This window comes from Ipomoea triloba, chromosome 9 (assembly GCF_003576645.1).
Source record: "Ipomoea triloba cultivar NCNSP0323 chromosome 9, ASM357664v1".
Lineage (NCBI taxonomy): Eukaryota > Viridiplantae > Streptophyta > Magnoliopsida > Solanales > Convolvulaceae > Ipomoea > Ipomoea triloba.
In genome coordinates, this window is record NC_044924.1 from 400,471 (window position 1) to 506,076 (window position 105,606).

The 105,606-nt window shown below is 38.0% G+C and overlaps 30 protein-coding genes and 1 pseudogene across 33 annotated transcripts; 10 read left to right on the forward strand and 21 right to left on the reverse strand.

Moving 5' to 3' along the window:
• Positions 1–478: 478 nt before the first annotated feature.
• Positions 479–1,868, forward strand: LOC116028301 (myb-related protein 308-like). Its single transcript, XM_031269960.1, has 2 exons — positions 479–981; positions 1,071–1,868. The coding sequence occupies exons 1-2, from the start codon at positions 719–721 to the stop codon at positions 1,633–1,635; spliced, it is 828 nt and encodes a 275-aa protein (XP_031125820.1). The 5' UTR covers positions 479–718; the 3' UTR covers positions 1,636–1,868.
• Positions 1,869–9,743: 7,875 nt separating this feature from the next.
• On the reverse strand, positions 9,744–12,189 carry LOC116030221 (proteasome subunit alpha type-7). Its single transcript, XM_031272396.1, has 3 exons — positions 11,879–12,189; positions 10,549–10,963; positions 9,744–10,206 (listed from the first exon to the last, which is right to left on the reverse strand). The coding sequence occupies exons 1-3, from the start codon at positions 12,049–12,051 to the stop codon at positions 10,045–10,047; spliced, it is 750 nt and encodes a 249-aa protein (XP_031128256.1). The 5' UTR covers positions 12,052–12,189; the 3' UTR covers positions 9,744–10,044.
• A 1,141-nt stretch (positions 12,190–13,330) lies between these two features.
• Positions 13,331–15,547, reverse strand: LOC116030219 (protein EARLY-RESPONSIVE TO DEHYDRATION 7, chloroplastic-like). Its single transcript, XM_031272395.1, has 4 exons — positions 14,522–15,547; positions 14,285–14,451; positions 13,983–14,067; positions 13,331–13,899 (listed from the first exon to the last, which is right to left on the reverse strand). Exons 1-4 carry the CDS (start codon positions 15,430–15,432, stop codon positions 13,719–13,721), a joined length of 1,344 nt encoding a protein of 447 aa, XP_031128255.1. The 5' UTR covers positions 15,433–15,547; the 3' UTR covers positions 13,331–13,718.
• Positions 15,548–15,745: 198 nt separating this feature from the next.
• On the reverse strand, positions 15,746–18,947 carry LOC116030218 (CTL-like protein DDB_G0288717). Its single transcript, XM_031272394.1, has 3 exons — positions 17,798–18,947; positions 16,359–16,701; positions 15,746–16,279 (listed from the first exon to the last, which is right to left on the reverse strand). The coding sequence occupies exons 1-3, from the start codon at positions 18,916–18,918 to the stop codon at positions 16,010–16,012; spliced, it is 1,734 nt and encodes a 577-aa protein (XP_031128254.1). The 5' UTR covers positions 18,919–18,947; the 3' UTR covers positions 15,746–16,009.
• Positions 18,948–21,301: 2,354 nt separating this feature from the next.
• LOC116028960 (endo-1,4-beta-xylanase 5-like) lies at positions 21,302–24,081 on the forward strand. Its single transcript, XM_031270817.1, has 8 exons — positions 21,302–21,532; positions 21,606–21,640; positions 21,730–21,886; positions 22,025–22,197; positions 22,403–22,504; positions 22,588–22,734; positions 22,857–23,495; positions 23,581–24,081. The coding sequence occupies exons 1-8, from the start codon at positions 21,310–21,312 to the stop codon at positions 23,914–23,916; spliced, it is 1,812 nt and encodes a 603-aa protein (XP_031126677.1). The 5' UTR covers positions 21,302–21,309; the 3' UTR covers positions 23,917–24,081.
• A 916-nt stretch (positions 24,082–24,997) lies between these two features.
• LOC116029253 (protein NUCLEAR FUSION DEFECTIVE 4-like) lies at positions 24,998–26,784 on the forward strand. The gene is made up of 2 exons (XM_031271164.1): positions 24,998–26,139; positions 26,273–26,784. The coding sequence occupies exons 1-2, from the start codon at positions 24,998–25,000 to the stop codon at positions 26,724–26,726; spliced, it is 1,596 nt and encodes a 531-aa protein (XP_031127024.1). The 3' UTR covers positions 26,727–26,784.
• Positions 26,785–27,242: 458 nt separating this feature from the next.
• On the forward strand, positions 27,243–29,308 carry LOC116028926 (endo-1,4-beta-xylanase 5-like). Its single transcript, XM_031270784.1, has 7 exons — positions 27,243–27,275; positions 27,342–27,489; positions 27,569–27,744; positions 27,833–27,934; positions 28,015–28,161; positions 28,256–28,894; positions 28,967–29,308. Exons 1-7 carry the CDS (start codon positions 27,243–27,245, stop codon positions 29,306–29,308), a joined length of 1,587 nt encoding a protein of 528 aa, XP_031126644.1.
• A 52-nt stretch (positions 29,309–29,360) lies between these two features.
• LOC116029255 (thaumatin-like protein 1) lies at positions 29,361–31,240 on the reverse strand. Its single transcript, XM_031271166.1, has 3 exons — positions 30,987–31,240; positions 30,149–30,818; positions 29,361–30,036 (listed from the first exon to the last, which is right to left on the reverse strand). Exons 1-3 carry the CDS (start codon positions 31,063–31,065, stop codon positions 29,667–29,669), a joined length of 1,119 nt encoding a protein of 372 aa, XP_031127026.1. The 5' UTR covers positions 31,066–31,240; the 3' UTR covers positions 29,361–29,666.
• Positions 31,241–31,670: 430 nt separating this feature from the next.
• LOC116028928 (ribosomal RNA large subunit methyltransferase F-like) lies at positions 31,671–34,721 on the forward strand. The gene is made up of 7 exons (XM_031270786.1): positions 31,671–31,714; positions 32,472–32,588; positions 33,158–33,363; positions 33,457–33,904; positions 33,985–34,192; positions 34,443–34,574; positions 34,649–34,721. Exons 1-7 carry the CDS (start codon positions 31,671–31,673, stop codon positions 34,676–34,678), a joined length of 1,185 nt encoding a protein of 394 aa, XP_031126646.1. The 3' UTR covers positions 34,679–34,721.
• Positions 34,722–36,137, reverse strand: LOC116029256. The gene has a single exon (XM_031271167.1). It carries the CDS (start codon positions 35,857–35,859, stop codon positions 34,903–34,905), a length of 957 nt encoding a protein of 318 aa, XP_031127027.1. The 5' UTR covers positions 35,860–36,137; the 3' UTR covers positions 34,722–34,902.
• Positions 36,138–36,373: 236 nt separating this feature from the next.
• Positions 36,374–38,171, reverse strand: LOC116029254 (pentatricopeptide repeat-containing protein At2g21090). Its single transcript, XM_031271165.1, has 2 exons — positions 36,807–38,171; positions 36,374–36,737 (listed from the first exon to the last, which is right to left on the reverse strand). Exon 1 carries the CDS (start codon positions 38,060–38,062, stop codon positions 36,872–36,874), a length of 1,191 nt encoding a protein of 396 aa, XP_031127025.1. The 5' UTR covers positions 38,063–38,171; the 3' UTR covers positions 36,374–36,737; positions 36,807–36,871.
• Positions 38,172–38,479: 308 nt separating this feature from the next.
• LOC116028929 lies at positions 38,480–39,029 on the reverse strand (annotated as a pseudogene).
• A 3,499-nt stretch (positions 39,030–42,528) lies between these two features.
• On the reverse strand, positions 42,529–43,339 carry LOC116030710 (dirigent protein 23-like). Its single transcript, XM_031273023.1, has one exon. The coding sequence runs from the start codon at positions 43,269–43,271 to the stop codon at positions 42,708–42,710; it is 564 nt and encodes a 187-aa protein (XP_031128883.1). The 5' UTR covers positions 43,272–43,339; the 3' UTR covers positions 42,529–42,707.
• A 1,399-nt stretch (positions 43,340–44,738) lies between these two features.
• Positions 44,739–46,934, reverse strand: LOC116028930 (probable amidase At4g34880). The gene is made up of 5 exons (XM_031270787.1): positions 46,407–46,934; positions 45,976–46,190; positions 45,665–45,907; positions 45,375–45,573; positions 44,739–45,098 (listed from the first exon to the last, which is right to left on the reverse strand). Exons 1-5 carry the CDS (start codon positions 46,932–46,934, stop codon positions 44,739–44,741), a joined length of 1,545 nt encoding a protein of 514 aa, XP_031126647.1.
• A 1,680-nt stretch (positions 46,935–48,614) lies between these two features.
• On the reverse strand, positions 48,615–50,217 carry LOC116030043. Its single transcript, XM_031272144.1, has 3 exons — positions 49,898–50,217; positions 49,413–49,815; positions 48,615–49,240 (listed from the first exon to the last, which is right to left on the reverse strand). Exons 1-3 carry the CDS (start codon positions 50,046–50,048, stop codon positions 48,874–48,876), a joined length of 921 nt encoding a protein of 306 aa, XP_031128004.1. The 5' UTR covers positions 50,049–50,217; the 3' UTR covers positions 48,615–48,873.
• Positions 50,218–50,782: 565 nt separating this feature from the next.
• LOC116030042 (eukaryotic translation initiation factor 4B3-like) lies at positions 50,783–52,960 on the reverse strand. Its single transcript, XM_031272143.1, has 2 exons — positions 51,759–52,960; positions 50,783–51,146 (listed from the first exon to the last, which is right to left on the reverse strand). The coding sequence occupies exons 1-2, from the start codon at positions 52,862–52,864 to the stop codon at positions 51,032–51,034; spliced, it is 1,221 nt and encodes a 406-aa protein (XP_031128003.1). The 5' UTR covers positions 52,865–52,960; the 3' UTR covers positions 50,783–51,031.
• Positions 52,961–53,454: 494 nt separating this feature from the next.
• LOC116031035 (probable magnesium transporter NIPA6) lies at positions 53,455–56,457 on the reverse strand. Of its 2 annotated transcripts, XR_004100480.1 has the most exons (10): positions 55,871–56,457; positions 55,687–55,743; positions 55,480–55,570; positions 55,225–55,385; positions 54,988–55,115; positions 54,752–54,889; positions 54,477–54,569; positions 54,273–54,390; positions 53,757–54,112; positions 53,455–53,664 (listed from the first exon to the last, which is right to left on the reverse strand). XR_004100480.1 is itself a non-coding variant. In XM_031273465.1 (9 exons), the coding sequence occupies exons 1-9, from the start codon at positions 55,992–55,994 to the stop codon at positions 54,024–54,026; spliced, it is 999 nt and encodes a 332-aa protein (XP_031129325.1). In that variant the 5' UTR covers positions 55,995–56,457; the 3' UTR covers positions 53,455–54,023. The 2 variants fall into 2 exon arrangements, 1 of the variants encoding a protein (XP_031129325.1); XM_031273465.1 differs by having other exon boundaries at positions 53,455–54,112.
• A 2,288-nt stretch (positions 56,458–58,745) lies between these two features.
• Positions 58,746–59,523, reverse strand: LOC116030396 (peptidyl-prolyl cis-trans isomerase-like). The gene has a single exon (XM_031272632.1). It carries the CDS (start codon positions 59,450–59,452, stop codon positions 58,934–58,936), a length of 519 nt encoding a protein of 172 aa, XP_031128492.1. The 5' UTR covers positions 59,453–59,523; the 3' UTR covers positions 58,746–58,933.
• An 805-nt stretch (positions 59,524–60,328) lies between these two features.
• On the reverse strand, positions 60,329–61,093 carry LOC116029442 (peptidyl-prolyl cis-trans isomerase-like). The gene has a single exon (XM_031271454.1). The coding sequence runs from the start codon at positions 61,051–61,053 to the stop codon at positions 60,535–60,537; it is 519 nt and encodes a 172-aa protein (XP_031127314.1). The 5' UTR covers positions 61,054–61,093; the 3' UTR covers positions 60,329–60,534.
• Positions 61,094–62,042: 949 nt separating this feature from the next.
• LOC116029441 (proline-rich protein 4-like) lies at positions 62,043–63,507 on the reverse strand. Its single transcript, XM_031271453.1, has 2 exons — positions 63,282–63,507; positions 62,043–63,123 (listed from the first exon to the last, which is right to left on the reverse strand). The coding sequence occupies exons 1-2, from the start codon at positions 63,460–63,462 to the stop codon at positions 62,342–62,344; spliced, it is 963 nt and encodes a 320-aa protein (XP_031127313.1). The 5' UTR covers positions 63,463–63,507; the 3' UTR covers positions 62,043–62,341.
• A 2,938-nt stretch (positions 63,508–66,445) lies between these two features.
• LOC116028528 (translocon-associated protein subunit alpha-like) lies at positions 66,446–70,055 on the reverse strand. The gene is made up of 8 exons (XM_031270261.1): positions 69,898–70,055; positions 68,853–69,017; positions 68,711–68,761; positions 68,418–68,506; positions 67,696–67,773; positions 67,142–67,345; positions 66,950–67,027; positions 66,446–66,790 (listed from the first exon to the last, which is right to left on the reverse strand). Exons 1-8 carry the CDS (start codon positions 69,956–69,958, stop codon positions 66,746–66,748), a joined length of 771 nt encoding a protein of 256 aa, XP_031126121.1. The 5' UTR covers positions 69,959–70,055; the 3' UTR covers positions 66,446–66,745.
• A 1,519-nt stretch (positions 70,056–71,574) lies between these two features.
• Positions 71,575–73,711, forward strand: LOC116028531 (transcription factor bHLH121). Its single transcript, XM_031270265.1, has 5 exons — positions 71,575–71,878; positions 72,232–72,359; positions 72,443–72,570; positions 72,673–73,152; positions 73,236–73,711. The coding sequence occupies exons 1-5, from the start codon at positions 71,751–71,753 to the stop codon at positions 73,389–73,391; spliced, it is 1,020 nt and encodes a 339-aa protein (XP_031126125.1). The 5' UTR covers positions 71,575–71,750; the 3' UTR covers positions 73,392–73,711.
• A 413-nt stretch (positions 73,712–74,124) lies between these two features.
• On the reverse strand, positions 74,125–74,514 carry LOC116028933. Its single transcript, XM_031270789.1, has one exon. The coding sequence runs from the start codon at positions 74,512–74,514 to the stop codon at positions 74,125–74,127; it is 390 nt and encodes a 129-aa protein (XP_031126649.1).
• Positions 74,515–75,492: 978 nt separating this feature from the next.
• LOC116028811 (ER lumen protein-retaining receptor erd-2.2-like) lies at positions 75,493–78,140 on the forward strand. The gene is made up of 6 exons (XM_031270636.1): positions 75,493–75,817; positions 76,531–76,730; positions 76,973–77,113; positions 77,237–77,317; positions 77,619–77,743; positions 77,837–78,140. Exons 1-6 carry the CDS (start codon positions 75,595–75,597, stop codon positions 77,883–77,885), a joined length of 819 nt encoding a protein of 272 aa, XP_031126496.1. The 5' UTR covers positions 75,493–75,594; the 3' UTR covers positions 77,886–78,140.
• A 26-nt stretch (positions 78,141–78,166) lies between these two features.
• Positions 78,167–86,347, reverse strand: LOC116028810 (COBRA-like protein 1). 3 transcript variants are annotated; one of them, XM_031270634.1, is made up of 8 exons: positions 86,288–86,342; positions 84,485–84,744; positions 80,845–84,381; positions 80,104–80,183; positions 79,297–79,750; positions 79,047–79,206; positions 78,706–78,953; positions 78,167–78,594 (listed from the first exon to the last, which is right to left on the reverse strand). In XM_031270634.1, exons 5-8 carry the CDS (start codon positions 79,649–79,651, stop codon positions 78,302–78,304), a joined length of 1,056 nt encoding a protein of 351 aa, XP_031126494.1. In that variant the 5' UTR covers positions 79,652–79,750; positions 80,104–80,183; positions 80,845–84,381; positions 84,485–84,744; positions 86,288–86,342; the 3' UTR covers positions 78,167–78,301. The 3 variants fall into 3 exon arrangements, 2 of the variants coding, with proteins under 2 accessions (XP_031126494.1, XP_031126495.1); XM_031270635.1 differs by lacking the exon at positions 84,485–84,744 and having other exon boundaries at positions 86,288–86,347; XR_004100226.1 differs by lacking the exons at positions 78,167–78,594; positions 78,706–78,953; positions 79,047–79,206; positions 79,297–79,750 and having other exon boundaries at positions 80,159–80,183; positions 80,845–83,402; positions 83,882–84,381.
• A 1,378-nt stretch (positions 86,348–87,725) lies between these two features.
• On the reverse strand, positions 87,726–88,919 carry LOC116028935. Its single transcript, XM_031270792.1, has one exon. The coding sequence runs from the start codon at positions 88,917–88,919 to the stop codon at positions 87,726–87,728; it is 1,194 nt and encodes a 397-aa protein (XP_031126652.1).
• Positions 88,920–89,851: 932 nt separating this feature from the next.
• LOC116028938 (aquaporin-5-like) lies at positions 89,852–91,027 on the forward strand. The gene is made up of 2 exons (XM_031270796.1): positions 89,852–90,037; positions 90,248–91,027. Exons 1-2 carry the CDS (start codon positions 89,852–89,854, stop codon positions 91,025–91,027), a joined length of 966 nt encoding a protein of 321 aa, XP_031126656.1.
• Positions 90,985–94,429, reverse strand: LOC116030326. The gene is made up of 5 exons (XM_031272550.1): positions 94,041–94,429; positions 92,638–92,934; positions 92,303–92,518; positions 91,809–91,937; positions 90,985–91,560 (listed from the first exon to the last, which is right to left on the reverse strand). The coding sequence occupies exons 1-5, from the start codon at positions 94,272–94,274 to the stop codon at positions 91,351–91,353; spliced, it is 1,086 nt and encodes a 361-aa protein (XP_031128410.1). The 5' UTR covers positions 94,275–94,429; the 3' UTR covers positions 90,985–91,350.
• A 2,970-nt stretch (positions 94,430–97,399) lies between these two features.
• On the reverse strand, positions 97,400–98,080 carry LOC116030672 (indole-3-acetic acid-induced protein ARG7-like). Its single transcript, XM_031272988.1, has one exon. The coding sequence runs from the start codon at positions 98,024–98,026 to the stop codon at positions 97,724–97,726; it is 303 nt and encodes a 100-aa protein (XP_031128848.1). The 5' UTR covers positions 98,027–98,080; the 3' UTR covers positions 97,400–97,723.
• Positions 98,081–101,339: 3,259 nt separating this feature from the next.
• On the forward strand, positions 101,340–101,675 carry LOC116028940 (auxin-responsive protein SAUR21-like). Its single transcript, XM_031270798.1, has one exon. The coding sequence runs from the start codon at positions 101,340–101,342 to the stop codon at positions 101,673–101,675; it is 336 nt and encodes a 111-aa protein (XP_031126658.1).
• Positions 101,676–102,442: 767 nt separating this feature from the next.
• On the forward strand, positions 102,443–104,658 carry LOC116028876 (transcription initiation factor TFIID subunit 14b-like). Its single transcript, XM_031270719.1, has 6 exons — positions 102,443–102,690; positions 102,795–102,883; positions 102,967–103,188; positions 103,410–103,597; positions 103,681–103,802; positions 104,284–104,658. Exons 1-6 carry the CDS (start codon positions 102,574–102,576, stop codon positions 104,368–104,370), a joined length of 825 nt encoding a protein of 274 aa, XP_031126579.1. The 5' UTR covers positions 102,443–102,573; the 3' UTR covers positions 104,371–104,658.
• Positions 104,659–105,606: the final 948 nt, after the last annotated feature.

Below are 105,606 nucleotides of genomic sequence, written 5' to 3' on the forward strand. Positions count from 1 at the left end.
CCCCCCCCCCCATTAAATTATAATCTTAATTAAGAATATCAAAATAACGTAAAATGATAAAACCCATTTTTACTGGATTTAATAATTTTAAAAATTCCTTACCATTGAGTCTGTCATCTGAACACAAGGTGCTTGGTGTATTAATAGTGTACTTACAGGCCTATTATTTGGAAATGTTGGGTTCATTTAAAAACTATGATAGATGTAGTGACTTGGATGTATATATGAAAGCAGATAAATTAGATGATGGGTATGATTCGATCTATATATATATATATATATATTTGTGTGTATAATTAATAATATTATTATAAAAAGCAAATAAAGAATCCACCAGCCACTCACTCAAACCTGTCTCACCAACTCGCATCTAGAAGCAATTAGGATGACTGCCCCACCCCCAACTCCTCCATCTACCCCAATCCCACCCCATCTCTCTGTATCTGTATGTATGTGTACAGAGTCAAAAGCTTATAAAACCCCACTTCAAGTCTTGAAAAGTAGTCCAGCCTTGATGTATGTTCTCATTTAATTTACACCAAGATCGCAACTTCTATTTCCACCCTACCCCCAATACTTCTACTCCATCTACTACTAACATACAGTACTCAACCCTCGAAACAAACACAGAAATAGAAAGAAAATAAAGAAACCTCAGCTCAAACGAAGATTGAAGAAAACAAGTAGCTATCCTAGTACGTGTCTGCAGTGGTCGATTATGGGAAGGTCTCCTTGCTGTGAGAAAGCTCACACCAACAAGGGCGCTTGGACTAAAGAAGAAGACGAACGCCTTATAGCTTACATCAGAGCCCACGGCGAAGGTTGCTGGCGCTCCCTCCCCAAAGCCGCCGGACTCCTCCGCTGCGGCAAGAGCTGCCGTCTCCGGTGGATCAACTACTTGCGCCCTGACCTCAAGCGCGGAAACTTCACCGAGGAAGAAGATGAGCTTATTATCAAACTTCACAGCCTCCTAGGCAACAAGTGAGTAAAATAGCAGTACTAATTAAATTTCTTGTCTTGAATTATGTATGTATGTTTTTGTTTTAATTTGTTTTAATATATATATATAGGTGGTCTCTTATAGCCGGAAGATTACCGGGAAGAACAGATAATGAGATAAAGAATTACTGGAATACCCACATAAGAAGGAAACTGCTGAGCCGGGGAATTGATCCGACAACTCACCGCCCCGTCGACGATCCCAAGGAAAAAGTGACAACCATTTCTTTTGGTCCCGCGAAAGAAGACGACGTTAACGTTGTCGACGAGAAGAAGATGATGATGATCCGTCAAGATTCTCTTCCAACGACAACGACAACGACAGTAAAACAAGAATCCACAAGCCCGGTACGTGATGATGATGAACGCTGCCCGGACTTAAACCTGGAGCTCAAAATCAGCCCCCCTTACCATCCAAACCAACAACAACCGCCATTAGCGTTGACTCCGGGGAGCCTAGTCAACGTTAACAACACCGCCGTATGTTTTGCATGCAGTTTGGGAATACAGAACAGTAAAGACTGTAGCTGCAGCACCAACGCAAACGCCATAACCAGCATCGCAGGCTACGATTTTCTAGGGTTAAGAAAGAACACCCTTTTGGATTACAGAAACTTGGAGACGATGATGAACTGATCCATAATATACTACATACCTTTTTTCTTTTCTTTTTTCTTTTAATTTTGAGGTCCTTTCTGATTTTATTATATTGTCAATTAAGATATAAGATACAAGAAATGGCAAGAGAGAAGTGAGAAAGATCAGAGAGCTGTACGTATTAATCTACAATCTTTCCGATGATTCTCGATCTCCATCTGTAAAATGACCAGACTTTTAATGAATAGCAGTAATTTTTAATTTAATTACAACATTATCATCGTACCTAAACAACCAACATCCATCATTTTTGTTGCATTATTCTTCAAGTTTCATATATCACCCATCTACAGCGAATTAATACAAACCATTTTCATATATCACTTCAAATTACATTTATATATAATTAAATATTAGCCAAGGACCTTGTGGTCCAGTGGCATCAAACCATTTCTTTTATTGCCTCAGTGGGGACAATACTGACTCTTGTGTTTCGTTAGATTGAGAAAGTAGTTATGAACAGATACTGCATTGTAATAGAATTAGTAGTATTAAAAAAAAATTAAAATTTCCAATTTTCGTCCTTATCTAATTAGGCAACCATGCTGATGAGTATGTGTTGATAACTAGTATGCTGTGTGATGTAAGGAATTTTTTCAAGGTCTTCAACTTTTCCAGCCTCTTTTTTTTTTTTCTAATTAATAATTTCCGGTGGTTACTTTTCTGTAAATTATTAATTTTCTAAAATTTAGATTCTTTTCTGCAAATGGGGGATAATTGGGGTGGGTGCATGTGGGGGGTGGGGGGGGGGTTGAGGGGAGGCAATGGATAAGCAGCGAGAGGATGAGAAGAAAAGAAGAGAAAGAGAGGTGGGTAACCTATTTAAGTATCTCTTCCCATTACATTAAAAGCACCCTTAATTAATTAAAATATATAAAATTTCACAATAATAGGACATGATGTGATATATTTTTATTAAAATAAAATGTTTCGAATTTAATTAATAATTTAAATATTATTACTATATATGGTGCAATGACAACATTTTAAAAAATATATAAAATATAAAATGCGTGAAGAAACTAGCATGTGTACGTCTGTAGTGGTACCATTCCATCTTCTACCATACCTAACCATTATTATCTCATCTTTAATTTAGCCGTGACCTAACCAACCCGTCTCCATAACCACTTGACATTATTATTATTTGAGTTGTTGGATAAAACTAATTTTTGTGTATACTCATAATTACTGTTGGGGAATTATCATAGTCTCATATCTAACTCAATAAATAATCGACCTAGAAATTTAGTCATGCTATCAACAGGATGATAATATAGCTAAGACAAAACGATACATATAACCAACATGATATATCGACGAATCATTATTACATGGACCATTGATTTTTTTAGTACTACTGACTTTGTTATAATGCAGTATCTGTTCATAAGAGTCAATATTGCCTCTACTGATACTCGGACCTACAACCTCTCATATGGTAGTGGAGTGCAACCGGGTGTCACTAGATCACAAAGTCTTAGCGTCTGGCTATCTTTATAATCAAACAAAGGAATTTAGCTTGAATATATTCCACTTTTAAGTTTTGAGAGCTTCAAGCTAATCAAAAGTCGTCTTCTTCTACATTGCCATTTTTTCCATCGATTTTACTCCATAATAAGCTCAGATTAGACCTATATTATTTCACATCAAATCAAAACCGACAATTACTAATTTACTATATCTTCAATTTTTAATTCCATTGATAACTAATAACAAGCTGCACGCTGGAAATGAAATGAAATTAAATTGAATTAAATATAATTATTTTACATAACCATAAAACTTGGGAAAGCGTATTGGTATATATGATATATGGCCGCCTTCACATTGGAATTGGATCGCTGTCAAAATAATAAGAATTCATTTTGTTTATTAATCAGCACGACATGATTAATTAAGTTGCAAAAATTGTCAATCTCTTAATTAATGCAGGTATCATCTATCTATCTTTTTCATAATTTTCAATTTAAATCAATACTAAGTATGTGTCTGTGAGAGTCAACGCACTTTTTTGCTGCTCGAAACTAAAATAAGTTGACACACCAAATTAATTATTAGTTTATTACTATATATACATTATTCTAGTAGCAATGCTAAATTTTTATTCTAACGTGACAGTATTTGATTGATTTCGATCCTTTATTTTTATATGTAATTAATAAATAGATTCAACTTTTCTTTGAAACGTTGGGCGAGATCAGATTGATCAATACAATTCACAGTAACTAATAAAATAAATAATAATAATTTTATTACCACGTAAATATTAGATGTGAATAGAAATAAATAGAGAAAACAACACTATTATATTCTAATTATGACCCCCAAAAAATCTATTTTTCTGGAAAGCAGTATTTCCTTGCAAAGGTGCACCTAGAAAGGCTAGAATTATTTTGGACGATGTATCTATAAATAAGAATATAATAATTTAAAAATAAAGAAAGAATAAACATCGTATCATTCCAGGCAACAAAATTAGTTGAGCAGGAAGTCATGTTTGGATTTTTGTGTGCAGGATTTCAAAGAAATTGATAGCCTTAGAGATTTCTACGTGAAAGTAAGCTCGGTCAAAGCACGAGTGTGAATAATTGGTTGTGGTCAACATTAAATTTTGTTAATTTTTTTGAATTGGTTCCATATAAAGCTAGTAGAAGGTTATTTCCATACAAGTGTGGTGTGAGTTGATAGAGATGTGCATTACACCAAATTTCCATAATCACAGAGAAAGCCAAGCTAGTGCCCATGACTAATTAAGTCTTGTTTCTCAATTCTACATCCAAACAAACACAACAAACATCATTTTTCATTGCTAGCTATATATGGTCTACCGAATAGCACGATGTTATACAAATCGGGTAACAGAAAATAAAATATATTTTTATTTTAAAATATAATATTATAAGAACAAAACTGATATCGATCTTACAAATGATTGATTTTATCAAAATAGAATATAATAAAATTCACTCAATATATGATGATAAATATTGAAATAAGTATTGAGGAAGGAAGAATAGGAATCTTGAAGGCAAGAAAAAAACAATACGAAATGATGATGATGGACTCACGGCCCTTCACAAATCGAAAGGGAGTCACTTTTCAAACTCCATATATCACTCCCCAACTGTGTTGCTTTTGTCAATGTGTTAGGTAGAAACCATAGAAGCTTCCACCAGATATTTTTACCCTCCACACAATTATTATATACTTATAGGCTAGGGGTAGATGGGTGGAAAATAACAAGGACAAAACAAATGATTAATATATATTGGTTCATCTTACTTCTCAAGATAAACAAATTAAATTAATTAAAATATAAGGAAGGTAGAATTATTCAGAGTAATTGTAACTATCCTATATGGTTATGTACAAAATAAAATTTATATATTCTTAAAATGTTAAATGAGAACTGTTTTAAAACTTTAGATGATCTAAGATCAAGTAAAAAAGATTAATAATGTATTCTCGTAAGAGCTGTTTAGAATGTCATTTAGGAGATTGCCCTGTATAACTTGTTTTGTATAGATATTTAGAATGGAGAAGAGAGCTCGTTTATTAGTACTAAAAATTAATAAGTTAGTTCTTCAATTGGGTTGATCTATATGAATTCAAAGGAGTAATTAACTAATTATTGTTGTTGTTTGGCTCCATATATAACATAGCCATAACTTCCAAATCTACCAACCTCAGCTTCTTCAATTCCCAGTGCTGTGGTCCCTTCATCATTTTGTCAAAAATATAATGCTGCATGCCCTGCCCATTCTTCTGGAAACAAACTATCTCATCTATTGCTTCCACTAAACACTATACTTAACTACTTAATTAATTACCTATAAGAAAATAGTATATCTGATTGTAATGTGTTGCGGCAAACCACCGAAAAAATTTCACAAATCTTATTTTAATTTAGCATATCAATAAACAGCCCTCTGATATGATGCATGCATGAATAATTCATGGAATTTGCAATAAAAGTCAACCTTTTGAAAAAGATTAAATTTCATTTCTTTACTTTGTTGCCTGTTATCTACGCTTCAATACAATGATTAAGATATTAATATTGGCTCTGTTTAAATGTTAACAGTCATTTCATTTCTTTAGTTTGTAAATGATCGACTTGTTGATACAATTACAACGTGAAAGGTTTAATTATGGTAAAAAAAATTCCATGTTAATAATAATAACAAAGGAAAAATGTTAAATATAGTCTTAAACTTTATCTAAAAACTTAAACTTTTTAAAGTTACAATTAAAATTAATATTTAATTTTGGAGCAATAAAGCTCAAAAACATGCATGTTAGTGACATATGATAATTGGTCAATTGAAATCTGACATAATTTATGACAGAAAAAAAAAAATCGACCATCAACGATCAGCTCGTCACCGACAACATTTGTGGTTGCCCCATAGTACTGGTCACCTCCAGATTTGGTCCCCATGGAGAGAGGCAAACAGATATGGTCACCTCTCACCAGGGGGGACGGGAGGGGGAGGCGACCAGTTCTGGACTTTTGGTCACCTTCTCCGGGGCAATAACAAATGTAGACAGCCACGAGTTGGTTGTCAACAGTAATTTTTTGGTCGGAAAAGATGTTAGATTCAAAGTGATTTGTTAATTGTTATCGCAAGTCACTAACATGTTTTTGTGCTTTATTGTTACAAAATAAAATATTAATGTGTTCAATTGTAACTTTAATAAATTTAGATGTCTAATTAATTTTTTAGGTAAATTTGAGTACTTATTTAGTTATTTAACCTTTTTCCTTAATATTAATAACAACAAAAAAAGAGAGAGAGAGAGGACTTGGGAAAAAGTAACGTCAGTGATGTAAAATGTTACCTACTCTTCCGTGTTTAGGGACGGTAGTTGGCAGCCGCCCAAGCCGGTAGGGCTGATATGTTCGGTTGCGGCGGCGGGGCCCGCAAGAGCGGTCCAAACCCAAAGGCAGACGGGCCCACCACCGCTCAGCTCTTTCTTTCTCCCCGTCCCATCCCATTTGTGAAGAAAAGCTTCCTTTTATTCACCTCCGGGACCCAAAGCTTCCGTTCTTGTCATACGTCAAACTGTCATCTCACTCTTCTTTTTTTTTTTTTTTCCTTCTTTTTTAATTTTATGTCCACATTAAATATTTAAATTCCCTTCTCTTTTAGGGTGTGTTTGGAAACCCGGAAAATGATTTCCGAAAATCATTTTCCGGGTTTCTAGTGTTTGGTAAGCAATGTAAAATGGAAGTCAATGTGAAATGGCCACATAGTCAATGTAAAATCCACCCATTTTCTTGTAAAATGACTTACCTTTTTTTTTTGGGGTAAGTCATTTTACATTCTTGTTCAGCACCTTCCTTCAAGCAACACGTCTCCACCAGAGCCTTCCTTCTCGCCTGATTTCTGCGTCCGAAACCACCGCATCGTTTAAAACTAGTTCGCCGGCGAACTCGAAACCAGTCCACCGGCGAACTGGAAACCAACCAGTTCGGTTGGTTTCCAGTTCGAACAAACCAGTTCTGGTTTTCGCACAAATGCGGAAACCAGATCTGGTAATACTGAACAAACCAAACCAAACACACACAAACCAGATCTGCTAATGGAGATTGTTTTTCGAAGTATGCTAATGGAGATTGTCTGGTTGGTATGATATAGTTCGGGTTTTCTTCTCATTTTCCAGAAAACAAACCAAACACACAAATACAGTTTTCCATAATATATCCAAACACAGGAAATGAAAATGTTTTCCGGAAAATGACTCATTTTCCGGAAAACATTTTCTTGAAGTCATTTTACTGCTTTCCAAACGGACCCTTAGTACTGAATGCTTCTACATATTAAAATTATAATAATGATACACATACACACAAATTCTACAAAACTTTTATACTACGTAGTATTATATTGTATTATTAAAAATGTAAATAATATTAAATACATATATTAACTCTTTATTAATATTCAGTTATTAAAGACAGTATATATTACATTTTTTGATAAAACACGTCTAATTTAAAGTAAGTAATTAATTCGATAAAACTCACTACCAATGCAAAATCCATTGAAATACGACTTATAAGTCTTGTGGTGCGTGTACTACAAGGCATGGTAATTTCTTTTACTTTAGACAAGATTACAGTAGAAAGAAATGACATGTGGATATTGAGAATTGCCTTAATTATAATTAACCTTCATTGCATAATCAACTCATTAATGAATTGAATATCATATGTTAAGCCAGGCCAGCATTTAAACTTTATTGTGAATTATTTAACTTCACAAATAATTAATAATGTACATATATTTTTGTGTTGGTTATATATATGTGTGTCTCTAAAATTGATGTAAATAATCCGTACAAAATAAACAAATACTAAAACATCCTTATCTCCACCTTCTTCCACTAACTCAACCTTCTAGAAACACAGTAGGGGTGCCTTTCACTTGCCAGAAATCCAAAACCTTTGGGACACCATTGCACCTACTTATGAATAAATCATTAAAAAAAATTTTGTTGCCTTTCTTGTTTCCATCATCACTTCTATATAATATTTTGCTATTTGTCTGATCTCTTGGCATATACTAATAATAAGCTAGTGGGTTTGTTCTAGGGTTTAATTATTTCATGATTGTTGATGTGTTTATAGGAGCACATCACATTACAAATGTAGTACGTATAATAGGTTGCCTGTATTATATTTTTCATTCACAATTAAAAAATAATGAATTTCTATCAACTCTTTTGTCCAGATTGAAATTTTTTTTTTTCCGACCACCATTGAGGTGATATGAATTTTCGGCATGGATAACAACCTTACACATTTGTTAGTGGATGAGCATGGATAGCAAGCTGTTTCAAAGATACATTTTTGTGTATATCTCATATGTTATTGAAAAATGATAAGTGTTAGAGCGTAGTGGAGTGCAACAGAGCGACATGTATTAATGTATTATATTCTAAATTAGTATGATGTATGCAAGGATGAATACTGAAGACTACATGCTCTGCTATCGTGGTTTAATTTGATAGATTCTAAGCATGGAGGCATTCAAACTTGGTACGGTGTTGAAAGTTTCTAAGGCCGACTCCATTCTTTCTAAACTTCAAACTACAGTGAAATGTCAAATCTTGGCTAATTGTTGATCTGAACGACCATATTTGACTTGGGAGGGTAGGATGTCTTTTTTTTTTTTTTTTTTTTTTTTTTTTTTTTTTTTTTNTTTTTTTTTTTTTTTTTTTTTTTTCTTCTCACTCCAATGTTGTATTAAACTACATTTTCAAACATTAATTGTTGTCAAACGGCAACATAATGCATGTTTTGGTTGTTTAGGGGACACAAAACGAACAATATCATGTTAATATAAGCGAACATTATTATGCATGTCAATATGAGTGATATGTGGCCCTTAACATTTTAAAAAAATAATTTATATCTACTTTTTTTTTTTCGTTTAAATTTAATTGTTATGTTAAATAGAGATTTTAATGTAATTTATGAACATCAACATATATATATTGATAATATCAAATTAATTAATATAAAAATTAAATTATAAATATTTGATAAGTAAGTCAATATAATTGACACGAAAGGAGTATAAATTTTTCCTTAAGTTTATATTCATATTTTATGACTTTATTCGTATTGAAATATCGTTTGGTGGGTGGGTATGATGTATTGAGGTTTAAGGAAGGAAAAAGTCATGTTTTTGGTACTATAATTAACGACATAAGTTTGACTTAATGACGGATAAATATGCCTCCTTGCGGCTGGGTGTCTATTTTTTGAATGGAACAAATGCTCCCCCAAGTTGAAATTGAACAAAAAAAAAAAAAAAAAAAAAAAAAAAAAAAAAAAAAGAGAGAGTAAAATGCATGCGTGCTTATCTTATTATTTTCCCACAAATTCAACATGTTATCCTCAACTCAAGGACCTCAACCTCTTATTCTTATTCGCTTTTCACTATTTCACCAAATTACACCATAATTTAAGCTTGTTTCACCTCATCTTCATTTGTTTTTGATACAATGAGAACAAATACAGAAACGACTACAAAATCATGATAAAACAACACCAATACAATAAGCCACCAGTATCAAATGTGAAATGTGTAAATTGCAAATCCTCACGAACATTCATTTTTTACAATCACATAATTACTCAGGAAATAAGATTCAGATTTCATCCTTCCACAGGTAGAATAGTACGGAGTATTCTCTAAGTTTAATCTCAAGAATAAGCATTAGCATTTGCTACGAAATCAGAATTTTTTAGGAAAAGTTTAAATAACCTATCACAATTCTATTACACAGAAATTTTGCTGCCAAGTAAACTGAAGTTGTTAAGAAGCACCAACATCGGATTAGACAACCATTTTCACGAAACATATCATAAAACTAGGTTTCCTTTGAAGGTGCCTTCTTGGCAGCTTCTGCAGCTGCTTTCTCTGCTTCAATCTCAGCAACAATGGCATCAATTTCGGCTTCTTCAAGTTGCCGCAGTCCGTGCTCTCTGGTCATCACAGCAACCTCTATGTTCTTTCCACCACTCTCAACAACCTTTCAGGTGCACAAGAAACAAAGTAAAAATTCCAGCTCAAAGAATAAATTTATCAGTATGTGTAACTATTATGTTGCAATGAAAACCAACATGTTTTTCCACTTACACCAGATTATATATCAGTCACATGAACTGAAAGTGGCCTTACATATAACACACGCATATGATTAACTTTCCACTAAAATAACTTGCTGACAAAAGAGTTCAACAAATGGACTAGTCATCTGTGCAGTAATTCTATTGTATGTTTAGTACTGCTAATGGCCAACAGCATAGGATATATTTATGCAACAATAAAGAGGATTAAGCAATAAATAAGTTGCCTGCACACAGAGACTTACTTCAAGTAAAGCACGAATGGCTAGCTTCACAGTTTCTTGACCAGAGGTTTCCTTGTAGTTCTTCTCAAGGAACTCCCTGATTGAGTTGGAGTTTCTCCCAGTAGCATTGGCCTTCCATGCTGAAAAAGTTCCTGATGGATCTGTCTGATAAAGAGATGGGACGCCCGTGTATGGATCGAAACCAATAATCAAGGTTGACAGCCCAAATGGTCTTACACCACCACTTTGAGTGTACTTTTGCTGAAGACCAGCAATATAACGAGTTATGTACTCAACCGTAACAGGATCTTCCACTGTGAGTCTATGGCTTTGACACTCAATGCGTGCCCTATTTACAAGGACACGGGCATCTGCTTTGAGTCCAGCACATGCCAATGCAATGTGATCATCTAGATTTACAATCTTTCTTACTGATCTGAATAACATAATAAGTAAATGAGAGAATCAGCAGATATTTCTGAACATAAGCCATAATAATAGTAAAATGCAAAAGAAAAATATGGCAAGACAAAATAACAGAAAAAACACCAAGTACTCCAGTAGAGTCCTAGATTACTGAGAGTAAATTCTGGGATGATTATTCTTTCCTAATAAATAATAGGCAAATGAGAGGAGAAAGGAACTTGGTTTTTCTGATTCTCAACTATGATCTTCCTGATCACTTACTATTCTTAACAGGAATAAAACATATTCTCATTTTAAACATAAATCTCCAAGCTTTCCTACTAATTACTCTAATTTCAAGGAAAACAATTGAAGTTTCTGCAAAATACACATCCCAAACAAGGTGAAAGAGGAAACTTGGTCCAGGATTTCATTGGAGAAGTAATGTTGTTCATATTCCTCTTGTTGCCATAACCATTCACTCAGTTGTAGCCTTGTAGGCTACCATTTTAAGTTAAGTGAGCTATGTGTTTTAATCTATGGAATCAATTAACTATCTAGAGAGCAGATATATACATAGGCAGATAAAGAAATACCAATCTTCAATGCCATAAAGCTCAAAAAGAGCTACTATCACTCCTTGAATAAATGTGCATCTCTATAAAAACAACATGCTTGGCTGCATTTTACAATTCTGGCTAAACAGTATAAAAAGTACATCGTGCCAAAGACACATTTCATGAACCTATAAACCTATTGTATAATTACAAATAGAATGTGCTACAAATGAAACCTATAGCTAAATTCCCTTATACAATTATAATGCTGCAACAATTACTGGTAAAAGAATTAAATGGAAGCTTGTGGATTAACAGGATAAAAAGTAGCGTTGCCAATGTAGGGATCTAGCAAACAGATCAATCGAAAATCCGAATGGAAAACCTACCTAGAGTCCTGAAGTTTGGGAGTGGACTTCTTCTCGACGCCGAGCACAACAGTGTCGTTACCTCGGACGCCGACGGCAGCGTTACCCTTTCGCACAGCTTCGAGAGCGTACTCCACCTGGAACAGATGGCCGTCCGGCGAGAACACGGTGATCGCCCTATCATATCGAGCCATCAGTAGGAGTCCTAGTGTGATTTCAGTTTCTTCTTCCGATCTCTTCCTCCTCTCCGATATTTGCAGAATTGCAGAAGGTTTCTTCTTGGGCGACAAGCTAGACCAATAAAGTCAAGGTAACGACGCATAATGTTTTATTTGGAACTTTGAATTGACATTGGGCTTACGGTACGGGGAAGTGTTGGACTAAATCTACATACTAAGCCCAATTCACGCCGAATGGCCCAAATTCCACGAACTAAACAATTTAGTAGAGAAGTGTAAAATAGTGACTAAATTTATTAGTTCTGAGTATTAAATTACCCAACTTAAAACGTGTGCAGTTGAATTATTAAACAAATAACAATGTGTGCCAATTACTATGTAGTCATCTCTGTTACTATTTTAAATGGATGATGGATTGGACTCGAAAATATTTTATTATATTTTTTTCAATTACACATGTTTTAAGTTCATAGGCCAACATTGTGATCAAGTAACACGTAGTGACTTTCTCAAATGGGAAATCACGAGATCAAGCCACGGGACTCTTTCAATCGTTATACCTTGCACCACAGTGCACATAGCAATGTGCACCACGTACGTAAAACGACGTCGTTTTAGTGTTTGTGGACGCGGACCCGGGAATTCATTATCTATAATACACATAATCATTATCTAGAATACACAGAACGTTTGCCTAAAATACACAGAATGTTTGCCCAGAATACACAGAATATTGACACACAATACACAGAACTCATCCTCCTAACATTCGAATGCACAAACACATCACAACCTGTGTTAATAACATGAATACACAGAATATTGACACAAAATACACATAACTCATCCTCCTAAACATTCGAATGCACAAACACATCACAACATGTGTTACTAACATGAATACACATAACGGTTGCCTAGAATACACAGAATGATTGTCTGGAATACACAGAATATTAACATAAATACAGAGACCGGCCGAAACGGGAAACGTGATTTCTAAATTCTAAAAAAACGGACGATTAATTTACAATGCTCAAAACGACGTCGTTTAGGTACGTGGTGCACATTACTATGTGCACCGTGATGCACGGTATAATTTGCCGGACTCTTTGGGCAAGTATGTTCAATAGTGTTATCTCACTCTCATTTAGATCAATTTTTTTCCATCTTTTGTATAACACACTAATATCCACGCTCTGGGAAAAAAAATTAATCCAATAAGAGTTTATGCATAGGTGATAGCTCACGGGTGAATGCGTTAAACTTTAAAGCCATTCTTAACAAATTAAAATAGACCAGAAGTATATTGTAATATTGGACACAACTATAGGCAAAAAATTGTATATATTTGAGCTATTAAAGCATAAAAATCAAGACCCTAGCTCATACTTCCCAGCTCAGATTAGTGAGTCAGAATATTGTAGATGTTGTGATAAGCTAGCTGCTTGCTTCCAGTAAACTCTAGTTTCTCTCTTTTGTCTGCAATGAATTCATCTCTTCTATTGCTTCATCGTTGATTTCATAAAATGAGCATACAGAAAAGCCACAACCAAAACAAATAAACAAACCAAACTACGTCAACCACTGCGTCACTGTCACCGTATAGGTAGCAAAAGATATAGTAATTGAGAGCAAAACAATAACAACCAAATTTATAGCCAACTAACTACATATGTCTGTCACTTGGTCTTGGCCTTCAATTTAGCCTCAGCCGCAGCAGCCTTCACTAAACTCGTAGCTTTAATGGAACTTTTTGGATTGAGAGCTTTTCTTATCTTAAACACAGCCCAGGCCGTCCCAATTGCATGCCCTGCCGCGTCAAATCCTTCTCTTGTCATCTCCGCCGCTTGCTCTCCATGCCTGCAACCAACCACCCAACTTCCAAATTCAACCAAACTCACAAACTCAGTTTAAACATCATTCTCAGACAGTCTAGATTTTACCTTTGTGAAACAAGTCCAGTTGTCACAGTGGATGTTGTTGACATCACATTCCTTCCCGCCACTTCAACAGCATCACACACCTTATCTGATTCAAAACAACCACCTTAGGTTCTTGATAAACTAACGATGCTAACAACTATGTTAAAGGGGATGCTGGGAGACATACTCATGTGTATTCACATATACAAATTAACTAGAAAAGACAGTACACAATTGACTAAAGCATCAAAATCAAACATCTAAATGAGTCAATCAATTAATGGACAAAAAAAATAAATTATAAAAATTGATTCTTTACTTACTAAAGCCATCCAAGGAGGCAAGAACAATTTCCCCAGGAAGAAGGCTGAAGAATTTTTGGCCAGCTTTAGAGTTTGCAATTGTGCTTGTGAAGAATCCAGACACCTTCACCACGCCGGAAAGTATGCCGGTTGCCACTTTTTCTGACATCTTTGTCATCTTCTTCACTCTGTATCAGTTATTACATACCAGATTCAGTACTGATTTATTAAGGTTAAAACAAAACAGAAAGATTATACCTTTTCATTCTTCTCATGGCCGCAGGACTAATCTCAGAGGTAGCGCCCTTTCCCATTTTCTTAGTCAGAAATTGATGCCCCCAATTCAATCTATCAACGGCCACATCCCCACACCACAAGATCCCCTTAACCAAATGCCCTGAACCCGCGGCGATCAATCTTGCGACGCTGCTACTGTAATCCTCAACGTTGGGAGCTAGGGTGGTCCAGTACGCGGCGGAGCTCTTCTCCACCGCATCTTTCTTTTCTTTCTTCTCCATCTCCGCCGGCGAGACATCCTTAGCCATCACTCCCCACTTTTCAGCCACCCCCTTCTCCACTTTCTCCACTCTGAATGCACTGTACTTTCCCAATACTCCATCAAGCTCTCTCAGCACCCCTTCCTGACCCTTGGCCGCAATAGTCAACCCGTAGTTCAGCATATTCTCCGACGAGTCCACTCTGATCTCGCCCTCGCCCTCGTCATCGGAGTCCGCTTCCGGCGGAGTGCGAAGATTGAAGAAGTAGTGAGACTCGTCCAGCTTCACCGCGGCCTCGTCTTTGGCCAACGGCCATTGAATTTCTGCCCCGACACGGGCAAGAATCGCCACAACGTTGTTGTCTTGTTTGAGCTGAACGATGGTGAACTCCCCGCTGGCGAGTTCAATACTCCGGTCTTTATCGATCAAATGAACTATGGAACCCGGGATTCTTATGATCACTTCTTCAGAAGATTCAAAAGCAGCGGGATGCTCTGAATCTGGTTTTCTTTCATCTTCCTTATCTGGAAACAGATTTTCTGCCAAATCATTCATATCAATAGTTGGGTATAGAGAAGAGCCCGAAGAGGGGCTTTTGCTTGGGTTAGAAACGAACGGAGAATTGGAATCTGGGTTTGAATCGAAGACTTGTGGGTACAGAGATTTCGACATGGCTCCTTCTTCTTCTCCTTCTTGTCTGCGTTTTGATATCTTGATTTGAGGACAGCAATAAAAGATGGGGCTTTTTATATGAATGAAATCGTAAACTCCAAGTAAAATGGAAGAGATAGTCGGTTAAGGTTATAACTTATAAACGAGCTTGACGTGTTTGGATACGTGTTGAATCCGTGGAGGTGCAGAAGCCCATTTCTGCCCTCTTCTGTACAAGTTGTTTAAAAAAATGCAATCTTTACATTAAACTTCAACCAGAAGAAATCTGAAACCAGAACTGAATAATTTACTCATTCAAATTAAGTCATCTCAATAAGAGAAATCAGCCATGACATTCAAATATATATATACTAAATGTTTTCGTGTTAACATCGTTCAAATGATTGTACCATGAAAGCTACAACAGTTGGTCCAACATCGACATAAAAAAAAATTGAGCAGGACCACCTGGGAATTCTCTTATTGGGAAAAATCTCTGTTGTACAAGAGGAGTTTAAGGATAGTATCACCCACTTGCCGGCAGGCAATTATACATCATGACCAAAAAATTCTACAAAGTTACAACACAGGCCCCTGTTTATACAGAAAGAGGAGGAGATCTGGCAGCAGCAAATGGTGATCTGATACTCCTGCTGATTGGGAGGTGAACATACACTTCATGGACCTTCTGCTTACTCACCTCTCCCCTATCCCTGTCTATTGCATAGCACACGTAAACCGTATCGACAACGTTGTCCAAAACGAGGACAAAGAAACTGAGAACCACGATCAGAAGCAGCCATGCCGCAGCAGAGACAAGGTATGCCTCCATTCCGAGGTGAACGACAGCTTTCAATATAATGCAAACCTGAAAGCGAGAAAGCAGCAAGTTTAGGGTTCCAAGCAGACGGTGGGAAAGAAAACACAAGATAACTGCCTCGACTCACCACTATTGCATATATTGCGGAAAGGACAAAAGAAATTCCAGCCAGAATGCGCGTGGAGACAATCTCCACAATAACTGTTGAGAGCAGGTTACGTTCAAGAAGTTCGTATGTCATTTCGGCAGATGTGCAATATGATTCACCAGTAATAGCGGCAAAGATTATAGTGAACTTGTTCAGAAAGTCAATTGCTGACAGAAGGGTATTGACACAGAACCTTAGAATAAGGTTTACAATGCCAGGTGCCTCTTGTCTTGCGTTATCTACCATGGCACGCACCATACGGACAACACAGACAATCAATCCGGAAAAACATATTGTGCCTGAAGATGGACCAAAAGCATTTCTGCGAGTTTTCAACAGAAGATCATGGGCAGGGACAAAATATTCAGAATTGCTATGTTCAATTGTTCATTATACACACAAGAAAAATAAATTCAACAGAATAAGATGCAAAATGGTATCAGAATTTTATACAAGTCATTTGGCATTGCCACATAACTATTATCAAAAGTGTCTTTGGGTGGCTCATACAAAATAGCCATCACTACACTCTGAAATTCTGAATTATTTAGCACAAAATCTACACCTCTTAAAAGATGCTAACTTTTGTATGTGATCTCTAAAGATAATTACAGTTCAATTACAAGACATGTTTGTGAAAGAGAAAGGGGTTAAAACACAAGCATTAACTGCAATATTTAAGTCATTAGAATGATATGGGATAAGCAGTATGTCTCTGCAAACACCTCAAAAAAACAATTCAACTTACAGGACATTCAGTTTCTAGGTTTAACTCATCAAACTATAAAAAAGAAGTTCGCACCTTTCTCCTTAAGGCTTCTACTCCCTTCACCTCCATTTGTTTTCTAAGTTCACTTCACAAGTGTCATATTATTTGCATACTCATGAAATAGTGTCTTGCAATGTTCATTACATCTAAATACTGAACACCCCCTGCCTATATATTTCATTAAGCCCCCTTAAATAAGCTGCTAACCTTCAACAACGGATTTAGCAGGATAATCTTACAGTAACCACAATTCAGTCCTATACTCATCGAATGCAATTACTTTAATACTGCTCGCTTATATTGTTGGCAATGCCAACTGCTGATCCCTAGCATTGCTTGTGCTCTACCAGTTAGGTTTTCATAGTCCCCCTAAACACTTAACCAACAGTCATTATATGGAATCTTAAATTTTTGTTTAAAAGAATCCCAACAGTAGAAATAAAACATCCAATAATTAAATAGGGTTCAACTGCCAAGTTCTATATCTGCTACCAAGCAAAAAACCCAAGTAATGCCAACTTGTGCAAGAATCAAGGCATGCAAGCAGCAGCTCTTGGATATTCATTTCCATTTGATAGATGATGAGTAAAACACCATAAAGCCATAAACTTTATTAGGAAATTGTTTAATTAATATGAAGAGTATATACCTCAAGGAGCTTCTCATGCTCTTTTTGGGACTTGTATCATCCTTGGAGAAGTACCACTGAGCTATTGTCCCACTGATCACATAAACTTGAGCTTCTATCAGCGTCGTAGCAGACCATAACATTGTGAGAATAGCTAATGCATAGTATGCAGGCACAAATTTGTCTTGTCTCCAATGACAAGAGTATTCTCCATGCTCTTCCTTGGGGACAATCTCCCCATTCATCCGTGCAAAAACCAAGAAAACAACAATGGGAGCATAATACACAAACAGACCCAAAGTCAATGCCGGGAGCACCACAAACAACCTCAAATTCTTGGACAGCGCATTGGAAGCAACTCCAATTATAGTCACAGTGAGCTCAATCCGATGCCAGTTCACAACGAAAATCCACACAATCACCGCAATAATCAAGAATACAAACACCAGCACCAAAATCCGATATGCCAAGGGAAATGCATCGCTGCAAGTGGAACTCACGGTGCAGGCAACGAACCAGTAGAGGTTTAAGGCCACCGGGATAATAATGAAGAAAGGAAGCAAAGAGTAAACGATTTGCTTCGTATAACGCTTGAGCAAGAACAGTACAAAGAGCACAAAGGGAAAGCTGAAGAGCAGAGTAAAAACAAGAGTCCATATCAAGCTCTCCAAGACACTGGAATCAGACACGCTTAGAGAAAGAAGGTTACTTGAATCACGAAGAGTGCAGGAAAAGGAGGAGTAATCGTAAACATAGGAAGAGACCTGGAAACGGTTAGGATTCCGGTTGACGGAAGCGTAGATGCCGAAGCCAAACGTGGATAGAACGAGAAGAAGGAAGAGGATGAGGTAAGGCAGGTCCTTGATACTCCGTGGGCCGTGGTTGTAGGAGATCTGGAGAAACTGAGATTGGTCTTCTGGGTCAGAAGGGGAGCTGGGGTGGTGAGGAACGGCTATCGGGTCGTCGATTGTAGGATACGGTTTAGAGAGGAGAGGTTGGGTCGGGTCGAGGAGGGTTGAAGAAAGCTTGTTTGAGTCCTCTTCACTTGCAGCCATGGCTTCCAGGGAATAAGCAAAATGGTTAGTGAAAAGGAGGAAGAATAGGAAGTTGGATGTTTGTGCCTTGTGGATAGCAGCCCACATTTGACCGGTCCGGTTCCACCAAAATATGGAGCTCCGGTGGCCATCAAATTAACTAAACAAAAAAATATCACAATATAACAAACCTTATTTATGAATATAATCGCGGAAACAAGTGAGAGCAATCAATTTTGCTCACCATGATTTTATAAAGATCACATTCTTTCATCATTCTTAAGCCTTTTTTATAATCTCACTCTCTCGTAAGTTTATGTTGAGTCTATGGTCATTAAACTATAAAACCAACACAACATATTTATAATTTCATTGTATTATTACCGATGGTAAAGACACATTTGATTTACACATCCAAATATCAATCATAATTGGAATCAAATGCTTAACGATTGTAATGAGTGTTTGTAATTATAGTCTATTTATCTGGTATCAAATAGGAATTAGAGTTAATATAATTAATTATTTAATTAAAAATACAAATGAATAAATATATAATACACATATATACATATACAAGTCCTTCTTCCCTGTTTAGGTGGAGTCATGTGGTTTAACAACACTATTCAAAATTTTAATTGCACAGACATGATTAAACATATGTAGACCTATAAATTAAGGGATTTGATTGAAAAACTGTCCCACAAAAAAGAATGTCAAATAATAAATATATCCAAATATATATATATATATATATATATATATATATATATATATATATATATATCAGATCTAACAAACACGTCCACACCTAAAGATTAGTCATTATATGAATATAAATCTACACAAAAGTTCCATATTATATGAGTAAAGAATGACATTTTTATTTCTTTTTCTTCCTTATTTTTTGTTGAGTTCTACTACAAAGAGACAATACCGCCTCCACAGATACTCGATTTCATGACCTCTCATATAATAGAGTAACTACATGCCATGTGAGCACAAAGTGCTTGGCTTGAGTTCTACTACATAGATTTCCAAATCTTACTTCCTAAATTTTACTCCATGATGTGGTGAATACTGATAAGTTACTTTTTTTCTATATAGATCTTAATACAAGTGTCTACATCAAGATTTTGTGTGTGAGACTACAAGTTAGGAGAAGAAAATAGAATTACAGATATATTTTTTTTCAATGTCTAAAAGTATGGTAGGTTTCTTTAAAAAAAAGGGTATGGTAGCTAGGTGAAAAGGAATGACTTTTATTATTGTTATTAATAAAGGATTTGGATCCAAATAAAAAATAGTAAACAAAGAATATTATAATTGGTATTAAATCACCTAAAATATATCTCAAAGCGATGTAGGGTATATTTTTTAGCACAAACTATTTTTTAGAGGACTATAAGTAGCAAAGTGTTTGCAGCATTACACTGTACAATTACGGGGATATAATTTAACAGTACAGATTTGTCTAACTTAGAGTTTTGTTGCTATATAATTTACTGATGATACACGCAAGGCAAATGTCGTAATATGACACAAACTTACAAGTTGCCATAATTCTGGTATCATTATATGGCCGTGCTAGCCTACGCCTGCGCCGTGGGCTGTGCCCACTTCCATCCGCGTGCCAACTCGGAAGCCCTGCAAACCAAGCAAAGCTGAATGAGACCACAATCCATCATTTCTCTATCCATTCCTACACAAGTCTTAAGTAGTACATCAAAGCAACTTCTTTTTTTCCAAAATAAAACAAAAATGTATAGCTGCACAATACAATAAAGTTGTACCGCTTGTATTTGTATTACTTACAAAGCAATCGAAAAACACATCAGGAGTGAGGAGTAATGGGCACCGGCCTTCAGGCATGGCATGGTACAATATGGTGCCTTTGCGCCCACATTGCATAGAGATGGAATCAACAAATAGTGTTAGACAACTTTAGTCAGTTAGTCAAACAATTAATTTAATAATTATAAAATTTAAAATTTCATTCATCAAGGAGAATTACAAGACGAGCTTCACCCATGGTGTAATTTTAGATAACAGCTATGTACTTTACTGTCTCAAGATACAATAAAGCATGCAACCTGACAAAAATGTGATGTGATGAAGGGTGGTCAGTGGTCACACTTCCACATTGCAACAAAAGCCAAAAGGGAATGTATCGGTAGCAGAGTAATAATAATAACAAGAGTGAAACGGTAGGTGGTAACACAAGACTACAAATTTAAAAAAAAAAAAAAATGGCCTGCATTCACGTGTACAAACCACCGAATTAAAGAGGTTCTGAACTTTACATGAGGCTAAACGCCACCAATATCGTACCAGAAACATGCGAAATAGGTAGCAGCTGGAACAGAGTTAAAACATTAAAAATCATGTTGAAAATACAGAACCAAACTATTAATTAAACCATCACAGATGTTGGCCACTATTACTATATATCAGACCACCCAGCCAACCTCCCTCTTACAGTGCATGTGAACACGGCAAATGTCATTCGGGCACTGGCACTGTTTCTCCTGTGATTCTATTACTGGTCAATTTGCACTCGCCCATACCCACAACTTGACTCACTCTTCTATAAAGAAACAGGACTCGACGCCATTCTTTTGCTGTAGTTTCTGTTCTATGAAGATGAGAAACACTGCAACTTTACCCTTCTTCTTCTTCTTGTTTTTGGGCTACTTCATCAACCCATCCCTTTCAACTTATGGTATTCTCCTTTTTTTCCTTTTTCACTTTGGTTTTATGTTCTTTCATTCTGATTAATTGTCTTTCTGTTGCAGATGGTCCATTATACGATTCCTCGGCCTACACAGAGGTAGCCATTAATGTTTGACAACAGACATTTACAAGGTCAGAATCTTTGTTTTATGCTAATTAATGAGCATTGTGGTGTGAACTTTGCAGTGCAAACAGCATCCAGAGGAGGCATTATACAGTGGAGGAATACTAGGGGGTAAAGTCCCAGAATCCCGACAGATGATAGGGCTCAATGGAAAGGGAGTTTATACGCCAACATTTCTGCTGCAAGACCTAACCCCGGGCACAATTTATTGTTTTTCCAGTTGAGTTCTATCCCTAATTTCCAACTGTTTAACCATTCTTTGTTCCATCTTGTAAAGCTGCAATCTTTCGTATATAGTAACCTTAGCAGCTTAATGAAAAGATCGATCATTCATGTACGTAATTTGGGTTTTGGCAGGTTGGGTCAGAATAGAAAATGCAGATTCTGCTCTCTTAACGGCTAGCCTCATGAGTGAAAAGGGGGAACCAGATTGTGTAGGGACTGTTGTTGCTAAGCAAGGATGCTGGTCTTTTATCAAGGGTGGATTTGTTTTGACTTCACCATCAAACTTATCTCTACTGTACTTTCAGGTACACGTACAACTTAGAATAAGACTTAATATGTGATAGTAACATATATATGTCCTATTTAAAATACTATACATGTCTTGGTCCAAATCTGGATTAGTCTGGTGTGATATCGGATGTCATGTCATGTCGTAACTAAAACACTCTCACCCGGCCTTGTACACACTTATCTCATATATCCTCCATATGTTTATCATTTCTTGAACAGAATTCAGGCACAGCAGAAATCAATATAGAGATTGCAAGTGCTTCTTTGCAGCCATTTACTCAGCAGCAATGGAGTTTAAATCAACAAACCAAAATCAACATGGTAAGTCAAATATGCACAGCAGTCAGCAGCCATCCAAATTACCAATCTTTAATTAATTTGCTGCATGGTCTTGGTTGGTTCAGGAAAGAAAGCGCGCAGTAACTATCCATGTATCAGACAAACAAGGTGTTAGGCTACAGGATGCAGCGGTAACAATTGAGCAGATTTCGAGAGATTTCCCATTGGGATCTGCAATAGCCAAGTATATCATTGGAAATTTGCCCTATCAGGTTATCCAATTAATTATGATGCCAGGCCATTTGTGTATTCAACCTCTGATACTATGTACAATGTTTCAATATAATGCAGAAGTTAACAAATTAATGTTGTCTAGCTTCCTTCACTGTTTCAGGACTGGTTCAGTAAGCGGTTTAATGTAGCTGTGTTTGAGAATGAGCTGAAGTGGTACACAACAGAACCTGATCCCGGAAAGTTGAATTACACCTTAGCAGACCAGATGCTGAACTTTGTTAGAGAAAACCAGATTATGGTCAGAGGCCACAATATTTTCTGGGAGGATCCGAAATACACACCAAAATGGGTTCTGAACCTGACAGGTCCAGAGCTGAAATCAGCAGTCCAGTCAAGAATTCAAAGCCTTATGAGCAGATACAGAGGTGAGTTTATCCATTGGGATGTCAGCAACGAAATGCTGCATTTTGATTTGTACGAGCAGAAGCTTGGACCCGACGCCACCTTAGAATTCTTCAAGACAGCACACGAAGCAGACCCGCTGGCAACCTTGTTCATGAATGATTTCAATGTGGTGGAAACATGTTCTGATCCAAAGTCCACTGTCGACACATACATCTCCAAGATGAAGGAACTGAAACAAGGCGGAATATCAATGGATGGAATTGGCCTGGAGGGCCATTTCTCAGCTCCCAACCCTCCTCTGATAAGAGCAATTCTTGATAAACTGGCCACACTGGGACTTCCCATTTGGCTCACAGAAATCGACATTAACAAGAAATACGGCCAAGAAACACAGGTAATCTGCAATTCTGCATACTAAATTAAAGATGTGTAACATGGGAAGCTAATTTTTTTTTTTTTTTTTTGGCATTGATTCACAGGCAATCTATCTGGAAACAGTTCTGAGAGAGGGGTTTTCACATCCTGCAGTGAGTGGGATAATGCTGTGGACAGCCATAAGTCCAAAAGGATGCTTTCAAATGTGCCTTACTGATAATAACTTGAATAATCTACCAGCTGGGGATGTTGTGGACAATCTGCTAAAGGAGTGGCAAACCCAAACCTTGGAAGGAGGAACAGACGAGCATGGTTCTTACAGTTTCATGGGATTCCTAGGTGAATACAAAGTGAGCGTGGAGTACGGTAACAGGACTGCAACTTCAACTTTCTCGCTTAACCGCGGTGATGAGACACGACATTTTAGGATTCAAGTCTAATTTTTTTAAGTATGAATATGATCGACGCAGATATATCAACTGTACTGTTGCGCATTATATTGTGCACAAACTACTCCGTAGTAGTTAAGGAATCAACAGACGACTTATAACTTACAAACAAACTCATCACATCAGAATATCAGATATGACATCACTTCATTCAAATATCGATCGCATGATTTAATATATGCTTACGCAAACCCCTCGTAGCACTACTAGTTTACCCAAATTATTTAATTTGATGGTTTTCTAGTGGAGTTTGGAATTAAAAAAGAACACTACTACCTGACTACATCTATTCCGATTTTTTTGAATTAACGAGGTAAACCCCACTTCTGACTGTGTGAGTAGTGAGTAAACCCTGTCCTGTGATCGTAGCCGGCATATCTATTCCTATTTTATACTTTCAATAAGGTGTCTTACAATGATTGCTTAAAAAAATAGGGGTAGTTATTTTTATTTATTCACTTTTCTTTGTTCAATAAAATATACACACATGGCAGGAGTAATATTCTTTGGGAGTACTTTTGGTTTAACCCGCCACACATGGTTTGTTTAGTATAATTTATCTTTGTGTGCTTTGTGAGTTATTACACACAAGATTTATCTATACACAGTTTTGAGTAATGACAGTGAATTTATCTTGTTGTAAAAAAACACAAAAGCAAAAGTTGTTTGCAAATTCAAATTCACATAACTAAGCCCAAGAAACTTATCCGTTGGCCCAATGAGTTGTTGGACGGCCTTGCCAATCATTAACCCAATATAAACTCGATTGACTAATCTTTCCGATTCCGACGAAGATACGTCATAGATATGGGCGAATATCACTGCGTCCTACGTGTTGACTGTATAGGTTTCCGTTTTTAGTGATTCACGTCATGGATTAGGAAACTTTTCAGTACTTTTTTCCCGCGATACAAAAAAAGATATACCAACTACTCTAAATTTAGAAAAAAAAAACCGAAGCTTAGCTTCTTCCTTGTTCATGAATCTTCAAAATATTAAAGGAATGGAAAAGGAACTTGAGTTCACATTTTCCAAAATTTAATTTCCTCTCCGTGGTCTTCGTGCAGATTCAATGGCTTTTCAAGTCAGTTCTACTTCGCCGGCGGGGAAATGGATGGGCTTTGTGACTGCAGTATGGGTCCAAGCCATCTCCGGCAACAACTACACCTTCTCCAACTACTCCGACGCCCTCAAAAGCCTAATGGCCCTCACTCAACTCCAGCTAAACAACCTCTCCGTCGCTAAAGATGTAGGCAAGGCCTTCGGTCTCCTAGCCGGCCTCGCCTCCGACCGCTTATCCACTCCCGTTATCCTCCTTATTGGCTCCGTCGAGGGCTTCATCGGCTACGGCGTCCAGTGGCTCGTCGTCAGCCGCCGCATTCACCCGCTCCCTTACTGGGCCATGTGCATATTCCTCTGTATGGGCGGCAACAGCACTACGTGGATGAACACCGCCGTTCTCGTCACGTGCATCCGAAATTTCCGGAGGAGTAGAGGCCCGGTCTCTGGAATCTTGAAAGGCTACGTGGGATTAAGCACCGCTATCTTCACTGACCTCTGCTCGGCTCTGTTCGCCGATGATCCGGCCAAATTCTTGCTCATGCTTGCCGTCATTCCTTTCGTGGTTTGCCTTGTTGCCATTGTTTTCCTCCGAGAAGTTCCTCCCACCGTAGAAATAGCCGGCGAAGCCAAATACTTTTGGGTAATCAACGTCGTTGCCGTAGTAATCGCGGTTTACCTCTTAGCGTTTGATTTAACCGGGAGGCACGGCCGTGTGTTTTCGCAAGTATTTGTTGCAATTCTTTTGATTCTCTTGGCTTCTCCTTTATCAATCCCAGTTTACCTCATGATCGTGAATCGTATTCCGGCCAACCCGACGACAAGTTCGGATTTTGAAAGCAATCCCACCGAGCCGTTACTAACCCAAGAAACTACGGAGGAAAAGGACACGGCTGCAACGACGGCAGAAGAGAAGAAACGGCCTGTGATCGGAGAAGACCACGATATTTTGGAAGCGATGGCGAGTGGTGATTTTTGGATCTTGTTTGTATCGTTTCTTTGCGGAGTGGGGACGGGTTTAACCGTGATGAACAATATGGGGCAGGTTGGTTTGGCTCTTGGATACGCAGACGTCTCAATCTTCGTCTCACTCACCAGCATTTGGGGCTTCTTCGGCCGCATCCTTTCCGGTTCCCTCTCTGAATACTTCATCAAGTAAGTTTATATAATCCTTCTGCTCTCCCATCACGTGCAGTCCAATGGGCTCTATAGTTTTTTGCAAGATTTAAACTCATTATCTTTGACACGTGGTTGACTCTGATATCATATGTTTTCCTTTAATTTGCAGGAGAGGTGGAATGCCACGGCCTGTTTGGAATGCAGCCTCACAGATTGTAATGGCAGTTGGATACTTCCTGATGGCTATGGCGATGCCAGGCTCACTATACATTGGCTCTATAGCAGTCGGGATTTGCTATGGGATTCGTCTTGCCGTCACAGTTCCAACCGCCTCCGAACTCTTCGGCCTCAAACACTACGGCCTTATCTACAACATCCTAATCCTTAACCTCCCCCTCGGATCCTTCCTCTTCTCTGGTTTGCTTGCGGGTTTCTTGTATGATTCCCAGGCTATGAAGACAGCAGGCGGTGGCAACACATGTATAGGCGCACATTGCTACCGGCTCGTGTTTATAGTCATGGCTGTTTCATGTTTTGTCGGGTTTGGATTAGATGTCCTACTCTCTGTCAGAACCAGGAATCTTTATTCCAAGATTCATTTAGCCAGGAATCGTGAAAGCTAGCTAGCTAGGAAGCAGAAGAAGATTCCATAGACATTTAATTTGCCAAACAAGACCTGACGCTGCTGCTACATATGTCCTATGAATGTAACTTTAATTTTTGTTTGCTGAGAGTTACGTTGCAAGACAACCCAGTGTTCAAAATAGACTCATTTCTGGGCTTTATGTGAAAGGAATAATTATATTCTACCAACATTCCAAGTGAATGTTCAAACGTATTTACATTCACATAAACGTTGTATATATAGTTGTTATGTGATTGATCACTGTCACATACATATATAAGCATTCTAGGTCTTTTTTTAAAAGGTTGACAGATTCTCTGTAACAGTTGGCTGATTCTGGGAAGGATGACATGTTTCTTGTTCTTTTGTCTGTGTGTCCTCCTAGCTCCTACTTTTGCATATTGTGGTACATATATAGTGTGTGTTTAATTTAATGATTATTTGTGATTAACACATGTTTTCTTCCATGTCTGCTTGAATTGGTTACATCTTTCTGCCATGCCTTGTAACAGGCATGCATTCTTATGACTATTCAGCATATACTGAGGTAAGAAAATAGCATCTTCATAATATAGGAGGATTATTTCCAGCCTGATCTGTGTAACAATGGCAGTGCAAATCAGTGCCTGAGGATCCACTCTATGATGGTGGAATTCTCAGGGGCATTACTTCATTCAGTCATGAAACCAGAAGAAATGCAACTTCTCCAGCAGCCTTTGTACTGTACAATCTTACAGGCAACACCATTTATAGTTTCTCCAGTTGAGTGCTCTGCCTGCCATCTTCATCGTCTCAATAAATAAAATGCTGGAAGTTACTCATCACAAAGCTGATGAACAGGTTGGGTGAAGATAGAAGGTGCAGCAGATTCAGCTGTAATAACAGTAAGATTAACTACAGATAACACCACATGGAAGTGTGCTGGAAATGTCATTGCAAAACGCGGGTGTTGGTCATTTCTTAAAGGCGGCTTTGAGCTCGACTCACCTTTATCGTACACTCTCCTATACTTCCAAGTAAATCATTGATTCTGCTAAAAAGATTATTGCATTTCAGAAGGAACTATAGTGGACTAAAAAAATTATGTTTGCTGTTCTGATACAGAATTCAGATGGCAGGGATATGAACATTTCTGTTTCTAGTGCTTCATTGCAACCATTCACTAGAGACCAATGGAGAACAAATCAGCAGTACATAATCAGCACTGTAAACATCTTCTTGTTTGTAAACAAGAAATCCTAAATCTAGTTTGTTTCGTTTGATCTGCTCTGGTTTATTGCATGTAGGAAAGGAAGCGCGCTGTGATGATACATGTATCAGATTCAAAGGGAAAGAAGCTGCAAGGAGCATCCATTGTTTTAGAGCAAATTTCCAGGGACTTTCCATTTGGATCAGCTATAGCAAAGACAATTCTGGGTAATTTGCCTTACCAGGTATGGTATGCTACTGCACTCCTACAAAACCTTGACTTTACCTTTGTTTTACTCTCAACAAGAACAAGATTTGATGGTTTTCTTTAAATGTCAGCAATGGTTTATCAAGAGGTTCAATACTGGAGTGTTTGAAGATGAACTCAAGTGGTACTCCACAGAGCCTCAGCCAGGGAAGATCAACTACACAATACCAGAAAAAATGATGGATTTTGTCAGAGCAAATCAAATTTCTGCCAGGGGACATAACATCTTCTGGGAAAACCCAATCTTTGTTCCTTCATGGGTTCTCAATTTAACAGGCCCTCAACTATCTGCAGCAGTCCACTCTAGGATACAGACTCTGATGGACAACTTCAAGAATGAATTCATCCATTGGGACGTCGACAATGAAATGCTTCACTACCATTTCTACGAGGAGAGACTCGGCCCCAACGCCAGCCTGGAATTCTTCCAGACAGTGCAGGGAGCAGACCCTCTTGCCAAACTATTTGTCAACGACTATAATGTTGTTGAGAGCTGCGACGACATGAACTCATCAGTCGACGCTTACATTGTGAAACTAAGTGAGCTCCAACAAGGTGGAGTCACCATGGCTGGAATTGGACTCGAAGGCCACTTCACTGTACCAAACCCTCCCCTCATTAGAGCTGCATTAGACAAACTGGCAACTCTAAACCTCCCTATTTGGCTTACAGAAGTCGATATCAGTAAGACCCTCGACGAACAAACTCAGGTCAGTTAAATTTCCAGAACAGACACAAACAAATGACTGGTGAACATACTTATATATCCTTCTTTGATGCAGGCTAAGTATTTAGAAGTAGTGTTGAGAGAAGGATTTTCTCATCCCGCCGTCAATGGGATCATGCTCTGGACTGCCCTACATCCTTATGGATGTTACCAGATGTGCCTAACGGATCAAAATTTCCGAAACCTCCCTGCCGGAGACATAGTGGATGAACTCTTGAAAGAATGGCAAACTAAAAACATGGAGGGCCAAACAGATACACATGGAAGTTTCAGCTTTTATGGCTTTCTGGGTGAATATAACCTCACTGTCAGTTATGGGAACAGAACAGCCAATTCTACATTCTCACTTTGCCGGGGCGATGAAACCAGGCATTTGTATATATCATTACAGAATTGACAAAAACAAAAAAGGTGACACAAAGAATCATAGGAAATCTTTCTTTAATTTCTTGCATTATCAGACCAGACAACATTAAATTATTAAAAGCACAAAACTCATGCTTGCAAATTCCGCAAAGGCAGTCCAAATGTTTTCTAAAGATCTTGCCAACCCACTAAATCTTTAACAAAGAAAGCTTTTTTTTTTTTTAAGGAGCAGGCTTGACATTCACAAAATACTGAGAAACCAAAGAGAAAATGCATTGCTGCCATTACATATACACAATTAAAGAAGAAATAGCAAAGTACTAATACAGGAATATCAACCCAGATCTTCATACATACTGCTACAACTGAAGTCTGCAAAACTTCATATTTTACCATTGGATAAAGAACAATGCAAATGCAATGGCACCATAATAATAATACAATAATAATGTGTTGGTAGCCAAAACCCTAGTTGAGTCACCCATGGCTAAACCAGCTAAATATGACCCATCAGCCAACATGGCCTCGGAGCCCGACCCGGATCCGGATGTGGTTGTAGTTGTGGTAGTGTAACTAGTCCCTGTTTGTCCATCCATTCCTGACCCATCATACTCTATCCCCATACCTGTCCCGGATACCATTGTCCCTGGCTCTGTTTCCGGGTCCAAGATTCCCGACCCGGACCCGGACCCGCTTAGGGACCCACCACTTCCGGTTGTCGGCGTCACTTGTGTTGTTGCGTCTTTTGATGATTTTTGACTGTGTATGGGTCAAAATCATGTCATTATAGCTCATGTGGTTCCCCATTCCATATTGTACTAAAATAAAAATAATTGATAAATAAATCATGGGTTTTATTTGTTTTTTTTACCTTGGGACGGAAGGGCAAAACGTCACCGTATAATCTGCGCCGCTGCACGTGAAAGTACTGGTGGGATCATCATAGGCGTAGCTGTAGGACCGGGGGCAGGCGGACTTGAACATTTGGGAGTACACCGACGGCCTGCAGGTGGTGGGTGTGCTGTACGCGCCGCTGCAGCAGTACTCCGGCTTCGAGAATGCCTCACACGCGCTGCGGCACCCCTCGCCGCCGCCCATTTTCAGCTCGGATGGGCAGATTTGGTTCAGATCCGTGACACAGCCCGTGGTGGCGCACATACCCGACCCGCCGGAAGCTTCTATGACCAACGGCATGTTGTAGCCGTCTACCAGGCTGACATCGTAGAAGTCTTGCCCGCCGGTGCCGAGCGTGATCTCTGCCAGAGTGGCCGGCGGTGCAGCTCCGGCGCCGTTGCATTCCACCTGACCCGACGCACAGTCCCCTGTCCCGCAAGAACCAGAGCCGGAGTCGTCAAATTTGCAGCCGGTCCGGCCCCAGAAGCGGCCGGACCAGCCAGTGGGTGCCATTATTGTGCGTGAAGACCCCTTTGATAGCTCAAACCCAGTGGTTTCTAGGCTGGGGCTCCCGGCATTTGCTAAAATCCCAGGCCATACCGTGCTTCCACATTTGTTCACAAACGTAAATGTAGCCCCTAACCCACCTGAAAATCAAGAACATCAAAAACCTCAGCTTTAGCTTCTAAAACTTGCTAAATGCAATATAAAAACAAGAAACCACAGTGTTGAGAGTTGAGACTACATGGTAAGCTCACATTTCTACATAAAACAACAAAAAGCTCGAGACCCAACCAAAAAGATGGCGTTTTTACCTCTAGAAAGTAGGAGCAGAGTGAGAGTGAAGCTGAGAATGCCAAGTGGGGAAGAGGATGGAGACGAATGCAGATCCATGAGAGGCTATTTTGGTTACTAAATCTACAGTTTCTTTCGTCTCCTTGCTTCCTCTACCTTCAGGTGCTAAGAAGCATAGGTTGGACTGGTGAAAAGGCAGGGAGGGGGTTATGAAGATAGCTGTTAAACTTAGGGTGCCATTATCCTCGTAAAAACAATAAATCGTATAAAAAAACGCCCTAATGTAGGGCACTTTATTTTAGGGTTCAAGCCATCATGGGACCAGCTTGAAAGCGGCGTTTTGACCCCCCATACCCCATGGTAAAAACAACATTACCCATTACGGATTTAGGCCTCCATTTTGGGCCTTGTATTCCATTAGGTGAATAACACCATTCTGAGAAATTATTCCAAGGATCATGTTGACAATATGTACGTTTAGTTACTATGAAATTGCCTAATCTATAACCCATCATAATCAAAGGGTGCTGCAAATCCTGCAATTGATATTTGCCCAGAGTCGGTTGAAGAGATAAATCACTAGTAGTTATCCTGACAATTTTTAAGTTTTCACATCACTCTTATAATTAGAATGAGATTTTAAGGTGATTGGTTGAATAAGTGTGCTATCTCACGGGGTGGTTGCTGCAATTGTTGGTAAAGCTATGAATGCAGTTCAACCTAACGTCATTCCTCTCTGCAAGCAGTGGTAAGTTACAATTACATAGATGCAAGCAAACCATTCAATGCTGTAGATCTGAGCAAAGGATTTAATAAGGGATGCGTGGTAGAGAACTAGAGATGTGTATAAAATCCATATGAAAGGAAAAGACAAAACGGTCCATGTGGCTAGTGCAAATTTGGGGTGTCAAGCGTAATGATGAGCACACCAATGTCATCAATTGAAAACTGAAAAGGGCAGAGAATAATTAAGAGCACGACATCATTATTTCTTTGACTAAATTATGATATTTCTATCCTTAGCTCTTCATTCGACCATCATACTACACGCTCTCGCATCATTTTAAATTTGTCATTAAACTGCATTTTGAATTTACTACTTTTTGTTACCAACGGGTAAAATGTAACAATCTTGCATTATTTGGAAAAAGTGGAGTTATTTCTTCTACTACTTTTGAGACAAAATTCAACTTTTTCAGGAAATTTGTGTGCCCTTTTCCCACTTAAAGGTCGTTGTTTGCGGCATCTCTTCTTTATTTATATTTTGTGCCATTATTAACTTGAAAAGGAAAAAAGAAAAATATAAAGCTCATGCAAACAAACTCATACTAAGCTTCATTTCTCTGAACAAATTTTAATTGGGCCAAACAAGTTTAAGTGGGCCTTCAGTATGATGTACGGAGTATTTAATCCTTAGGAATTGGGCCTTAAGCCTATTGAATTTCATGGTAGACCGGCCCAAGTATATTAACAAATAACTGAATAACTGAATTCATATTGCTTAGGTCACATTGTGTTTGTTTTTTGAAACGTGCAGAGACGACGTCGTTGCAACCCGGATCAAGTGTACCCTATTTTGGCGCCAAAGACGACGCCATTGCAATAAAGAAGAAGCTTGCTGGGTATTGAAGTGAATTTTAACAGACAAATCCAGAGAGAATTCGAAGGGATAGCAGTGTAATGCCGAGCAAGAAGAGGAAGAGAGGAGAGAGACCCACAATTCACCCCCGAAACAAGTACTCTGAAAACCCGCCTGATTTCGGATTACTTGCTTCTCATTACTCATCCTTTGCACCCTACGTTCTCTACACACGCAGTGGCCACCCCACTATAGATTGGTAATTAAACTTTCTGCTGTTGTGGTTGTTGTTGTTTTTTTATGTTTCCTGAATAATTTGCTTGAATGATGTTTGGAGGAATTAAAGCCAATAGCTATGCAACATGCATATGCTCAGCCAATCAAACAAATGGAATTTTTCCTCCTTTAGGCCTTGTATGAACACAAATACAATTTGATGAGCATTAATTAGATGGATGTTTAAGCTGCCAGTATTGAAAGTTCTCTCTTTTAATAGCCACTTTGATGACTTGGGTTGAATTTTAAGTTGTCACTACTCGGATATAGCACAAATTATTGCATTATTATTGTGAAAGTTGAGTAGTTTGATGTTCTTTAAATGCAAAATTGTAGGTGGATCCCTGATGGGCAGCTTTGCCCCACTGTTCCTAATAGATCTAATTACATCCATTGGATAGAAGATCTTTTTTCATCAGAAATTATACCTAAAGTTCAATCATATGACAATACTGTGAAGGGTTTTGATATTGGAACTGGAGCAAATTGCATTTACCCGCTACTTGGTGCATCTCTACTTGGTTTGAGGTTTGTTGGTTCCGGTAGGTTCTTGGGTTGCCTCTGCTTTACTTTCCACAATGCCTTATGTCCTACAAAGTTGCAATTTGAGTGTATTTTTGCTTCACTTTTGACAGATTTTACTGATGCAGCTTTAGAGTGGGCAGAGAGAAATGTCAAAAGTAATCCTCATATTTCCGAATTGATCGAAATTAGAAATGTTGCTACTCAGGATTCATCTGCTGATGAAGTTCTTAATGGACCAATGATCAATTGTAAACAAGATGTAGATGATAGTAATGCCAAGCCGGTAGGTATTAAACCACTTTCATGTCCACATGAAGTGCAAATGAATATGAGTAAGAATTATCATGGTCCACCTATTCTTGTGGGTGTTGTCAAGGAAGGGGAGAATTTTGACTTTTGCATGTGCAACCCTCCATTCTTTGAGACGATAGAGGAAGCAGGACAAAATCCAAAGACTTCTTGTGCTGGAACTACAGAAGAGATGGTTTGTCCTGGAGGAGAGCAGGCTTTTATAACCCGCATGATTGATGATAGTGTTAAGCTCAGGCAGTCTTTTCGGTATATGTTGTGTTAAAGTCATTTCTAATTTATTTGCAAACTTAATAAATTTGTTTATTACTCATTCCGCATCTTTGTAGGTGGTACACGTCTATGATTGGAAGAAAAGCAAACATGAAAGTTCTGGAATCAAAACTTTGGGAGGTTGGAGCAACAGTTGTGAAGACAACTGAGTTTGTTCAAGGCCAGACATGTCGACGGGGACTTGCTTGGTCTTTTGTGCTTCCCACAAAGAAGTCAATACCCCACCAGATTTCTGAGAAGAGTAATTTGTCTTTCATGCTTGAGGTATTGTATCTTTTCTTCAGATTCTGCATCAGTATGTTTTTGTAACTGCTATAGATATGAGATCTCATATTGCAGTTTGTCCAGCACAGTGCCTTCAATTTGTTGCAATCAGTAGAGTCCTTTTTCAGTACCAATGGTGCATCTTGTAAATTAAATGCAGCCTCATTTGATGTTGATGTATGTTCCATTATTTTTCTTTATGCTGTATAATCATATTGTCCTAGCTGAATCACAATGTTTTGTTTTATAGATAATGTTCCCCAAGGAGCATTCTGATGTCATTTTGAAGTCACTTGAGACACAGAATGTAAACGATGCTGACTATCCAAACGAGTTGGATTGTTCCAGTAGTCAAATAAACAACCTGCACTTTCGTGTTTCGGTAATTGTCCCTGTGAATTTTTTAAACAGACTCTGCTCTTTCTGTTAGTTTTCTTATGCATTGTGTACTTGTAGGTTTTCAGCAGATGCCAGGGACACTTTTAGTGAGAGGATCATTGCAGAAGAAAGACAGATCAACAAGCTCAGGTTTTTACTGTTTTCTACTTTTTTTGAGTTCATGAAGATCTAATATTAGTCCTTTTCTTGTTCTCACACAGTTGCGTTTTCATTGGCATTCCAACGGCTAGAAGGTTTTCTAAGAAATACATTTTGTAGGGAAAGGACTGCTGTACTAACAAATGTATTTTCAAGAAACCAATTCAAAAAACTCATGGATGAGCATTGATCCTTTCATTGGTGAGGCCGACACAAGCGTCAACAAAATCCTCGTCAATAAAATCGGTAGAAAAAACCTGCAGCTTATCAAGAACAGCGTGAGAGGTACACTGGTTTATGAACAGCCTAGCGTAGGGACGAATTCTGTTTGTGACAGCTCTTACAAACACCACCGGGTTGTCGGCCTGAGGCGTCACCGTGTTCTCCACCCTGTAAAAGAATCTCCGGGAGCTCAGCGGCGGCTGCTGACTCAAATAATAGATGTTGCTGTCGAACTTGGTTTGTGGCAAGTCGGTGTCTATCCAGTTGTCCTTGAGATACGCGGCGCTCCACAGCCGGCCTCCAGGCTTGGGCTTAGCATCCGTCCTAGGTTTCCATAAGCAAATGATTCTCTTTGGCAGCACCTCTGCTATTGTCTTTCCGAACACATTATTGTCTTGTTGGATAAGATGGTCTCCCAGTTGTTCTTCCAGGTACTTGTCGAAGGCGGGCGGATCTTCGTGTCCGAACTCCGTACGGACCTCCAAGATTATGATCTCCGATTGCGTCTCCGACAGGAACCTCTTAACGTCGGCGATGACAACGTCAACGCTGTAGGTGCTGAGGATTCCGTGGCAGACCTTTCCATCCTCCTGCACGCGGATATCAAGAACGCGGGTGCCCATTACGAGCTGCTGGTAGATTGACAACGTTTGACATTGCGCAAACGGACGAGAAATGTGAGGGACGCCGATCTTGTCCGTTGCAGAATCATGGGTTCCCGGCCACACGATCTTATTCACCTCAACTTTTTCCGGCCCCAGAATTCCCATCCAGTTTTTCCGATCAATCGGACGGTAATCTGAACCCGGGAATCCATCGCCATCTTTCTGTAAAAGCTCCTTCAATGATTTCTTTTCTGCGTGGACTGCTTTTCGTCGATCAACCTGTTTAGACCACTCGCCACCCATTCTGATCTGATCTCTCAGCTCGCACAATTAAACAATCAGACGAACAACCATAACAGGAAAAATAAACAGAGAAGGAAGAAGAAGAAGAAAGTCCGATCCTGTTCTCCCTCTTCTCCTTTTGTTGCGTGCACGCACAAAAGATCTCGTCTTGTGGCTTTTAATATCTGCATTCTTAAAGCCTTGTATTGTATTTTATTATCCTGTGTGATTCGTCTGACTAGATTCCTTCAACTATCTAATCATAACACTCAATTTCCCTTTGGCAACATGGTTATTGCTTATGTTTTGCTGACCCTGAATTAGTGGTAGCGAGATATAATAGATTGTTGAGACAAGTGCATATATTTTGTGATTAAATTTAGTTTTCATTCAAAGGTGCCAAATTGTCCTACAACATTAACCATATTTAAGGTTGACAAAGCATGGTAAGGTTCAAACAGAAAATTAAATACATAAAGCTATTCCAATTAGAAGACAGAATAGCAGAACAAAATACAGTTGACAAACTCATCTGTTTCTGCAGAAAACAAAGAAAAAGGTTTTACCTTGTATGTATCCATTACAAAAGGTTTGGCTTATTACATATGGTGGATGGATGTAGTCTACTTTCTGTCAATTGCTAACCAACTACAGGCCGGATCTTTCTTTACATCTCTCATTCATAAGCATTGTCCATTCCTCTTCAAGGGAAGGGTATATACTCGACAATAACACAAGATGTTTAGTTGCTATTCTACTTAACATTATTGTGAGTCCTACACATATCAGGTACTGCGTTCCAAAAATGACCATCAGGTCTGAAATGCATCTTTCTAATCTGATATATAACTTCACCAAAATGTCTGGCTCTTCATCAGGAACAATATCATGAAGCATGGCTGACAGATTTAAATAAGTCAAGCCCTGAGTGGCTATACACATTGAGATTGCCAAGAAAGTAATCCTACCTGGTTTTACACCGGATTAGAACATCTGGATTTCATCCTCACCAATAACCATGTTGTGCTATGAATTATGATACCACATTTTGCTTCCTATCCAAAATATTGAATACCTTCTTCTCATCTTCAAAGCTCCCAGAGTTTGAATACATCTCAATGAGAGACCTTAATAGAATGGTATTATTAGGTCTGAACCCTGTTACGATCAAAAGTGCATGAATTTGTTTACCAAGCACAAGTGATGGTATACTGGCACAAGCAGATAAGCAACTGCTAAAAGTAAACTGGTTAGGCTTAACTTGATGCTTAATCATCTCTGCAAGTAAGATAACAGTCTCATTACCACAGGCGTTTCGTGCATAACCAGCAATTAAAGCAGTCCAGGACACAGGGTTCTTCTCAGGCATCATGTTGAACAATTCTCTTGCTGATTTCATGTCACCCCACTTTGCATATCCAGAAACCAGAGTGGTCCAAGTAAGAACATCCCTAGTTCTCATTGCATCAAACAACCTCCTAGCATCTCCCATCTCTTCACACATAGCATATGCACCAAGAATCGAGCTAGAAAGGACCAAATTTGATAAAAATCCGGCAACTAATACCTGGCAATGAACTTGCCTCGTCAGAATCAGCTCCTTTGCCTTAACACAAACTGTAATAACACCAGCAAAGGTGTACTCGTTGAACCCAACATTCGATGCCCTTGACTCCCTATAGAATCTCAGAGCTTCATAGATGTGCCCACTCTGTGCATAAGCAATGACCATTATATTCCATGAAACGATGTCCTTCTGAGGCATTTTCTCGAACAACCTTCGGGCAGGCTTAGCCATCCCTAGCTTGGCATATCCAGAGAGCATGCTGTTCCAAGAATACATATTTTTTGTAGTCATTTTATCGAATATCTTACGTGCTTCGACGTGATCCCCGCACTTGCTATACATATTGATCAAATGGTTCGCAAGGAACGTATTTGGATGTTTTAAACCCGTAAGGTTGAGATGGAGATGAAGCCATTTGCCTAGCTTAATGGATTTCGAGCTGGCACACTGTTGTAAGAGAAAAGCGAGAGTGTTGGAGTCTAAACGCAGGCCTTTTCGAGCTAACAAGCCCAGCGAATCAACAGCTTGTTTCAGGTGGCCCTGCGAACAGAGATCAACAAGTTTCTGGACCAAGCAAGGGCGCTTGAGGTTCTTCTTGTCGGTTCTAGAGCTGGATTTGATTGCGAAAATGCGAGCTTGGGATGGGAGAGAGGGCATTGCAGAAGTGCAACATGTGAGATGCTCTGTTATCTACGTAGATTTTGAAGGCTGAAGCCGGCGGCGGAGGTGGAAACTCCGGCGAGCACTGCCGGCTGCAAAACTTCACGTAAATCTATCACAATGTTGACCGCCGCGGTCAACATTGAACTACTAGGGCTAGTGCGCGAGGATTCTTGGCCATCGATCTTTAAGATCAATCACAGTCGTTAATCTCGATTTTTTTTGTTTGACTTTGTCTTAATTGGTGCCTACCCATAACCCATTGCTCATTCTTTTGATTCCTTGAAATTCATATTCATAATTCATGTTGATCCTTAACTACATATGTTGTACTGTTTTGAACACTCAACTCAAATTTACATTCTAACGAATTGAAGCTAAGAGAAAAATTATTAAAGAAAAACAAAATTGAATTCAATTGTTTGTTGTAATGAGGGTAACGTTGTAGGCGACAATAGCATCCCCAGTAGCCGCATCAAAAGTATGGGTCTTAGCCATGGCATATCCACGTGCCATTCGGAAAAGACCGGTTCCTCCAACTACAGCGATTTCACGAACCGGGTTCATAGCGTGGTTGATGCTCAGCACGCTGAAAGAGCTTCCATTGTATTCACCCTCCGTGAAGGTGTAGCTGAGGGCCAAGATGAGGCCCAGCCGATCCGTACAGCCCACGGGCTCGCCCAACTTCTTTGGACATCGGGTCAGGCCCAACCGTTAACGGGTCGTCCGCCATCATAACCACACCAAAACCGGTAACGAATTTGCCGGCCTTTGGCTGCTCAACAATCTTAATTGCACTCGGGTTCGACCCGCTAAGCTTATCATGGAAATAGAATTGGAGAGTGGTCACCACTTGGTTTCCTTTACTAACTTTCTCGGCCCATGTGTCTTTCTTATTACCTTCACATTCTGCCATAGCTGTCAGCCACAACAACAACATCAAACCCAAACTTACTTTCTCCATTTCTCTCTTAGTCTCTCTCTCTCAAAGAATATAATGTGTCTCACAAGTCACAACACAAGCTTTTTAGTAGGTGCATGAATTTCGAATAATAACTTCTCTAGTTCCACTAATATCTCTCTCTAACGGTTTTTGTTTATTCACAAATTAGTACCATTCCTTCATTGTTATGGTTAAAAAAAATGCATGTGTGTATAACAAAATTTTTGAAGTTCGTACTATATATATATAAACTAGTGTTTTACCCGTGCGATGCACGAATAAAATTATGTTATTATGAATTTAAATAAAAAATTTAAAAAAATATAAATATTTTAAAATGTACAATATAATAATATAGTTGTAACTCCATATATTTGGTTAAGTATCTATTTTCATAACATATAAAATTTAAATTTAAATTTTGTATAATTAATAGAGTCTCTAATTAATTATGTACACATTTAGATAAATTTATAGAAAAAAATTGACATAATTAATTTCATTTATTCCTAAGTGTATTTCATAACACTATGAATAATAACTAAGAAAATTATATTTAAAAAAAAGTAAATTTTAATTTTTGTATTAGTAAATTTAAATTCTAATTGGATGCATTTCCTTAATGATTCTATAATACGTCGTATATGCAAACAATATCTATTAATATGTATATAGGCAAAATCTATAATATAATTTCCGTAATTATAATATATATTGATGGATTTATAATTAAAATAATCACATTTAAAAATTAACAAAATTAGCATTTTAATTTTGTATGATTAATATAATGCATAAATATAAGTATGTATTTTAAAAATTTTCTAAATAGTTATGAACACATGTTTTTTTAATTTTATAATTCTATTTTCTTAAGTATATTTCATATTTTATTACGTATAATTAAAGAAATTGATTTAAAAATTAAAAGAATTTAATTTTTAAATTTGTATGGATTAATATAGTCCCTAACTATATTACGCATTTAGGCATATTTTAAAATTTTTACTTAAGAGTATGAGTTTAGAATTAAATATTGAATTAAAAATATATATCTAAATTTGAATCAAATGAAATTATTTCAATTTTAATTTTTTAATTGAAATTCAAAACAAATAAAAAATAAAATTAAAAATATCTGTAATATTAAAATATTAAATTAAATATATTATTTCAATTATATGTAAAAAATGTTAAATTTGATAGAATTGTATATATAATTTTTTTTTTTATGAAAAGTGTATATACCAAATTTAATATGTAATAATTAAGGTGATTAGTGTTAATTAAGTTTTTTTTGAATATAGTGTTTTTTTTTTTTTGACAATTTTTGAATATAGTGTTAATTAAGTTGATTAGGGTGTAGTATTTATTGACCTGAACGTTATAATCTTGAAAAGGTATATCTTTGAATTCATATAAAAAAATTTAGGAATTATCAATTAATACAAAAAATGTTATATTGTCCAATCCCTGAAAAGGTATATTTTTGAATTCATACAAAAATTTATAGGAATTATCAATTAATACCAAAAATGTTATATTCTCCAAATATTTGATATTACAAAAATGCCATTGAGTTTGGGCAGGAAAAATGTTCCAGGCACTTCTCCATTTTCGTGCGGTCACCAGAGATTGTATTCTCTTTAATGTAAAATGAACCTTCTAAAGCAGCTTCAGCTTTGGTGGTCCTTTCTTGTTCCAAAGCCTGTATTTTGCTATGGATACACACTGCTTAAGCATCCTCTTTAATTTGTTCTACTCGAAATAAGAAAAGTTTCTTCACTTTTGTCCTCAGGCAATGTGATGCATTTATGTTTTTACTTCTGTTACTCTCATATGTGCCCTCTTTTGAATCTTCTCATTCTTTTCTAACTGTAGACAAACCTACTACTTATACTGTAGAAATAATTGCACTCATAACTATTTATCTAAATAATATACTACTTGCCTTTGAAAGAGTTAAAATTTGCATGGCAGCTAAAAATGAATCTTACATTCAAAGTTTGGTTGAATTCCACAGTTGATTCAATTTTTTGATAACTCTAATGTATCTACATTTTTCTTTTCTCAGTTTAATCTTTTTTCTTTTTCAATGTAGTATTGAAATGAGGGAGCAGCTGATCCACATGAGCATCCCAAACTGTACAGTGTAGTTGATTCTCACTGGAGAAGAAAAAACAAATTATAAAAAAAAAACAGTGCACATAACTTAACATAAACTGCATGAATAAAGAAATAGGAGTACATTGCATCTTCTAGGACAAAGTCAATGAGCCTAACCATCCGCCCACCAATATTCCTCTGTATATCTCTACCACTCTGCCAATGATATCTACAATAGCAAATCTCATCTAGAATAACAACACATTGCCTTTAGATAGTAAAACTCTAAGAATATAAGCCATTGTCCAAAGCAATTTTCAAGCTTTGCCATCGTCAGTTGAAGTAGCAAACAATAAATCTCAACTATAATGGCCGAAAAACACAAGGATGTCGAAAAGAAACAATGGGCAATGTCCCCAAGTTCCAGCACAAGCCACAGCTCCATGACACCCTAAAGAGCCTAACAAATCCATAAGGAAACAGCAAACGAAAGACAAAACCCATCGGCAGAACTCAACCACGCCGGACCATCTTGAACTTGCAAAATCACCCACCAGTCAACCGTTCAAATAGACAACACCAACTCAAACGCCATAGTCAACCAAACTCATTAAAATCAAAAGGTTCCCAAAAATCCATGGTTGAAGCGTGAAAAAAAAAAAGTAAGTATAGCAGAATGTAATGTCGGAAAATCTCACCACCAATAGCGCCGACGGGATCCTCCAAACCAACCGCTCACAACTCCATGAAATAATAACCTTAGTTGGGTTGTGTATGGACATATAGAGTGTATTTATACACAATGGATGAGATCAAGAAAGGTAAAAGCTTTCAAATTTTTAATTAATATAAAAAACGTTATAATCCCCAAAAAGGTATATCTTTGATTTCAGACAAAAATTTATTGGAATATTTCATATTCTTTCCTTGTTTATCATACAATGACGAAGTATTACGCGGAAATATCTGACTGAGTGTAATTAATTTTAATTCTCAATGACATTTTTATTTACTATTTTATCATATTATGAAAATATATATGGTTAGTCAATAAAATCAATGATTTTGATTAAAATAATTATGAGTTTGGTTTTACAAAAATGCCCTCCAATTTTGGGGGAAAACTCTTGCTAGGCACTTTTGTTATTATATATATATATATATATATAGATAGATATAGATATTTGTGCATGTTTTATTGAGAATGTTGTAGTCGCTATTGTCATTAAATTGAATTTAAAATATTGTAATTACCAATCAATTGTTTGAATAATTTGACGGGACTGCACCCGATCGAGTATGCTAACTAATGCATATATGGTCAACCAGACAAAAAGTTTAATATAATGAAGTGGTTAGCTTTTTGTTTTCAATGTTCTTTCTTAATTGTCTGGAACATTGACAAATTAAGCTCTGATCTGGACTATACTGCTTAATTAATTATCAGTCTTTTCAACAAAAATAGCTAGGCAGCCAACTAAAATATAATGTGAGAAATTAAGACAACAACAATAATAATGTCTATCCATCTAATAAATTGAAGCAATATAAATCAAAACTAAAGAAATAATTAAAGATGATCTGATATTGAATTCAAATGTAGGTAGAAAGAGTAACGTTGTAGCCAACAACAGCATCCCCATTGGTGGGATTAAGGGAAACGGTGTTGGCGATGGCATATCCGCGTGCCAAACGGAAGAGACCGGTACCTCCCACTATAGCCATTTCACGGACCGGGTTCATCGCCGGGTTAATGCTTAGAAGGCTGAAAGAGCTTCCGGCGTAGTCGCCGTCGGTGAAGGTGTAGCTCATGGCCATGATGAGGCCCAGGTCGGTCTGCCCCGCGGATCCGTACAGCCCGCGGGCACGTCCCACTACCTTCGACGACGGATCAGGCCCCACCGTCAACGCGTCATCCGCCATCATAATGGTGCCGAAGTTTGTAAGGGAGTTTCTGTTCCCTGACGCCTGAGCGACCTGGATAGCACTTGGGTTGGAGCCGCTAAGGATATCATGGAAGTAGAATTGCATTGTGGTCACCACTTGTTTACCAGTATCAACTCTTTTCACCCACGAGTCTTGGTTCTGCCCATTCCCTCCTATAGGCATGCCTATCACCACCAGGAACAACATGCCGACCAAAACTAATCTCTCCATCTCCCCCTCTCTCTCTTTCGATCTCCAAGACTACGTGTATGGATCAGATCGATGGATGTAGAAGTAAAAGACACCTCAGCTCGCTCTAGCAAGACAGGCAGGCTAGGCTTACCATTATATATACAAATAACAAGGCTTTCAATCATTTTAATAATAATAATTGTAATATAGTATGATATGGTGTTGGATGGTTAGAGCTAAAACTGACTATGCATGTCCTTGGTTAGAACCTTATTTCTAGATGCTTGGCAAATACCAAGTTATTGACTAAATGAGAAATGCCGAGTCCTCCATCAATATTATTGGTTAGGTGATGAATGCTTATTAGTCCTCTATCAACTAACATTATTTTTTTTTTATGTTGCACGCGCTTAATATATTATTTGCGACTATCAATTCTATTTTAAATATTAATAATTAGTAATAATTTATAGTAAATGTTCAAAATTGTATAAAAACTTCAGAGAAGAAGAAAAAAAAGGCATTACCACATTAACTTTTCATAAATTGTTTTTTTTTTTAAAGATAGAACACGTATTTTAGATTTTTATTGAATCGAGCTCAATAAAATTAATATATGGTGTTATATAATTTTACTTCAACAAATGTGCATATAATGGATGCTGAGTCAACTAACACGCGTAAGCTAAATAATGCATGCATCGTCCAACTACAATATTTTCTATGTTGTAGTAGTTAGCTTCTATGTTTTTAATTGGATATTTGTTGTATGGAAGTTTGACTAAACCCTTTTTTAACATTTTTTAGTTAATCAGTTTTACCTACCACAAGAATATTGTAAGGACCAATTTCTAGATATTCCAACTAAGACCTTATTCTGCAATTTGCATTAATTATTGGTCGGTTTTAGTCTTACATTAGGCGTGTAATTTTTATTTTTTATTTTTAATGCAAGGCGTGTAATTAAAAGTTAAAATGTACTCCGTAATACTTTTTATAAGTCAATAGAAAAATATTGTAACTAATTTAATTGAAAATATTATATATCTGATATGTAATGATTTCACATAAAACTTATTCATAATGGAAATATATAAAATGGAAATGTACTATAAAATTGTCCTATTTTGATAATGGAAATGTACTATAAAATTGTCCTATTTTGATTTTTTCCAATTGCTTCTGCATGTTATTATTCATTTATTTACATTTGGAGGTTGAAGTAGAAAGTTGATAAGAGAACAAATCAACAGAAAATGGTGGATAACGATGTTCAATATCATAATCTTGTATATTTTTGCCAGGAAAAGGTGTTAGGTACGTAAATCCATATATAGCTCATAATATCACCATATGACAAGTACGTAACTGTTTTTGATTTCGTTTGTCTGATTCAATTAACGAAACTGGAACCATATGACAAGTTGATGACAGAGGAGTATTATTTTTGGATAGAAATTCCATTTGTTCGTACAATGAGTAGTATTGTATTGTTGAAGGATCTGTCTATGAGGGCAAAAATGTTGGAAGTTTTCTAGCCTTGGTTGCTTGCTCAAATGCATAGCCAATCTCAATCAGTGTGGGCTCAGAGCCTTTCAATCCACTAAAACAGATGCCAACAGGCACTCCGTGGCTGTTGTAAGCTGCCGGAACAGTGATTCCGGGGAAACCGCCGATGGCAAGAACCGGAGAAACAAATGAAGCAGAGGTCACCAATGCATCCACCTTATTCTCCATCACTGTTTTCACAAATCCTTCTTCTGTTAATTTCTTCATGTTCTTTAGAGCTTTCCTTTCTGCATCTCCAATCCCATTCGTCTGTTCCGCCACAAGGAATGCCAGTTGGCCAAACTCCTTTATCTTCTCCTGCACACACAACAGCCATTCAAACATTACAGACCTCATTCTAATTTCTAAGCATAATTAAAGATCATATAATTTAAGATAACCCAGTCAAGTTAGTTAGACTGTTGACTTGATACCTCGTAACAGAAGCAATTTATTGATTTTTTTGGTTTAAACTTGTCAGTTAAGATTAGGATCACAATGCTAGGTTTACTCGTGCAGACACTTGGATAGTGGCTATGCATTTCCCTTTATGACCGAAAAAAAAATCATATAATTCATGGGTTGAAGACGTACCAAATCAGAGTACTTGTTGTTGAAGGCTATCAAATCAGCCAACGATCGAACGGGAGAATGAAGGAGACCTTGCAGGTAAGCATTGATGGCGATCTTGAACTCAGCCAGCAGTGCTGTAGATTCGCCGCTTGAATTGGCTTCCAAAATAGTATTAAGGTTGGCTATTTCTACGTTGTCTACCAAGACTGCTCCTTGTTCCCTATAATTGGTAAACATCATAGGAAAGTAAAATGAAACAATCTTAATTTTCTGTATGTATGTATGTTTATCAATTATCACTGATTAATTACCTTAAGGTTTGGAAATGGGATTCAAAACTCTTAGCTAGGACTGGACTGCTGCTGAAGTTAAAGAATGGGTTCCTAACTATTCCAATCCTCTTTCCCTTGAGACCATCGTGCTTCAGAAACTGAGTATAGCCACCTGCGGGGATGAACTTCTCTGCTGCTCTAGTTGCTTCGGCATCGTTGTAGTCGAAGCCTACAATAGCATCAAGAACATGAGCAGCATCTGATACAGTTCTGCAGATTGGCCTGCCAAAAAAAACCAATGTTAATTCTGATGTAAATGTTGGTAGAGTGTTTTAGAATAGAATATTTACCCTACAGTATCCTGTCTTGGAGATATTGGGATAACTCCAGCTCTGCTGGTAAGACCAATGGTTGGCTTGATGCCCACTACTGCATTGAAACTAGAAGGACACAGGATAGAGCCATCAGTCTCCGTCCCCAACGACACTGCTGCCATGTTTGTAGCCACTGAAATTGCAGAGCCGCTGCTTGAGCCACATGGCTGCGCAGATAGAACATAGGGGTTCTGCACAAAAGGAAGCCATTTATTACCTTGCCCAAAAGGTAAACAGTGACTCATCAGCTCATTAAGTGAGAGAACTAATGGCCAGTGTCCATAAGGAGACACTGCCCGCTATCAGGACTCAATAAATATGTCTCCTGACCAATAATCTACCATTTAGAAATCAACTGTTCGTGCTAGCCATTTATGAAATAGTATAGCATAGTATAGTATACTGACCTTTCCTTGTCCTCCTCTAGCACTCCAGCCACTAGGTGCATTGACAGACCGAAAATTAGCCCACTCACTCAAACTAGCTTTCCCCAGGATAATGGCTCCGGCTTTCCTCAGCTTCATCACCACGCCAGCGTCGCGAGGCACCACTGATCCCAGCAAAGCAAAGGATCCGGCAGTGGTGTTAAGCTTATCCTTTGTTCCAATGTTGTCCTTGACAAGGATAGGGATACCATGCAACCCCGAATTGGAACCAGCCTTATTTGCCTTCCTCTCATAGTCAGCCCTGTCAGCCTGCACAAGTGCATCCGGGTTCACTTCTATTACCCCTTTCAGAACTGGGTTTAATTTTTTAATTTCTTCAAGGTAAAACTCCACAAGCTGCCTAGAACTCAGCTGGTTGTGCTTGAAAGCAGCCCGGAGTTCAGCAATGGTGGCTTCTTCTATTCTAAATGCATGGCAACTGTTACTGTTCTGCCACCCCGAAACCACCACTACTACAGCTAATAAGACTAACAACCACTGCCTGTTCATCACTATGCCTGAATCGAAACTCTGAAACTATCTATCCTATGTAATTTACTGCACAAAACAGTTTGCTGTGTATATTTAAAGAGTAATAATCTAAGGCCAAACTTCCTTGGACGGCAAAGTCGTATTTTTCTTTTTGTTTTAAGGTCAGACCATCTACGTTCCTTTGATTCATTCAACATATATACAAGGAATAGAGTTTCCTTAACCATGACAACAAACTTATGAACAAAGTATAGTGCATGCGGCTCATATTACCAAGACAATTGACTTGTAGACAACTACATAGAGATAAAAAATGGTTTGACTGCTTCTTACTACTATTACTTACCTGACTTAGTCACCACAAGTTTTCTAAAGTAAATATAAAACAGTTTTGCTTAGCTTTGTTGGTAATATATAAAACAATGAGAGTCCCTTGGATCGTAGCCCACAAATTTTAATCAAGAACACATGAAGCATCTGAAACTGATCCACAAACTACTCCCCGCAAGAACGGCCTATCGACTTTCTTGATTTGAGCCGGTACAACCTGACAAATTATGCTGTGGACCCAGGTCCACCTTGCAAGGTGGACCTGGGTCCAAAACTACGTCGTTTTTGTCTCTTTTTTTTTAATTAGTAAACATATTACTGAATATAGAGTTGTCTAAAAATGTGTGAATGTAGAGGTTTCAAAGTGTGAATGTAGAGTATAGAAATCATGAATGTAGATTTATGATTGTGCGAATGTAGAGTTGCCCAGAAATGTGTGAATGTGGAGGTTTCAAATTGTGAATATAGAGTATAGAAATCGTGAATGTAGAGTTATGCATGTGTGAATCTGTAATGGAGTTTAGAAGTTCTAGCAACTTGTAGTCCTTAATGTGTGAATGTGGAGTATAGGACTTGTGAGTATAGAGTTTTGAATGTGTGAATGTGGAGTTTACAAATTGTGAATGTAGAGTATAGTGTATGTGAATGTAGAGTGTAGTTACTAAACATATAATCCTGTAATGTGTGAATGTGGAGTTTACAAATTGTGAATGTAGAGTATAGTGTATGTGAATGTAGACCTAGGTCCACCTTGCAAGGTGGACCTAGGTCCACGGCATAACAACCCGTACAACCTAGACTGGTTTACTTTCTCAGCTAGGGCCACAAGATACTACTGGTTTCCCTTGCAACTAAATTTTCCTTTAATCTTATCATATGTAAATCTATCCTAACCAGGGGTTGGTTTGATGGAATGAGCCCAAGGGTCAGCCCAACATGAAATCAAGAAAATGTATTCTTTAGTTTAGCTAAAATGTGTAACAATCGAGCTCTAAGATATTAGCAAAGCCCAAAGCAGATTTATTTGTAAGCTATTAGATGAAAATCGTTTATGAACGTACTTAATAATATCTTCAAGCTATCTATGTAACTTTTTCGTTGAGACGAATTGAAATACATACTAGGAAAAATTGAAATAACTCCGATCCAGCACGGGTAGTGAGACCTACAGTACAACGTACGGCTAGAGCAGATGATGGAGCCATCATGTTTGCTGCAAATCTGCAATCAACTTTGACAATGAATACTCCATAGACCATAGTCATGGATACAACTGTCCCGGCCAAGAAAAGGACTGTGGTGAGGTGAATAATTATTATGATTAGTAATGAACATTAGTTTTTAATACTGTTTGCCATCTAATCTCCATTTAATACAAAAAGGGAAATCACTTCTTTGTAACATTAATCACGGACAAATTAAAGGTGATGATGACACAAGAACACTAATAAACCATCATTATCAGTAAAAGGACCTCACATAAATGAGTATTTTGGCCCATACACAACAATAACCATAACAAATATTTATCAGCAATAATGATCTATATTGAGTATTAGTATAACCCAACATTACAAGCCATAAGCCCAGAAATCGACGGTATAGTAGAATACACGTACTATGTATATCAAGAATTTGTGGTGCAAGAAGTGAATCTGCAGGTAGAAGTAGGCTGAGAGGTTCCAGAGTTTGCTCTCATGAAACTGAGAGCAGTGTGGAGGACTTGCTGTGTAGATCCCATCAATGCCCAATTCATTCGTTCCACGACTCCCAGAGGGTGGAATGGGAACAGTAAGGTATTATATGAGTTGAGAAGGGCTGTTGTTCCTTCCCTTAGCAGTGTCCTGTAGGGCTCCCCTCTTCCTGTCATCCCTTCCCAAAGTGTCATGTCTGTTCCATATTTCCGGGCGGCTAGCAGCCCGAAAACAACCCCCACTTTTGCATCAGGACTCAGAACCTTCCAGTAGCATCTGTATTCTGGCATCATCCATTTCCTGCAGATATGTACCCAAGATTGTGAAAATGTGGCGTTTAGGTGTTGAGCATATAATATAAACATAAATGTGAAATCCAACTATTAACTTAGACTTTTAGTTGAGATGCAGCACATGCTTCAATTTGGTATCAGAGCTAACCCATATCAAAGCTAGCTAATTGTTAACTTACTGGTATGGGCAGGCTGAAGCTTCCAGAAATGGGGATGGAGGCATTGGGGGTAAGCTTGGCAATGGCGGGAGTGCAGGTGTTACAGGCGAAGGAGTGATTGGCGCGGGCACAGAAGAAGATGGGCAGAAGGACATCGGCTGGGCAGGCTGAGAAATCAGAGGTTCCACTGCATACATTTCCATATCAAACATCCTGAACATTAGCTTTAGAGGCTTGGCTGGACCCCCACCTGCCCCGCAGGTTGCAGACGGTTGGCTACTCCCTGAAACCTGCACAAAACAGTTGCTCAAATCTTGGGTGCCATCAAATCTCATGTTGAAACCTCCTAACCAATTCGTAGCTTCCTCTCCCCGTGTTGTCATTTGCCCGTTGCCATCTGGACAAGCCATTGCCACTTTTATTCCTGCACAAAACTTGTCCGTGAGGTCCTGAGGAGTCATGAACAAGAATATAAAAAAGAAGAAAACTAAAGACTCTTGCTTTACCATATACTGGATAATCAAAGAGGGAAACTTTGCCATCTTTACACTGATCACAGAACACAGTGCCGGAGATAATGGTTAGCCCATGAGTTGTACCAATGGCAACGGCTGCAGTGAGAAAAGCAGCGAAGCAAAGCTTGAAGAACCAATCCATGGCGGATAAGATGGTGCAGAATCAGGGGATTTAAATTTAAAAAAGCAGGAGTGGCATAAGCTGTAAAGGGGTGAGAGTATGAAATTAAAGTTGAAATCTTGAATGTGAACAGAGGAATGGGTAGAAGAATTTAATAGGATTTGGTGAGGGCTAGTGTTACAACAATCAACTGTCACCATGCATTGGCATTTATGAGGCCTTGAAAAAGAGATCAGGAAAATAAGTGAGAGAGGTACGGAAAGTTCATTTAGACAGTCTTGGTTATACATTCATTCATCAACTTCCAGCATAAAAATTTGCAGTTAATGCATTTCAACACCTCCTTCCATTGCTGGAATGCCACACCTACCCTTTTCCCTATTCTATCTCGAGAGTTCGGAAGATGGAAATTTATTTGCTCCTATCTTAATTGGCCTCTAAAGTAGGAGAAGACAAATAATTCAGTGTAATGATGTTGGTTGCACTTTTCTTCTTTAGTTATTTGAGTAACTTCAACTACATTGTATTTTGTCACTTTTGCCAAGGATAAATGATTAATGATAGTGCTTCAAAAGCATGAGTTTTGTGAAAACATATGTAACAAGAAGATAACTTAGTTGTTGCCTTGTTGGATTCACTTTACTTCTCAGCTGTCACAGTTCTGATTCTTGTGGAATATCTTCCAACAAGGAAGACTTGTCTGTCAAACATTATTGAAACTACAATGTAGAAATTTGCAATATAACAGTAGCAGCTGACACCAATCTAATGACAATTTTATTATTGTTCTTGTAATAACAAATAATCGTATTGTATCGACTCCACATTCACTAGAACGTAAGCAGAGTCATCAGATAAAGGTTCTAATTTTGTAGGTCTACCAAAATTGGGCTTCACTTTTTCACTACACAATGGAAGAAGTTAAACAAGCTTACAGATTATTATTAACAAAAATAGAAGTTTAATGTCTTGTAGCCTAGCATCTCAAAACCCTTTCTGCAGCACTAGTTCTCTTGTTGACAAGCTTCAGCGTAACTTTTGCATTCTCCAGCTCCAGCGTAACTTTTGCATTCTCCAGCTCCAGCTTCCTCCGAAGATCCATTTACAGTGCTCTCAGATCTACAGCAGATGTAGCTATTAGATTAAGAAAATAGATACTCGAGCAAAAAGTTGTGTTCAAACAAAAATTATGCCCCTAAGGAACAACTGAAAAGAGCGAGAAAAGGCCCTGGCTGAATGTTGATACTACAAGGGTTCTTCAAACATACCATCCCTACAAATGGCAACAGCATTTGTACCACTACAACCAATAATTCTTCAGGCATGACTTTGTTAAGAATTAGAATGAGATTTCAAAATGCTGGAATATCAGTCCATCTTTCCCCTACTCTTTTATACAGATAGAACACAAGTATAAATCATGAAAAAGACCAAAGTCTCTAGGTAATGTACATATGATCAGAGCTCATTAACTCAAATGCAATCATTTAAACTTGTAGCAATAAGCCTGAAGTCAGTTTATAGAGCATTCAACACTGATTATCACAACTTCTAGTGTCTACTACTATGTATATTAGGACTAGAATAAAATATAGGAGTTAAAAGGGGAAGACATTCACAAGAATCACAACAACTTGATTGCACAAAGCAGCAAATAATTGAAAGAATAGGCAGTTAGTTAACCATACCAATCAGAATGAAAAGAAAGAAAGGTTATATCAGATCACCAACCTGGAATGAGCATCATCATTCATATCAAACCTCCTCCAACTCCTTTCTGTCCTCTTCTCAGGAGAAGCTCCTTCTTTACTGCTCCCAGAACTCTTCTTTCCAGCCTCCTTTATCTTTAAAGACTCGAGCTTTTGATCAATCTCCTTCCAGTCTTGCCCCTTCTCCTTCAGAACCTCTTCTCTCGGCCTAGCTTCCCCGAATGGGTTCGCCGCCTTGGGCTTCCCTGTGGTTCCATTGTCGTTCTGCTGCCCTTCACCTATGGGAATTGTCCTTGGCTGCAAATTTAGCTTAGGTCTGCCATTGCTGTCATCTCTCTTTCTCCCCCAAGTCTCCGGTTCTGAAACATTATTCATTGACTCACGACTACCTCTCTTCTCTCTTAAACCATCAAATGCACCCAATTTCCGCCCTTCATCTTCCTTCCTCTTTGTCCAATTATCCGAATCAGCACCGCCGCCGTTTGATTCAAACCCGCCTCTCCTCTCAACCCTCCGGCCCTCGGACGGGACGAAAGATTTATTCGCCGCCCAATTATCCGACCCGTCAGCGCGGGAATTCGAATCAGAGAAAAACCCTACCCTCTCCCCTCTTTCCCTTCTCTCAAAACCGTTTCCGGGCGTAAATTTCTTGGAAGCTCCCCAATCATCGGTCTCGTCAGCGCGAGAAGGCGTAAATTCACGACTGTCGTCCCTACCGAACCCGCCTCGCCGGCGAGGCTCGTCCGAGGAGCCCCGACCCGGCCTGTCGTATGAAGAACCGTACGATTTAAACCCACCGCCGAGCCTAGAGCGGTCGAGCTCCTCAGCAGTTCGTTCGCGAGGGCCAGTGGGAAGAGAAATCATCTCATCAGGTGTGAGCCCTACGGATTGAACCTGCTTAGCAGAGCTGTAAGTGGAAAACTCCTGCAAAGACAAGGTTTGCGGCTTCTTCTTCTTGGTCTTGGCGGCGGCGGCGGTAGCCAGTGAAGGGAAATCGGAAAGCGCCGCCGCGACGCCGCCGCCATCGCTACCTTTAGATTGGGTGTCGTCGTTAAGCTGGGATTCATTCTCCTCAGAATCCAAGGCCCAAGCTCCCGGCTTTCCCCAAGCGCTCACAGTTGCCGCCATGCTGCGTTATCTCTATTAGGATTTTTGCGTAATGCTAAGAGATCGGTTTCGTTACTTATATAACATGTCCGATATGATCCTACGGTGCGTGTGAAACGGATATACATTCCTATTCCTATTAAGTTGTTTTTTAGGTTGCGTATCCGTCAAATACTTACTATATTCTTTTCTTTATCTTTAAGTAATTAGGAGAATTCCTAATTAATTTACAAAATTTACAGTCATTACGTATACACCAAATAATTTGATATTGTAGCAACTCATTTGGTTTTGGAGATGAAATTTGAAAAAAAAAAAAAAAAAAAAAAAGACCAAAATCGAGTATCATCAACAATAGTGTGAGAATAACCTCTCGAAGTTTCTCAAAATGAAGTAAAGGACTTCCATGAATTACATCTTTCAGATATTCAGTCTAGCCATGGGCATGAAAAGCCCTTGGGATTAGAAATTCAACCTTTTATGAAGAAAAAAATAATTTGATATTTAAATTAATTACACTTTTTATTACTCGAGCAAATAATAATTTCAAATTAAATTCAAAATAAACTCAGTAGTTGGGATAATTGGTAAGCGGAAACAGCAATGGCGAATGGTTATAAAGAGAACATTGCATTTCTTTTTCTTCAAAGTTCAAATACACCAAGCATTTTAAGCAACAATATCTACCCTGGAGGCTGGAGAAGTTTATACTGTAACCAACAGCTTAAGCTTTCAGTTGGAAATATTTTTAGTTGAACCAGATTCTAAACAAGACTTCCATCTTCAATATTGAACCGTATAAGCAAGGGTCAAGAAAATGACTGCCATTTTACAGTATAAACTCAGGTTGGACAAGATTTTACACCAAAGAATTCAAAATCAAAAGAGAAGAACAAGACTTATCTAAACAAACCTCAAACGGATGCAGTATCCACAAGTTCCGCGTTGCTGCAAACAGATCAAGATTTCTTCGGATAATGCACATTGAATTGATCAAACCACATTTCTCCCTATGTAGGCCTCAGCAACTTGTTCAATCAGAAGAACTAGCAAGTGGAAGTACTTGCTTAGCAAAAATAAGGAATTCTATTCCCGTGAAGCTGCAAATGAAATCAGTTTGGACATATTGTACTGCTGGGAATGAGGCTCTCATAAATCACAACCATCTCCGTATATAAAATCATGTGAAATACTCTGAACTCTGCAATGTAATATAATGTGCATCCTCCATATCTTTTATCTGTTCTTCATCATACCAAATTATGGTTCCTGCATTTATCAATTATATTGTCTAAGCTAAACTTAAAGAGTAACTTGACATGAAACAAAGATTCATAAGGAAGGGATTTTTTATGGCATAGAAGTCAAATACTCCATAACATATACGTGTTTGTTTATTGGAATAATAAAACAGATTTAGTTGTCATACCCGGAGGATTTGTTGGTTCCTGTTCTCTAGCAACGTGAAGTATAATTGTTCCAGAAAGTACAGTCACAAATCCACATATCTCAGATGCTATGCTGCTAGCATCTTGTTCTGCCCAGTCCTGTGGAAAGTTTAAAAAGGATGGACGGGTATTAATTTGAGTTACCCTGGAACCATAATTTTGAAAAACTGCAAAACATTAAATACCTTGAACATTATTGCGCTCGCAACAATGGTAAGGGTGGTGAACAATACATAATATACTGGAGAAACAATTGCAGTATTGAATGTATCAAGTGCCTACAGAAATGTTGCATTATACATCAGTGTGGTCCAGGAATGTATGAAATTACCAAGCACTATATTGCAATTCAAAGGTTCATGAAATTGGGGAAATCTTAGCAATAGAAAAGAAAGTAACTCAAATGATAGGTAAAGCCACATAAATAGAGCGCCACAACTAGTGCTTATATCAACAGTACCTTGTTTAGGTAATTCAACTGTGTGATTGCACATATCACTGTAACCATGAGAAAGAACCATGTTTGGGGATATGCAATTTGACTTATTCCCTCTAGAGTAAGTTTTATTGCAATTCCAATGGCTTTTATGCTCACAACCTGCACGCAAGCATGGAAAGTATACACCAATTAAGCCCCCAATAAGAACCAAACAATTTTAAGTGAACTCACTAAGGAACAAAGTCACAAACAGTTACCGTCAGTGAACCCATTAAGGAACAGATACCCAAGTAAACCAGTAAGTTTGTCTGCCCATACTGAGCCTCGAAATGCAATATCAATGCCATCACAATTAATAATGTTGCTGCTACATAAACTAAAAATGCTGTTGAAAGAAGCAACAGGGGTAACATCAGTAACAACATCACCAAACCTTTACAACATATGGCTTAACAACTGGAACCAGATAGGTGTAGAAGACAGATGGTGATAACCTGGTTGAGTTGCCAAATTCCAGATTTCTTGAATAGAAGTTGGCACACGCTCCTGAGGAGCATGTATTACAATTACCACAGACCCTACAATACACGAAGCACAACCCAGCATGCATAGTTTCCGTAGTCGTTCTTTCAACATAAAGTGTGCCAAAACAGCACTGTTTGGATCCACCAATATGGTTATTAGTTTCATAAACATCATCCAAAGTTCAGCATCAAAGTTTACAGAGGTCATAGATATCAGATGTTTACCTGACTATTATACTCAATGCACCAAGGGGGGTCACAAGAACTGCTGGGGCATAAACATAAGCCACAAAGTTTGCAACTTCTCCAACAATCACTACATGTCAAAATGTTCTACCCAAATTAAACACCACAACCATCATAAATCCTTTTCACTTTCTTTAAAAGGAGATACAAGAAGTCAAGAAGGGCTATAGCTCATGGTCTACTTACTAGTAATCATGCCAGCCCACCAAAGAGGTTCTTGCAAGTAAGAATAGCCTCCAACACCTGCAGCAAATATTTGGAAGGGGAAAACAAAAATAGCTCAATTCAACAATCAAGCCCAAAATAAAGTAGATAAAATTCAATCAAGAAGGAATTTTAATTAAAGAAAATGATGAGATTCAACTCGGACCTGCTCGAGTACCGGCGGCGGCAGCACGCTTCAGCCCCTTCTTCTTCAAGATAAAGCTCGTCCCGATAAACAAGCTTGACAACATTGCCAGAATTAGCCCTCTCGCATTATCGGAAACCGCCATCACACTCAAATCCCCTGTCCGTTTTTCTATACACCCTCAAGGCCTCAATGCATATAGAAAAATACAAATACACAATAATTGCTAGTCTTGCATTTCAAACTTCATAAACCTCCCAAAACGACGAAAATCTAAGACAATGACAAATATTGATTTCCCGCCAAACGCACTCGAACTACGAGGAGGCCAATTTTTACATAGAAAGTGAAAGTAAAAAAAAAACAAAAACAAAAACAAAAAATTACAGGATAAATTGAAACTTGAATGCAAGTGCAGAAAATAACGACGTGAAATCGGCGGGGAGAGCGCGGGAGATCTGAAATGATCAATCAGTAACGATGAAGAGAAGATAAAAGATTGATCGTTTCAGAGAGCTCCACAATCTCCCCGCAGAGTCGTCGCCGTCGTCGTCTTGTCGGAGGCTCCGCCCGCCTGTTTATTATTATACAGACCACGCGGCCACGCGGGTGTCTTTGATTCGCTGCGACGCAATTTTCTCCGTTAAACGTTTTATCAACGCCGTTGATTTTGCTTTTGACATTTCATCACCCGCCGTACGAAAATAAGAGAATTCTATTACGTGTACAATATTGACAAATTTCGTGAATAAAAAAAAAATCCGAAAATATAGTCCGACTTACCAAAAAGATATTAAAAAATAAAAACAGTACTCCCTCTCAGTTTCCTTCTTATTTTTTTTACAGTATTATTGGTGAAGTTTAGCAAATGACAGATCCAGCTGTCCAACATGCCAGACAAAATAATGAGCTACGTTGAAAACCATAACCTTTCGAGTTTTGACAATAAGATAACCATCTTATAAAACCACGGAAAGACAGCACATGAAATGTCATACCAAGTCACCACTACCGTTAGTTTATTTGTCCTGCTATAAGTGTTACTTAACCATTTTTTTTTTCTTATTTTCGTACACATATATTCACGGTACGAGATTGATCCAAATTCAATATTTTACTAACTATTCTAAACTACTGATTTTTTTTTCCAGAAGTTTAATATTAAAAGTATACATAATATTTTTTATTAAAGCAAAAATTTCATATTCTTTAAATTAAGGGAATTTCTCTAATTGATTTAATAACTACCATATTTTAAGTTTGAGTTCATGTGAAGCTATTTATTGTCGATCAAAACCAAAACCGACCAAACAAACAAAATTGCAAACCACTAATGATATTTCTGTTATATTACATGAGTCAATCATACTGTTTTTGTCATAACTTATTAGCCTTTTATTTATTTGAATTATTTTAGTTAAATCTTGAATAGCCCAATTGAGATGGACCAAGCCCATAAATTGAGTGAATTGATTGCATTATTTATAGACCAAGTTCAGCACCTAGTCCCCTACCATCTGAATGAGATTCCTTATATGTATCCCTATATGGTAGAACATATAGTAATTGGGAAAGCTATAAAAATGGTACGCTGTGTTTGTTGCATCTGTTCTGGTTCAATGTATTATGCTTGTGGAATAAAAGGAAAAGAAATCCATAACAAAAAAAGCCCAATACGCCAATAAAGTTGCAATGCACGGAGCTCGAGGAGTAATACTTTTATTTATATGCTTGTAACAAGAACCGAATCGATCAATTCAAATTTAGATCCTAATATTTATGACCAAAATCAAATCTCACCAAAATAAGTACTCCGTATTAAATAAAATTTCTCATCTACTACACTAACATCCTATTTTTAAATTTATACCAGTCAAAACTTGATAAAAAAATATACCGGATATATATATATATCAACACAGAACTTATGCTTTGGGCATATCTTTACTCCTTTTAATGTCCACCATTGAGAAGATTCTTGAACAATATAACACGAGTTAATTACTATTACGGACAAATTCTATAATGGAGCAATTACGTATAAATATCCTTTTGGATGAAGCTAATTTTGCCAAATCAAATATATGTTCAACAAAACCAGTTTAATTAACATGAGTGGTCGTACACCCTCATTCCTTAAGAGAGTTCGAATCCACTCTCGTATGAAAAAAATCAATAAGAAATAAATCTAGCCAGCACTTGAGATGAGATCAGCTAAGAGGACTTATGTCTACTCATGGTCTGGAAAAAAAAATATTTATTCAACAAAGCACAGTATTGATAAGCTATTGTATATAGTACTTTGTTAAATATTCTGATAACAAAATAAGAAAGTATCTTAGGAGTTTGACCAATCTATAGTTCTTGTTCGTCCCATAACAACACCCACCAATCCACCATCATTCACTCACTGTTGAAGCTATATTCCAAGAGATATATTGATAGATTATTAGTTTACCAAAAGCAAAAAAGTTTGGGGGACATGACAATATAATGAGCAGAAACACATCCGGTGCACCTCCGAATCTAACACTAGTAGTAACAAGATTATGACATCATTTAATAATTTTTTTAATCTTTTGCTCTCAAATTTCTCCTTTTATATTTAAAAATAAAGCATATTTTTCCATACTACAGACACCATACATATTTTCATTCACGAAAAATCTATAGAATCAGGTTTGGTGGGTCCCTCCCGGGTCCAGGTCTTTAAATCCTACGGCCAAAATTCGTCGCGTTCTCTTCAAGCAATTTCATTGTCATTGTCAATGCATATACAGCTTCAAAGTACTCTTTAGCTTTACTAGTTTGAAATTAATCTCTAATACTCGAATTTAATGATTTAGATTAGCAGATAAGACGTTCAAAACAAATAATAATAAGACAGATGCGAAAATTATGATAAGTGAAGTAATTTATTTTGACGGTTCAGTAATCAGGCGATGGAAGACCTGAAACGATAATCCGTACACAATACTTTCAACCACACACAGTACATCCAAATCAGAAGGGAAGATAAAAGGTTTTTAATTTTAGACAGTGATTCAGATAGATAATCACGGGATTAAGGGTTAATCATCAGATTTAAGAGAGTTGACCACAGTCGGCGACGACCACCGGCTTTGAGCACCTCCCGGAGCCGGATCCAACCTGCTCCACCTTCTTCACCACGTCCAAACCTTCAACCACCTGGCCGAACACCACGTGCTTGCCGTCCAGCCACTCGGTCTTCGCCGTGCAGATGAAGAACTGAGAGCCGTTGGTGTTAGGGCCGGCATTGGCCATGGACAGGATGCCAGGACCGGTGTGCTTCTTCACGAAATTCTCGTCCTTGAACTTCGATCCGTAGATCGACTCTCCTCCGGTGCCGTTTCCGGCGGTGAAATCGCCGCCCTGGCACATGAAGTTGGGGATCACACGGTGGAAGGTGGAGCCCTTGTAGTGCAAGGGCTTGCCGGACTTTCCAACGCCCTTCTCGCCAGTGCAGAGAGCACGGAAGTTCTCGGCCGTCTGGGGAGTCGTATCGGCGAACAACTCCATCACTATACGGCCGGCCGGCTGGCCGCCGATGGTCATATCAAAGAAAACTCTAGGATTGCCCATGATATTTTCTCAACAACCACGAAATGCACTCAAATTGTGTTTTGTGTAGAAGTCGTTGTGCTTAGGGTTTAGGCCATGAACGGGACTTTATATAGGGAGGCGCCAGAATGGATAATATACTAGAAGCTAATCGTGGCCGTATAGAAATACACGTGTCGTCTTGTTGAATATTGAAAGTGAAACCACTTTGGTTAAAGTGACCATGGTGTGTACTGTGTAGTAGGTTAAACTTTCACCATGGTTAGCTGTAGAAAAAGCCCAGCCATAATAGCATTTGGTAAGGCCTGGACCTTCTAGCCCATATTTGATCTTTGCATTAATAATTTCAAGCCTATCCAATTGGTATTTGGCAAGAATACTATAGGAGTTTTGGTAGGCAATTGATGCCTAGTGACTAGTGAGCTGATTATGGGCCTGGTGGTTAATTGTTTTTGCATTAAGTCTAAAGGACCAAGATTAAGTGGGCTTGGAGCAATTTACTGATTGCTTTCAGGTTAGGGCGGACGTTTCAAGTTTCGGTTCAATTTGATATAGATAAATTGAACCAAATTGTCCACCTTTAATTTTCAGCCTCAAAAGATGAAGTTTCTCGTCCCAATGACTCATGTCTCATCCTCTCATATAATTAGGTAGTGATAGTGAGGGAATCAATAATTTAATCCTAATCTTAAGCCACTGAACTATGCTCTATCGAACCCCACACATTGATCAAGATGTTGGGGGGATTCAATCTTTTGGTAAAAAAGGCTAGAAAATGCGCAGGTCTGAATGTCGTTCCACTTGCGATCAGCACATTCTCCAAATCCAGAAACCTGATCAGCATAGCAGAAATCCCTGAAGGATTCCGCCACAGAGGGACTTAAAAGGCACATTTAATTGAACTTTTTAAAGAAGCATGTAATAAACTTGATAGTAAATGAACAGACTTCATCAAACTTATTGCAACTCATTTATTTGGTGGCTATGAAACCACCATTCCACCAATCAGGCAATCACAGACCTGAAATTGAGGAAGAGAATGAATGAAAAAGGATAACACTAAAAATTTTAGACAGTCGTGATTCAACTAGATCACCACGTGATTAGGAAAGTTGACCACAATCAGCGATCGCAACCGGCTTCGAGCACCTTCCGGAGCCGGATCCAACCTGCTCCACCTTCTTCACCACGTCCATACCATCAACCACCTGTCCGAACACCACGTGCTTTCCGTCCAGCCACTCCGTCTTCGCCGTGCAGATGAAGAATTGCGATCCGTTGGTGTTAGGGCCGGCATTGGCCATGGACAGGATCCCGGGGCCGGTGTGCTTCTTCACGAAATTCTCGTCGCTGAACTTCGATCCGTAGATCGATTCTCCTCCGGTGCCGTTTCCGGCGGTGAAATCACCGCCCTGGCACATGAAATTGGGGATCACACGGTGGAATGTGGATGCCTTGTAGTGCAACGGCTTGCCTGACTTCCCAATGCCTTTCTCCCCGGTGCAGAGAGCGCGGAAATTCTCAGCCGTTTTGGGAGTCGAGTCGGCAAACAACTCCATCACTATACGGCCGGCCGGCTGGCCGCCGATGGTGACGTCAAAGAAAACTTTAGGATTAGCCATGAAACTTTCTCACCAACACGAAATGCTCTCAAATTGTTAACAGATCCTTGTGCTTAGGCCATGAACGGGACTTTATTTAGGGAAGTGCCGTCTAGAAGCGACACGTGTTGCAGGTAGCTTAAAATTTCACCGTGGGTAGCTGTAGTTTGTAGATCAATTGGGCCGACATCATCCATGTCCAAGATGGTAATCCAGGCCCATATGTTTATCCATGTTACAAATAAATTATAGCTCGTTATATTTGGCATGGGCTTTGGAGAAATTTCTCATAAACTTTGCTATAACCATAAGCAATCATTATAGTGCGGACCCATTGTCCATACAGTTGTGTGAACCATACTATCAAATATCAAATAATGCACAACTGTGTAGCTTTGACAATGCTTATATCATGAACAAGAGCCTATATAGCAATATGGACTATTCATACAAGTTTATTTTCAAATGTATTACAATTTCATTCTGACTTGTAATATACTAAAATAATCTATTAAAAAAACTTATTGTATATTAAAAATGAGCATTTATTAGTCTTCACCATGTGAGTCATAGAGCCGGATGATTTGACATCTCATGAAGAATAGTCACAATTATAGGTTGTAAATGATCGGTTGATGTGATCTTTAATTGGACCACTTAAAATGGATTGGAAAAGGTTAATGTAATTTTTAAAAATTTATTCAAAAGAATTGTTAGTTTAAAGCGGTTGGTAATGTAATAACTATAATGTCAAGTGTTAATCCAAAAATAATTGCAAAGAGTATTTTAAATTGAATGATGGACGTACTCAAAAAAAAAATTGAATGATGGACAAAAGAATAATAGACTAAAGTGTATGTTATTCATAATAGTTAAAGTTTTAATATTTATAAAAAATAATGTTATCTAATGTAAAGCTTTTATTCACTTTATATATTGAGCTGATCAAAGTTGAAATTTAAGGATTCTAATTTAACTTGTAGGGACTCATCCAAAAGGTTAGAAGATAATAATATTGAACAAACAACTTAATCAAATGATCACATTTAGTCACAATAATATGCATAGTGGCGTAGAAACTTAATACAAACTTTGATTGAAATCACAAGCAAACTAGCTTAGCAAACCAAGAAGCTATTTGAAGCCAACAAACACATGCAAATAAGTAGAAAGTTGCACTCCCTTCCACTAATCAACCTAGCTGCATATTTCTACTACATCTTTAATCTTCTTGCTTTGCTTTTATTGTGCATGCAAGATGAAATTTTAAAGCTGAATCACTGCATATAGAGCCTACATGCGGCAGCACCTAGCCATGGGGTGGTGGGCATGGTTTCTTGAAGGGAGGAATGTAAACCGGTGGCCATGGCTTGTGGAAGGGATGCGGCTTATAAAATGGTGGTTTGTAAATCGGTGGCTTTGGAAAAGGCTTGTGAATTGGGACGGGCGGAAACGGTTTTGGGGTATAAACGGGCGTGGGAGGTTTGTAAACTGGTGGCTTTGGCTTTGGCTTGTACACGGGGGCCGGAGGTTTGTAAACAGGTGGATTTGGCGTTGGCGTGTACACGGGAGTTGGAGGTTTGTAAATCGGTGGCTTAGGCTTGGGCTTGTATATAGGGACGTGAGGAATGTAAATCGGTGGCTTTGGTTTGGGCTTGTAAATGGGGACGTGAGGAATGTAAATCGGTGGCTTTGGCTTGGGCTTGTAAATTGGGTGTGGTTTTGGTTTATAAAAGGGGAAAGGATGGGGAAGCGGTTTCTTGAAGAAGGGTTTCTTATAAAAGGGTGGCCAGAAACTAGCTGAAGCGCAAATGGCTGCCGAGAATTTCAGTTTTCCGGCGGCTTCAAATCCCTGCAGTTTTCCACCTGTTTTAACGATCTTAGAAGCTTCAATGGCGTTATGTGCGGGGCACGGTGCAGCAGAAGATGCAGTGTGGAGCTGAGCATAACACTCCTCCTTCAATCCGCCGTCTTCTTTCACAATCGCCGCCGGCAACGACACTTCAAACTTGCCGTCTTTATCCAGCTTCCCCATTCCTCTCGTCCGCATCTCCCCATTCTCGAGCTTGCAGTCAATGCTCACCCTAAGCTCTGAAACCATATTATATCTGTTCATAACTACTTTCAAGCACAAAGAGTCATCCATTTCTTTCCATATGAGAGTTTAACTGGGTGCCACTAGACCACAAGATCTCTGATGTGTTGTTAAAACTAATGAACAAACAAAATATAGGTAGATATGTATGTACCAGAAAATGCTTGAGTAGTCTGAATGTTGTTCTCCTTGCAATCAGCACATTCTCCGAATCCAACAACCTGGACTGTCTTTTCACCTTGATCAGCGTAGCAGAAATTCACGTTAACAACTAGGAAAAAAGACAGCAGAAATCCCAGAAGGATTCCGCGACGACTAAGGGACTTGAGCCCCATTGTGACTATTTGATGAGCTTTAGCGCAGCTTATTAGCTTTGCTTTGGTGACTGGTATCACAAGCCCTTGGATATTATTTATAATGGAATGAAGCTAAGAAACCCTCGCCTCACCGACACACATTATATTGGCCGGGTAGGCTCACCATTCAACTTCACCACTTTAAACTTTGGCTACTTTTACCATGCTTGATTGATCGAGATGATTGGTAAGTAAATGGATAGTTAATATAAATATCAGGAGAAATTTTTGTATGATACACTATGTTAATGATAAAAGGTAAAGGAAACCCTTTGAGCACTACCCAATTCAAGTTAAATTAATTTAGATTAGTTTTATGGTGACAATTTATATTTTAATTTCTATATTATCAACTATTGATGAGGGTTCAAGGTTTATAATTTAATAGTAAACACAAATCGGTTAATGTAACATAAAAAAAAAAAACCTAAAACGCGTCCATGCATGTGCCCATGAAGGAGAATAATTGATGCTAAAATGATATGATAGAATTTGTGTCAATGAGAGCGATTTGACAGGCATGGTCACTTTGTATTCATATACATTTAAAAATAAAATTGAACCCACCAATTCCATGCAGAGGCAATGAGGCTGACTGATTTCCCCACCACTTTGTTACTTGAACGCGTTTGTAATAATTTAGGATTAAATCACCACACAACTATGTAACGTTTTCCGGCCTATTATTATTATTATAACATTGGGATAAAGTGATAATAAGTGTTTGATATGTGGTGCAACACTAAAACCTAATAGCTAGGATTCAGGAGTCTGGTTAAGGTTTAGGAGACCTAATGATACACAACTACAATTGTGGTTATATAAGCCTATAAGGTCAGCAGTTCTCTAGTTGCTCACATTGCATTCCTCATACATCATTTAGGGAGGGTGAGTAGAAATATAAATTTTGCTGCAGTCCAAATCACTCGACCATCATTAATTCAGCTACGACTAAAGGTTAGTGCTATCTTTATTATCGAATATTAATGATTACATGTAATATAATTAATCTACTCCATTTTGCTCCTTATTCGATTAGGCTTTACATGTAATATAATTAATCTACTCCATTAGGCTCCTTATTCGATTAGGCTCCTTATCCGATTAGGATCACAAAACGAGTTTCACTCAAAACATACCTTCAGATAGTGATTACAAGCTGTCACATTAAAAAAATTGAATGAGCACAACTAATTGATTTGTGTATCAATCAATTTTCATATACTTAACTCACATTCGTCTATATGCATGCACATGAAGAAGTAATAGTTGATAGATGCTAAAATGATAAATGTTTGTACATACAATTATATATTACGTGTAAATGTAACACTCAATCTATCATCCAAAAATGACAAGCACCCTTTAAGACACCAACTTATGCGGAGATCGTTTAAATATACATGTGACGATCAATCAATCAATAACGTAATTAGCTTCTTAATAAATGTGTATAACAACAAATCTCCAATAAAATAAAATTAAACCACTTATATTGCAAAGAGCCATTTTCCACAATAAATGAGGTTTCAAGTTTCAACTGTATTTCCAACCTATACGTCAACCTACTTAGTAGGTGCTTTCATTAATTGGAAACACTATGCCTTAGGGTCAAATTGAGAATTTATATTGTATTACCCATACTAATCTCTCTCTTTTTTCTTTTTTCTTTTTTAACTTATTCTTTTTGTTTTTCTGTTGTTGATGCATTATATTATCAAGGAAAAAGTGTCAAATAGGCCACTGAACTTATCACTTTTGTGCAATTGGGCCATTGAACTTAAAAAGTGTGCAATTCAACCATCAAACAAGCAAAATTTGTGCAATTGGATCATTTTTACAAAAATTTTTAATTCAATTTGAGTTAAAAACATTTCAATATTGACTCCCAACTAGTATTGTAGAAGAAAATGCCACTTTTAATACATATATGTTAGTAATATAATTGAATTTTACCAGAAAATTTTTGTAAAAATGGTCCAATTGCACAAATTTTGATTGTTTGATGGCTGAATTGCACACTTTTTAAGTTCAATGGCCCAATTGCACAAAAGCGATAAGTTCAGTGGCCTATTTGACACTTTTTCCTATTATCAATTTCTGCAATTCAGGATGCATAAATGTCAGGATACTTATAATTATGATGAAGACACACCATGAAGTTCACATGGGTGGATTCACTTGTGTCAACTGAATTTTACTCCCCAAGTGTCCCCTGGCCCAGGGTACGGTAGAGTATAAATTTATAATGCACCAATAATTCATAAGAGCAATAATTGTAATTTTAAATTAGCGACTTTTTTTTTTTTTTTAATATTGTTTACCGTAAATCACGGGGTTTTGCTTATTGAGTCTTTACTAAAAGTGGTAATAATTTTATTATAACACTGTGCACTGAATAGGAGATGATGGAGGAGCGTATGCTGTATAGTCACATCAATAGTTACTTGGTATAGCTGCAATGTTGAGAATCGTATTAATTATGGTTGTTTTTCAGTTATGGTTATGACTAAGAAATGTGAAAATGCTACAACCCAGAAAATGATATGCAACTGATTATGTGTGCTTTTAAGTGTGGTTTACTTAAATAGCACCTCCCAAAGACAACACACTTTTGAACACCCCCCCACCCAAAAAAAAACTAATAATTCAACAATTTAGAATGATTGGTAAGGGAATTATATAATAAAATTATTAAAAACAATATAAAATCTAATACTCGAAAGTAATAGGTGTACATTAAATATATAATCGTAACATTACTTGGTGATTGTGTTCAACTTTAGTTCTCTTTTACTAATAGTCAATTTCATTAAATTTTGATAATTCTACATATAAATTAAATATTAAAAAATTGCACATTATATATGGATAACAACTACTCCGTATTATTTCAAAAAACAACTACTCCGTATTTTTTTAAAATTTATTTGATTAGTTCAGACTTCAGAGCTACGTATAATGCACCAAATGGTTTGGTTTTGCATTCCACTGGTTGCAGGATAATAGGATATGAAGAAAAGAGACGGAAGTGTTGCCAACGACAACCAACAACCATTCAAGGAAACGAGGAATAAACAGGAATAGTGTGATATGAAAGTGTCTTTAACAAAAGTGTTTCCTGTCTATCTCATCTTCAGACCAACCAAAAAATGGGTAAGGTGGTTTCTTAGTAGTGCTACAACAGTGGAGGAGGATGTTAACTACCTCAATATCGAGAACTCTGAAGCTTTGCCTCAAACGACTTACAAAAGTTTCTCCTTTACTTCTTCTTTGATTTGGACCGAGACTGGGCATATGCAGTTCCCTGTATATAAACCAGTTGTATATCATATCGCATATTTTGAAGTAACATCCCATTTATAGCAATTTTCATGAATATATATCAAAGCCATTTGAGAAGCATATTCAGAAAATAGTGTTTGAGAGTTTCAGAAATGAGTGTGGATATGTGTGAATAACAAACCTCCAGCCATTCATCCATTGAGGCATCTGTTGTTCCAGTTCCAACTTCAACCTTTGCCTTCGGAGCCCTCTTGGTTTTCTGAAGAATGGGGAAGAAAAATAAATACTACAAGCTTAGGATTTTCATTAGGCCAGAAACTTAGGACAATTATAGGATGGATTGATCATGTAAAATGTAGTAATATCTAATCACCTTTGACAAATTTAGAATTTGATCACGAATCCAGAACCCAAGAAGGGCAACAAAGGCAACTCCAAGACAAACCAAGAAAACAGACTCAACAGAGACAAGGCCTCCAGGCTCAGTGACTTCAATAGTGCTATTGTAGAATATGTTTTGATAAGGTTGCCTGTTTATTTCATAAATAACGCTTCCAACAAGATCAAATGTTCCAGGCTGCAATAAGTAATAACATGATGTGTTTGAGCAAAGAAAGAAAGGATCTAAACAAAAATAATAATTTTGAAATAAGCATTTTTTTGGAATAAATAAGGGCATGCAGTTCAACAATCAAACTTACCAGGGGTAAATCCAGAACTTTATATGAGTGGGGCAAACTTAGTAATATAAAGATTTTCTAAAATTAATTGACTAGGGGGAAATCACTATAAAATATAAATTGTAAGTTACATAATAGAATTTGTTAAAACTACACTGCTATACATAATATAGTATAACTTTCCAAAACTGAATGGGCACAAGCACCCCCACTACTACCAATGTGGAACCACCACTGATTAACTAACCTGCAAGAATTTGCTGACACCAAATATATATGGAAGTGTTGCTTGGGCAGAAGGAGGAATTGTTGAGTTGCTAAACCCCTAGAAAATGCAAGAAAAGTAGAAGTTTATTATAACTTTGAAGCATGTAAAAGAAATGTGAAATCCCAACAGTTACAAGTTAACAGTGGCTGCAGCCTTCCGCCTAAATCTATGCATATCCCTTTGTTCAAAAGAGAATTCCACTTAGAAAATGGCATATGAAGTGGAAGATTTTTTAATTACATGCACAGCAATACTGATGTCCAAGGCATAGAGAGCACATTCTTACTGCTAAATGAACAAATTGCCTCAGTACATACGTATAAGTTAAGGATTCAAAAACCACAGATTTGAGGGTTGAGACCAATGCAAACTTAGGTTAGGTTCATTTGCTACCCACCTCTAACACATAATCCCTAATGCAAAGCATGGTTCAGTTCACTTCAACATTTCTTTCTGGATGAGAGTTGATGATATCTTTCCTTTTTGGTAAATAACAAGAAATATCTGAGATATAGCACATTTCTAGGAATGGCATATTCCAGTCACAAAGACCCAAGCAGTTGAATTACTGAAAATCCTCAAGTATGCAGGTCTACTTATCATATCTTAATACTCACAAACCCATGAAAGAAATACCATAAACTATATTGAAGTCTGGTAACCATGCAAAAATAATGTAAAAGAAGGAATGCAGCCACTACCTGAGTAGTGAGATTTTGAACTAAATAGCGATGATCAAAAGGAAGATGAAGAGTGGCCTTGACGAATAAGACATTCAGTGTTGATTCCCCTGTTTTGACCATCCAAAAGTCGGGGAAAATAAGCATTAAGCAGCATTCATGCAATACTATGGAAAATACTAAAGAAATAACTTTGGATCTATGGCAATAAAGGCATTGTAAAGAACTGTAGACTATAAGGGAAGACTCACAAGAAACCCAAATGCTTTAAATGAACCAAAACCAAAATCAGAGCACCAAGCAACAGAAATTACCATCATTTTTCATTCCAACTATAAGTTCACTCTCCTCTCCAGCTGGAACAGCTGAATAAATAAATAAAAGAAAGGTCAAGCAATGCATTTCCCAAAGAGCAAAACTAGAAACTTCACAGAACTAGAACACAAAAGTACTAACACTTAGAAGGGTTTTTGGGGAAAACACAAACTGTATCAACTCCAGGAGCTGGACTTAAACTTTCCTCGCCAAAATCTTGAGCATCCTCACCAACTATTCCAAGATCTCCTCCTTCCTCAGTACCTTCAACTACTTCAGCTTCAGCTTCTGATTCACATTTAGTAACTAGTAGGCAAAAGAGAAAAACATTAGAAAACAATAAAGAATCCAAAGAAAACATTATTATAATTTCCAACAACATATTTCTAGCAACCTCATTGAATCAAAAATCAAATATTATATGAGAATGAATGTCATTACCCAAAAGTTTATTGAACTGCAAAATGCAACTTGCTACCATAGTGATATACTGACTGAAATGGTAAGAAATCTAGAACGACTCAAAGAAACTGTCTGATAATCTCAATATAATACACTTTTTTATTAGAATGGATTTAGCTAAATGCAATACCTATGTTAATTAGCTAACTGAAGATTAAGCGAAAGCATAACACTAGAACTACCATGTCAAACAAAAGCCTGACTAAATCAACATCCTTTCTTGTTTTCCTGCCAAATACTAAAACTTTTGGACATCAAGGGTAAGAAACCATTTCTAGTTTCCTTTTTGGTTTCAATTTAATGTTTTTCTTTGAAAGCCAGCTCTTGTTGGAAATGTTGCTTTCCTTAAAGGTGACGTGATTTGCCAAATATAAAGCAAGCAAAAATGAATAGTATTTTCCGATCCAGCATGCTGCATGGTTGCAGTCTTCATGAGACAAAAAATATAAATCAATTGACATGATACGTATTTCGAAGGATCAATTGCAATCAGAGAGACAAATGCATGCGCATCTATAGAAACTAGCATAATTTAGATCCGCATAATCTAAGAAAACTCTAAACTCGTTTGAAACCTGACGAATCGAAAAGCGAGCAAAATTACAGCGAAATGTGCAGATATTTGTCTTGAATGTCTAAAATATAGATAGTCGTAGGTAAACATGCAGAAAAAGCATTTGAACATAAATTTGGGCAGAAAAATGTCACGATCTGATAAGCATACCTCGCAAAGATGAGGCGGAGAAGAGAATGAGAGCGAGAAGGAAGAAAACCCTAATCGTCATTGCCGAGGTAGGAAGTATGCGGAGGCACACAGTCGTGACCCGTGAACGCTGAGGTTCGTGAGAAGGAAAAGGCAAGGTGAAATTTTGACGATCTTCTTTAAGGAGTTGACCAACACCCAGCCCATGCGCCCAAGGGTCTGGTTGGACACGGATTGGTTTAATCCTTGATCTATCTACGGTTTGTTAACTTTGACCAATTTTTCATTAACATTTAATATGATTTATTTGCAACATTATTTTTTGGAAAAAGCATCCAACTATTTTAAAAAATAGCAATTAATCTATTGAATTTGAAAAGGTTTTAAATTATTAATCTATAAATTTTAACAAAATTACAATTAATATTTAATATGGTTTCTACTGATTAAATTGTCACATGTAATTACATTTTTTTCAAATTCGTCATTGTGAATAAAAAAAAAATTGAATTACATATTGATGTGGGTACAAGATTTTTGTGCATTCTTCATGCCTTGGTGTGGATACAAGATCTCTTAGCAATTCTCTAATTCTTCATATATCTCTATGCAGTTCTCTGATTCTTCACTTGTATGTCTTGATTCCCTCGAATACTACTCAAATGACTTGATATTCAAAAAATAGAAGGTTTAAATCAATATGTTTGATGGGATCTTTATGGAGGGTTTTTATTTTCATGATCATTTGGTGATCTCTTCAAAACTTGTGATGTTTCTATGGTGTTCTCTATGATGAATGAGATGTTATATTTATAGTTAGGATACGAAGAGTTTTGATAAGTTCAAATGCTTTTGATATTATCCAATTAAACAAATTAGATAATATCAATATTATCCAAAACCAACCCCTAATCTTCACTTCTCCCCAATCCCATCAAAACGACAATGTTCAAGATCATAAGTTATTTACAAAATGAAATAACTTTGAATGATTATTTACCGAAGTTCAAGGTTCCAGGAAACTGGAGTTCTATACAAGCGACTTTAGATGATTATTTACTTAACAAAATAAGGCGTGAGATAAATCTCAAGGTCTAAAGCCTAAGTTAAATAGTTGCTTATGACGAGTGCGAGCTCAGTAAATTCTCAACAATTAATATTCATGTGAGTATCATGCCATGTGGCATATTCTAAACAGAATGCGAAAAGTAATATATAAATTTTCGAGAGAAGGGTCAAATAGACCTATAAATATACACAAAAAGTCAATTAAGCTTTCAAACATTTAAAATTATTAAACATTTAAAATTATAATTAAACCCTTAAACATATAAATTGAGAGCAATTAGACTAAAAAATCGGTTGGTGATATGTAATTACATGTCACTAAAATTTTGGCAAACCTTCGACAAAATTCTGACAATATTATGGCAAAAAGCACCGGCAACCATTTCGAAACGGACACCTATTGAAATTGTAAGTATTTATATGATTTTTTTTAATAACTTAAAGGGAAACTATTATATTAAAAGTATAATGAGAGTAAAAGGTATATATGTTGTTGGCAATGATTAGTGAGTTGCATATTGATCCACCCTCGATATAAAATCATTTTATTTTCTCAAACGTAACGCAACCTTGCAAGTTCAATGCGGTAATTGAAAACCAGCGGCAGCAAACGCGGTATTGAATAAGAATGTGGTTAAATATTGCAAATATAGAATTGGCATGGATTAAAATACAATAAGAGGAGAGTTTCGCGGCGCAATTGAATATTGGTGAAGTTTGGCAAGGAATGAGGATAATGGATAAACCCGATAGCCCACTAGTCGTGAATCAATAATCCCACACAGGGCACAGCAATCATCGCAGCCATGGATCGATCGAACCACGACGCCGGTGCTTTTTATCAGTCGATTAACGCTCCGACCACATCGTTACCGGAATTCAGCCAGCAGCCTCTTCCTGATATGAGCTTACATCGGCTACCTCCCGTTTGCAGGTTTGCCCTAGCTAACTGTGTATGCATGAATTAGGGTTGTTTGTGTGTGTGTTGTGAGATTGCTTCTCTTTGATTATCGATGTTTAGTTGCATATTAACGTAGAGCAATAGGGTTGAGGTGAACAGTTTTTACGGTTATACTCAGATGAATGTTTGCTGAATATTACAACTTCTTAAATGATTGCTGTTACTATATTTGATTAAGTGAATGAAAGTGGAAGAAAATGTGGTGTTACTATGATTCGAAAGCTGTTTTACTGGTGTTCTTAATTGGTTGTATTAGTTGGCTCTTGGCTGCCATTTGTTTAGCATTCCTTTATGCTTACTGTTTTGTCATCTTTTTGTGCATATAGTGCTAAGGACCGCCCAGAAGCAGAACTGAGAGACTCTATTGCTGCACGGAAAGTGCAGAAGGCTGATCGAGAGAAGTTGAGGAGGGATCGTTTGAATGAGCAGTTCACAGAATTGGGAAACACACTTGGTACACTAACTTCTCTTTGATGAGTGGTTGTGTTTTTTGAATGTCCAGGAATTTTAATATCCCGCAGCAAACTTCATGTGCAGATCCTGATAGGCCTAAAAACGATAAAGCCTCTATTCTCACCGATACGATTCAAATGGTGAAGGATTTGAGTGATCAAGTTAGCAGGCTTAAGTCGGAGTATACAGCTCTTACTGAAGAATGCCGTGAGGTGATCTTCTCTTGACTTTCTGAAGTGATCTTTTACCCTTCTGTGATGTAGTCATGTGTCTCATTCCAGTATATATTCACTGGCCGCTTTTGTCCCAAACAGTTGACTCAAGAAAAGAATGATCTTAGAGAAGAGAAGGCATCTATTAAATCTGATATTGAAAGCCTGAATGCTCAATACCAACAAAGACTTAGGACTATGTATCCATGGGCTGGGATGGATCATCCTTTAGTCATGCATCCTCCTTCATACCCATATCCAGTGCCCGTGCCAATTCCAACTGGACCAATTCCTATGCATCCATCAATGCAAGCTTACCCATTTTTTGGGAATCAGAATCCAGCTGTTATCCCCAATCCTTGTTCAACTTTTGTTCCATATATGACTCCAACAACAATCATTGAGCAGCCATCCACACACGTCTCTCCAGCTGTTCAACCCAGTAGTAGGACCCATGGTTTAAGCAAACAAGATTCTAGACACAAGTCAGATCAAGAAGAGAGCAGGATTGAAAGAAGTGAGGACTCAAATGAAGTTGCAACAGATCTAGAGCTCAAGACACCTGGATCTACCTCGGAACAGGTTAGGGAAATGTTTTGTGAGTTGAAGGGAAATCTAGTAATCTTGTCATGATTTATATATATTGAACATATCACTTTATGTAGGAACTCTCATCTGGACAAAGGAGGGCTAAAAAACGGTCAATGGAGAACAACAGCCTCACAGATGGAAGTTCGTCTAGTAGGTGTTCATCGTCTCATAGTGTACAGGCGTTTTCATCAAATAGTGTAGTTGGTGACTCAAAGAAAGACGAGAAATGAAGGGAGTAGAATAAGAGCCAGGTTTTCTACAGTTTATACCTTACCTGGTTTTCTTTTCTACCCAAATAGCTGTTCCATATTACAATACATTTGATTAGTGAGGCAAGGATATTCCTGCCACAAGGACTAGCCCTTAATTTGCTATTTCTTGTAAGGTGTTTTCCTTGTACTCTGAAGTGGGTGTGGGGAAAGTTTTTCTGTATTCATGTAATTTCAACTACTCCCTACCTTATAATGGTCTAACTTCCTTGTATCCATGTATTTATATAATGTTATTAAAAGATTGACAATTGTAGTTATTCTTTTGACTTGTTAGACAATCCCAGTCCTCAGATTGAGCTGCTTTTTGGATTTAATTCATGTGATCTGATCTTGATCTTAGGTGCCAGTCGTTCAACCGTTGCAAAACCACCGAATCGGCAAGAAGGTGACCAAATTTATTTTTCTTTCAAAAGAAGGTGACCAAATTTATTATTTTTTTTTTTGAAAGAAGGTGACCAAATTTTTAACTACTATACTTAAAACTTTAGCAACTCGAGTTGCCTTTGGTTCACGACTTATTGACTTAGCCTAAAGCCCGACCCGTATCTCCAATTAAAAAAGCATTCTAATTGTCTCATTTAGTAGTAAACCACAACATTCTCACATTCTAATTATTAAAAGCAACTTAACTTGGTTGTATTTGTTAAACTTAAACAAGCAGAGTACAAAGTTAATTATAGTACTAAACGAACTAAAACCACATACCAAGAAAAGTGGACTGGTACTGAAGCAAGACAAGCAACAAAATGATCAAGGCTGCAACGCCCCACGGCGAGCTCCCTTCCGATGGCCAGTAGTACATTATTCTCTGACGTGCCCATGGCGGCACACTCAACATCCATTCCAGGTTTTCGGTACTCGACAGCCAATGCGCGGGGAATAGCAACAGCAGAGGCACAGGCAGTAGCACCCAACCAAAGCCTTCCTTGGCGGACTCAACCACGTCCTCGTAAGAAACGAACCATTGGATAACCAGAAAGATGCAAACCACTGCTAGGACTAGAAGAACTGGGAATGGTAGAGGGTTCAAAGAAAAAGCATCCAGAAATGAGGAAGCTATGCTTCTTCTGTGGTAATTCATGGTTGAGTAAAGAAAAATTGAAGTGTCGTTGGACTCATTCAAAAAGCTAACTACTGGTACTAGTAGGGATATATACAAGTATAGCTAGTAACTTAATTTGATGTTTGGTTATTTTGAGTTGTCCACCTATGAAGCATTTTATTTTATTTTTCATACCAAGTATACGTAAAAGAACACCAACAATATCAATAAAATGTATTACTCCTAGTCCGTATTGGCAGTTCAGTTGGTCACATTATAAAGTTTGGGAAGAAAGACTAGGATTGAATCTCACCAACTGAGTTACCATAATTTACATTCTTCCGGATGTTCTGTCGGGCCGAAACGTGAGGAGCCCTTAAGGTTGAGAATTCAATCATACATTTATATCTTTTGCCGTGCCGGATACTACAAGTCTAATTTTGGGTCAAATCTCTTTCTTGATTAACTTTTTCTTTTTTTTTTCTTTCCAACTATCAATTAGTGTTATTTTCTCACTATAATATTATAATTTAAATATAAAAACTCTTTATTTTAGCTATATCATAACTTGAGTAAATAAATGCATAGACACTCGTATAGGGCAAATTATTGCATGGATCATGGTCCACACAGCTAGGTGGACCAAAAATAAAAAGTACATTATTTTTGTATTGAAGGTACATTATTTTTGTATTGTAGGTACATTATTTGATAGTATATATCAAATAATGTACTTTCAGTACAAAAATAATGTACCTTAAAATAATGTACATACAGTACAAATATAATGTACTTTCAGTATAAAAATAATGTACTTTTTATTTTTGGTCCACACAGCTGGTCCATGCAATAGATCGAGTTGATTAGAAAATTTATTTTTGTTTAGTGATCACTTGTTTATAATTAGTGTAATACTAAGTGAAAGCAATCACGTCAAAAAGGTGTCGAGGTGGAATTATAGTTGTAGAGATTCTATCTAACACTCAATAATATATTTTATATTTTCCCCAAGTGTATGCTCACCACTTTGCTCTAAACCATTATTATCGCTAGCTAAGTGCATCTTTTACGGGTAGCGATAGAGGTTGGGACACAAGAAATAAGCAAAACAGCGGCAATATGAGGGCTCCTCGGAGGCCGATCCACGTTGTGTTAACATGGCTCCGCCGACAACCTCCAAAGGTGAAGGCTTTCCTGGCCGTGATCACCGGCATGGCGGCGTTGGTGCTGCTCTGGGCTGTTGTCCACGATCACGACAACATCTTCGTCGCCGCTGAGGCCGTTCACTCCATCGGAATTGCCGTTCTCATCTATAAGCTCATGAAAGAAAAGACTTGCGCCGGTAAATTTAACTTCCCGTAATTCTTTTCACACGCCGGAAGGAGAAAAATTACTTCTTTATTGATGTTATTTCTGGGATATGCTAATTTTAATGGTCTCATAAAAAAAATGATTTTTTTTTAAAATTGTTGTTTCCTGGGTGAATTGAGGGATTAGAGTACAAAAGTTAAGATTTTGTGTTACTTTATTAATAATTTAGGTGTTTCTTAGGTTAGATGTGACTATGTGAGCTTTGTTGGATTAAATATACTGAGTATCATATATAGACTTGGTAAACGGAGAAATAGAGTTGTTATCATCAGTTATTTAGTTTGATTTCACCTAGGTTTTTCAGGCTTTTGTTTGACTTTGTTTTTTATTCCATTCTCCAGCAAAATCCATGCAAAGTTGTGTGGGAAGTTAATTGCTAATAAACTCTGTCAAATTTATGAAAATATGGGGGAAATCTTTTTCTTTTCAGCTGATTCGAGTGTTTGTTGTTAGAGCAGAGTTTATAGTTAAGCTAAATATTTTGTGTGCTTTTACATATTGTTAGCTGAAGGAAGACATTGAGTCTGATTTTTCTTGGAGACTGCACTTCCATGTAATTTTTCTAATGTATGGGACTGAATGTAGAGTGAAGATTTGGGAATATTCTTGTGGCAATCAGGCATCCTGTGCATTCTCTTATTCCTTTCAGTATATTGCTAATTAGATACTTGGAAACCATTGCAGGACTTTCACTCAAAACCCAGGAGCTCACAGCAATGTTTTTGGCCGTTAGATTGTACTGCAGTTTTGTCATGGAATACGACATACACACAGTGCTTGATTTGGCTACCCTAGCTACAACCTTGTGGGTTATTTATATGATTCGTTTCAATCTAAAGTCAACTTACATGGAGGATAAAGACAACTTTGCACTATATTATGTGGTAAGGCCTGGTTACTTATTCTGGGTAAAAATAAATCTTGATGTTCATGTCATTACACTCTTTCAGTGTGTTAAAATCAAATTTTAAGAGAAAGACAATTTTGAATCTTTTGTTTGGGCATTTCTGTTAAATCAGAATAATGGAAGAGGGGACAAACTAGGTTTTATTGACACATGCAAATTATATATGCTCTGTACAAGACTTCATTCTTATGGTCTTTTGATAACTCTCATTCTATATAGGTGGTCCCTTGTGCTGTTTTAGCTCTTCTAATTCACCCAACTACATCACACCACCTCGTAAACAAGGTTTTCTGGGCTTTCTGTGTATACATGGAGGCAGTTGCTGTGCTACCTCAACTCCGTGTCATGCAAAACACCAAGGTATCTTAGGAACATGTTGATTTTCCTTCCTATTTTCTTCCGTCTCCCTTTTCAGATGAAAGGAGGGTGAAGGGTTGCATAACGTGCTTATGCACAGCTTATGATCTTTGTTGGTGTTCACAGATTGTTGAACCGTTTACTTCTCATTATGTATTTGCCCTGGGCGTTGCAAGGTTCTTAAGCTGTGCTCACTGGGTTCTACAGGTTTGACTTCTAAACTTTATATGTTGTTAAATTGGGCACAAAATTTGTAACTTTGCCATCAAAAAGTGAGTTAGCCTCGAAAAATGATTTTAAATTTATTAAATCAACTCATCAGACTTTTCACAGAATCATAGGGTTGTGTTTTTAGGTAGTAGTAACTAGTGAGTTTGTTTAGCAGTTAGCAATATCACCTTTATCCCTTAAAACTGATTTCTTGTCTATATATCTCTAACTGCTAAGTACTGATTGGTTGAGCCACTTGAGTGATGTATTAACTTCTTGTTAACCGTTGATTTCTCAGGTTTTGGACAGCAGTGGCGATCTACTAGTGGCGTTGGGCCATGGTTTATGGCCACCGATGGTTCTAATATCTGAAGTTGTTCAGACCTTCATCCTAGCAGACTTTTGTTACTACTATGTAAAAAGGTTTAAAAACTGTCTGTTGCTGTTTTTTCTTCATCTTCTTCTCATTATATCTATACTAGAACGATTTATTGATTCTGGGTTTTCATTTTGCAGCGTTTTTGGTGGACAGCTTGTGCTGCGCCTTCCTTCTGGAGTAGTATAGCTGCTGATAGCATCAGACTTGACAGGAATTATCGAACATATCACTTTGTTTTCCTTTATTCTTTGATCTGTACAATGTTCTCTACAAAATTTACAGTTGGATATCTAAATTCAGTTCATTTTCTGGAAATGATGGTAACTTATAGGAGCTGTGATCTTTAGCAAGAATGTCTTTCAGGTGTACACTTCCCCCCTGTTTTTACACTGAATGAATGATTAATATAATGCTACTGATGCTGACAGTGCCATTGCTCTCCATCACGAATATCGAGATCTTATTAATGTCTAACATACCAACATTGCTATGCTTATATTTCATTTGAAGTTAAACTTTATATTTACAATCTACATTATCTTGTTGGGGTCATGGTTTTGATAATAGTGGCAAAGAAGGAAAGAAAGCAAGCACAAAAGTTGTCAAAACATAGCAAAAAACATTTTATAAATCAGACAGATCAAAACTAGGGTGTAAGCAGGTTTTAGACTTGAGTTGCCATTTGGCAACATTGGGAAAGTGTCTGGAGGGGGCATTTCACAGTTTTCACCATTGAAATATATTCTTCTGGGAAATGCCCAGCCATTACTAAGGGTAAATGAGCTTAAATCCTTTTCAAGAAGTATCTCTGTTGTCACTGACCCAACTTGCTCTTCACTAGCTTGCAACAGTATAGTGTTATAGAAATCAATCCCCCAAAACAGTGCAATTTCATCTGCAAAAAGCCCAGTTTAAGGATTATAAACTATAACCTAAATTCCAGTCTATAAGCCACAATTAACTCAAACATCATAAGATGGTTTTAAGATTATGACGAAAGAGATACCTGGGACACCAGCAGTTGGAAGGACAGTACTGTTGTAGCTGTAGGTAGTTGTGGTCTGGCTGAAACCGGGATGCTGAACTACCAGAGTCCAGTCCGAGTAGTTTCTTCCATAGTTGTAGTTCGATATTGTCAGTTTTACTCTCCAGTGATCCCGGTAATTGTTCTTGATATGCCAGTGAACTTGAATTGGACACATATGATCAGTGCACCACACCACATCAGGTTCGATTGATGGTTGTGCACCTTCTCTACTCCACACCGACAAACCATACACCAAACATAAATAAATAGATTACGTACATTGTACATTAAATTTAAGGTTTCTGTGTTTGATGACAGACCTTATGCAGGATTTGGTACTCGGATCAGCTAGTCTACAACCACAGCTACATGAAGGGCATGGTGTGATCTTAGGATTATAAAATGTTGACAGTGAAACGCAACAAGCTGGGGTTTTGTTAGCCAAATATGTTGAGTATGTGCAAGTCGATCTCCAGGTCCCTGAAAGTAAAATTTCTGATAAGCGAACTGAAATGAGCCAAGACACATGCTGAAAACGATTTAGTCTTAGCCTCGAAATCAAATACTTACTGAAAACTTGTTCTTCCCTTCTTCCTCCAATGGCTGGAGAAACAGTGGGATCGGTGTCCACAAATTTGCCACAAGTATAACCGGGCCCTGGAGCCATCAGAGAAAGATTTAGAGGCTTGAATGCAGTATAGTTTCCCCTCAAGTTGCCAACTTTCATCATAAAGGACGAGAATGAGTTGGGAGGGCTGACAGCCCAAGCAGAAAGGAAGCCACCATGGCAGCAATCATCTGACCTATTTTCAGGCAATGCTTCTGGCATGAGATCAGCTATAACAGGATCAATCTTGCAGGAATGTGGTATTTCGTTCGTGAACTTGGAGCAGTTCCCTTGTTGGGTGGCAAAAGCACCCGACATTGACCAAATAACCTCATCGTTTGCCCATGTCCACCCAAGCTTCCAACCTGGTTTCTGAACTTGCCGATACTGGTAGTAGTTTTGAATCGTTATCCTTGCCTGAGCAGATCAGAGGACCAAAAACACCATAAACTGAGCTTTAAATTGCAACAGAAAGACTTCAAAGAAGCTGGAAGTTATTGCAAAGTATGAATACAGCACTGGACTAGTATTTCCACCATAATGCAAAATGCCATTGTTTTACAATCATCCTAATATCAAGCGGGGAAGAACATACTTCACATGTAAAGACAGTAAAAATGTTCTCCGATGGAAGCCATATATACTTTCAACCCCTAATGTTCTGTAACTAATTCAAACCCGAATGCTTAGTTACAGCAGATGATACGACAATCAAGCTAATTAAGTATATATGTGGAAGATAAATTAGGCCGAGGCACAACATCACTAACCAAATATCCATCAGCTGTCCATTGGAGAACATCAAATCTAACTGTAATATTCCCATTTGGATCCAGAGGGTCATAGCAATCTGCAACCAAAGACAGTCACCCAACTTATCATGGAAACGAATACTTCAATTCAACAACGAAGGAAAAAAATTTCACAAAAGGTTCTAAAGACGCAAGCTTTATGCCTGAGAGGCTGCATATCGTAATCAATAATACCAACACCAGTTCATGATGATACTTGACTGCCTTCATGCTACATTACAATACAATACAGTAGCTTTCTGAACACCAGACTAATAGGATACTCGAGGATCACGACACACAAAATTCGTTATATTTTAGTAACAGAAAGAAGGAGTGCTCCAATATTATCTGTCAGTTTGAAACAGGACAGAAACATTGGAAATATCAGCTGACTGAAAACTATTATAATTCCTAAATCCCCATAGAATAGATTCTCTTGCCCAACACGCACTACCAAACATATCACAAAAGCCGGAAGGCATCTTTGTTGTTTCCACCAACCCCCAATTTAAGCAAGGCGGCAAACAACGCATGATGTTCAACATGAACTTTTCAACTACTTTTCGTTAAGCACAGTACAATTTCTAAGGTTTAATAGATAAAGAATACAGGATTTAGCTAGCTTTCCTATCTGACGATGAAATTGAAACCGGCAAAGCGTTTACTTTGAGTAAAATAATCACAAAATTATGGATGATCCAGAACGACGGGACTTACACGCAAATGCCTGTCCCCTCTCCCATAAAACAGCAACCTGAAACAAGTCAGCGGGAGAATCAACATTAAAGTTAACAAACTCGCATGTTATCCAACTTTAACGATGTTTTTTGTCGATAAGGTCAACTGAAATCGATCAAGAACGCCCCTTTCGCTCTGAAAAGTACAGTCTTGATCAAGACCATGACGTTTGATGCAGAGATAAATAGCATCTCATCCTGAGCTCAAGCTCACTCTAATTTTCATAACAAAATTCCAAAAACTGAGATGCATAATTACATTTCAACTTATATCGATTTTACTCCATTTTTTTTCAATAAATTCTTGATTTTGGATAAAATATATTAAGGTATCAGGTTGAGTAAAAATTGCAGCAAAAAAAAAAAAATAATAAATAAAACTTGATGAATGTTGTTGTCATGTTGTTGAGTGGCGTTCATGCTTTCTATGCAGACTGGAGACTCCAAAAGGTTCCGAATCTTTGTCGTCTGAAGATTGGGCTTGGATCATGTGCAAAAATTATTTGTTAGATTATTAGGCTTCTTCTCTGATATTGGGTTTTATTGATGGCCCACTAAGTCCATTTAGTGGATAAATGCTAGCATCAATCTTGAATCCTTGATGTATATCCATTCAACCAAGGATGTCGGTGTCCTTTTTTTTTGGTGGAGGAAGGGGACCTGTAGGTCCCCCCGAGCTTAACGTATTCTGCTAGTAGCGAAGCCTCTCATATCACGAACCAGGTGATCATGCAAACCGTGAGGGGGATGGTCAACAATGGAAGTCCCCCATGAAGCGAGTTGTCCAGCATTCGCCAGGAAGTCAGCACATTGATTCCCTTCCCGCAGTACGTGACTGAGATGAAAGCCTTGAAAATGTTGGCGAAGCGATTTGCAGTCTGCGACAAGGGTATGGTCGAAAAACCCGCAATCCAAGTCCTTGTCGAGGACCTTCACCATCGCCTCTGAGTCTGATTCAGCGATGATATGGGTGAATCCATGGTTCTTAGCGATGATTAACCCCTCCCGAAAGCCCCAAAGTTCAGCGTTAAAGCTAGTAGTATGACCAATGTTAGCCATGAAGCCTACTAGCCAATTTCCTTTATCATCACGGATTAAGCCGCCAGCACTTGCGAGACCCGAGCCAGCTTTCCTCGCACCATCTGAATTCATTTTGACGAAACCAGATGGCGGAGGTGACCACGTCACCCAGAGTTGTCTTGCATGGATCGGACCAGTCCGTTTCAGCAGGAAAGTTCGAGCCTCCAAAGCTTCCTTCTCCGCTTTTTTCACGGTGTCACCCGCCGAAAAGAAGGAATTATTGAAAACTTGATTGTTACGGGCTGTCCATAAATTCCATAGGACATAGGGGAACGTTGTATTCCAAGCACCATCCTGACTGCCTTCTGGGCTGCACGAGCAGAATTTCTCCAGCCATGTCGTGAGAGGGAGATGGAAACTAGACAGAAAACCCAAAGGGGGGTTTGTCGCCTCCCAGCAGTGTGTTGCGAATTCACAACGACGCAGAAGATGATCCACCGTCTCGTCTTCAACTCCACACCGCGTCATGTGTAAGTCCCCGGCGTTGGCGTTCAGCGTTGGTCAGCAACCCATTCATCACGATCTTCCACAAAAAGAGTTTCACCCTTTCCACACATGGGACCTTCCAAATCCATGTATGTGAGTCCTCCAGTCCACTGTTACCTGCAATAACAGCAAAAGCCGAAGAGACCGAAACTTGACCTGAATTAGAATAAGGCCAGGTCAGCGAATCTACCTGGTTCGGTGAGACTGGCAGGGGAACCGCCCTAATTCCGTTGATGTTATGGGGTGATAGCACGTTGTGTAAGGCTGGAACGTCCCACCTTTACATGATTTATGTCTGTCGGTACGTTGGCCGTGACAGTAGTAGCAAGGGGGGCGTCTCCAGTCCACCAGTCTTTCCAGAAGTTGATGGATTTACCATCCCCCACTCTCCATTTCAGACCATTGACAAGAACATTCCTACCTTTAAGAATGCTCCTCCATCCCCACGAACTGTTTGAGCAGGTATTAATATGGAGGAAATCGTTGTTTTTAACATACTTGTCCCGCATGGCTTTGACCCAGAGTCTATCTTGATCGTGAAAAGCTGCCATGCCATCTTGGTAAGAAAAGCTAAGTTAAAGTCACGAGCCTTCCTAAGACCCAAGCCACCAACCTGCCGTGGTCTACAAATGTCTGACCAGTTTACCGTGTGAACCTTTCTCGAGCTATCATCGTGACCCCATAAAAAGTTCCTGCAAACTTTGTCAATATCATTACAAGTACTCACCGGAATAGCTAGGGACTGCATGGTGTACGTTGGAACGGAGGCCAGTGAGGACTGAACCAAGCTACGTCTGCCTGCCATGCTTAGAGTATTTGCTTTCCACGTTGATAGTTTTTTGCGCATTTTTTCCACCACCGAAGAGAAGGTGTGACGAGAGACCCTTTTCTGGAGGATAGGCATTCCTAGGTAGGTCCCCATACTTGATGAGACCGGAATGCTCATAATCAACTTGATACGACTTTTGAGCCCTGTATTGACATTCGGAGAGCAGAAAGTAGATGACTTAGCTAGATTAATATTGAGGCCCGAGGCTGCACTGAACGCATTGAGACAGTCCATCATAGTTTTTGCTTGCCTCCAAAAAGCATGAGGTCATCTGCAAAGAAAAGATGGGAAATACCAAGCCCTCCCCTAGATATTTTAATAGGCTTCCACAAACCTGTGTTCACCTTATTTTGAATATCGTAAGCAAGCCTTTCCATAACAAGATTAAAGAGATAGGGTGCAAGCGGATCACCCTGTCTAAGCCCACGACCCGGCCTAAAAGAAGGGAGGCGTCCCCCATTCCAAAGGATAGAGATCTCACTTTCCCGGAGAGAGAAAAGTAAAAGGTTCGTAATCGGTCTAGGAAACCCGAACCTTTCCAAAGTGTCTTCCAGGAACGACCAGGAGACACTATCATAAGCTTTGTGAAGGTCAACCTTGACTATCATAAAGCCCTTCTTACCTTTCTTTAAGTTCATGGTGTGTACGACCTCTTGTGTCAGGATCACGTTATCCATCGTGGACCGGCCCGGAAGAAAGCTATTCTGGTGAGGACCGATGAGGTTGCACATGATAGGCCATAATCTATTGACTAGGACCTTTGAGATGATCTTGAAAGCCACATTCAGGAGAGTGATAGGTCTAAAGTCTGCTGCTGTCTCTGGAGCCTCTTTCTTGGGGATGAGGGTAACAAAAGCCTTAAGTAAGGAGTTGTTGACTGAGCTATTTTCAAAGGCCTGATTGACCATGTTTGTCATCGAAGGGCCCACTTCCCTCCAAAAATGTTGGTAGAAGGCTGCCGGGATGCCATCTGGCCCCGGGCTCCCATATTTCTTCATACCAAAAAGAGCCTTTCTGACTTCTTCTAGGGAGGCTCGGCGGATCAACCCCGTAGCTTGTGCTGGTAAGATGGAATTGGCACTAGCCACCGGAGCTAAATTAGCCACCCCGTTAGTGTCTGAACTGCAGAAAAGAGAAGTAAAAAAATCAGTAATATGGTGTAACACCCCAATTTTCAACTCTTACATTTATTACAAATCAGTATTCATATGCTGCGGAAGCTTACATCTTATCAGCAGAAAACCGGGTGTCACCGCCACACCTAGAGTGAATTCTATCACCTCTTTGATAAAACTCCACTCTAAGTGCTAAGGCTAAACTTACAACATCAACATCAACATACAACATCAAAACACAACATCAATATCAAACTTATACATAAGGAAGTCATTCTTCCAGAGTATCTATTCTAAGATAGAGTAAACTTCAACCTGCACTTCCCTTCGATTTAGCTCATCGGCTACAGGGCTCCACACTAATCTGCAACTGATAAGAACACATTGAAGTGTAGTTAGCGCGACGGCTAAGTAAGGAAATCCATTTGTCACTTAAAAGTAGACAAAGGTTTGAAAACATTTAGTGAAACAACATCCACTCGTCTCGTAAGACAAAATCATTTCTTTCTCAAAGACGTTACAAAATAACTCTTTTCTCGTCTTTAAAACTTCCTTAGTTTCATATAGTAAGAGTGAGGCCTACAACCTCGGGCCATGGCACTCCAGCCCTCCCGTAGGTTCCTCCCTTATCCCAACCCCGGGCTGTGGCATTCAAGCCTTCCCGTGGGCACCTCTCCTTATTCCAACATGACGACATAACGGCGAATAGACTTCACTCTAACAATATAACGACCACTGGGCCATGGGCACTTAAAGCCACCCGTGGGTCAATCAAGGTCCTCCTCACTTACTTTAGAAACTACGGTTTTGAAAACGTTATCCTTCCTTCAGTTTTCTTACAACAAATCATCTCATTTGGACATATTTCACAAATGAGTCCAATACTTGAAATCGGCTACTTCATTAGCCTCTGAAGGATTTTCAAACATCATTTTCTCAAACAATAAGGTTTTGACAACCTTTATACCAAAATAGCATACGTCTTTCAACGTAAGTTTTCATAAACATTTTTGGATACACTTCATATGTCCATCTCACACTTTAAAACAACCAGCATCCTCAACTATCGTCCCCACCATTAACTAATAATAGATAGCTGTCCTTGTCATTATTTCCATTGACAACTTCCACCATGATCAACACCATTAGATCATAACTTGAGGATATCGTACATCCAAACATATATAAATTCTAATAGGTAAGGTCATTGCCTAACCATAACCCAAAAATCATGAGATTATCATTTAATCTCCATCATTAATCCACGTCCTTAGCATCACCTAATCATCATTAACTCACTAACTACCTCACAATTATCATTAACACATCCATAATCATAATAAGCATAATTCAGAAAATTTCAGCTTGGCGCAGTCCGAAAGATTGAGCCGGTAAAAATAGTTCCCGAACTCTTTTTCACTTGAAATTTTTATGGTAGAACCCCAACTCATAGTACTTGATGTCCGTAAACAGTTTTGGTCATTTTGGTCCGCGAATAAACACAGAAAATTCCATCTTTGCCCTTGGCAGTGTGCTGTCCGGAAATTTTGTCTCTCTCTGGACCAGTTTTGGGAAAAATTCCGAAAACCATACTTATACTACTCCGATCATTATGAAATTTTATATGCGGGTTCTAAACTTATAGAACTACATGTCTAAAAAAAATAGGATCAAAATACCTTACCAATTTTTCCCAATAAATCTCGGAAATTACTGCCAGAATCTATCCTGATTTCTTTTCACTATTTTCACAAGTATAAGCCTATATGGACATAAATACAACATATACAAGCATATCCAAGCTATGAACATGTATACAAAAATATTCCCAAAGCTCCAAAAACACCATATTTCAACCAAATAATCAACTATCTAATTTCAAGTGACTAAACCAACTTAAGGGAATTCCTTACCTCCACCGGGTTACTAGTCCTCGTAGAAGACTTTTGGAGTTGATTTCCCCAAATTTCACCTTAAAATCCTAAGATCACAATCAACACCATAACAAGAGATTTCAAGAAATTAATCTCAAATCCATGCTCTAGAAAGGAAAATAGAACTATTTACCGAATAAAAACGAAGATTTACCGAATAAAATTGAGAGATGTGAAGGAATTTGCCATGGAAATTGAAGCTTTGTGAAGAAGATGGAAATGGAATCATCTCTCTCTCCTCACGAAATGGGAATGAAGAATTGAAGAAATGGGAAATTGCTTTTATATTGATCCCAATCTTATGTGATAAGCTTGGAAAAAAAATAATAAAATAATAAAATATCTTCCAACTTATCAGTTGTGGTTCAAACAGATAAGGTTTCGGTGGAAAATAATCCAGATAGAATAATTTCCGAAACTAAAAATTTATTCCAGACTAACCCTCAAAATTGGGCTAGGTTCGGTACACCGCGAAATTTAGCGATGTACGATCAAAATAAATTTTCGCTGCTATGAGCTGATTTAATTAAATAGGAAATTCAAGAATAATAGTATGGTGTCTAATAATTCATTTCCTAGGACAAACGGGTCCAAACACCATCTCCTAAAATTTTTACGGTTCGTGACCGGTACGTAGGTTCGCAGCTTAATAACAACTATACTCACTCATAAAAATTCTTTTGAAATATCTGAAGATCATAACTTAGGAATGTCAACGCCTTAAGATAATGTTAATAAAATACGGGGTCTAACATAAGCAAAGGTAACAAAACAATTGTCAGGCCGCCGGTTCACCCTAGCATGAATGGCCTGGGAATGGTGACTAATAACCTCAAGGTCAATAAGACCCTGTTTCCAAAAAAGCAAAAAACCTCCAGCAAACCCAATGGGGTCCACCAAGAAGTGGTTATTATAACCCAGCTTAGTAGCTAAGTCAACCATCCTCTCCGCCCTGAAGACCGGATTTCAAGTAAACAGAAAGTGTCAACCCGGGACGTGTTCAAAAGCTGTTTGACATGCTTTCTAACACATCCGTTGACAATACCTCTACAATTCCTGGTTAAGATCTTCCTGTCAAACCAGCAGACGCGGGGGAAGTTTGGTCACCGCCTTCCCCAGGCGTAGAACGTGAAGTCGAACCCGCTGCCAACTGAGTGACATTTCCACCTGTTGCTCTACCAGCCAAGTTCTGAGAACCACCAAACTGGAACAAAGAGTGAGGGTCTGTCCCCGTGTTCCAACGGACAGTAGAAGGATCCAACATAAAATTACTGAAATTAAAAGATTGCCCTCTCCCTGTTCCCCTCCCTTTACCTCTACCAGCGCCGGTACGCCCCCCTCGACCTCTCGAACCATGATTCGAGTCGTTATTCTCGTGGTGGGCTGTGGTAGCCGGTTGCAGAGACGAAGCGGGAATCTAGGAATTGTTCCTCGGAATCGGAGCCTTACCTTTGGATCCAGACTTGGATCCTGATTTGTGTTTACTCTTTTCTGTGCTATTCTTATTGGTGTGCGGTACACTGTGTTCGTGCATATCAACCAGTACGCCGAACTGGTTTCCACGATTGGCAGTGCCATGCGAATCGTTTCTAGCATGGCAATTATTGTTACCAACAGGAGCCGGTTTTGCTTTCTTCGTGACCAACATCCAGGTTCCATACCTGGGCTTAGTCTGCACCGGAGGAGTGGGAGATGGCGATTCAGTTTGACGGGATTCTGTAGCTTCTGTCGCAGGTTCGGCATTCGGGTCGGCGTTAGGAACCTCCGTTCCCGTCGGTTTGTTCTCCGGGCAAGCCTGTTCACGATGCCCCACCACACCACAGTTGAAACAGATGACATGCAGACCCTCGTATTCGACGAGCTGAGCGTAGTTCATGACCAAAACTTCAGAAACCAGGGGCTTGTTTAGATCAACTTCCACCGCAGCTCTGGCAAATCTCCCTTTCGCCGCCACAGCCGTTGTTCTATCCAATTTCAGAGGTTTTCCCACGTTCTCCAGAATGGCTCGGATGGTGTCATCACGAAAATACTCCATTGGCAAGTCTGGGAGTCTAACCCAGACCGCCATTTTCGAGAGTTTTGCCGTTCGAGGCCTGAACTCCGGTTCCCAGCGCTGAGTGACAAGATAGTTGTCAAAGAGTTTCCATGGACCGTCGAGGAGAACATGGAGATAGTCGATTTTGCTATCGAAGCCGGCGACAAAGCATCCATAGCCTATGTCGATAAGATTCATCTTACCTTGCAGATTCCACATGGTCGGAAGTCGTTGATTCAACACGTTGAGGTGAATGTTCTTCCCCAGGTATTTTATGATTAAGGCCATCTTCCAAGCGCTGCACAACTCTTTACGTAACTCCTTAGAGAACGTTACTCTTGGTCTGCTGTCTGCCATGTCGTTAGCATCCGGTTCGGAGTCAGATTCGACATCGATGTCTTCGAAAGCCCATTCGTTGGCATCCACCCTCGATGACTCTCCGGTCACAGGGGTGTCAATGGATGCAACTGCATCCGCAAAAGTGCGCTTCTTCTTCGCTGTGTGGGCATGTGGATCTCCTTCTTCCATAAGAGTATCCGGTGGATCCCCGCCGAGGCCTGGCGGTGCTTGCGCCATCGGAAGGAACCGCCTACCGCCGCAACGGCTAGGGCAGCGACGAAAAAGCTTACCAAACTTAACTAACTTACGGAAGGAAACCGTATATCCTAGAGAGCGTTTTTGTAATAAACCACCTTTAGAGGATAAGATTTAAATGCATAGTGAAAGTATATTTAAGTAATAATTGTTAGGTGGCAATGTTATAATGCCGAGTTGAAGGTAAAATTTCATGTTTTTTTTTTTTTTTTTTAAATATCAAGGAATCTACTACCACTATTTGAAGGTATGCACTAAATAAATTTTGTTCTTGTATAATAACTCGTAAATCATGCAAGAGAGATAACTTGTATTAAGGTTTGTGCAACGGGCTCAACCGAAAAGGTGTTATTAATAACCGAACTTGTGGCGTACTTAAACTATGTTCCACCTACTATACCACTCTTTTGCGAGAAAATTTCATTTGTATGAGCCAATGCAGACAATTCTAGGTTTTGTTTACATGCAGCATGGGTGGGGGGATTTTGTATTAGATATCACTTTCTAGTTAGCATCAAACAAAGTTTGTTTAGTCATTAATCTGTCCCTAACTGAGTTCAATAGTCATCTTTCGAGAAAGCGTTAACAGCAAGAAATTAATCTTGCATGCATCCCAGCAGCACAATACTGTTCTCTTGTCCAAATCATGGTTTCTTGATCTAGGATAAACTGAAGCATAATCTCTTTGCTCCGCATCATATTCCCCGAATATGCAACTATACATATTATTTAATGATCAAGCCAAGCCAACATTTTTGTTTTAATTGTTTTATATATCCATGTGTTTTTTGTTTTGTTCACATAAAACATATTTTGTTGTCAGATTTGATCTGTTAAACAAAGTGGGCTTGTGGATAGTACATATATAGCGGCTAAATGAACCAGATTTATCTCCGAAAACATCAGAAAATTAAATGGCGGCGAATTTAATGCATTCTTTTGGTGATGAAGAAAGCCAAACCCATTCCAGTAGAAGATGCAGCAGGGATGATGATGGAGCAAAAGGATTGAGTGAAGAAGATGGATGGACTGGAAAGGACGATAAACCAACTTTTTTGCTGGTGCAGAAGCTGGGCTTGATGGACTTTGTTTCTTTGGATGTGAGTGAATTTCCATACTAGCTAGCTAATTAATTCATAGAAATTCTGGTATGGATTATGAGACGAGTCACTTCAACATAATTTAGGTCATAGTTAGTATTATGAGTTGATTTTGATTGGTTTTTATGATTTAAATTATGTTTGTCACGACCTGTCTGCCGTCTTACGATCTGACACAAGTGTGACTTATTATATCCGTATAAATTAAAGGTGTGGCGAGCTGCGGTGGCGGAGGTTCTTGGAACGGCGGTGCTGGTGTTCGTATTAGACACCGTAGTGATCTCAACGTATGAGACCGAAACCAAGACGCCGAATTTGATCATGTCAATTCTAATTGCCATTTTCGCGACGATAATAATATTGGCCTTGCTTCCAGTCTCCGGCGGCCATGTAAACCCCATCATCTCCTTCTCCGCCGCCTTGGTGGGGATTATTTCCATGTCAAGAGCCATAATCTACATTGTAGCACAGTGCATCGGCGCCGTGCTGGGTGCTCTAGCGCTTAAAGCCGTGGTCAGCGAAACAATCCAAGAAAATTTCTCCCTGGGCGGCTGCACCATTAGAGCGGTAACTCAAGCTCCAAACGGGCCAGTAATCGTGGGGCTTGCAATAAACCAGGCGTTTTGGATGGAGTTTTTCTGTTCCTTTGTGCTTCTCTTCGCCGTACTATGGACGGCTTACGATTACCGGCAGTCAAAGGCGCTAGGCCAAGTCAAGGTTTTCATGTTCGTGGGAATAGTGTTTGGCCTCCTGGTGTTCATCTCCACCACCGTGACGAAGCAAAAGGGGTACGGCGGAGCCGGGCTGAATCCGGCGAGGTGTTTGGGGGCAGCACTTGTGAAGGGAGGTCACCTCTGGGATGGACTTTGGGTGTTTTGGGTTGCGCCGGCCATTGCTTGTATGGCATTTTATCTCTACACTAAAATCATTCCCAGAGAGCATTTCCATGCAGATGGATACCCACATGACTTATTTCCATTGTCAACGTAAACTATAACATATTCAAGTCTCAATCTAACATACCAGACATTGACTCTGGCCTAAGGAATTGAGATTGTGACCTGTAAAACTGTCTTGCACAAGTTTTTGTCCTAAAATATTTATAATTGGACGTGATATCTTGACATAATTCGTTTTCTTTCAGTACCAAATCAGATCACTGATCATCCTCTATAGATGCAAGCGCATACAATACCCTATGGCGGCCTTAGTAACTGATTAACTGAGTCATCTTCTTTATCCACATTACGTTACAGTGTTATTCTCTTTACTCCATACACGTGAACTCAGACTTTAAAAGCAGTAAACCACCCTCATGTTGAAGATGGGTCCAATAGTGTGGATGCAGAAGCAAGGGGTTCATGCACGACCGAGTTGGTGGAAACCGAAACAGGGTTGCCTTCCAACTGCAGCATCATTGCACCTAGAACCTCTGTCAACAGTTTTTTGAACTCATCCTCTTTAACCATTTTCCCATCATCAGCATCCACCATCTTCAATGCTTCATTAGTTATCTTGTCCATCTGCAATAAGGTAGATTTACAATATTTCAAACATCATTAAATGTTTCATTAGTTATATTGTCCATCTGCAAAAATCTCAAGTTTCAATGTAGGTTTACAATTTGATCTACAGTAGGCAGCAAGTATATTCCAAACATCATTAAAAGACAGTTTTTGTTTTGGCTATGAATAATTTCACAGTAAGATTTGCATAAAAACATAAGCACCATTGAGATTAGAGAGCAATTTGGTTACTGTTAAACATATACCTCATCAACTGCGCCAATGGGAGGTAAGCCAGCCGATGGAGCCAGCACATCAAGTGCCACACGAAGGTATTCCTTGGATATTTTCCCATGACGATCTCTGGGAACATTTTTAACAGCAGAATCCAGAGTCTGAAGGAGATGAAACATACAAAATAAGTAGGAAGTACTCTAAAGCTAAACGGTTTTCTGGGAAATAAGAAAGAATTCTGATTGTAAGTCATGGGAACTTAAGTTAATTCCTTTTAGCTAGGTACACCATAAGAGGAAACTATAAGTCTCATCATTTAGATCATTAAATTCTCTGTTTTTATGCCTTGTGAATTCAGAACATAGGTGTATAAAGATGTGGACACAATTACAGAATATGTAGATCTATAGGCAGCATCTTTAGACTCCAAAGTTATTAAACAGGAAGTAGGTATGCCTCTGAAATTGCAGTAGCAACTTGAAGAGCAGAGACATTGTATTATATGATATGAAGCGAAGTCACTAACCTTATCTAGTTCAAATTTGTTGGCCAATAATCTCCTAATGCCACTTCCATCAAAGGTGTTCTCACTATGAGCAACAATTACAGGTTGTTCCTTAAGACGCTGAGCCACTCTCACAGCAACTTTCTTGAACTCAGCCAGAAATGAGTCCTGCGAAACTGGTTCCTGGTGAATACCAGTGTCAGATCCCAGTGCTGGTTCCACAATGTTGCTCATTACCTACAAAAGAAGATATCTCATGATAAACCAAAACAGAAATGTCTCAAAAGTGACCACTCTGGCAATTTGAGTTTGAAGGCCACACTGTAATTAAACTATGAATGAACACAAAATATTACCCAAGAATCTGAGGCAGGAGGCATCCCTTGATCCACTGAAAGCTTCTCAAAGACCTTGACAATGTAATCTTTCAGGGATCCATCAGGCAATTCTATGAAAGAACATATCGAAGCCATGTCCGACTCAAAACTTGGATTATTAATAAACTCTAGCAGGTCTTCACCATCCATGCGAAGAATTACAATAGGGTCCCGCTTTAAACCAGTAGCCATGCCTAGTAGAATATCCGAGAGAACCTCTTTAAACTCTGTCTTGCTTACCTTCTCTTGTTTTCCATGAGTGAATTCATTAAGCACCTGCATCAGGTTAGTGAAAAAGAAACAACCTTTACATAACCAACCAGAAAGATGCTTAAAAGAACGAAACCAATAACTGAGAGGCCATTATAAAGCTAATCAACATTACACAGTAAAACAGAGAAGGCAATATTGTTTGTATGGATATACAAGTGGAAATGGGATATCTACCACATTATCTAACATTGGACACCCCTTCTATCAGCTTTTATCCAACTTATGAGTTATGAGTTATCTACAACTGTAATTACAGTACAGAAAAAAGGAAAATAGGATCCAACAACCAAAACAGAGTAAAGTTAGTGCATCACCTAATTTCAAATGGTAAAGTATGAAATGGATTTAACTACATATATGGTAAAACTCTAGATGATGTTTTATCATGGCAGGCCAAATGTGGTCCAAATTAAATTTATGTGACAATACCAATACCACCAAGTCACATATCCATCACATGCTTAACTGTTACGCATGCAAATAATATATGCCAGCTTGTGTGTCATGAAAGTAGAAGTGGACATTAACATTCTGGATAATGCTAATCACATATATAAACAGTGACTTGCATATATGTAGTTAAGTATTTTTAGTTAGGAAAAATTGTAATTTATGCCCCTCAATTGTGCCAATTATCAATGTCATTCCTGACCTGAATTATTAGTGGGGCAAATGTTGTCCCTCGATTTTTAAAACGGTACATATATTGCCAGGAGAAAATTTGAGGAGTAACATTTACACTAGGGGATGAGCAATATATGTACTATTTTAAAAATTGAGAGGTAGGTTATATTTACATTGCTAATAATTCAGAATTCATTAACATTGATAATTGACATATTATGGAATGAGTAAATTACAATTTTTCCTTTTAGTTACTAAGAAAGCGAACCAGTTGTTTCCTAAAAGCAAGATTCAATTGCTTGTGTGACTAATTATAGCACTAAGAATGGCATGTCATTGTCACAGTTGACGAATCACAATATATACACTTTTAGAAAGACAGGATTGATCCACTATACTTAGCCAACAATTTAAGCATGCCGCAACTAATTCCGGTAAGATTTCTGCAAAGAAACAAGAAAACAGAAAAGAGAGAGAGAGAGTACCTCAGAGTAGATATGATCGGACTTAGGAGAAGAGCCTTGAGCAGGCAAGCCGAGAGCAGCGCCAATGTCAGCAACGGCCGGTTGCAATTCCTTAACAGAGAGCTTGCCGTCGCAGTCTTTGTCGAGTTCTTGAAACTTGTGATCCACGAAGTTACTGAACACCTCCTCATTCCCAACCAACTCCATTATATCCGATCCGTCCAACACCTCTCCCTCACAACTTTTCTTCTTCATCTTCACAGTATTCACACTCCGATTCTCTCTCTCTCTCCCCAACTTCCCGTGACTGTTCCCTTTTCTGCGCTGGCCGCTCCAACAAAATCAAACAAAAGCATCGACTCTTTTATGAGTAATGGCGAAGTCTAGAGAGAGAGAAAGAAAGAAGTCAGCATTCGCGGATTCTAGAGAGGGAGGGAAAGTGGGACACGGGGAAGTGTGTGGTTAGGACAGCTGCGACGGTTTTGGAGGATAGTGACGACGACTTTACCGCTACCCAAATCTGCCTGCATTTTTTGGTCGGCCTATATCAATCATAACTCATAACTTCATAGCCCCACGCCAGTTATTGGTTACGTGAAGCAAGATAATTAATATGAGTAGGATTTATTTTGGTAGGATCAAGTACGTTAATACAATTATAATTATGACTTATAATGGACAAGTGCATAATGAATTCAACTATAGAAAATGTGACAATTGTATTTCTTTTTATCAACTTATGAATGGACATTAACGAGTTGATTTTTTAGAAGGTTAATGCAAACAATATAATTGATAAACTTAAATCAAAAAAATTAATAAGCTTAAATCAAATTAACAGTCTAGTAAACTTGATTGGAGTTGTCCATAATAAGATAATAGCATTACTCCATAATTGGTTTCAAAAAAGAAAAAAGCATTACTCCATAATTAGGAGCGCAATGTTTAACAGGCCCAAATAAGTGGGCCGTTTTGATCTCATTGATTTAGATTAAAAGTTGGATCCCATACCCAATGTGTAAGCGGTAGCCAGGCCCAAATAAAGTTGAACATAGATGTCATTTAGGTTCGAGGAAGGCCTTTGGGTTTGGATTCCAATAATGTTTTATTAGCCCATTTTAATTCCAACCGCAACATACATGCACGTGTTAGTCTAAAATTAGTTAGAAATTCTAGAACTAATTCCATAAATTATTCATTATATTAATTCCATAATATCAGGATACAAAATGATAGAAATTAAACAACTACTATCCCTTGGCAATGACCACAATGTACGACAACATACAAAACTTTGACAATCGATCATATCAGAGAACAGAACACTAGCTTCAATTATGTACATTTAATTAACGAGGAGATCAACAATATAATGCAAAATGTGAAACTAATCGATCTTAGAAGTGAGGGTCAAAAATGCAGATTGGGTGCAGGGGATTGTAAGCCCGCCCATGGGATGCTGGAACCCATACTCTTCCTCGGAAAGGCGCAACAGATTTTGGAACAATGGGTGTTTCAAGTAGCGTATAGGAACCACAAACCGATGTTTCTCCTCGTCCTGCCTGTCTCCCACGTACACTGCCATGTGACCTTTAGGAACATCGCCCACTTTTCTCGCTCTTGCTCCCACAATCACTTGCCTAGCGTGACCAACCATCGTTTGTAAACGGATCCCCATATTCATGTATATTCTGAGAACGATAGATATTATGATATCTTAGCTTATATATACTCCATATATATAGTAATGGTTATTGTATACTCTTAAGCATGCATATATGGTAAGGTTTCTATAATTAGATATGACTGGTGAGGACGCAAAACGACAATAATGGACTCTGATATGTCTGCGGCCATTATAATGGCCTGCAGAAGCAACTTGTATATATGGATTGTCGTATGAACAAATTAGATATCTTCATTTATTAATACAATAATATATCCTCTGTAGTGTATATATACTTTAGTGTCCATTGACCATTATAGCACTTGGTTTTCAACCAATAAACTGTGTGCCCACGCTATGTTACACGGTGCATGTCATAATTTACAGATAAAAAACCAACCATTTATCACGTTTTTCAAATAACTAATTAACTCGACATTGGGTTGAAGAAGATATTGCGATGATTTTTGTGTCAGCGAGTTCATGGGATTCTTTGCCCTTTTGAATTATTGGTGAGAGACATGTGCGTGGCGCCGCCGTGCAGAAATTTAGAAATCCGTTTCCCTTACCGGCCCGGCGGTGCACCGCGCGCAACTTGCATTGTCTGAGCATAAGAAGAGCCCATAGTTTCAACGCACAACCGCGTGCGGTGGCGGCTGCGTTGTATTCATATATAGGAGAGGCTATATATAATATATTCCATTTATTGGATCCATAAATGATGTTATACATCCTGGAAACATAAGTTGGATGATGGTAGGTCCATGCATGCATGGTGATTGACACAAATACAAGGGTAGGTAGCTAGATTGTTGTTTTTGTTTTTACGTTCCTTTATAATGGAGATTTTTTTTTATTACATTTATAATATTTCAATTTTTTATTATGATAAAATAAAACAGTACATATTAGCATAGTTCTGGAAATTAAAGTAAAAAAGACATTGAGATTTAATGTATAGTGTCAAATTTGAAATAATGTTAGGAATTTGATGGACCATACGACAAAACACATGCCTTGGCCTTAGACTTGAATATATTTGCGAAGGTAACTATGGGGTCGATCTATAGGGCGAGTGGACTGTATTACACTTATAATCACTTTTTTTTCTTAAACTGTGATAGTTTTTAATTTATCTACCATTTTATTATCTAGATAAAAAGTCACAATAGAGTCAAAACATGTAATAAAACTGTCTCAAAAAGGATGATTGAGTGGACATAATTCTTCATTATTGTACCAAAAGATTACAAGTTTAATTCATAATAACACCATTTGGATCCAACATTATACACTGTACGTATGCCCTCATATGCATCATGGTATCACTCCATGCACGTAAATAATATTGTATTAGTGTTAAACACATAAATATAACTATTATTTAACAATATTAAACACACCTTATAAATAGATAAATAGTTTGAACATAAAAACTTATCATTGTCCATCATGCCAGCATGGTATGATCCATATATGACTCCATATATGCACGTAAATTGTACTTTATTAGTATTAAACACATGATTATAACTGATATTTATCAATATTAAAAACACATTATTAATAATTAATATATAAATAGATATATTTATAGACTCATTCAGAGTACAATACTTTTGAATAGTTGTTGCTATCTTTCTTATTAATCAAAATATATAAATAGATATATAATTTGTACTGAATCATTTCAAATTAATAACCCTTAAAAATATTGATCGTTGAATGCATTTACAAAGTCACATAGAATTAATCAACTTCACAATTTAAGAATATACTAACAGTGTTGTCTGGATTGCAAGTTTCCCCACACATATTTTTGAAGGCTAATATTGGATCACTAAATCTAAAAACATGTATTGATTACAGCACTTTGTCAACACTCTCCTAGTCGATAGAACCAATTACAATAGCACAAGATGTGCACATGTTCATATGTGACTGTGGGTTTCCTCGTCACAAAAAAATAAAAATAAAAATTACAGCACTACTTATATTTGCAGCACTGTAAAAATGTCGATGGAAGAATTAATTGAGGCTATGAAGACTTGAGCAGGGAAATGAGGGTCAAGAAGTAATCTTCACTGCATGGAATAGTTAAACCGCCGGTGGGACGATGCTCATACCCAAATTCTTGCTCAGCCCAATGCAACAACTCCTGGAACAAAGGATGCCTCAAGTACGAGATCGGAACCACAAACCGCCGCTGTGCTTCTCCCACGTAAACCGGAAAGTGGCCTTTTGGGACGTCATTCGACGTCGAAATGCTCCCTTTTCTCGGCGAAAGCGTTCTCCGAAGCTTCTCTTTGGCTTCGGAAATCCCAACCAGTCTAATACCCATTATATTGTGGAAACAACAAATTTAATTTCTAGAACAATCCAAGCTTTGAAGTCAAGAGCGTACACTTTGATCTAATGGACTAGCTAGCTAATAACTATATATATAGAGAAGGTAAAGTGCAGTGTATTATTGGGTAGTCAGGTGAAAGTTGGCTTGAAAACATATCAGGTGAAGAGATTGGCAAAGAATCACATGGCTGTGTCCAATCTATTTCAAGTCACAATGCCCTACCACTTTGGGGAACAGAAGATCGAAACAAGCAACTTGTGGATATTGCACAATATAATATAAAATTTGTATATATAAACAGAACAACCCACCTGCAGACTGCTAAAGCTGAACCATATCATTACATAATATTATATTATTATATTTTCCTTGTTGTTTTACATTATTCATATCCAAATGAAGAGGCTCCCTTTTCCTGTTGTGGCCGGGGGCATTGAACTTGGACTCCCTTTTCATCCACTGGCCTTGTCTCTGCAAATCCTCTTTATCAATAACTGTTTTCTGTGGGTATTCAAATACCGGTCCCAATCTCAATTCAAACTTTTAATTATTATTATTCTTCTTCCTCGTGTCAGTCAAGGTAAGTTTTTTTTTTTAATTAATTATTTAGAGTAGTAAACAATTGTCTATCACTTTCCTATGTCATAAAAGTAGTGTCGTGGATATATAGTAGCATGTTATTTATGTTACACTTCTCTGTATAGTTTTGCATAATATCTGTATACTTGACACATTGTCTTTCTCTTCTCCACATCATCTTTTAGCTTACCCAGAAAAAGATTTCTCTCAAATTTGAGATGCTCAAATAGGGTTGAATGACTTGGATCCATGACTAACAATTCTGATTTAACATTTATCATGAGGAGCTAGGTAGTGGTTAGAGATTGTGTCTATATGGAAGTGTCATTAACAGTACATGTACTGTACCGGACAGATTAAAGTTGAAGAATTGGTGGGTTAGTTGTTACACTAAATCAAATGTCAGACTTATAGATACCAATGTACCTAAAGAGGTGGACTTTATGTAAGTGGAGTTGAAGATATATTCATTGATATTAAAGAAAACCTCTTGCATAAACGCGTTTTTGGCTAAGTCAACTCATAGTTAGTTAGTTGGATTGTGTGGTCAGACTTAAAATTTATACCATGAATTGAAATGCACCATACTTTCGCCAAGTCAACCCAATATCTATGGACATCATCATCACACCACATCCCAATTATAAAACTTAACTATATCAAATAACCATGTTGTCTAGTGGCTCGAAGTGACTCTCTAAAATAGGAAGTCATGGGTTCGAGGTGGTCATTTATGAACAGATTCTACGTTCTGACTAATGAATATATGAAATCACACTACCAAGGCCTGACCCATAGGCCATATTCATAACAGAGAATATAGCCTGTGTTCCAACAACATGCGAGTACTTGTGTTCACATGTTGAAGACACACAATTAACTCTGGTTGTCTGCATGCATTATATTTTTGGACTAGAAAACATATGATCTTCATCAATTGGCCTGGTCAGCTAAGTAAGTGATATATCTAGGCGAAATGAATGCATGTTCTTGATTTCAATCCGGCCACTTGTCCTTAAAATATGGAAACTTGTTTGGGAATGGGGACCTGCATGTAGGCTCCAATTCACGTGCACTTCACCAAAGCTCGTCTCCCAAGTTGACATGCACTCATACCTTACTCAGAATCATCAAAATTTGGTGGATGGCAAAACCACATGTTACTTCATGTGGCACGCACTGTCTGTCATCAACCTCCTATATCTTCTTCATATATATGTATAAGCTACCATTTGTCCCCGTATATATAATATACACATATATATATACTTGAGCCATCCTTTGTCTGGGGACTTGTTGAGTCAAGCCGAGGATCAAAGAATTTGGTTTGATCATTCCATGGGCGGCCTCACAATTCCCTGCAGAGAGGATGTTTTCGTTGACATCATTTTTACTTCATCTGGAATGCACAATTTTGTAAAACAAACAGAAAAGACAGAATTCCTGAGATTTACCATGTAAATCATTAAAAAAAGCTTACAAACAGCAAATATATTACACTTTATTAGTGCATCAGATTTTCAAGATTTTTTTTTTCTGGACAGAGAACTCTAGTGCAATGCTATTAGCTTCAGTGTTATAGTTCATATATAGTTTATGCATAACTATATATGTATGGACACAGAACATGAACATGTATGTATATGATGCAGGTTTTCCAACAGTAAGGGGCTATTTTAATTTAAGCTGCAAAAACACCTTAAAGTGTAATTGAAATTCATTTTTGAGCAAAATTAAAAGCTAGTATAATTTTGCATAATATGCTAATGAGAGAATTTCAATTCTTGTCTGCATTTATTGGATTGGCCATATCCCTTCCCTCATTTAATAATATTTGGCCTGGTTATCTTCAATACCTAACGTTCAAACATCATGTCCAGCAACAACTCCCTCAGAATTATCGCATCAACTTTGTCACTTTGTCCTCCTAATTCATGCGTATTAATTTGTTTTTGCTTAGCTCTATCATTGTATGTTACATCTACATACTAACACACTAAGAATCAACAGCCTGTCATGCATTCAACTGCTTTCTAAAGTTTATCACATTCATGATTCAATAAGTTGTCTCTTTGACTGCTACTTTGTAGAAGCCTCAATCCATTCTTATCCGTGGTTAGGGGTGGAGACAAAAATATACTTGAGTGGGGTGAGCCAAGTGATGCTAATGAGAGTCAAACTTAATTGTGTCATAAATTATTTAACATTAAATTTAGAGTTCCAACCAACTAAATTACTCAACCGTTTACTAATTTATACACACACATATATAAGGCCGGGGGTGGGGGTGGGGGTGGGGGAGGGGGGCAACTGCCCCAGTGTGGATCCACCCCTACTTGTCTGATTGGTTTGATTTTTATTGTGATTTCATCTCCTCTTGGTCAAAACTCCCACATTGCCTTTGGAATAAGACTTGTGATGGGTCGAATTAACTGATCTAGCCCATGGGGTCAGTCTTCTCTATTGTTATGGTCTAGGTGCTTTCACAATGAGTTGGAAAGCAACCCTAGCGATATCTCATGTGGTGTTGTCTATCATTGTGGATTTGTGGTACCATTTCACCACAAAACATATGGATATGTATGACCTACCATTTGCCTTTATAGCTTAGGCTTCATTCTCAGAACTACATACATATACTGAAAATATATATTTCTCTGCTATTCTCTACAGAATCCAAGAATTCCTTAACTTTTCGCTTGTTAATATGTAATCTTCAAAGATCATGGCTATCCGAGTGCCAAGTGTAACTCATTCTAGCAGGATCTTGAGAAAGTTTTCTTCTCGAGATATCCCGAAAGGCCATCTTGCTGTTTATGTTGGCCAAGATGATCAGAAGAAGAGATATGTGAGCCACCCTTGGTTTCAAGACTTGTTGAGTCAAGCACAGGAAGAGTTCGGTTTCAATCATTCCATGGGTGGTCTCACAATTCCCTGCATAGAAGATGCCTTTGTTCATCTCACTTCTGGCTTAGTTCCCAGAGGACTGTTAAAACAGCAATCATATCGCTTAACTTGCACACATGCTCAGAGTCGATCCCGGGTGAAAAGACTTGCATGATTGTCCCTGCAGGCCATTTTGCAGTTTATGCTTGTTGCAGAAAGCTTAAAGAAGCCATTTGTGGTCACAAAATCATTCTTGAACAAACAATTTGGAAACCTGAAAGCTCTAAATAAAACATGATTTTCTTGAACATGTTACAGTCAGAAAGTATTCTATGGAAGTTGAATCTTCCACATCGGAGACAGTGATTGCAAATTAGCAATTATACTAAGATATATCCATTCCTAGTAGGATCTTGCAGTACCAGTATGTAATATACAATCTTGATTTATAGTAAATCTTTAAGTTGTTTGTCAAATGATAACCTCATAATTCACTATATATGACCTTTATCTTCATTTGGTATCAAAAGTTTTGAGTTATAGAATCCCATACGAATTGTTATGTAACATACAGTATTTTCATCTATTTATATACACATGCATATATGCATACCTAATAATAAAAGAAAAAGAGGAAAAATTTGTCAAGTTGTTCAAGCAGGCCTAATAGCGTTATTGATTTAAATCAATTAGTTATAAGTTTTATACACCACAATTCTATCAAGTTTTATACACCACAATTCTATCAATAAAATTATAATGCGTGATAAAAGTTTAACCAGATCTATAAGAGTTCATATATCATATTTTGAGCTTGAAAACATAGATTGTTAATGAGATGAAATTTTAATTTTTAATTTTTTATTTTTGGAGGGAGAGATGAAATTTTAATACTCCGTGCTAATATACCTTTTTTGCTGATTGGTCCTAGGCTAAAGAAAGCATAGACGCGCCCGCATACAATATTTTTTTTCCAAAACCCTGCCCTCAAATTTGGTACGACTATCGCACGAACAAAAAACCCTAATTTCAATTTAATCAATCAATATTCAATCCAACAACAGCATCCTAGAATGATTCAGAACTCGTCGGTGAAGAAGCATGGTTCGGATCAGTCCGACGTAGCCGGACCCACCCCAAGGTCTCAGCGCACAAAAATCGTTAAATCTTCTGACGATAATGAAAGAAAGGTGAATATTGTCACTCTCAATTCAACTAGTTTAGCACAATTGACAATTTATTATTCTTTGGAGCTTCTTATTGAAACTTATTGTTAACCTTTGGGGTATTTTAGAGCTTGACAAAGAAGGTTAAAGACCTTGAAATTAGTGTTCCAATTGTTTACGGCAACATTGCATTTTGGCTTGGTAAGAAGGCAAGCGAGTGAGTATTCTAAAGTTGATGGCTTTTTATGTCTCTCTGTTGTTTGATCAAATGCCTGACTGTATTCCTTGTTTTTGGGCTAGGTATCAGTCGCATAGATGGACTGTTTATGTTCGTGGAGCAACAAATGAGGATCTGGGTGTAGTCGTAAAGCGTGCAGTTTTCCAATTACACTCAAGTTTTAACAATCCTACAAGGGTGGTGGAAGTTCCACCTTTTGAGGTGTCGGAGTGTGGATGGGGTGAATTTGAAATTGCCATTACCCTTCATTTCCACAGTGATGTTTGTGATAAGCCATTGCACTTGTGAGCTTTTTTTTCTTTACTATTGTTCTCTCTTTTGTATTGGGTTTTGCCTAGAAATTTAACTGAACCACCCAGTGCTGAAATGCTGACACAGATTAGACTCTGTCATATCCATTTATTCCACACAAGTAATCTTTTTTAGCTTACTAGTTTTACAGTCTTAGGTTGCTTCACATTTCACATACTTTGCAAAGTGTAATGTATTTATTTTCAAATGGCAGGTATCACCAGCTGAAGTTATATCCCGAGGATGAATCTGGTCCTTTATCCATTAAGAAACCCGTAGTTGTTGAAACATATGATGAAATTGTTCTTTTTGAACCTTCAGAGACTTTTCTCGCACGTGTGCAGAATCATCCAGCAGTTAGTGTGCCCAGATTACCTTCTGGTTTTACTTTACCTCCTGCTGGTGTGTTTTGAATATTTTGTCATTTCAATTGGTCTGTTCATTATACCTTGTTGAGTTACTATTTACTCTGTGTCTATATGTAGCACCGTTGGAGGATATTGACAAAAGGAAGAGAGGTGATACCAAGGATCATCCTCAAAGCCAATGGTTCACCAATTTCTCTGAGGCAGATGAGCTGCTAAAGCTTACAGCAGCACGCCAGCAGGTTAGTATGGCTTAGATGCTTTTCATTTTGTGTAGACTATGTGGTGCTCTTTTTTTTCTTTTTTTTTTTTTTTTCTTTTTCTTTTTCTTTTTTAAAGCGTTTACAAGCTAATAAGTACTTGTGGAATTTTCATGAAATATACTCCTTCCATGTTTGGCAGAAACTACTACCTAGAATAGATGATTGATTCAATTTATGACTTTCTTAGGTTTAAAGGCGGTATTTCTGTACAAACAAACACAACAAACTGAAAACTCATAGGCTGCAACTAGTTGTGTAGAACAAAATGTTTACTTTGTATTCCTAAATATCTAAAGCTCTGACAATAAAACTCAGTTTGATACAGCTACACATGTCGGATAGTTTAGCTACAAATAGAATATTTAGTACATATGATTAAGCATGTGCTTTGAGTCCTGACTAAGGAACCAATAGCAAGGTGATGCTTTTTAAACCTGCTCTGTTCCTTTTAATGTTGTAGGTACAAGGTCATATTGCCAGGCTAAGAAGGCAGATGAGCTTGATTGAGGGGCAGAATCAGCAATTGAAATCTGTGACCGAGTTTTGAAAGTATATCGTATTTAAAACAGTCATTCAATTTTAAGTTATTAAGAGCTCTGCTGAGATTTTTTTAGCTGAAAATTGTTGTATTATTAGTTATTCCAAATACAATATTTTTTAGTCTTTCTCTTTCCTTGTTTTTTTTGGGTTGTATTTTCCTCAGTGAGGAAAACGAGATACACTTTTACCAAGCAAGAAATGTAAATGAGTTCTTAGTTGATTCTAGCTAACTTTGTCATCTGTAAGTTACTTCTTCATATACACGTTTAACAGCAACAACAATTTTTTGTTTAAATGCTATTGGTTTACAGTTTACCACATAAGTTCTGGTGAATATATACTTTATGTTTCTATTCTTAGTTCCAAATATGTTCATGGTATAGTTTTCTTATTCATTCAAAAGTTATAAGTTCTACACTTCTACCACGCTTTCCTGTATGATTTTATCTTTATTTGCACCTTTTTTACAGTGGAATAGATTTTTGTATATTTGTTCAAAAGAGTGTGAGAGAACAGTTTCCAGAGTTTTAATGTGCTATTCATGTGCTATCAGGAATATTTTCAAGGCATTTACTTGTGTATTTATTTACTGCTGAGTATATGGTTCTTTTCCTTACATTTTCAAATAATCTGTGGATCCTATAGAACTAAATCTTGTTGGAATGGAGATGAGTGCTATGGTCTCAAGTACATCTTATGGTTGATGTTAACTGAGGTGTTTATTTTGCTACTCTGCATAGATTATGTATCATGATTCATGATATCATCTTGCATGAACATTTGTATGTTGTTTATTGATGGTATAAAACGGTATGGAATTTCTCATTTGCACACATGAACATTAATTAGTATATTGCTTATTGACAGTATGGAATGACCCCTATGCAGATGGAGCCTGGCTTGTTGCTTACTGTATTTTTAAGGTCCAGATGTTACTCAGTAAATGTGAAGCTTTCAGTTATTGGAATGTGTGTAAGATATTTACCATTCCTAGTTCACCTCCTCAACACTTGCATTCTTCCTTGGGGTCAAGGGTGTGGTAGATGAAAATAGTATGAAATTTAGGGTGATGTGAGTAGCACCAAGGAGATAAAAGCCATCATATATGAACATGAGAAATGGATGATGTTAAGCTAGCAGTTTTGGGTGGCTGGGGATGATTTTAGAGAGCCTTGAAGGTATTGTCTTCACTGCTCACATTTAGGTAGTTGGGGGGAGGAGGAGGGGGGGGGGGGGGCCGTAG

Coding starts and splice junctions, on each gene's coding strand:
- LOC116029254 (XM_031271165.1), bottom strand. CDS start 38,062: ATGCCCTCTCTCCCATCCCAAGCTCGCATTTTCGCAATCAAATCCAGC.
- LOC116029253 (XM_031271164.1), top strand. CDS start 24,998: ATGGCTTTTCAAGTCAGTTCTACTTCGCCGGCGGGGAAATGGATGGGC. Junction 26,140..26,272: donor CTCTCTGAATACTTCATCAA/GTAAGTTTATAT, acceptor TTTAATTTGCAG/GAGAGGTGGAATGCCACGGC.
- LOC116030672 (XM_031272988.1), bottom strand. CDS start 98,026: ATGGGTATTAGACTGGTTGGGATTTCCGAAGCCAAAGAGAAGCTTCGG.
- LOC116028811 (XM_031270636.1), top strand. CDS start 75,595: ATGAGGGCTCCTCGGAGGCCGATCCACGTTGTGTTAACATGGCTCCGC. Junction 75,818..76,530: donor GAAAGAAAAGACTTGCGCCG/GTAAATTTAACT, acceptor AAACCATTGCAG/GACTTTCACTCAAAACCCAG. Junction 76,731..76,972: donor ACTTTGCACTATATTATGTG/GTAAGGCCTGGT, acceptor CATTCTATATAG/GTGGTCCCTTGTGCTGTTTT.
- LOC116030326 (XM_031272550.1), bottom strand. CDS start 94,274: ATGAAGAAGAAAAGTTGTGAGGGAGAGGTGTTGGACGGATCGGATATA. Junction 92,519..92,637: donor CTCCTGCCTCAGATTCTTGG/GTAATATTTTGT, acceptor CTTCTTTTGTAG/GTAATGAGCAACATTGTGGA. Junction 91,561..91,808: donor CCATTGGCGCAGTTGATGAG/GTATATGTTTAA, acceptor ACCTTATTGCAG/ATGGACAAGATAACTAATGA.
- LOC116028960 (XM_031270817.1), top strand. CDS start 21,310: ATGTCATTCGGGCACTGGCACTGTTTCTCCTGTGATTCTATTACTGGT. Junction 22,735..22,856: donor TTGGAAATTTGCCCTATCAG/GTTATCCAATTA, acceptor TCACTGTTTCAG/GACTGGTTCAGTAAGCGGTT. Junction 23,496..23,580: donor AATACGGCCAAGAAACACAG/GTAATCTGCAAT, acceptor ATTGATTCACAG/GCAATCTATCTGGAAACAGT.
- LOC116029441 (XM_031271453.1), bottom strand. CDS start 63,462: ATGGGGCTCAAGTCCCTTAGTCGTCGCGGAATCCTTCTGGGATTTCTG. Junction 63,124..63,281: donor GACTACTCAAGCATTTTCTG/GTACATACATAT, acceptor ATATGGTTTCAG/AGCTTAGGGTGAGCATTGAC.
- LOC116029255 (XM_031271166.1), bottom strand. CDS start 31,065: ATGGATCTGCATTCGTCTCCATCCTCTTCCCCACTTGGCATTCTCAGC. Junction 30,819..30,986: donor TCTGCTCCTACTTTCTAGAG/GTAAAAACGCCA, acceptor CTTGATTTTCAG/GTGGGTTAGGGGCTACATTT. Junction 30,037..30,148: donor TTTTGCCCTTCCGTCCCAAG/GTAAAAAAAACA, acceptor ACCCATACACAG/TCAAAAATCATCAAAAGACG.
- LOC116028528 (XM_031270261.1), bottom strand. CDS start 69,958: ATGACGATTAGGGTTTTCTTCCTTCTCGCTCTCATTCTCTTCTCCGCC. Junction 67,346..67,695: donor GTGTCAGCAAATTCTTGCAG/GTTAGTTAATCA, acceptor TACTTATTGCAG/CCTGGAACATTTGATCTTGT. Junction 66,791..66,949: donor CAATGGATGAATGGCTGGAG/GTTTGTTATTCA, acceptor GTTTATATACAG/GGAACTGCATATGCCCAGTC.
- LOC116028933 (XM_031270789.1), bottom strand. CDS start 74,514: ATGAATTACCACAGAAGAAGCATAGCTTCCTCATTTCTGGATGCTTTT.
- LOC116028930 (XM_031270787.1), bottom strand. CDS start 46,934: ATGAACAGGCAGTGGTTGTTAGTCTTATTAGCTGTAGTAGTGGTGGTT. Junction 46,191..46,406: donor CTAGAGGAGGACAAGGAAAG/GTCAGTATACTA, acceptor CCTTTTGTGCAG/AACCCCTATGTTCTATCTGC. Junction 45,908..45,975: donor CCAAGACAGGATACTGTAGG/GTAAATATTCTA, acceptor TTTTTTTGGCAG/GCCAATCTGCAGAACTGTAT.
- LOC116030218 (XM_031272394.1), bottom strand. CDS start 18,918: ATGTGGGCTGCTATCCACAAGGCACAAACATCCAACTTCCTATTCTTC. Junction 16,702..17,797: donor AGCATGAGAAGCTCCTTGAG/GTATATACTCTT, acceptor GAAAACTCGCAG/AAATGCTTTTGGTCCATCTT. Junction 16,280..16,358: donor CCGCAATATATGCAATAGTG/GTGAGTCGAGGC, acceptor TCTCGCTTTCAG/GTTTGCATTATATTGAAAGC.
- LOC116030042 (XM_031272143.1), bottom strand. CDS start 52,864: ATGGCGGCAACTGTGAGCGCTTGGGGAAAGCCGGGAGCTTGGGCCTTG. Junction 51,147..51,758: donor AATGATGATGCTCATTCCAG/GTTGGTGATCTG, acceptor CATCTGCTGTAG/ATCTGAGAGCACTGTAAATG.
- LOC116030043 (XM_031272144.1), bottom strand. CDS start 50,048: ATGGATTGGTTCTTCAAGCTTTGCTTCGCTGCTTTTCTCACTGCAGCC. Junction 49,816..49,897: donor CTTTGATTATCCAGTATATG/GTAAAGCAAGAG, acceptor AGTTTTGTGCAG/GAATAAAAGTGGCAATGGCT. Junction 49,241..49,412: donor GCTTCAGCCTGCCCATACCA/GTAAGTTAACAA, acceptor ACATATCTGCAG/GAAATGGATGATGCCAGAAT.
- LOC116030219 (XM_031272395.1), bottom strand. CDS start 15,432: ATGTCGAAATCTCTGTACCCACAAGTCTTCGATTCAAACCCAGATTCC. Junction 14,452..14,521: donor GCCATGAGAAGAATGAAAAG/GTATAATCTTTC, acceptor TAACTGATACAG/AGTGAAGAAGATGACAAAGA. Junction 13,900..13,982: donor ACTGGACTTGTTTCACAAAG/GTAAAATCTAGA, acceptor GGTTGGTTGCAG/GCATGGAGAGCAAGCGGCGG.
- LOC116028531 (XM_031270265.1), top strand. CDS start 71,751: ATGGATCGATCGAACCACGACGCCGGTGCTTTTTATCAGTCGATTAAC. Junction 71,879..72,231: donor CGGCTACCTCCCGTTTGCAG/GTTTGCCCTAGC, acceptor TTGTGCATATAG/TGCTAAGGACCGCCCAGAAG. Junction 72,571..72,672: donor TTACTGAAGAATGCCGTGAG/GTGATCTTCTCT, acceptor TGTCCCAAACAG/TTGACTCAAGAAAAGAATGA.
- LOC116029442 (XM_031271454.1), bottom strand. CDS start 61,053: ATGGCTAATCCTAAAGTTTTCTTTGACGTCACCATCGGCGGCCAGCCG.
- LOC116030710 (XM_031273023.1), bottom strand. CDS start 43,271: ATGGAGAGATTAGTTTTGGTCGGCATGTTGTTCCTGGTGGTGATAGGC.
- LOC116029256 (XM_031271167.1), bottom strand. CDS start 35,859: ATGGGTGGCGAGTGGTCTAAACAGGTTGATCGACGAAAAGCAGTCCAC.
- LOC116028301 (XM_031269960.1), top strand. CDS start 719: ATGGGAAGGTCTCCTTGCTGTGAGAAAGCTCACACCAACAAGGGCGCT. Junction 982..1,070: donor CACAGCCTCCTAGGCAACAA/GTGAGTAAAATA, acceptor ATATATATATAG/GTGGTCTCTTATAGCCGGAA.
- LOC116028940 (XM_031270798.1), top strand. CDS start 101,340: ATGGCTATCCGAGTGCCAAGTGTAACTCATTCTAGCAGGATCTTGAGA.
- LOC116028928 (XM_031270786.1), top strand. CDS start 31,671: ATGAATGCAGTTCAACCTAACGTCATTCCTCTCTGCAAGCAGTG. Junction 32,589..33,157: donor ATAAAGAAGAAGCTTGCTGG/GTATTGAAGTGA, acceptor GCAAAATTGTAG/GTGGATCCCTGATGGGCAGC. Junction 33,905..33,984: donor AAGCTCAGGCAGTCTTTTCG/GTATATGTTGTG, acceptor GCATCTTTGTAG/GTGGTACACGTCTATGATTG.
- LOC116028926 (XM_031270784.1), top strand. CDS start 27,243: ATGCATTCTTATGACTATTCAGCATATACTGAG. Junction 27,745..27,832: donor ACACTCTCCTATACTTCCAA/GTAAATCATTGA, acceptor GTTCTGATACAG/AATTCAGATGGCAGGGATAT. Junction 27,935..28,014: donor AGCAGTACATAATCAGCACT/GTAAACATCTTC, acceptor TATTGCATGTAG/GAAAGGAAGCGCGCTGTGAT.
- LOC116028935 (XM_031270792.1), bottom strand. CDS start 88,919: ATGGCGCAAGCACCGCCAGGCCTCGGCGGGGATCCACCGGATACTCTT.
- LOC116030221 (XM_031272396.1), bottom strand. CDS start 12,051: ATGGCTCGATATGATAGGGCGATCACCGTGTTCTCGCCGGACGGCCAT. Junction 10,964..11,878: donor CCCAAACTTCAGGACTCTAG/GTAGGTTTTCCA, acceptor TATGTTATTCAG/ATCAGTAAGAAAGATTGTAA. Junction 10,207..10,548: donor CCATTCGTGCTTTACTTGAA/GTAAGTCTCTGT, acceptor TGCACCTGAAAG/GTTGTTGAGAGTGGTGGAAA.
- LOC116028938 (XM_031270796.1), top strand. CDS start 89,852: ATGGCGGCGAATTTAATGCATTCTTTTGGTGATGAAGAAAGCCAAACC. Junction 90,038..90,247: donor TGGACTTTGTTTCTTTGGAT/GTGAGTGAATTT, acceptor TATAAATTAAAG/GTGTGGCGAGCTGCGGTGGC.
- LOC116028810 (XM_031270635.1), bottom strand. CDS start 79,651: ATGTCGGGTGCTTTTGCCACCCAACAAGGGAACTGCTCCAAGTTCACG. Junction 78,954..79,046: donor AGTACCAAATCCTGCATAAG/GTCTGTCATCAA, acceptor GGTGTGGAGTAG/AGAAGGTGCACAACCATCAA. Junction 78,595..78,705: donor TCCAACTGCTGGTGTCCCAG/GTATCTCTTTCG, acceptor GGCTTTTTGCAG/ATGAAATTGCACTGTTTTGG.
- LOC116031035 (XM_031273465.1), bottom strand. CDS start 55,994: ATGGCGGTTTCCGATAATGCGAGAGGGCTAATTCTGGCAATGTTGTCA. Junction 55,744..55,870: donor CGCCGCCGGTACTCGAGCAG/GTCCGAGTTGAA, acceptor TATTTGCTGCAG/GTGTTGGAGGCTATTCTTAC. Junction 54,113..54,272: donor GGAACCAACAAATCCTCCGG/GTATGACAACTA, acceptor TGATAAATGCAG/GAACCATAATTTGGTATGAT.
- LOC116028876 (XM_031270719.1), top strand. CDS start 102,574: ATGATTCAGAACTCGTCGGTGAAGAAGCATGGTTCGGATCAGTCCGAC. Junction 102,691..102,794: donor CTGACGATAATGAAAGAAAG/GTGAATATTGTC, acceptor GGGGTATTTTAG/AGCTTGACAAAGAAGGTTAA. Junction 103,189..103,409: donor TGTGATAAGCCATTGCACTT/GTGAGCTTTTTT, acceptor TTCAAATGGCAG/GTATCACCAGCTGAAGTTAT.
- LOC116030396 (XM_031272632.1), bottom strand. CDS start 59,452: ATGGGCAATCCTAGAGTTTTCTTTGATATGACCATCGGCGGCCAGCCG.